This window comes from Thunnus thynnus, chromosome 6, assembly GCF_963924715.1.
Source record: "Thunnus thynnus chromosome 6, fThuThy2.1, whole genome shotgun sequence".
Classification (NCBI taxonomy): Eukaryota; Metazoa; Chordata; class Actinopteri; order Scombriformes; family Scombridae; genus Thunnus; species Thunnus thynnus.
In genome coordinates this window covers 17,960,444-18,070,644 of record NC_089522.1, presented here as the reverse complement: position 1 = coordinate 18,070,644, position 110,201 = coordinate 17,960,444, and the positions used below count along the sequence as shown (strand labels likewise).

Genomic DNA, 110,201 nt, shown 5'->3' with positions numbered 1-110,201 from the left:
GCCATTCAGTGTAACAGAACAGTGTAAGAATAACTGATCATAGCTTTACTTTCCTGACTTACTGTGAACATAAGAAGTCTGGAATAAATCAAAACTTGTAATCATCTCAAACTGGGGTTGATGGAGGAACCGTTTCACAAACAGGTCTTTGAATTTGTTGTGTGTGAGTATACTGATACTGAAACTCTCTTAAATAACGACTTATGTTGAGTCATCCTTAATCATTCCTTGATTAGAGTCCCCATGCATCACATTGTGAAACATAACTATTCTCTTTTATACTTATTATGAAAACTACCATGAAAACCTCATCAGGAAAAAATGAACATATATATGCCTGTAAAATGATAAACAAAGAGTTACTGGTTTTGCACAACAGTTGGGTTTGTGTCCAGAGGGGGTAGAGCATGTTGCGATAATGAAACAAAACAAAAGTGCAACTGCATCGAAACATCTGGATCTGGTTTGGGAGCATCAAGGGCTACTCAGTTAGTTGTCATCACCATTATTGTCATTGAGGTCATCTTACAGTGAAGGGCGTCTCTTTAAAGAGAAATCACCAAGAACAAGTACTGAAGAAACCTGCAGCTACCCAGCAATCTTAAATATGAGGAGATATGCGGCTCCCTCATATTTTCATGGGAAAGACTGTGAACTAGTGGTTAATCTAACCCAACCTTACTCAATGAGGAGACAGTCAGTAATTGTGTGATGGAAGGTTTGACTACATAAAAGGGAAATTGTGTAATTGAAAGCCTGCATTTAAACATAAGTCTATTTGTTGTGGATTACACTGTTACTACCATAAACTCTATATACAGTGAAACAATTATTCACTTCTTTTCATGTGGTCAGCATTTGGGAATAACGAATATTGTGCCATTCGTAACCTACATATCTCTCCACTAGGGGTCTCTCACTCCCCAGTAATATGACAGAACTGACAGGTACATACTGCAGCTTGTGTAATGTAGTCAGTATCTCTGGCTGGGTGATGAAACCCAATTTCAGTTGTTTTTCAAAATGAAGTTTCTGAAATCTACATAAAGTTTAGCATCTTTGCAACATGTGTATCATAATGTTTCTAGCAAACAGTTAATCCCAAAGGTACAGCGAACACGTACAGTAGACTCAAGCCTTTTATTAATTAAAGCAAAGTATGTTTTATCTGGAGTTAATAAGTGAGAGTTCAAGGTTAGTCCTTAACTGTTAATTTAATCATTTCAAGTAAATCAGTTTATAATTAATTCAGTATCGCTGGTGATGGTACAGTTTTTGAAAGCCTGATATTTTACTGGAACATTTTAAGTTTATATATATAATATACAAGAGTTTGGAAATAAATTAACTGAAAAATAGAACTTTTGACGTTGTGGATGAAATGAATCTTACAATGTAATACAAAGTAATAAATAATACTTGTAGCAAATATGACTTTTGTTTAACTTTTATTATTCAAATCTTTGTTCATATTATGGTTCCTTATTTATGTTAAAAAAAAACCCAAAAAAACAAAAAAACTTGAGTAACGCGGTCGAGTCTAACAACACCAAAAACTATGGCCACTAAAATTAGAATTAAAAGTCAAAACCTTTCTGTCACTCTGGTTTTTTTTTTTTTGTTGTTTTTTTTTAATTTTACATTCGACAAAGGTTGTATTTATTTCAGATCTGTTGTATTTAATTGCATTATTGAGATTCGTATTTTCCTGGTCACTGAGTTTTTCTCTTGCAACTGACTAAAGCAATTTGTTAAATAATGTTTTCATCATACAGTTCAGCCAAACTTTACTGTTTTCAAGATGCCTTTTGATAACATCAGCCAGTGATTTTTATTATTTTTTATTTTTGTATTTTCTCTGTGAGAAATGTTTTATTCTCTCAAGAAAAAACACACGCATTTCCCTTTTTCAGTCATAAACCAACATTTCCATCCAATGATGTTGGATGTTTGCTTTATTAAATACAGGTGCGATGGAAAAGTCAGCCAATTAATTAAGACACAGAACACGCATCAATTGCATTATCATTGTATATAGAGTATCTTGTTGTCACGTGCTTGAAGTCATCAAAATGTAATTAATTTAGTTACTTTCCTGTAATTATCAGTTTAATTAATTTCAATTTAATTTAATTCAGTTTAACAGTTATGTCTGCAATTGGCTTTTACCAGTTATTTATATTTTCTAATTGTAGTGAATTTAGGAAACAAAAGATACTCAAATTTAGGGCTTTTAAACACATTTGACTAAAAGTACAGAAGTATGAGAATAAGGGGAAGGAAAGAGTGTGTCTCTATCCATCTCACAAGAAACATCCTTCTGCTTAGACTGTATCCATGATTCCACCCGCACTGACCCACCATCTCTTCCTATAGCTCTCTGTCTTCCCCTCTTTCTCACACACAGACCCGAACCTCCACTTCTTTAATCTTTCTCCATGTGTTACCCATATCATCTCTTCTCATCCCTTCTACCCTCTCTTTCAACCCCCTCACCTTCCTCTTGGCTCCCGACAACTTCCCAGCTGGCCACTTGTGAAACATCCCAGTGGGTAAGTTCAGAAGCATGTATCCCAGGGCTTGTGGACTGCTCTGTTTGCCAGAAGGTCGTTGCAACCTGCCAGTAGTTGGGTCCAGGGAACAGCTGCATCTCCAGTGGCCAGGGCTTTGCACTACTTGGAGGGTTGGTACGACCTCTGCTACCCTCTCTGAGGGGTTCAACATGCGTCATTCAGGGAAAAGGTGGAGTATGACAGGTGAACAAAAAGGAGAAATATGCCAGATAGAATAAAAGGAGATAAGAGGGAAAATCAGAACAAAGGAAACAGTGTTTTCTAGATAGACGGGGATAAAGATGGACCGACTACAAGCAGGATCACACAGTGGAACAAAGCAAGAATGTCAATCTAACCACAAAGACTATCAACACAATTTACTGGCTGAGAGACTGACAGCATTAGCTTTTAATCTTTAATATGGAAACAATCATCTTAATAGGAATAGACAGCGAGATACTTTCAAGAAAACATATTCCCCCCACCAAAAACTCTAAACACTGAGCCTGTCTAACATTCGGCCTGTGTTTGTGTTTGTTTTTTCCTTGTGAAAGGGGCCGTCAGTTCGCCTGTAATCCCTCTATCACACATTCCCTAACACTCTCAGACACTAACACACACACATACACATACACACACACACACACACAACCTCCACGACCCTGGCCAGCCAGAGGCTAACTGGTAAACAGATCGGGCCAGACTACATGGTGTTTATCCCTCACAGTGAGAGGGACCGTCGCTCATAACGTGGTCTGTGTCTGCATGTGTGAGTGTGTTGAGCACTTAAACTGTTTCTAGTTTTACTCCCTCGAGGCTGTTTGTTGTTTATACTGAGAGACACTGACAACAGGCTCAGACTTCACTATGTAAACTCAGTGTGAAGGCAGAAGCTTAATCCTAAGTGGTTCCCACATTCAGCATTAGTAGATGAGATAAACTAGATAAACTAGAGGACCATAAAACGTCTCCACCTCAGTGTGTTCTTGTTCAAAAATGAAATGTCAGATTTGAGCCAAAGCAGCCCAAACCAAACAACAGCTTTACAGTCTTGTTTAAAACTGCGGTTATCATCTGTGGTTATCTGAATTCATCTGAGGGAAATACTGTGTTGTGAGGTGTTTGGGGCAAATGTTGTACTGTACAAATGAGCTGCCAGTCCAGAGGTGTTTGATTTATTGAGGTTTCCAGGTCAAGTGGGGATCAAGGCTGATCCTGAGGCTGATTAGAGCCACTGAAACGATAGGGTCAAGAGAGACCGATATAAGGAGGGCGGAAAGGTATCACTCTACCGCTTGTGGCGCCGACATATATGGCACATTGTGTCCATTATCCACCAGTCTATCACTGTCATATGAGTATTGCGTTTAGACCGATCAATAAAAAAAACACACAGCCCTGTAATTCAGACTGATTGCCAGCAGAGTTGCACAAGCAGTGAAATATGTCTTTTCTCTTCCATTAGCAGTGATGGAACAGAGTCTGCCAGGTGAGGGCCATTCATCTACATTATAATGTCATGATGAGATTGCCTCAACTGCAAGGGAAAGAACAGGCTCCCAGTTGAACTCCCAGGGTAACAAGACATCATAGTATTGCATCCTTATGTGTTAGATGCAGTGTTGCATGCATAAAGGCTGACACGTTACAGTCTGAGAATGTTAAGTGATTGTTGCCTATTTTCTAGGACAGAGAGGGAACCTAAATGATGTTTCAGCACTTCTCATTGCTCAGACTATGGAGCATTATGTACCACATATGATTCACCTCCTTTACGGCTTTTTTGTGTCTTTATTTTGTAGTTTTTCTTCATGTCAGACAGTGACAGCCTGTCTCCATCTTGTTAAATGGTTGATGGACTGTGAAAGGGACAATGATGGAAAAAAGTCAAAGATTTTATTGTTCTATCCCCGATAAAATCTGATATGTTGTATTTTATATTATATTAGAGTGTTGTCAATAAACTTAAAATCACCAAAGTGCACCACTTTTGTTAACTGCTGTTTTTTTTAATCACATCTGCTACTTGCAGAGTGATGCACCTCGTAATTTAGTTCATACTGTTTGTCATGTTTCTTTTCCATTCACACTTTATATATACATTATATTTTTTATAGTAAAATAGTAATAATGTAACACAGATGAACCTTTCTGTACAGTTTTTAAATTCCTTTTAATATGATTTTATCCAAATTTTATTCATTCTATTCTACATTTGTATTCATTGTCTTTTGATTCTCATAATTATGTCTGTATTTTAATTTGATTGTAATTTTAATCTTTCATCTAAAAGCACTTTGTTGTTTTTAAATGTACTGTATAAATAAATTGACTTGACATTTTCATTCATGCATTTTCATGTGTACTTTGCACCTCCCTGTATTCTGTATGTGTTTCTTTGTATGTACTGTATATGTAGTATATCTATACAATGTTCTATATATATTTGTATATTTGAGATACATGAAGTTTTATCTTATATCTTAGCTGCTTTTTTAATATGGTCATAAGAAAAAAAAAGTCAAGCCTTATTCATCGTTATTGATAGTAGTCCTATGTACATTTTGTTTTATATGTGCTCTAAATCTGCAATACATGAGCAGAATATTCACAAAACACTGTGGTGTGTGCTTGTGCCTGTGTTAAATCAAGTCAGTATCAAATTCATATCACAGTGTCTCACCTTACATTAAAAGAGAAAAGTTTAACATCTGATGCTGTGTTTGAGGCAAACAAAACAGACTCCCTTGCCTGTTGTTCTTTAGTGTGACCACATGAATTTATCAAATCTGCTCCCTCCCACAGACACATGAGCACAAAATGTGCCACTATTCTGCCATTACTGAACACATTTAAAACAAAGTATGCTAATATATCTGTGCCCACCAGCAATATGGGGGATCTGGCATTAAGTAACGGTAAATTTGTTTTATCTGGAGCATAAGCATGGTCCTCAACTCCATTATGTTGTTTCTCTGGGGGCCAGTTATGCAGTCAGACCTGCACAGCCTGAGTAGGCACCCACTGAGGGGAGGAGATGGCTATCGGGAGCCACAGGGCAGATGGGGGGACCATTTTTATCGATGCACACGCTGTAATGGGGTCTTCCTGTGAGGGGGCCTCAGGAGTTTCTTTTGACAGAGCTTTTATGTGTTCTTTTCTTGTGCTGTGTGTGTGTGTTGTGTGTATGTTTTGTGATCAGACAAAGTCACTGTGGGCCATTAGGCCTCCGCACGCATGCATACTAACACACATCTGGATATGCTTCTCCTTAACAGTCATACCTACATACAGTCTGGCGGTCCATGTGACCTTTTAATATCAACTAAGCACTTTTAGATAAAGCCAGTCAGACCTTTCATCTGGTATATATCACTAAGAGTGAGTGATATCTGCACACACTCACACACTTGCCACCTGCTGACGTCATGTCACCCTGCTTGCACGCTTGACGTCCACAATTTCCTATACATGACAAATTTATGTGCTCAGTATTTGCAGACGATTCACTGAGAATATTTAGATAGTCATCTGTTTATAGCCGATATACCGTCGGCTGTTTAACAGAGTAATCAGTAGAAACTGTATCCATCTCTGATGATGCGGCCTAGGAGTGGGCTTGATGTTAAAGTTTGGTTGACATATCCATAAAGATTTTACAGCTGTGTTTAGGAGAGACCTTGTCTGTGAGGGCTGAAGGCTTAACGTAGCCATGTATCAGCTGCTCAGAGTTAACACTGCACAGGTGGGGCACGCCCACTCGCACCTCTTCTTAAAAAGCGAGTTAACTCGTCGTGGGTTGAGACGAGAGAGTGGAAGAGGCGGCGGCGATAGGGAGAAAAGAGTGAGAGATAGGCTAAGGTGGCCAGTGAAAGGAAACAAATGTCAGGATTCAAAAATCACCTGGCCGGCTGTGATTTATACAGAAGCTAGGCTTAGGATTGGGGTCTAAGGTCTGAGGAGGGGCTCTAATTCTCTTGCTCTAATTCAGACCAGCCTCCAGTCAAAGTAACAGTTAGCAGCTTTGCGGCCTGTTAGCTGGCATGTCATGTCATGTGTGCCTGTCAGTTACACTTGGTGGTTTCATGCAGTGTTCTCAACAAGCTGTCTGTGGTGGGACAAACCGCGTCAATCAGACCATGGCCTGTTTTTGTCTTCTACCTGGAGGGTGGCGGTATGTTGCCCACTGGACGACAGCTTAAAAAGACTGCATACCAGCACTGGAATGATTTGGATATAGTCAGTACAGCCAGACCAATATACAGTATCGATAGGGAGGATACTGGCTTTTATTATATAATAGATTTTGGTTAGTCACGTTGTCCACCACAGTAGTAGTGGAGGAGAAGTTGAACAAAGAGAAAATTGAGTTTTTATGTGCACATTTTATTCATTTACACTGATTTTTTGTGAAATCCAATGCATGTATCCCAGAGCTACCCTCTTGTTTCAGAACATAATTCTGAAGGAAATCATAATTTAATCCTTCTGGAATAATCAGAATGAATATACCATTTCAGTTTCAATATATACAGAGTTGTCTGATCAGTCCTGTACCCTCGAGAGAGAGAGAGAGAGAGAGAGAGAGAGAGAGAGAGAGAGAGAGAGAGAGAGAGAGAGAGAGAGAGAGAGAGCACTATAGGGCAGTGTGAGGAGAGGGCGAAAGCAGAAAAGGGCAGCCCACCCATCAGAGTCTAACATGCGGAGGGCAGATGTACAGGCGGCCGTACAGGGCTCCTTTCAGAGTACAAAAGGTTGGTCTAAATAAGACCCAGCTGATGTTGCTGTTTTCTCCTCAGACCCAGCCCTCTTCTCTCTCTGGTCCTCCGTCTCTCACTCATCTTTGTAGGCCTCTTTTACTAAATTCTCTCGCACCGTTTGACCTTTGACTCTGTGCCCATACTTTTTCACATCTCTCCCTCCTCTTTTGTTCTGCTCTGAGTGGGTGTATGTGTGGCAGATCTCAGGGGAGCAGGTAAAGTATAAATCTATAGCAGTTCTGACATCTCACAGTCTCTGGTTCCCATTTGGTCTGATGCCCTGCAATCAGTCACTCCTCGGCTCTCCTCCTTCCTTTTCTTTCCTGTTTCATTGTTCTCGTTCTGGAGACGTTTACAGTACCTTGTGAAGTTCTTTGTGTTGAAAATGGAATTAATATCACATGCTTCACAAACTCCCGCATGCAAATCAATGATATCTACTGTAATCATCTTTCCCTTGTATTTCTTTCTGCCTTGTATGCAGCAGTGTTAAACTGACATAAAGTCTTAATGATAACATGAGCAGACTCAGTGAGTATTGTTGCTGACACAGCTCGCAGCAGCAGCAGCACCGGGGCCGCTCTGTTCTCTCATCTCCAGTCATATCAGCATGATCAGTGAAAACGTGTGTTTCCCCCTGCTAACAGTCGGCTACACATAAGCACACGTACACGCTGAGCACGTAAGAGAGCGTCTGTTTCAAATCCCACAGAGAGCAGGCTGATAAGGCATTCTGGGATTTACGAGACCTTTCATTTGTCGCTCATGATGTAAATTCTGTCACTGTCATCTTGGTTCTCTCGTGCTGCTCGACCTAACCGGATGAAGACGGAATAACTTAAAAAGGACTGGTAACTTCATAAGTTATGCTTTGAAAATTACTTATATTTTGTATGATTAACATCAAAATCAAGCACTCAAACTTTAATTCCTGTGCAGTGCACAGTGCAATATATGATAAATATATGATGAGCAGGAATTAAAGGAATTCAAAATTTAAATTTCTTGCGTTTGATGAAAAGCCAGGAGACAGTTATCTTAGCATAAATACTTGAAGTAGCCTGGCACTGTCCATTGGTATATAAATAATCTGCCTACCAGCATCTCTAAAAAGCATTTTCAGACCTGTACTGTTTCGTCCGGCTGAATCTGGTTCGTCTTCCACATTGGTACGATTTGTTTGGGCAGGTCTGAGCAGAGCAATTGTACAAAACGACCCTACTGAGTCCCTTTGAGGATGTGGTCTCGGTCCGGTCCCAAATGAACACTGGAGCAGTTTGTTTGCAGCAGGAATGTGATCCGACCCATCTACAAGTTTGAGCTAAATGGATCAGATGTGCTTTGCATACTGTCTAATGCAGATGAGCAAAATTAACAGTTGCTAGCAGCTAGCCAGAGAGTGAATTGACCTGGACTAGCGCAACAAAGAACGTTGCATTTTTGATTTTTGGCAGATAGGATTGTTTTCCTGTGTTTATGTTCTTGCTCCTGTACCACACATATCTGACTAATGAGTGGAGTGACCGTTCTCTTTTTTTATTTTTCTCTGTGTGAGAAGAAACCGAACTAAGGGCAAAACCAACTCGTCCACTGATTTGGAACAGAGCAAACAAACAATAGGTTTGAAAAAGCCCTAAAGTTCACTTTTTAAGACATTATATCTCCTTTGTTTAATTTGTATAAAAAACAGAATGTAAAGATGATGCCAAAATAGTAAATATATGCATCCCGCATAAAACTGCAACTTGTCATTTTTACACTTTGGTTTTTGTAAACAAATGAGATATAATGTGTTCATTATTAATGTAGCGGACTGCCTTTGCAAAATCTGCTTTTTCATTTGTGGCCATCAAACATTGGAATATGCTTCCAGCTGAGTTTAGAGGTGCCACTTGCCAGAGGTGCTCGCAAGTGGATTCTTTTACTGTTTCACTTTACACTTTATGCTAAGCTAAGCTAACTGTCTCCTGATTTCAGCTTCATATTCAACGTACTGATATGAGAGAGGTGTCAATCTTTTCATCCAACTCTGGAAAAGAAAGTGAATAAGAGCATTTCCCAAAATGTCAAACTTTAAACAACTACAATTCCTACACTCATTGCCGTTTTTCCAATGATTTCAATAAACATGTTTTTAGAATGAATATTAGACTAAATTCAGAATTGATATATTTTGCAGTATAACATACAGAGCATAATCACAAGGATCATACATTTCTGTAGCTGTGGTAAATGTGGGTGAAGTGTGTTGGAGAAATTTATGAATTTGTGTCAGGTGCAATAAGGGTTATGGGGCAAAGCTGGGAGGTTTGGGAAGATGGTGGGGTTATGAGAGGAGGGGGCAGGATGCTAAAGGAGTCTCAGTGAGTAAGAGTGTTCAGGGTAGGAGAATGGAGAGACAGAGGACCACCAAAGAGGACGTTGGAGTTCGATTAGAAGCACATGGCGAGACGTCCAGGCATTGAAACATTTTTTGTGTGAGGATCAGAGTTGGTTGGAGCAGTCGGACATGCATTAGGAGACTCTCAGGGGAGGGTGGGCTTCAACATCAACAAATACCCCTCGAACCGACAGTCAGGGGTGGAAAGTAACTAAGTTCAACTACTGTACTTAAGCACAACTTTGAGATACTTGTACTTTATTTGAACATTTCCATTTCATTCTACTTTATATGTAAACTCCTCAAAATTAACTCTCTAATAATGTTTACATATCAGTCACAGAGGCCATTTTTTATGGAGACTGAGTATTTGTGCTTTTGATACTTTAAATACATTTAACTAATAATGTTTGTACTTTTACTCAAGTAGGAGATTAAATGCAGGTCTTTCACACGTTATGAAGTATTTTTAGATGGTTTTATTTACTTACGTGAAGGAGCTGAGTACTTATTCCCCAACTGCCTACAGTACATTACAACAAGGCGAAAGAACCAGTCCTCAAGCTCTGATCCTCAACTGAAACCTGGCAGCGACAACCCAGGAGAGGCATCCAGGCTCTTAAAACAGTCCAGAGGCTGATCTAAGCCTCTGTGTATCTCGCTGTGTGTTAGATCTCCAGGAACCACGAGAGGGCCCGTCCATCAAAGTCAGAGATAGCAGAGTTTACTGAGACCTGACACAAGGGCAACATTTCACTCTGACAGTCCAGGACAAGTGCCAGCTTGCTGCCAAGGATATGCCAGCTTTTACTGGGCTGCTACAGCCAGCTACAACACAACTATTGTTAAAAGATGGCGTGAAGTCGGCTGTTCTTCACCGAGAAAATGTTTTCATTTTGATTCTGACAGTCTCTTACTGTTTTTTGACATCAGACTGGCAGACATAAAGGCTTATATATAGAGCTGGTAAACCTGTGTCACTATTTCACGCTGGGTAGAGTTTTAGATAGTGCCAAACACTCAAGAAAAAAAGCACATACACTATCCTGCCTGTGATGTGTACATTTCTGAGCGAGTTTTTAATCAAAGCTTTCAATCAGCATGTTAGTGTACTGGTGATATTACACCAACATTACATGCTAATATCAGTAATACAAAAGTTATTGAAGTCCTGTCCATCCCACCCAAGCTGAAATCAAGACAGCTGCTTTGTCCAGGATTGAACATGGCAGGAAATTGAAGGCCAGAGACAGATTCACAGGGCTTCAGAGTCTTTCAGACATGCCTGCTGGGCTCAGAGGAACACACAGGATGAGCTGGCTTTGACCTCAGTGACTGAAACTATGCGATAGCCTTTATCATGAATTCGCTTCTCCATTCGCTTGCCTGTGTGTTGCTTCTGAGCCTGAGTTCTAAGATGATAAACAGTTTTTCCTAATGATGTTGTTATACTCGACACACATTAATTATGCGCTGATTAAACACTGAGAGCACATGCTTCAAGTGTGTGTCAGCGATTTCACTATCACCAGCAACAACGATGATGACGATGACGACCCGATTAATGACTCACGATTTCAGCATAACACTGCACCGCCATGTGTAACAGAGTGTGCGGAGATTTGTTTGGACGTCTGGATGTAGAGGTAGTCTGGTCCTTTGCTTGTCCATGAGTGTCTGTTTACGCCACATAAACTATCTCTTACATCCTGTTGATGAACTCATCTCAGTATCCTCAATTTGTACAGTAGCATATTTTCACATTTCATTTTGTGTCACGGACTTGTGGCTTAACAGTTAAATTTGAATTGAAATATAAAAATTCTAACCACTAAATTCACACTGTATAGGTCCCCAAAATAGATTTAAAAATTGTGGTTGTTTAATAATTACAAAAATAATTATTCCTCCTAGCATTTCGTCCAGACAGAGCTATTGACACCCCCCACTCTCACTTAGACATATTAACAGACGCCCGGCAGACAGTTATCCACAGGGTTTTAAGTTTTAATATTTTGTATAGAGGCTGTATATGAGTTGTTGTTACTGTTTGTGCCAGGTATACTAGTCCCTGTCTGAGCCCCTTGATGTCTGCTGAGTTCACTAGGGTTGGTACTAGAGAGACTGGGACTGGTGGGGGTGACCACCATGCTGGAGTCCTACCTCCCAGTGTGTGTGTGTGTATGTGTGTGTGCCTGTGAATGCCTGCGACTAAACCGCATTTGATTTTTATACGCTTGTGGCTAACAGGAGCCAGATGTAGCTGCCTCCAGGGAGCTTACCATCGAAACAGCCATTTATTTCTCTTTTTCGCTCTCTTTAATGAGATGTGTGCATGCGTGCTTACGTACGTACTTCTCTGTGTGTGTATATACATTTGAGTAAAAACAGCCAATAAGCCACAACAGAATTTGCATTATTTATCTAGAACTGGTATGAGTTTGCTTGCTTGTTTAGCTGTGCCAAAGACAGGATGTGTCCTGTTCAGATGACTGAGCGTGAGAGTGAGGAGATCCATGATTTCATCACATAAAGATAAATGAGAAACAATAGATCAGGGTGTCAGAGCTCTGAGGACTCGCAGTTCTCTGGACGCTCAACCTGGCCCTGAGACAAAAAGATTCATGAAACCGAAGTGAGAGGTGAAGTAAGAGCTGAAAACACACACACACACAAAGATGAATAACATGCACTTATATGGTCCAAATCCCTCTGAAAAATAACCCTGGCATCATGATTGCAGTGCATTCATAAGTCATTCACTAGTAATTACAAACATGATATTGAAATTACAGCACCACAGTTTTCAAGTTTCTCTTCTAACACATATACATACTGTAGATGAGAACTGTAAAAGAGAGCAGGGATGATAAAAAGCAAAAGAGCAGCGATCGAGAGTGTTAATTGAAAGCGAATGTGTCTGTGCTGGCTGCTGGTCAGAGATGGGCCGTGGTCCCAGTTGGCTTCCACTTCAAAGGCCCTACCCGCCTGTCTCGAGCACACCTGCAGCCGGTTAAACCCTGCTCTCATCACTCAGGGCGTGGAGGGACCTCTCCTACAACTTGAAGCCCACACCACACAGCCTTTTGCCAAAGGGCCGTAATGGCCCGCGCTCAAGAATTCAACCTAAAACACCAGGTAGCCCATACAGCTTTCACGACAGAGCTGAACGTCAATCATACAGTGTGAGTGCTCACAGAACATCCACAGCAGGGCTCCTGCTGCTTCAACCACAAGGTCTGTGCCACCTCCATCACAGGTCACACAGGGCTCATATAACCTCCGCCATACGGTCTAGACTGAGGGTTTCATGGACCTCCAAATATATACAAATTAGTCACACAGAGAGCTATTAAAGAAGTGCTTTTGTTTTGTTCTTGTGTTCTGTTTAATTTCTAATTTGTAGAACTAAAAAGAGAAATTTCAGTCATTTTTTCTATCCAGAAATATCCAAATGTCTTAAATTGATTCAATTTTCACCTGGAAAATAAATTCAATAAATGCAATGACCAATATCAAGGGTTTTACTTTCCTCTCAATATGCAAATACATGTATTCTCACTTTCATAGTATTTTCATTTTGGCCAACTCAAAAAATAAATTGCAGGTCATTCACCATAGTTTGCATCTGACAAGCTTGTTTACTCAAGATGATAGATAGTCTAATACTTTAAACGTGCTGCAGCACAGTGCTTCTCATTGAAAACAGTTCAGTGTGGCTCACAAGGATGAGAAATGTGGTCCAATGTTGTTAAAAATATACAACATATTCATTCACACTACACTAAGAGTGTGGTCAAAGTGTTCCTGACCATATCTGAGAGTGATGTGGGTGATTAGATTCGCACTGGATGCATTTACATTTGCAATCTGTCCTGTTCTGATAACATTACCTTAGATGAATTTTAATATCACGTCTGTCATGTTTTTATTTTTCTCAGGATCTGATGGAACTTTTTCAAGGACTCAGCCTGCCTTAATGCACCATAAAAGGAGAGAAATGTGAAAGGACGGAAAGGTTTACGAGTCTAAATAAACACGAAAGAGGTTTCGAAATTAATCTGGACCACAGTTTCTTCTATGGGCTATACAGTAATCAAAGCACAAACATGCACATGCAGACAAAACCAATATCAGCTCTCAGTTACTGTGCCTGAAGCCCTCTTTGATGCTGTAGCCAACATAGCTCTTTCCCAGGATGCCTTTGTCTTTGACCCTCTGGACACAAGTCAAACAGTTTTCTCTCTGATGTGTTTGATGTACTGTTTTTTTTACAATTTGAGTGCAACAAAACAAGCTGTTAAGACAACAGTGACATAAAAACTTGCAAAATTGCAGGCAAACAGTTGCCTATTACACATTGAGCAGACAAGGAGCAACATCAACTTTCTTTTGGAGTCGTGTTTCTGGCTACCTGACGAATGTGAAATGAATATTCACTCTCGTTTTAGCTCTATTTTGGTCTCCACTAACTTCTAAGGGAAATATCTGACTGTTTATTTGCCGCTCGGTGATGCGCAGTTAGCGTACACTGAAACCAGGTTCCTGCTCTGGTTGGAAACAGGTTTATGAGAGTAGTGAGAGTGAACCAAAACAGCAAAATTGAGGAGTTCGTCACTACGATGAACTATCACACCACACATAATCATTTTATCCATTGTTAGTATAAAAACATTATATGAGAAGCTTTATATATGCACAGTGGGGTCCAAAAGTCTGAGACCACATTAAATATTTTCATGTAAACCTGGAAATAGTCAGAAAGTTTGAGGGTCCATAAACATTAAAAACACAAGTAAAGACATGTAAAATAAAGAATAAATATTAAATATTCTGTCCTATTTCTAGGTCAACAATCAAAGTTAAGCAAATTTGTGGCATTGAAACTTAACTCCTTTGAACAAAAGGTCAGATTTCCTTGAATTCTGTCACTTCCATTGAAGCATTCAGACGACACTCAGGTGGATTTTATCTACTCATCAGAGGCTTGTTCAAGTAACTCAACTTGCAGCCAGTGTTCACCTGTTATAAATATGACTGTGCCTCAAGTTTCCAGCAGATCATTGCTTACTAAGGACCATTGTGATAGTGGGAAACATGGCATCAAAACTAAATGAAAGTGTGAGAAGTCAAATTGTTATTCTAAGCAAAGAGGGGCTTTCTCAACGTCAAATCATGGCTAGACTAAAGCTTTCTAAGGGGGCAGTGCATGGAGCTCTAAAACGCTTTGCAGAAACTGGATCAGTTGTATCCAAAGCAAGATCAGGCAGACCAAAAGTGACCACACCAATAAAAAATCAATACATCAAGCTTAGTTCCCTGAGAGATAGAAAAGCAACTTCATCATAGATACAGAATTTACTAAATAAAGAAGAAAAGACTCGAATCAGCAAACGTACTGTCAAAAGAAGGCTGTCTTGTAGTGGTCTCAGAGGATGAGCAGCAGTTTCTAAACCACTTCTCAGGAGGCGAAACAAGGCCAAACGCTTGGGGTGGGCTAAGAAATACCACTTCATTTGTCAGAGACATGCTGTACACTCTGGTTTGCATCTTTGTGGGGAAGGATTTCTATTGCAGCAGGATAAAGACCCCAAACACACCTCAAAGCTTTGCAAGAACTACTTGAAGACCAAAGAAGACCAAGGAGTCCTAACTGTCATGGACTTTCCTCCACAGTCACCTGACGTCAACCTCATTGAACATTTATGGGGACACTTGAAGACTGAGAAAACCAATCATTATGTATCATCACATGAGGCTCTTTGGAACATTGTCAAATCATAACATGGGTCATCAGGTTTGCACAAACTTGTGGAGTTCATGCCAGCTCAAGTACATGCTATCGTTAAAGCAAAAGGGGGCCATATCAGATATATTATATTTGATATTCTGAAATTCATACTTCTGGGGACAAACTTCAGACTTAAGACCAGTTAATTGGGGATGGCTTGTCCAACTGGGGACAAAATCTGTGTCCCCAATTGGGAAAAAAGCTTTTTTGGGGCAGTGGTTAAGGTTAGGGTAAGTCTATGTAATGTCCCCAGAAATGACCATGGTCTGATATGTGTGTGTGTGTGTGTGTTAGGAAAAGGAAAGAGAAACATTAAAACTGTCTATTCACTATTTCAGTTTTAAATGCAACAGATTTTGACGTAATATGTTATTATGAGAATATTTTGCTGACAGACTGTAGCCACCCTGACAAAATAACTAATTTTTTCATCTGCATATGCACAATTACACATTTACGCACAAACATGATTCTCACCCCAAGTCTAATCATAAAATAAATTGTGAACCTTTTAGATCAGCTTTTTTGCACCACATGGGAGTTGCGTGTTTAAACGTCTGTCATTTTCAGGCTTCATTACAGTCCATGTTCTGGTGCAGCCTCCAATATGAAAGGCAGACGTGGCATTGAATAACTATAAAACATTACACATACATACTGTACAACACACATAGACTTTTTCAACTCCTAAAAATAAATGAAAAACACAAGCTCCCGCCTATAGAAACGTAGGTAGCTGTTCTGCCACTATGATTTCAATCTTGTTTTAGAGGTTGACTCACTCTTTATCCTGTGTAAAATTAGAAAGACAGAAAAGAAGGATTCACTGTTTTACTGTTCAATTCACTGTTCACTATGCTATCACAGCTAGCCACCATGTGACCGGCTGCCCATGACCTGCAGTGCACGTCACACAGACAGTTCCCTACTAAAACAGGAAACTACTCAGCACAAACTAAGTTCCACTCAGAGGGAGCAGGGAGACACTGTGCTGTAAAAATGACCAGCATCCATAAAGGTACATTTCAATTTGAATTATTTAAAAAAAATTAAAAAAAAAAAAAAATTAAAAAAAAAAAATCACTCTGTAAAATGTAAATGTTTTAAGTAGAAATGGAAATCAAAGCAGTGGGATTAAAAATTATCCCAATCTATCCCATCTAACATGGATGATGTATGCCTGATTATTTTTGTCTGTGTGTATTACTGTCCCAGTCTATCTATTGCCAGTGGGGCTTGCCTGTTTTTTCCTAAGAAGTGTCTGAGATGTGTTAAACGTCAAAGAGGCCATGCTGTCCCGGATATCCCTTTGATCTCATCTGTATCACCTGCTCTACAGTCATAGTCTGAGTGTATGTCTATCTACAGTATGTGTGTGCCAGTGCGCGTTCATGTGCATGAATGCTGTGAATTCGTCCAGCATGACGGCATCCCTCAATGACCCAGTAAACATTTTATTATAGAGTTATCACTATCACATCTACGGACACTTTGTGTGTTCACAGCAGCTATAAAATCTATTATTGACAGGCTATCCTGGGGATAAAGAAAGAAAGGGTCACAAGTATGCAGAGCTTAGCTCTTTAGAGGCCAACCATGATGTAACATCAGGGTACATAGTGTAGCAGTGCTTATGAATGTGTGTGTGTGTGTGTGTGTGTGTGTGTGTGTGTGTGTGTGCGCGCGCAAGCATTTTCTGCATCTGCGCAAGCACAAACTTTCTCTCAATGCCCATGTCTTTTGATGCACCTTTTGCACAGAGGCAGAGTAATAATAATAATAATAATAATAATAATAATAATAATAATAATAATAATAATAATAATAATAATCTTTACTTATAGAGAACTTTTAAAAATACACGTTACAAAGTGCTTCACAAAGGCAGCAAAAAAAAAAACAATTCAGTGTAGGAAAAAGCAAGAATAAAGAAAACATTTTTAAAAGAAATAAATGACAGTACAAAGAAAATCAGGAAAGGCTCTCCAATAAAAGTATGTTTAAAGAAAAGACTTGAAAGAGAACATTGACTCGGCCAACCTGATTTCCTCAGGCAGATCCCCGGAGCCCTGACTACAGAGCCTCGGAGTCAGAGCCTTGGGGCCCTTAGGCCCTGACCGCAAACGCTCTGTCCCCTTTAGTTTTCAGTCAGGCCTCTGGAACAGATAAAAGACCTCTGTCCAAGGATCTCAAAGTACGTACCGCCAAGTACGGTAATAAGAGGTCAGAAATATAGCAGGGAGAGAGGCCATGAAGAGCCTTAAGAGTAATCAGTAAGATCTTTAAATCTATTCTAAAACATACTGGGAGTCAGTGTAAAGAGGCTAAAACAGGCGTGATGTGGTCACGTCTCGTGGTTCTGGTTAAAACTCTGGCAGCTGAGCTCTTTACAGTCTGGAGTCGACCAATAGATTTATGGTTCAGGCAAGTAAAAAGGCTGTTGCAATAATCCAGGCATGATGAGATGAAGGCATGTGGTCCCTGTGTCTTTAAAAGTTAAAATAGACCGTATTTTTGAAATATTTCTAAGATGATAAAAACATGATTGCACAAGCTTTGTGGTGTGCTGCTCAAAACTTAAATTACCATCAAACCAGACGCCAAGATTCTTTGCAACAGGCTTGATTTGATCCAATAGGGAACCAGCAGATGGCAGACTTTCTTTTGCCATGTGCTGGGACCCAATGACAAGGGTCTCTTTTTGTTTGAGTTCAGCTGAAGAAAAATTTTTGACATCCAGTTTTTGACATCATAAAGGCAGGTGTTAAGTGTACTCAGTATGCCAGGGTCTGTGGATCTAACGGGCAGGTATATCTGCATGTCATCAGCATAACACTGAAAAGAGACACCAAGTCTACAAACAATGTGCCCATTATTCATAAGGAAAATAAAATTGGTCCCAAAACCGACCCCTGAGGCACACCATACTCAACAGAAGAAAATGAAGAGACATAGTTGTTCACAGAGACACAGAACCCCCGACAGGTAAGATGAAAACCATTTTAAAGCTGTGCCAGATATCCTCACCCAGTGCCTCTGTCTAACAGGATGCTGTGATCAATTGTGTCAAAGGCTGCACTAAGGTCCAGGAGTACAAGGACTGAGCACATGCCATCATCAGCAGCCATTAAAAGGTCATTGGTAACCTTGAGAAGAGCAGTCTCAGTGCTGTGATACTTCCAGAAACCAGAATGAAACTTTTCAAAAATGTTATTTTCCAGTGCAGAGAGATATTGCTTAGACTCTTTTTTTAATATAAAAGGTAACTTGGAAATTGGTCTATAGTTTTGAGGGAGGGATCCAGCCGAGGTGTTTTTTAACCATGAATGTGCATGAGCAGTTTTAAAATAATCAAGGACAAAACCATTAGATAAGGAACTATTAAAAACAGAAAGCAAACAGGGCCGAACAGATTCCATTACTTTTAGTAAAAACGTTGTTGATATTACATCAAGAAGGCTGGAAGACACTCTCATATATGATACTGTTTCTAAAAGTTCAGACAAAGTAATGGGATAAAACTGGTTAAAACTATCTTGTTGCGAGTGAAGGACAGAGTAAGTGGCATTGGGGGTAAGAGAGTCTTTAATTGACTCCACTTAATCATTAAAAAAGGTAAGAGCATTTAATAATCAACATCACTTTCAGCTGTGACACAAGGAGGGGCTGGATTTACCACCTGATTGACAGTCCTAAATAAAAATCTAGTTATGTTGACGGACAGAAATAAGTTTGGAAAAATAGTGTGTTCTCGCATCCTTAACCATATTGTTATAGTGTAATAATATCTTCTTCATAATATTGTAATGTACTTGGAGACCAGATTTTTTCCATCTGCGCTCTGCTTTCCTACATTCCCTTTTACAGCTGCGAATATTGTTGTTTATCCAAGGCTGCTTTCTTTCTGAGGACTTAAGAGGTGCAATAATATTTAGTGAAGACAAGCAGATTGAATTGAAACGGTCAGCCAGTTCATTGGTGTGGGAATATTCAGCCAGGTGTAGGCTTTGACAATCAAACAATGCACAGAACTTTGAGATGCTTTGCTCATTAAAGGGGACCTATTGTGCTTTTCCTTATTTTCAGTCATACATATAATGCCACAATGTTGGATGTTCACATTAAACGTGGACAAAGTGTCAAATAATGAGGTAAACATATGTAGAAGTAATCCCTGTGAGCAAAAAACATTGGCTTCAGACTGCTCTGAACACTCGGTTTCCAATGATTTTTCTGCTTTCAGCCTGAGCTGACATTGGCTCATGATGGATTTCTTTATATGGTCATCTGCTCCACTAACATTATTGCATTTTTCCATTGTTTTGAGTCAAGTCGAGCTGGCATGCTGTGAGCGTTTTTCCATTACACAGCACAGCAAAGTAAAATAAGTTGTTTACCTGTTTGAGGTGTGCTGGTCGTCTGCAGCTCTTCATCAAACATCAACATCACTGTGGCTGTTTCTGCTTGTACTATTCCTCCCTGCATTATTTCATTATTTCTCTGAGCAAATACCTCCAAATATCTCCATATGCTGTTGTTTCTACCGGTTTTTAGCACTTCTAACAAAGCTCTGCTAATGAGGAACACATTTCATTTCCTGTAAATTCTTCACAATAAAAGTCTCCCATTATTTAGTCATTTAAAAGCTTTTAATTTGAAGCAGTAAAGTAGGAAATGTTAGGTCTGCATCAGTGGTAACGGGAAGGGGGCCTTAAAGAGACAGGAGCTGAAACTGCCTGTTAGAGACAGAGGCTGAACTGAGGGGCTGCAAAAAGGCCCAGTAGAAGATAAATAAGGAGTTTTTTGAACTGTGAATCATACAAAGCTACTCTAGTGGAGTCCAAAAATAAAAAAATATAGAGCTGGAAATGAGTATAATAGGTCCCCTTTAAGGATGCGAGTGCACGAGGAGCGGAATGAGACAGTATTAAAGTGTAATCGAACCCCCAGATCTGAACCTTTGAGGCGTGGGGGAGGGGTTGAGGGGAGTGAAGGGCAGGAGAGGAGAGGGGAGTTGAGGCAAGAGGGCAGGAGTTGCTCAGGGACATATAAAAATAATAAGAGGGAGATAAACAGTGAAGCGACATTTAAACGGGCTAGAAGTCATTTCGCATTCTGTCTTGTAGCTCTTTATCTCTCCAGCTGTCTGTTCCTGTAGTTATCAGCTGGTAAAATCTTTAAAAAAAAATCAAATCGTGCTGTAACGGGAGCCATTACTGAACCTGTCTGACCGCAGCTCTGAATCTGTCCACCGTAACTGGCGTTTTAGCAGAGCAGGTTAAGTTTCGGTTGAGCTGCTCCACAGTGGACAAGTTCAGCTGACAGACAGGCCAGACAGTTTCGGTGGAGATCTGGTTACACCGCGATTTAACGTTTTAAAACAAGATTTTATCAGTTTATAACTGCAGGAACAGACAGCTGGACAGTTGAAGAGCTGCAGGGCGAGATGCGAGGAGGATTTCTGTTGCTTTTGCAGCTGCCAGAAGCGCTTCCTCCTGCGGACAGACGCAGACAGAGAGACACCCTCCAGCAGACCAGTGCCGCTGTTAGCTGCCGTTAGCCCCTGAAGTGTAAACTGTCTCTCTCGATCGGCATATATTTGAAATGGAGAGCAGGGCTGGGGGAGGTGGGCGTTTTCATTCTGCCATTTATATAAATTTCATGACGTAGAGACCTCCCAAACAGTTGACTCTACGTCGGCATTGGCCCCGCCTTTTCAGGGCTGATTTTTAACAGCAGATGACAGGTTGAGCCATTTTCAACCTATGAAATGCCGATTTTTATAAATCTGGTGTCAATGTCAATATTAACACCAGCATTGATATGTTTCATCACAGTAAAGTCATATAATATAGTTTACAGCTCAAAAAACATGTTTTAGTGTGCAGTACCTCTTTAATAACTGGAAATGCACAGTTAAAAACTATACATTTGTGATCGTAGTTGACAACAGGCCCAGACACCTTCTCTGAGAGCTAGCCAATCATTTCTGAAGCTTTTGGAGTTCCAGCACCGCTGTGTTTGTTCAAGGCAGTCCATCTCTGTCAGCAGATCTAAATTTACAGGACAATAAATTATCACAGATCTGGTGCTCTGGCTCACACTCATGCATATGCGTGCACACATACACTCACACATGGCAGCTTGTCTGTCCCTGGAGGACGGTGTATTTATAGGGTTTGTGTTGTATTCTGACCTTTTGTTAGCTTTATAGATAATGCTACTGGATTTTCAGTTGATTAATATCTAAAAGCCACACAGGCCTGGTACTTTCATCCTCACAGCTACTTAACACGCAGAAATTATGTCAGCATTAAATCCATCACCAAAAAGTCATCCTGCAGGGATTAAAATCAAATATTTATAATGGAGACTGCAATCATCTGGAAAACATGGTCATTTGTTCAAACACTTAAAACATTTGTGTTTTACCCTCACAAGCAACCTCTTGTGGCCATGCGAGTCATGACAGACGTGTCTGGGCAAGGTTATAGTGTCTCGAAACCTTGTGGAGAAGAGAACTCACACCAACAGTTGATGCTAGTATCTTTTATTAGGGTGTGCTTTGCCATAACTTGACAAAGAAGTTTTAGTTACCTAAAAATACTTGTCCTTTGAATGTTGTATTTAACATGCTTTCTCCACAAAAAAGTTGAGTATCTCATTAAAAATTCTCAAAATTAAAACTACTCCCTCATTAAAAAAATCCAATTTTTTTTTTTTACTAGATTATGATAACTTCTATCAGTAAAAAGTCCATTCTCAATGTGCACTGGAGGTTTCTACTTCACACTTATGAGTTACATATTGAACCACGACTGGCTTTCAAACTAATGGTGATGTCAAAAATCCTGCTCATTATGTGCATGTCTTAAATTCAGATTCAAGGTGAGCACATGAACACTCTTTCTCCATGTGACCACAAACAGTCACATGAATCAACAGTTTTGGAGGGCATTGACAAGCGATGTTGTCCTGCTGCTGATTGGGGCACCAGATTAGAAAATGCTCATGTGAGTTGTTTTATAAGACAGTGATGAACAACCTATTTTTCGGTTTAGCCAGGAGCATTTGTTGTTAGCATGAAATGTTGGTAAATAATGGTGGATACAGGAATACTCCCCATCTTTCCTTAAATTGCTTCAGTTCACCCACTTTTTGTCTTTGTTCCTCCCTCCACCTGTTCTTTGCTCTTATTCACTTCATGGACCTGCACTGTGTTGAGTTTGCCTCTGTGTGTCCCATCAGTTCCCTGACGACAGGCTGTCCTCCCTGCTCCAGCCTGCCAAAGGATGGGAATACACGCTGAGCTCATCCTTGGACTGCCTGACTAGTGACAACCCACAGCATGATCCCTACAAGGGACACATTACTGGACCATTAGTCCAACCCTTCCACCTGGAGTGCATGCCTCTGGTTTGCCCTTGGTTCATTCAGCCCATTCCTCTCTCTTCCTTCAACTTTCCTTTCAGAAATAATCCTGAGTGATTATAATGTATCAACACAGAAATCAATTGGATTAGTCCAAAACCCCTGCCTCTGTAAATCTCACCTTTATCCCTCCTTCACCCCAGTGCAGCATTTAAACACAGCAACTCCCGTCAGTACTTTTCCTCTGAGGAGATGGTTGCCAGATTGGACCTTGTACATCAGGGCAAACTTTTCTTCCAACTGACAAGAAGGCACTTGACTCTGTTATTGTTTATGAAGAGAAAGCTGGGGTCAAGTTCACAGGCTGGGAGAGAGAAAGAGAGAGAGAGAGAGAGAGAGAGAGTCTGTTCCAGCTCCAGCCCCGAGAGAGCAAGCATAACTCAGCCGTGTTTGTGCTTCCCTAATTCCTTTTGATTTAGCAGAAAATTGTGAGCTAAGCTGCAGCGCACAAATATTCACCAGAGCTTAGCTTTTTTGCCTAACCTCGCAGCCTCTTACAAATCTGTACCCACTCTAGTCTTTGTGTTTGTGCGTGTGCCTGTTTCTGAATATGTTTGAAAGTGTGTGTGTGTGTGTGTGTGTGTGTGTGTGTCCCATTCTGACAGCAGTTTGCCCGCCGAGCTCTAAGCAGAAATACAAATGTGTCTAAAAGGAGCTTAGCTTTAAACAGCAGCTTTGGCATAAATACTAGAAATGTTTTCTCAAGCTTTTGATGAAATAGCAGTTTGCGACAGCTATAGCTAATTCTAATAGTTTCAATTCCGACAGGAATTTCCTGATTTGTTTACTTGTTTGTTAGCATTGCTGGGTCAGCTGAATCAACTGTTAATCCAATATCACCAACACCCCTAGAGAAGTTCAAGTCTACGCTGATAAAAACTGCATATGAACAAGTCAAGCGGTGGTTTTTGAGTTTATGAAAGGTCTTGGGGTACTCTAACATTTTTTTTTAACTCTGTCAGGAGCCATTCAAGGACAAAGAGATACATCAGAGATTTGATGATGGATGACAGCTCACTGCCGACTCTGAAGACACACACAAACACATGGAAAGAAAGGTAAGGATGGTCGCTCCACGGACAATGTACAGTGTTTGTGTGTGTGCGTGTATGCATGCTGTATTCCAGCGCTGTCTCAGCACTCTCCCTCTTACACATGTGGTTCATATTTAAGCCATAGTGCTGTTCCACTGGACGATTTGGCTCTGTTCTCCCAGTCCCACATTCCCAGCTTTTTTCTCTGACTTTCACTTCTGCTGTGCTTTAGGTGGTGCGAGGCTGCAGGCATTACTTAAATAAGCAACTGTGATAATAAATTGAATTTTGTCAATTGTTTTACTTGCTTTCTTTATTTATGTGATCATTTGTCAGAGACAGCATGTGTTAGTTCATGTCAATATGATTTAAATGAGCCAAAATTACACCAAATTATAAAGAGTCCCTGGCAGGTTGACGTTACACATCAAGAACAGCATGAAACAACATCATCATACAGAGAATATTAATAATTATAATTACTAATACTTGACAGTAATATCTGTGAATACCATATCTCCTATACTATCAACTATAGCCTGTGTGTGACTACTGATATTAATGATTGTATTTAAACATATTTATGCATACAGGAAAATTGCCTGCATTAATTATAATCACTCTGTCTGTGGTTACAGATGAACTCCTCACATTAGGACCTGAACAGCATCGTCACCCCTTCACCCCAGCGCACACACACACACACACACACACACACACACACACACACACACACACACACACACACACACACACACACACAAAGACGCACCTCTATCCATCCATCCCTCTTTAATATCTCCTTCCTAGTCAAACTCTGTAACCCCTATCTGCCCAATGGGCGAGAGGAGCCCTCCCTCATGTCTCTCTCTCTCTCTCTCTCAGCTCTGACTCTGTCCAGCGCGCACTGATAAAGGAGAGGTCCGGTACGAGGATCGGATCCAGCACAGAGCCGACAGAACCGCAGCCAGACACGCATTTACCAACTTCTAGCTCCAGCTGCGATTCGGAACTTATTTCTGCCTCTGAACTGAGCAAAAACCGAGGATAAGTGTTTGGGGGAGCTGACTGGAGAGGTGAAACAGCCGACACTTGTTGCTGGTCTGGTCAGGTAAACCTCCTGTCGGCAGGCAAAAGTGCTCAGCGGAGAGTCTGGTGCGCACATGGCACCGAAAAAGCGCTCCTCACACTCCTGACAGACGCGCAACATGGAGCCACACACACTGGATAACGAGGCCTGCTGTATGTGTGCTTAACCTACTTCACATCAAATATTATCTATTAAAATTGGACATTTTCTTCTGCAATCTTAATTTTCTGGGGGGCGGGCAAAAAAAAAAAAAAAAAAATCAGAAAAGCCATGCTGGGGATTGTGAGCCTCCGGGCAGCCCGGATTCGCAGCTGTGGTTCACCGGGAGTCAGACTCTCATCCCGGTCTCCGTCATGCCAAAACCCCGGTGCCAGCTCGAGGATTTACTGTGCGTGTCTGTTGCTGCTGCTGCTCGTCACCCCTCGAGTGGACTCTTCATGGTGGTGAGTAGTGTCTGCATCCATCACACCTACAGGCCTACCTGCCTGCCAAAAAGATTTATGGGAGCTGAATTTGTGTATTTTCTTTTGGAGTAAAATGTATGTGAAGAGAGTATATTTATCAGACTATCGTTAATATTATTATTAACTAAAATCAAATTATGCGTCAAACTTTAAAAGGAAATGAAAGAAATGCCACAGGATTTGAACATCTTGAACTTCATCAAAACCTATCCCAGTTAATTAGGAACAGTGGTTTTCCAGCAGCAGACAGAAAAGGCCGTAATAAGGGTTTGTATTAGTTAATTTATTCTCGCGGACATAAAGCTCGCAGTGCTTTTCTCATCAGTGTTGCTGCACTCAGTCGCTGACAAAAAAATGAGACTTTTATTATTCTCGGGCTTATTCGTGCAGCTTTGCAGCAAATGATTTAAACGCTGCAAGTTTATTAATATGAGTTTCATAGGCTATTATTTGTCACGAGTGAGCGCACCGCCTTGTAATTTTTATGGGGTAATGACTGCAAAGAAAAACTCTAAATGTGTTTTTCTGTCATCGTTTAATTTAGGTCCAATTGACTTGCTCCTGGAAAAAAAGAGAAAAGAAACATGATGGAGCTTTAACAGTATTAAAAAAAATTCCCACTAAATTACGAGTTTGTGAATGAGACTCGAGCTTCTTTAGGATTTTTTTCCTAAAATGCATTTTCTTCGTGTCAGTTTGTTGGCCTGCCATATTCAGTAATAATAATAGAGCGATAAATGTAATTTATGTTGGCGCTGTTGGCTGAGCGCGTGTTCAGCTCAGCTGGAGCCTGCATTCAACAAAGCGAACAGTCATTAATTCACCAGGTATACCACACACACACACACACACACACACACACACACACACACACACACACACACACACACACACACACACACACGTGACTTCACTAAAATACCCCAAAACCAGCCATCTAGAGCATAGGTGAGGGGTGAAAAAATATCTCATTGCCTGCGCAATAACATACGTGAAAATGTCCATGTGTGTGAGTGTGTTTATGGGAGAAGTGTCTGTGTGTGGGCGGGTGTAGGGGTGATGGAATGCCTAATAGTTTGTGTAGATTAAAAGCAGTTATGGGGAGTAGTTGGAAGAGTGTGTGTAAAGGCTTTGGCTGGCTATTATTGGCTTTGAGGGGAATTTGGTGTAGGAGATATGGTACCTAACTGTTTATCATATTTCTGTGGGTGTAAGTGATGATATGGACAGATCTGGGACTTTAACACCCCTTGAGGGATGTTCAGGGCCATTTGAGAAATGTATTATTTAACACAAATACATAATGTTTATAATACCTACATTTGAATCTCCGATTATTCAGCAAGGTTAATAGCCTAAACAGATTAAAATGTGTTAAATATTGAATTTCATTGTGCTGTGTGTGCATGTCTGCACCAGATAATTGCAGGTTTGGCCAAGTTCCCTTTTGACTCTTTCATGCATGATGGAAAAAGCAAACTGATGTGCAATATGTTGCTAAATTTGTGCGTTCTTAGTGAATGTGTCAGGAAATCCCAAGACTTAATTAGTCTTTCTTACTGATAATGGAAGAGAAAATGATCAGGTTACTAATGTCCACATTTTTTGAGTGTTTCTTGTATGATCCAGGAAATCTTGAGAAGATATAATATAGAAGGAATTGTGGCTGTCATCAGAAACCAACAGAGGCCTTCAGTCGTCCCTCACTTGTCTTTCTCCTGTGATCCACAGTATAGTTGCAGGGCTTTACAGCATGTTGTTTTAAACCTGCGGACAATGATTTACTATCCTATAAAGTCCACAAGTCCTCTTGACTCTCAGAGAGAAAGACAGAGAAAATTAAGTGTGAATTGCTGCTCTGGCTCTTTCCTTTGATGAGCACTTTGTTCTTATTCCTCTTCTCTAATCCCACTCTGGGGAGTAGAGAGCCTCCAGTCTCCATCCTTTCGCCCGGCCTCGTAAAAAACACGACCACACAGCTACACGCTCCCTGACCTCCCCTCACTGACCCGCCAAAGTCAAGCAGCCACCGAGCTGCGAGTGGTCTCGTCCGCGCACACAGAGGCACGTCACGATAAGGTGCGCGCTGAAAAGAGTTTATCTTGGAACGGCTAAAACGCGGCATTTATCTTGATGTGATACAGTAAAAGTCTGTTTTATTAGGACAGGGATTGGAAGGAGCGTGCGGGAGAACTGTGAGTAAGATGAGAATGAGAGTGAGCGAGCAAAAAACGTCAGAGGAGTAAAGTGAGTAAATGGGGTCTTAGTTTGACAGGGTTATTAGAGGCCCCAGACTTCTTGCTCTGATTTGTGACGACATGATTTCAACTATCCCACTGGGAAACATTTAAACACACATACACACGAAGGTCCTGTGGGGAGAGGTTAAGTGCTTATTTATTTGGAGAGCAGAGTAAATGGTTTCCACTCCCCTCCTACTCGCAAACCTTAAACTGTTAAGTGTAGTGAACTCTGACTCACAGAGGACTGTTACTGAAGCTCTTCTTCACACCATTCACCACCTATAAGTGTGGGCACCTAACATATGAGGGCAACTATGCACACTACTCAATAACAATGTATAATAAATCACTGCAGTGTATTGTATTCAGATTATGCATATGAATCCGTCTTCTGTGGATTCTGTTCAAAACCGCCTAGAATTCTGCGTTTTCTTTGGATCTTCAGGTACATTGGTGCACTTGGCGCCCGTGTGATCTGTGACAACATCCCAGCCTTGGTGAACAAGCAGCGGCAGCTCTGCCAACGCCACCCAGACATCATGCAGGCCATCGGTGAGGGCACAAAGGAGTGGATCAGAGAGTGCCAGCACCAGTTCAGACACCATCGCTGGAACTGCAGCACACTTGAACGTGACCACACCGTGTTTGGACGCGTCTTGCTACGGAGTAAGTCCATGTCTGTGTCTACATGTATGTCCAATGAGTACAGATACCGAGCTTGAACCTGAGCCCCATCTGCCATTATCTCACTCCTCATCTTCACCCCTCTTCTTCACTTTAACAGCCTTCCATTCTTATCTCTCCCTTCTCCTCTCGCTCTGTCCTTTCTCCGATCTTTCCCTCTCATACTCACGTATACTGGTGCTCCATGTTTATAGTCGCTAATGGACTGTTGTAATGCCTTACGCCTCGTCAATAAACACACAGGCTTCAGGATGTGGGCTTGTCGTCATTTTGTTTTTCCAGTCCTGCCAGACCTCTCCGTTTGTAACAGATTCCTGCGTATACACACATGAACACAGGTGCACATGCATGTTAACATACATATTTCCCCCATCTTTGTAGCCAAGGAATGCATGATTCCTCCATATAAAGTTTTATGACCACAGACACAAACATTCATTAAACAACAGAGGGACAAACGCTCTCAAGATCAGATGATAATGATTGTATGAATCACCCATCAGAATTAGTATCATCTATATTGGCTAAGTGTGTTTACACATACAAGGAATTTGAGTCCGGTTTAGTGGCTCTCAGTGCACTTACACAGAATAACAACACAACAGTCTTCAGAAATATACACATCATGGATATATTGTGCAATGATACTGAAATAGCCAGCGTAGATGATTATTGTTACACTCTGAATACAGAGAATGGATGCAGTGATCCACCTGTAAGTCGCTGTTGCATGCAGTGCAACCAGGTATTCTTGAATTATCCTTACTCTTCACCTTGTTGCTTTTCAAGCAAAGCATGGTAAATGCTTCATTTAGAGCAGTTCACTGTAGCATATCTGAATACAAGTTGCACAAAATAAGGTTCTTAGCGTCTGACATCACTGACTCTCCTTGGCTCCTTGTTACTGTCCCTCTTCCAGTCATCCTATAAGCATGTGTGGGGGCCAACGATGCATGGAGAAAAAGCAGCACATATGGAGATACAGGCTGTGTGTGTGCACGCGTGATTGTGTGTGTGTGTGTGTGCATGCGTGTGTGTGTGTGGTGGAGAGGAATAAACAGTAATGTAGATGTAAATATTTAGAGAGATATTCTCACTGTCAGACAAACAGTGCAGGTCTGAATGATGACCAGCAATGCCCTCCTCTATCCTCCCACACATCAACCCCCTCAGCGCCCACTGCCCCCGTCTCCTCACCCCCCGGATGAAATGAGAAATTCCAGTGAATACAGAACAATAAGGTTGGATCACACAAACTCTTCTGGTCCAGATAGAATTGCAGAATGTCTTGTAGTCAGATACAAATGTCTACATTTCTAATCAGTATTATAGCAGAAAGCTTGGTGATTGAAGTGCTGGTAAATCTACAAAATCTGAAAACAAGATTAAAAGTCTAGCAATTCCCTAAAGGATGCAAATTTAATTACACCCCATAATATGACAGCAATGGTCAGACCAAACAACAACAACTTGCAATGTTAATGTTCTTAGAGCCTTAACAGCAGCAGGGCTAAAAATATAAAGTGTTGAGGGTGGTGCTATAGAAAAGGACGTGGAGGTCATAAAAGAGTGGTTTCTCATCTTGGGAACTGAATGTGATTAGCAAATTACACAGCAATATGCCTATCACATAATGAAATATTGTGTTTGCAGAGTTGACACTGTAGCCTGATGCTAAAGCAAAGCTTATGTAGGGTCCAAAACAGAACAAGTTCATCTTCTGAGGAGCATGAATGTGCTTAGTAAATTATATGGCAATTTTTATTTAATTTCTTCTACAAGATTGGATTTTTATTAGATTTTTACGGCACTAGAGGAAAGGTTGCACGGTCACCAGAAACATCAAGATTCACCCTCTGGGAACCATGAATGTCCACAGCAAATTTAATTTTGTTTTTGAGATAACTTGATAGTTGTTGGAGGGTCAAGGAGTGACTAAAATCATTAGAAGCAATCAATATCTTCACCAAATTTTATGGCTGATAGTTCTTTATGATAGTTCTTGCTCTGGACAGAAGTTTTTGACTGACCAACCGACCGACCAGGGCCAAATGGGCATAATGTTGGCAATGAAAATGGACAAGATACAGTTCTGCTTACTTGTACTTGAGAAGGAGCTGATTCCATAAACAGGATCTATTAAATCACTGGGGAGATTACTCTCATTCCAAGTGCAGCATTTTGTTTTTTGACTTTGACAACAGAGGCACTAAGTGAAAACCACATGTTTGTTAGATTGACTAAGTGATTTAAGATGAACAAATTCTGGCTACCATGTTGTTTTTTGGGGGATTCACTCCCACGGGTGCTGCAACTGTGACCAAACACTATATCTAATTCTCTATGTGTCTTTGGCCACACAATAGATGAGTCATATTCTAAGGAACTGAAGAGACCAGAAACGAACAGATGAGCACAGCAATGGTAGATAATGCTGTCATGACATCACCCTGGCGCTGATTAATGGGGTATCACTGTGCCTGTATTTAAACAATTTATGTGAGCAGAGGAGAGCCCCGCTGTGAGGATTATTTCCATGATAATATTTAAACAGAGCAGTCCTATACTCCACATCAGGCCTGATATGCCCCCGTCAGCTGCACCTTCATGTCCTGATGGCTCACACCCAGGCCTGGTCATGGCATTATGTGTATCTGTGTACGCATGTTAACATGAGGGCTGCAAAGCTCCAAGTCTTTAGGTTTTGGAGAACCTATTGTATTGCATGATATGAGTCACTACAAATCCGGTGTTGAGAAATAGATTTGTGTGTTATTCTAACTTCAACCTCAGTCTAACATTTCTTTCTTTTTTTTTTTGCACTTTCTCGCTATCTCTGTTTCTCAGGCAGTCGTGAAGCAGCGTTCGTCTACGCCATCTCCTCAGCAGGAGTGGTGTATGCGCTTACTCGCGCTTGCAGCCAAGGTGAGCTGAAGACATGCAACTGTGATCCGCACAAGCGTGGACGGGCCAGCGATGAGAGAGGAGAATTTGATTGGGGTGGCTGCAGTGATAATATCAACTACGGGATAAAGTTTGCCAAAGCCTTCATAGATGCCAAAGAGAAGACTGTCCGAGATGCACGGGCACTCATGAACCTACACAACAACCGCTGTGGCCGAACAGTAAGTGTGTGATTACGGTAGAATCTATTTCGTGGGTTGATTCACCCAAATTACGAAAAAAAAAATTTGCTCACTTACATCTAGTGGTATATCCAGCTATGCAGGTAGATTTGGTTTTATTTGCCAAAGTTTTTGACATACTTGCATCTGGGACGACATTTACATCTGGTATTAACAAGAAATCTGTATCTGGATATGTTATCTGGATAATGACAACTGATCATGGGCCTTTGCATTTACACCAGGTATTAAATAAGCTTTCTTGTTATTTCAATTCCACCCACATTAGGATAGGCAAATTAGGTAGGTGGAGCTGGCAGAATGACAACAATCATAGCTCATCTCAGTTCAAAGGAAGCGAGGCTGCTGTATGGATTCATGTTATTTTCCCTTTGTAGAGGAAAGAGTTGTAGATTTGTGCTCTGAATGCACTTTAAGGTTGTCACTTAAATATTTGATCTGTAATCATTTGTTCAAATTCAAAATTGTCAGTGTAAAAGTGCAAAATGCACTGTTCGCCTGTTTGCTGATTTTGTTAAACACAACTGCTTTGTAATGTTAGTTTGCTACTTAAGTGAGGCATTGGAGGCACCGCAAGAGAGCGGAACATGGTCAGACCGGTCTCTGAACTGTCAAAATTTGCTTATGTGCTGAGGCAAAAAGCAGGTGGGACTTGAAAAAAAGCGTGGGCAGAGTTGTAAGTACAAACTGCAGGAGCTAGTATGGCTAGTGGGCTAACAAGAGCATTCAACAAGCTGACTATTAAACTGGCTGGACTTTGGAGAGTTTTGCGATTTCACACGTCAGAGCTGAATCCGAATAAATTTTACGCACAGCAAATGAGGCTGGGTCAGTATGAGACCTGCACTTAGAATATCTCACCCCATTCCTTAAAGAAGAGAATAAGGAGCAAAACCTGGTGTGACTGCAGCTACAGCATATATAGGAGAGGCTACATGTGTTGCTTCACAATTAGTTTGAACTTGATATTTGAAGTGACAGTCCTATTGCATTTATACCTTGCATTAAAATATTTTTTTCCTACATAAGAGGATTTATTTACTGATATGATTTTCATATGACATTTTCAGAAGTGTAAATTGGGTCTGAGATTTGTGCCATGAACCCCAATACAGTTCAGGTAAATGGAATTTTGTTTGCAGTGCTCACAGCATTAAAAAAAAAAAAAACTACAATAAAAAATGAAAGTGTCCCCATAATTACGGGTAATCCACAGATCTCACTGTCAACATTTTTTATGGGGACAATGAACTTTGAGTGTTATTTTTCATTGGTTTGAGCACCAAAAATCCATCCACCTCAATTTTATTGGAGTAGAGGCAGAACTCTCTGGCAGAAATATGTCTAACAAAATACCACTAGGTGCAGTAAGTGAGAAACTATGTTTTCATGTAATTTGGGTAAACCAACCCTTTAAAAATCTTGCCTGCATTAGTGCTGTATTTTTAGAACACGTAAAACCCAAAAAATTTCATAATGGCTAAAACAACATACACACAATCCCGACTTCTCTCTATGTATTTAGGCAGTGAAGCGTTTCATGAAGCTGGAGTGTAAATGTCACGGTGTGAGTGGCTCATGCACACTGCGGACATGTTGGATGGCCATGTCAGACTTCAGGAAGACCGGTGACTACCTGAGGAGGAAATACAACGGGGCCATCGAGGTGACAATGAATCAGGACGGGACAGGCTTCACTGTAGCTAATAAAGCCTTCAGGAAGGCCACCAAGAACGACCTGGTCTACTTTGAGAACTCTCCGGATTATTGCCTGCAAGACAAAGCAGCAGGTAAGACAACAGAGGCAGAGAAGAAGAAGAAGGTAGATCTGACTGACAGACGCAGAGAGGCAATTTCTCATGGATGTTGATGGATTGCCCCGACTGTGTTATGTGTATGTTGTGTGTATGTTCATGCATGACTAGTATGTTTGTGTGTGTGAATGTCAGTCTGTGTGTGTGTGTGTGTGTGTGTGTGTGTGTGTAATGGTATTCAGATAACACAGAAGGCCTCCCGTGTGATGACTGAGGAAGCTAATATCCTTGTACCCCGGGGACATGGTCGTTTTGTGACCACCTGACCTCTGTCAGTCTCTGTCAACACATATACACACATATACACACCCCATGGTCAGAGGATGTGTTGATCAACCATCCTACAATGCACCTAATCGGTTATGACTGTTTCTGATTGGCTGGATGATGGATAAAATACTCAGACAAATTTCTGGGATCAACACCTCCATCGCTCAGAAACTGAATCTCTGTCCACTTCTCCCTCTTCCTTGGTCTCTTTGTCCCTTCGTCCCTTCGTCCATCCTCCCCCTCTTTCTCACCTTCCCAGTGGAATCCACAGCCTAGGGACACAAGCAGCTAATTTTAAAAAAATCACTTCTTTCTGTCTGTCACAGTCTCTCTCACTCTCTGTCTGTCTGAACTAAGCGTAGCTGGAGGGCAGAGTGGGCCTCAGAGTGTGAGAGCCTGTCTGTCTGTCACGCTCCACTGTCCATTTAACCCTCACACACACACACACACACACACACACACACACACACACACACACATACACACACACACCCGCACACACAAATAGAGCGGCTTCAAAGGGAGCAGTGGCTTGGGAAAGGCAGTGTAACTATAGGCCACTCTACCAACACCGCATAGTTGTGTGTGTGGGTCTGTTGTTCTATGGGCAGCTTGTTGTGATAGGTAGCAGTTCAAACAGGGAGCTTCTCACACCAAACACCAGCACTAATCTCTGTGGGGATGACATTCACACAAGACACAGACAATATGCCTCTGCATTAGGTAACAGCCAGACTGCTTAACACTATGATACACTCAGTACTGGTGGCTAGCATGCTACTGTAGATTAGACATCGAACCAAATAGGGTGCCAAAGTGAAAGTCAAACATCAGATTTCTATTCCAAAACTGAGAAAAACCTAATTCAAAACCACACTGACATTTGTAATAATGCAAATGAATTAAAGTTCCAGTCCTGGAACAGAAACTTGCTGAATAGTACGTCTTGCTGTTCACTCCATTTTTCTGGACAGGGATGGTAAAATTTAGAAAAACAAAACTGAGGAAAGTTGTTAAAATTTCTGTTTTTAGTTGCAATTAACACACACCATTTCCTACAAGCCCAAAGCTGCCGCAGTCTTGGTGTTGGTGTTCCCGTAAATTGGAGTAGTCAAGCCAGAAAAACCACACATCAGTCTCCAAGTTGTAATTCTGAGTCAGAGATATCTGGAATTCTGCCACCATCACACTCTACAACGAATAAAACACCAAAAGAATCAATTTGGTGATTTAAAAGGAGAAATACCCTGCTTTTTATCTGCTTTTCACTTGTGGTTCACAAACTGCACATGTAGCTCATTTAAGGTATTTTAATTGTGTAACGAAAAGTCTAGCAGTGGGGGTGACCCGCTTGGAATAATGCCTGAAAATTACAAGTTGGAATATTCATCCCATTCTGCCAACATCATGTGAATGCAGTATAAACGTTGCCAGCTTCACAGACTGAGGCCAGTCGAGTGGAGGGCTGTAAGGACGGTGTAGATATTTTGAAGACGGCAGAGATTACAGCAAAAAAGTTAACCAGATGATATAAGAAAAGAGCGTGGGTCAATATCAGGAGGGAGAAAGTTAAGATAAGGTGTAATAAGCCTACTGGACAGATTTCATAGGAGCTTTAGTTTTATGAATCTTAAAGAATAAATAGTTGTTTAACTTTGTAAAATCGTGAAGGGTTCACATTCTAATCTATGATATAAAAGTGCTATATATTTGTTAATATTAGAATGTGTAGGTAACCAAGGAACACGTCACTTTTTCAGAAAGACAAGTGAAAAAAATTCTCAATGAGAGACTGCATTGAGACTAATTAATCGACTTACCATTTCAGTTCTACGTAGGACTTTGGTTCTCTATAAAATTATCTACTGGCTGCTTTTTGTTTCGTGGAAGATTTGGCAAAGAAGTGAAACGTATGATTAATCAATAGAAACAATAGAAAGTAGCTTTAGTTTCAGTTTAACTTTTAGCCATTATAGCTAACTCTTTTCTACTCTCTGTGCAGGTTCCCTGGGCACGGCCGGGAGGGTCTGCAATAAGTCATCACGCGGCACCGACGGCTGCGAGGTCATGTGCTGCGGGCGGGGCTACGACACCACCAGAGTCACACAAATCACCAAGTGTGAGTGCAAGTTCAAATGGTGCTGCGCTGTGGAGTGTAAGGACTGCGAGGAAGCTGTGGACATACACACGTGCAAGGCCCCCAAACGAGCCGAATGGTTGGACCAGACCTGAGGACACACCCCTTCCGCCCCCTGTAATGCAACCCCACCCTTTTCCCCTTTGCAGGTCATCCTGTGGAATGTGGCATTCTGGGAAAGTTTGTCTGAAAGTGCTCTGCATCTCCGCCCTCCCCTGCCCCTGTCTCGGTTCATCATTGCATGGCTTTTCTACTTGTTTCTGTGAAAGCACTAGAATTCAGTACCCATCAATATGAATAAATACCCATTAGCCCCTGTTTGTGAGACTGAACTGCTGGGATCAGATGATGAACAGTGCAACAAGTGAAAACTCTGGGGTTTGGATGGATTGGGCTTTTATCAAAGATTCAGTCCAGATGGACTTTTTTTCTAGCGTGTGGTTCTGGGTTAAAAATGGTTTGCTGCTTTCATGATGCTTTAAAGACACATTTTCACATAAACTGAGCCTTCAAACGTATCCAGTATTATTACAACAACATCATATATTCACATAATTTTCTTTCTTTTGGGGGGGGAAATACACTTTAATCTACCAAAACGAATGCTTGGTTTGACTTTGGGAAGTAGCTTGAAAAGTGCACTTTGAGAAGTGGACATCTAAGTGTTTGGCTCTGTGTGGTCAAACAGAAGTCCAGGCAGAGGACTACCAGAGGACAGGGAGATGGACACCAGATGAATAAATGGACGGATGCATCATTGGAACTTTGAATGCAACTGTAAAAAAAAAAAAAAAAAAAGAGAGGAAAAAAAAGCTGTTTAAAGTGATTTATTTAAATTTTTAAAGTGTTGTTTCATTTCTCATCTGCGGATGAGACTGCACTACATTGACTGACACAAGGAGAGAGAAGAGCACTCCTATTATTGTGATTATACAGTGTACTCTAGTTTTCAGTGTGTAAGACAACAAACTGCCTGCCGTTGAGAAGAAGAAGAAAGAAAAAGAAGAAGAAGAAGAAGAAGAGGAAGAAGAAGAAGAAGAAAAAGAAGAAGAAGAAGAAGAAGAAGAAGAAGAAGAAGAGGGCCTGGATGGTCACGCATAACCACAACCTCAGACAAATTTCACTTCTCTGCTCTCCAGCTTGCTTGTATAACATTGTGTATATTGCCTTATGTAAACAGATGTTCATATGAAATATATGGTGCATTAGTATGACACTGGGATCTTTGTTTTTTGTTTAGACAGATACAGAAGATGAGATCAAGAAAGAGAATAGATAGTGCTGACAGAGCAGAACCAATCAGGATGATTGATCAGGCTAGTGATTAAGTCCTGTTGTATTGTTGTCATTATTTCTATCTCACACACTCACTCACTAACACACACACACACACCATCGCTGCTCCTCACCAGCATGAGTTGAGAGAGACTGGGGCAGTAATAATACAATCTATGTCAGTAACAAAGGCTGATTCTGTGTGAGTTGGGGTGGGGTGCGTTATATCAGACAAGGGGAGGGAAGTGTTTGATTAAAGGCCCAACCTCAACCCCAACCCCTGCTGGCCTCATCCCACCCCTCGCTATGTGGAATTCCAGGTGGGTCCCAGGCTAATGACTAGATGGCTGTAATTACCTGGGGCTGTTGATAGCTGGTGATTGGCCATGGTCGTGCCACAGAGGACCTAGTGTGGGCTCCTGCTGGGACCACATTTAATCAAAGGCTTCTTGGCCGGCTTATCAAAGGGAATACTTTCCAGCAATCTTCTCTGCTTCAGCCCCCTCTGCTCCCCAGCCTCTCAGGCCAGTCCAGGCTCACTTATATTAGAATTGAGAGACTCCTGATAATGTGAATTCAAAAGGATCTCGCACACAAGAGACAAAATTAAGACAGACGGTAGATGCCTTTTTGGAGAGACTAAATGATATAACATTGATTCATTGCCTCTTTATTGAGCAAACCTGTATTTCCATACAACAATAATACAATACTAATCCTGCATGTCACTATGTCCTGGTGATAAGACCATCTCTCCTTGCCCAAACCTAGGACAGGAAGCAGCCATGCTCAGGCACACGCAGGAAATGCAATGCATCTACTCTGGCGATACCTTGATGCAGGAAACAGAAACTAATTCAGATACAGCAGCTAAGAAGAAAATACAAAACTTCTCTCCTGAGTGTCCTCCTTCAGTACAAGCTCATTCCAGTGATACTGCCTCATAATCAACATTTTTAATGGACAGATGTTAGACCACTTATGATTCACCTTTCAGTCTACAAACTTAATCGGCCCCCAAAAGAGCCCTTAACATCTTAGAAGTGCTCTTTTAATAGCCACAGGAGGCCCATATCGTTAGATAAGATAAGCTTTATTGTCCCTTAGGGTAATATTATCAAGCCATTCCAGTCACTGAGACTATTCTGGTGCCAACTTCCTGTGGCACAGTCTATCTGTGTCCTGGATGCCAGGCTGAGAGCATTCCTGTTGCAGAGTATGAGAGACAAACCATTAGTCTTCCTGGCTGGCAGGCAGTGCTGTGGGCGAAGGAGAGGAGGAGGAGATATACTGACTGAGGGCACAGAAAAGGCATCAAGGCAACATGATGCCTTCAAGGGATAATTCTACATTTTTACAACTATTTTTTAATAGGTTCTGCATCAGTTCTGTTAGTTATGATAACATCGTACTTACCAAATTAATTGATGAGATTTGTGAGTGTGGTGAAATAGCCAAAAGAGGTCAGACGGGGAAGAAACACAAGCAGCCAGACAATCCTACCAGTTTTAAACAAAAAATTGTCACGCAGACTTTGTAAGCATCCATCACAGTTTACAGACAGGCTTTGCGGTTTAGCTTTGATTACCTATATTTCGGGTGTGCTTGCATTTGGCTTTACCTCCAAACAAAGTGGTTCAGACAATCTGGCTAAACTTTCAGTTTGTTTACGATCTGTCTGATCATCTTAACTGCTTGTATTAACTTCCCCGTTGTAACAATGTCGCCCCTAAATCTCAGCAATTAACTTTGTGGATACAATGTTATCATTAATAATAAAAATGACAGGGCAAAGCTACAAAATAAGACCCAAGCTGTAATAAACCAGAAGTATCCATTAATTTAACAAGTAATCTGACCGGGCTCTTTGCTCTCAAAGCAGCTGTGTGGTAAAATCACAAGTACAAGTAGTTTTAACTGGGGTCCTGCTGATTTTTAAATATTTTTTGTTTTAATGAAATGAAATGTAAAGGCCCAGGAGTATAACACCTGCCCTGAGTGTTAAACTTCTAACTGGTACACTGACACATACATTGCTGCAGTATCTTTAGACTGTTAGACAGGCAGACAGCACACATGGCCCCAATCATTTATTCACCATCATCACAGTTATTCCCAACTGTATGATCCTTATTTACACTTGGTCTATATTCTCTCTCTCTCACTCTTGACTCCCTCTGCGTCTCAGTAGTGACAGTTATGTAGATTTATCAACCTTTTGTCCAGGATGTGCAGCATGTCAGGCTGAGCTCTGGTTGCCAAATGGCAACAACCCTGAGAATAGAGGATGAACTGTACTCCAATTACACGCACACATGCAGACACACACACGTATAGTGTGAAGGTACATGGACAGGACAGGGTCCACCACCTACACTGTGGGAGCTTTAAACCACAGTTTGTGATAGAAAAAAACGAAGAGGTGTGAGAGCGCGAGAAGGAAAGACAACAAGTCAAACAGATGGATGGAGGGGAGAGAGAAATGTATAGGGTTACTTAAGACCTGGCAGGCATGTTTATCAGCAGATCTTAATCTGAGCAGAAAGAACCGCGTTCCCCACAATTCATCATCATTACCCGCCCCACCTGCCACATCGCCCTGAACGCCTCTCTCCTGCTCCCCGCCTCTGGTACAGGCTTCTGTCGGTGGGAATCTAGCCAGCGACCCCACCAACATTTCCCCAGTAACATTCACTTTGGGGTGGTCCGGGTGTCAGCCATGCGATCTGTTTCGCACACATATTCACATGTGCATACCTGCAGGCAAGGATGGGACCCCCTTACTGCCCCCTGAGCTCACCTATCACCTGTCTGGTAAAACCCTCAGTATGTTAGCGAGCCTTTCTACTCTGTCACTCACTGCTTGTGACCAGAAAGTGCATGCAAACATACAAGTGTGTGTGACGGGACGGTATGGGTTTACCCCTCAGGGCCAGTAGAACTTAGGTCATTTTTTTCCGGAGGTTGGAGAGGGAGTCTGGCGAGGTCAGGGGTCATAAAGTTTAGATGTATCAACAGAGAACCTTCAGCACTATGAACGACCACCACTGATCCGTCGCCTGTTGACACCTCCTAAACATTAACGGCTTGCTCATGTAGCTAAGCTCTTCTCTGGCTGGTCAGCGATGAGGTGAATTTATTCAGAAGAACACCTGCTCTGCTGGATTAAAACCTAGAGTATAGTTGCCTGCAGTGTCAACTCTTCCATCCATCTTTCATCCCTTTACTCTCCCTCTGAGGGGGAAGGGTGGGTGTCAGCCATTAGGTATTAGGTGGTGTAGCTTTGTTGGGAACAGGTTTGAGTTGGAGGGCTGTGGGAGCAGTAGGAGGTGCAGATTTATTAGGGAGCTCAGACTAATATTTACGCGACCTGCCAGGACCCGAGGGGTGTCGAGACCGAGAGGTAGAGAAAGTATGGGTATGAATTGCAGTATCTGCATTGAGGGAAAATAAGGGATTACGACACAAAACACTTATCTGCTGAGACCTACAGCAAAAAATGTCCGACCCCCACCACCTTCAACACCTTTCCCCCAGTCCCTTTGCTCTGTCATTTCCTATATTGCTTCACAGCAACACATTTTGATAGCCATTATAGCAGTAATGCTATGATATCGTAGCTCACTCAAAGTAACTTAAAATATTTTTCCAAAACGCAACTGGCTGGCAGATCAATTCTTTTAACTGGCAAATTTGCTGAAAAAAGAATAAAACTAGAATTTTCCAAACAATTCCACCTCACTGGCAGAGCAATATTTCAGCACTCACTCACTGTTCCATGTAAAACATTTCCGGTGCTTCTATAATTGCTCCAACTACTGACACATACAAACACATGCAGGTTGACCTCAATGAATTTTCCATGAGTAGAAAGCCTGTGTGACTTGACACAGCACCAATTTGTCACCCCTAATTTATCCGTGATATAACTCACTCAGGTTTAGTGTTGGATAGCAGAATATTCAGCAGGTTCCATTAACTGAACGCTTGAAGGTTAAAGCAATGAAGATTAAAGGAGTGTCAGTGCTGAGCCTCCGTTGGAAAGTTAGATGGTTAGCTGCAGTGAATTCTTCACCTTACAAGGTGTGGGCTGCAATGTGACGAGGTTTGTATATGCGTGTGACAGTGTGAGTGTGTTTATCTGCCTCCCTGTGTGGGAATTTACAGACACACCTCACAAGGCACAAACAACAGTGACCTGGAAAAATAGTCGAAATTCCACCAACATACCAAGGAATCTGGGGGTTTGGGCTGACAATACACACTGATACACACGCGCGCGTACACCCAACGAGAGACAGAGGTGTGGGAAACAGGAGAGATACAGGGTCAGGGTCAAATTGTGTAGGCCTCACAGACATAGATACCAGTGAGTGATACCAGCTGACACACACTGATGCTGACACTAACAGTGATACCATGGCTACCTGAGTGACATTGATAGATAGTGCTGAGCCATCCCAGCATGCACGCACAATCAAACCAAAACTCTGCTCATCTGTATGACTTTTAATCAGCATATGGTGGGCCAAAGGGATGTACTATCAGACTCATCAGATTTCTGCTTCTGGGAAACAAGAGTCTACAGCCATACTAGTGGCTCTGTGAGGCTGTACTTGAACTAAATGCTCAAATCAGCGTGCTAACATACTCACAATGATAATGCTAGCATGTTGATCGTATGTTTACTGTGTTCACAGTGTTGGTTTACTGTGTTAGCATGCAAACATTTGCTCATAAGCACTAAACAGTGCATCGGAGGCTGATGGGAATGTCATGTTTTGCAGGTATTTGGTCATAAAAGTCAGAGGATCACCAAAGTCATTAGAATACATCATCTGGGAACCATTATTGTACCAAATTTTGTGACAATCCATCAAGTAGATGTTGAGACATATCACAGCATAAATGAAAACTTTGACCTGCTAGTGCTGCTAGAGGAATAGTCAGAAGATCACCAGAGTCTTTAGAATATATCCTCTAGAAACCTTAAATATCTGTTGTAAACCTCATGGCAATCCATCTAATAGTTGTTGAGATATTTTCACTCTTTTCGCAAATGTCAACCTCACGTGTTGCGCTAGAGGAAAAGTGAGGGGTTCACCAAAGTCAATGTGTGATTCATCCTCTGGAAACCATGAACGTCTGTACCAAATTTTGTGACAATCAATCTTGCAGATGTTGAGATATATCACAACACAAGTGAAAACATTGACCTGCTAGTGGTGCAAAGTCACCATGGCAATCCATCCAATAGTTATTGAGATACTTTCACTCTTTCCACAAATGGTGAAGAAGAATAAATGTCAAGGGATCGCCAAAGTCAGTAGGATTCATCCACTGGGGACCTTGTGTGTCTGTACAAAATTTCATAGCAATCCATCAAATAGTTGTTGAGATATTTCAGACTGGAACAAATGTTAAAGGGTCTAAACATTGAACAAACAATTACATAAAGCTGGAGCCTCTTAAGTGGCAAATGGGTGAAATGTGAAAGCATCTACTGGAGTGTCTACCTGTACTCAAACATGTTCACAACTGTGTGTTTATTGTTGCTTAGAGTGGAGTAGATGTGTTTATCACATCACTGGAGGCTGTGTCCCTCTCCCAGTCGACTAGACTCTTCACATTTAAAAACACAAACCAGAAAAGATACACACAAATTTACTCGTATGATGAATCCCAAACTTACACCACACAAACAAACACTCTCCGTGAGGAATGTGGAAGACTGTTTTGTTTGTGTTTTAAAGTGCAGCTTTCTCCAATGTCAATTTCCCTGCTCATCTTCCTGGAATATTTACAGTATTCTCTTTAGCACTTATAATACACCTGAATATATTACACCATACAAAGAATTATAAACATTTTCATAGAAATCTTCATATGTGTCTGTTTCACAATCAGTCTGCTGATGCCTGCAGCCCAGTTCAGCAGTAAAAAGCCTCCACACTTCCCCTGACAAGGCTTCTTCACCTTCTACCAGCACTGAGACAGCTGATGGAGGGCAAGGACACAGTACAGTAGCCTCAGTCTCTCAGTAAACAATGGTAAACAGAGCAAGCGCACGGCATGAAATGGAAGAATACTGTGCACAAAACATTTACACAGACCTGCCACGGGAACAATATCATTTCAGTTTTACAATAAAGTGCTGGTGAAACAAAAACAACAGACGGAAACTCATCTGTCCCTCTCCTCTGTTCAGAATGACTTGTTTATGCTTCGGACTCCCACTCTCTGTAAGGAGATAATTCAATCAAGTATAATAGAGCTTTCACACAGGCTTAACCCAGCTTAAACACTGAAGCTGCGGGAACCAAATCTGGAGCCTGATCTCATATATCGAATAGAATTATTCTATATCACATCAATAGATGAGAGGGTTTTAATTTCAATAGGCAACTTCATATCAGAGAAAAACAAGTTAAAACAAACTATCTTTTTTACAATATATATATATATACATACATATATATATGAAATTCTACTTAATTCCTCTAAATTCAGTGTAACAGGTCATGAAAAAAAGGTAAAAGAATAGAACGGGCAACGCAATACTAAAAATACACTCTAATGTCCTCAAAAAAATTTAATGTAATCATATGTTACACAGTACCTCCTGTCTAGCAAAAGCTCAGGAGGGAAGGGGAAACACTAGCATCGCACTGATGTCTCAATGCCTAAAGGAATTGTGGTATTTTAATCATACCCATTGACAGCCAGATTGCGAAAAAGGCCAGGACACAACCACACCTTGTTTTTGTTTCACAGCATGCTGTGTCCATATCTTCCTCCAGTGACTAAAGCCAACTGTTGACAGTGTTTTGATCCACCTCAGACACTGCTGCTCTCGTGCAGAGACTTTGTGGGCAGGCAGCAGCACCACCTTCGTTGCACTGGGTGTACATTATAGATCACACATGGAACACAGGCACATACTGTATATATGCAGGGGAGTACACATGCATGTACACTGAGAGTGCAAACACTTATTCCCCCCATTTACATAGAGATAAATAGTGATGGTCTTACATGTTGCACCGTCCCACAAAATTCCTTGTGCAGGGAAAAGCGCATGTAGAGTTACTGACTGACAAGCTCCACTATACACACATATACAGTAAAACACTAAAACTAAAGCTTTAAATGCTGTTTAAAACATCATAAATCCCTTGATGCAAAGGCATAGAAAGATGAAGGGAAGGGTGAAAAAATGTTGAAAATCACTGCATATAAGAGACTCGGAAAAATGGTTTTCTGTAATGATAATTGTCAGAAACATGTACAAGAGTGTGTGTATTAAGTATGAGTGGGCAGCATGATTTTGCTCTCACTGGTCACAGTGCTGTAACAATGCTCACATCTCCATTATTGGCTTGGAGCTCCATCTCTATCAAGTGTTTGAACTGGGATAGTTTGGGGGAGAATAAACAACAGTCTAATGTGTTTATCAGACACTAAAGCACACACCAACAGCTGTTTACCACACAGAGAGCCAAGCCGCATACAACAACAACAGCACGAGGAACATGTAATCTGATGAAGTTACATGGTGTAAGGGATGGTGATGGTTGACGCGGGTTTGTGTCTTGGATCGGTTGGGGGGAATCTGATAATATGGCCACCATACACGTGAATATCCAGCTGCTGCAGTGTACTCTCTCACCCTATAGTTTAGCATTAGAGAGGGAAAGTTGTGCGTGCTTGAAAAAGCTCCCTATTCCTGATGAGCAAATAAATGATTCCATTTCACAAATGATTCACCACGCCTAACATGACTACATGCAGATAAACACACGCAGGAAAAGCTACAGAAACAATTAATAAGTATACATGAATATGAGTACTTCACACACAAAAACACACACGCTCACATATAATATATCATCAACAGGACCATCCACACACTGTCACAGCCTCCACCGCTACCACTGAAATTTAACTGATTGTCTGATTGTCAGATCATTTGTATTGCAAACCAGTCATAAAGTCACTTTACAAATGATAAATGTTGGTAATGTAACTCTTTCCCCTTTAAAAGGCAGTTTACTGATTGTTCTGTGAATGAATTAGTAAAACCAATATAAAGGGATTATACAGTATATTTTACATTTTACATGAGGATGAAAACAACACAAAAAATATAACTGCTAGCAACTCTGCGTGAGGTCTTTTGCCCATGGGACAAACACACAAATAGATGTTTGAAATACTGCAACTTTTTCAGTTTGTCCTCACACAGAAACAGCACAGAGAGTCACCGAATGTGGTCTGACGCAGTTTGTGTGCTGCATTGGATGGCTCTAGAATTTATTATTTAGGTTTGCACATCTTCACTGTCAACATTGTTTGTGTGCGGTGGCCAAATGCATATGTGCATCAAAATTCTCTGGAATAGATCATTAATTCTTACTTTACGTATCCTCTTCTCATCATTCTTCCGGCCTCCAGCTCATGATCAGGAGAATATTAAGACATTTCGGGAAATAAACTTATTTTCTCTCTTGCAGAGTCTTGTTGTCACCAAGGGGTTGCCAGGCAATCAGCGGATGTTATTTGACACTGTTATGTACTAGTAATGTAAAAGTGGACACTGATACAATAATCATTCATATAAAACATACAGACAGTAGTTATCCTGGAATTGTTCATATTTAGGCTGAGCAAAAAATGAGGTTGACAATTTTGGTTTTGAGTGTAAGGTCTTGTTATTGTTTTCCCTCCTAAAAACTATACTGGTTATTGTGAAAAAACATACTAAAGATCACCATCACATACATTTTATAATCCTAACTGTGTGTTTATTTCTCTCCTGAACACAAATATAGGTATGCAAGTATTTTTTTCTATTATTTCTATTTTTAAAATTGCCTGAGTTAACTCACAATCTTTCCACGTACCCCCCAGCAACTACAGAAGTACCCCCCCCCCCCCCCCAATTCAGACTATGCTGTCGATCTTAAATGTGTACATTGTGTGAAAATTGGGTGTTATAACAGCAAGAGTTCAGGAATTATGCTTCACTTCGTGGTTGTGTGTCTTTACTGTCAACTAAGAATTAGCCGCATCTTCAGCAGTGGCATCAACATTTCTGTCAACATCCTCAACATCCCCATCAACTGTCTAGTCCTCACACACAAGATCATTACCTCGAGCTTCACGCAGCACTTTGCCAACTCTAAGGAGGATGTGTGGTTGAGGGCGTCTGACTGAGTCCAGAAGACAGAGGCCTCTCTTGTGAGAAGAGGGCAGGATGAGTGTGGCGTTCAAGCCTTGTCTGGATCCAGTAGAGAGTGAGACACAAGAAGGGATGGTAGAGAGATAAGTCCACTTCAGCAAACTCAATGGGACACTTCAGCACAGGCACAGCTCTCATGCTGACCAACGTCTGCCTGCCTGTCATGAAAGAGAGAGAGAGCGATTGTAATAAATGGAACTTAGATCAGAATTCTTAGTTTGATTTCCACAAAGTCCAACTAAAACATAACTAAATTTAGTCAGTACATTCTGTCATTGTTGGTATAGCTGAAACCACACCAACAGTGATGTGGTGCATCTAGCAAGGGTAATGTCACTCAGGAGGCCAGTTCATCTTAACCAAGATTGTGTGTGTGTGTGTGTGTGTGTGTATGTATGTGCAGGTCGGGGCTGCAAGCACAGTGACAGAGACAGATTGGGTGTCTGAGAGGGACAGATAGCCTTACAGCCAACCTCCATTCACTCATTGAGTGAGATAAAGACCAACATTCACACACACACACACACACACACACACACACACACACACACACACACACACACACACACACACACACACACACACACACACACACACACACACATACTCCTCCACTGGCATCTCACCAATCGTGTTGAGAAATAACTCAACCCCTTAACATGGACAAATAGGTGTGGATAAGGCCTGCGTTAGGTCTGCAGAAAATTGCAGATTAATCACAAATTTCAAACAAACAGATTAGAAGAAGACTGTTGTGGTATTGAAATGGTCTTATAGGATTTGTCCATGTATACACTCCGCTGTGCTGTGTGAGATTCGGGAGGGTAAGCGAGTACGAGAGTCTGCGAGGGTGCCAAAACAGTGACAGGCCATTCTTCTGCAAACAGGTTTTCAACAAGCCCTTATCTCTCGTCTGCTCTCTCCTCATCTTTTCTCTTGTTTCCCTCTCTCCTCTCCTCCGCTCTCCTGGTAGAGGTGCCATCTGATTACATTTCTATCAGAAATATACTTGCAACATGCAGCCTATTGGTCAGAAAGGCAGCGTACATCATCAGAAAACTGAATACGGTTACGGTGAGCCTCTGTGGCAGAGCAGTGGTTGTGGGGGTTTGGGTGTGTGGGGGTGTGTGTGTTGGGGGGGTGGGAGGGGTGGTCCTGTGTTTCCGGGTGACCTCAATGGCCCAGGCTGCCTGTCTATTAGAGCAGGGGCTATTAGACCATCAGAAAGTGGGAGCATCCCCTCTCGCCATGGTGATAAGATCAAGGCATTCCGACGGGCCAGAGCGGTCATTACCCTGCTCTCTAGCCCATAATGTCCCTCCATTAAAACACCCTGTTGCCATGGAAAGGCAGCTGCGGCCGTTTAAGTCATTTCTTGGCCCTGCTGTCTCCCTGGGTCATTGACACACACATACACTCACACACGATGCAGCAGCGACATGTCGTTCGATAAACAGTTACACATGCATGCTGCTATCAGGGGCACCCTCACTCTCTCTCTCTCACACATACATATACAGAAACATACAGGCTCTTTCTGTGTGGATGTGATTCTGGCTCATTTAGGGTCATGGCCGCCGGGACAGCAGGACTATCACTGAGTCACCGTCGGAGCAGCAGGGCTGAGAGAGATGACAGATCTTACAGTAAGAAGAATCTGGCTGGCTGAGTCATGATTCGGTCTGACAAAATTCAGCTGCAAACACAAACACGGATAAGCAGACAGATAGGCGGCTGACAGAAACACAAACACAAACAGACACATGCACAGCACTAACATTGATCAGGATAAACAAACACCTCTGGTTGTTCTAAAGATTTTGTGTCAAACAAACCCGACCCCTTATCCTTCTAATCCTCATTTGGCCACTTACAAACTTTCTTCTGAGTCATCAGTAGACACCTCTTGCCCTCAGATATACACACACATATTAACCCCTCTAAACCCTGAAACTCACAATTACCTTAAAAAGTTACCAAACCCTCTATAGCTTGGAACTTAAGAATCCTGAAGAACTATTTTACCTTATTTAGTGTTTGATTGTTGCTCTTTTTGCATTACATTTTTTATGCACCTAATCACAAATGTACTGTACTTTGCGCAATGACTATAAATATAATAAAGAAATCTTGAAATATGAGCTAAACTTATGTAAAGTAATACTAATCACAGTAACATACTAAGAACAATCCTTCTCTTATTAGATCCCCCCTCTGTTTACTATTTGTTGTCACAACATTGAACACATCGAACCCGATTTGTTACATGAATTCTGTTTCTTCTTTCTGTCATGTCCATGATAAAGCTCTGTGCAACAAGTACATATTAGCAAATGGTGAATCTCTTTATAAAAAAGGCAAAACTTGATAAATAATAATATATCACACCACAAAAAATGCAAAGATCCCCCCCAGACATCTTCTAAGACATCTAAAAATACTCAGAATTAATTACTTGGAATTATAATTTGTGTGTGATATGTTTTCTCCCCCCATAATTCAATTAGGGCCCACTTCATCATTCATCTCCTCCTTCTTCTTCATTGAAAAATACAAAATTTACGAATATGCAAATATTGTTCATTTAAAAAATTAACTGCCGGACACAAAGATGTCTCCTACTTGATTGAAAAGTCCATTTTCAGTGAACGTGCACTCGAGGCTTCAAATGTCCACATCAAACTCATGTAAAGCCAGAATTGGCTTCCAGACGAGTCATAGATCATGCTCATACATGCATGCGTTAAACTGAGATTCAAGGTGAGAACAGAGAAACTTTCCTCCTTCAGCACATACACATGAAAACGGCCTTTTAGTGTCAAACTCTGCACGTACATCATGCTGAACGACGAAGCCCAACTTAAGTAACAATAAACAAAACATATTTTTGAGTGTAGGGGGACTTAAGTACTTACAGAAATATTAGAGTGGCACCATAAAAATTATATTATAGTCATTCTAAGGTCTCTAAGCATTGCAGACACAGTGCTTATGGGTGCTACTGTGCTCATGCTACTTTAGTCTAAAGAGACCAAATTGAATCAAATCAAATTTAATTTAGTTCATATTGCACCTCTCAGGGTTGCAAACAAAGTACCTCACCAATAAATAACAAAAGAGATACAGGCTACCAAAATGTCCAGCATGCAAAAGATTGTAGAGCAAGTTAATCAGAAATATGACTGCTGGGCAGTCAGGTCAGCAAACAGTGTCTTCTTAAACAGACTGAGAGAATATTGGTCTGTATTGACCCCTAGTGGCCAAACTGAAACATGAGCATCGAAACCTACAAGCCAGCAGTTTCTGAGTTATTAATAGTGACTCGTAGTTCTTTCTGTTTGGTGCCAACATGAGCAGAATTCAAATGAGATTTAGTCTAGTTTCACACCTTCTCTCAAGGGAGAAGAAATGTAAAAAAAAAAAAAACCCCTTCTATTCCCTCTCCTCATTTCTGTGGCACCTGCTGTGCCCAATTTCCTCTACCCACTTTGTTGGGAAAGCCAAAAAAGTGAGGAGGCCTTTATCTAAAATTACTAGCTCAAAGAAAATAGACAGATTTTATGCATTTCTTGTATGATTTAATAGAACGATTTATGCTTAGCTGACAATTTTCTTCATGGTAGCAAAAGACCTGCTGCTCAGAAAATATTATTTTCAGCAGTGGCAATGAGAGAGCAATAAATTTGACATTGATGGATCAATGATTTACTGTGCAGTAGCTTATGCTCATCACTTCACACAGTGGTGGAAGAAGTATTCAGAATGGAGTAAAAAAATACTCCATTACAAGTAAAAGTCCTGCAAAATCCTACTTAAGTAAAAGTACATAAGTTTTAGCAGCTTGATGTAGTATTGAAGTATTAAAGTAAAAGTACTAATTTCGTCCCTCTGACTGATATATTATTATATATGACGTCATTAGATTATTAAAACTGAAGCATCAGCATGTAAGCAACATGTTACTGTTGTAGCTGCTGGCGGTGGAGCTAGTTTGATATACTTCATGTACAGTTAGCTGGTTTAGTCCAGTGGTTTCCAACCTAGGGGTTGGGCAACTCCAAAGGGTCACCTGATACATCTCATGAGATGTTAATGGGAGAGGAAAGAAGAAAAAACAAAGTTCTGATACACAAATCTGTTTTCAGTTTTGGGACTTTCCCTCTAATCTTTCATTTATGGTGAAATATTGGATCATTTGAACATTTATTGAAATGAGACCATGTGAAAAGTTTTGAGGGAAAACCACTATTTGGTGGAGCTGTTGCCAACTCATAGAAATGTGACCACGACTACACACTGCTTTTTGTAAGACGTCAAAAGCCAAAAAGGTTGAAAACCACTGGTTTCATCTTTAACACTGTGTTGTATTTAAAAGCTTGTTATATTAATCATTGTGTCAAATCTTCATCTAAAAAGTAACTAAAGCTGTCAAATAAACAGAGTGGAGTAGAAAGTACAATATTTCCCTCTGAAATGTAGCAGAGTGGAAGTATAAAGTAGCATCAAATGGAAATACTCAAGTAAAGTACAAGTACCTCAAAATTGTGCTAAAGTACAGTACTTGAGTAAATGTACTTAGTTTCTTTCCACCACTTCACGTTTACTATTCTTTACATGTCTCCATGCAGACAGGTAAAGTTGTGGTTGCTAGGATACACTTAAACTGAGCATCTGTTTATCTTTAAATCAAAACTTTACTTAAATTCACTTTGTCGAGCTAGTTTCAAACAGGTTACTGTTGCCTGCTGTCCGTCTGTAAAAAGTAAGTTAGCTACTATATTTTCTAAATTGTGTACTGTTTAAGATCAATGTTACTGTTAGTTAGCAAAGTTAGCATGCTACTTATTTAACTGCAAATATTAATTAAATGCTACATTTATACTGTTGAAATGAAATCACAGGCTACACCAAGCAGGTAACTTATACTTACCAAGACACTCTGTTATCTTATGTTGTTTTTGCGCTTAAGGTGTACAGCTACATTACTTACATTAGTTTCACTCTTTGCTGCCTCATTTCTGCTTCCAGGTTCAATTGCAGCTCCATTTAAGCTAACCTAGCTGCCTGTGGTTTCTGTTGACACTCAGCAGCAGCATCGTGTGTCCAAGACTATGGCGCACGAAAAATGACATTAGCATAAATAAATAAATAAATAAATAAATAAATAAATAAATAAATAAGTGCATAAATAAATAAATGTAGAAATACATAAATAAATAAATACATGTAGAAATACAGAAATAGCCTTAATAAAAGATTATTTGTGGAAAGGTAGCAAATAAATCCAAGACATTAATTCAATTATATCCTTTTTCATTTCCAAAATGTATCTATTATTTATTTATTTATGCTTACGTCATTTTTTGTGCTCCATAAATTTCCCTCTGGGTCTTTTTTTTTCTTTCACTGCCACCTAGCGGATACATGTAGCAACAATTATCTAACTGAAATTAGGATATTCATAATATTATTAAAGATATTTTTAGCCCTATATTTATAGTTATATAACTGATATCACAATGTGCAAAAACTGCATAACTCTCCTGTCATTAGATTTTAAATTAAATTAATGTTATAAAATAAAATTAGATTAATTTAAGTACAGCTAAGGTTAATGCTTTACTTACTCAATACTATTATACTATTTATACTATAAATCATGTTATCTAACTGTCCAGGGACCAAGTGTACTGACAACAGGGTCAGATATATCTATGCTGGAGTGGATTTGCTTGTAGTACTTAATTTGTAAGCTCAGGCCATAACATTTTTGGGATTCAGGTGAGATTTAGCTTTGATGGAGGGTTGATGTCACATCAAACAAGTCTATCAAAAGCCACAGTGTTAGGAATCACATGAATGATGAGCAAATAGAACTGGGGGATTTTCCTATAATTATAGACTACAACCATTGTACTTCCACAGTACTGTAGATAATGTACTTTTACTTCAATCTCTGTCTATGGGATATGAAAAACTTTCCAGCAAATTCAGAGAGTGAAATGGAAAGACAATGGATTCATGATCCTGTCTGGTTCTTCACCAGTTCCATCAAGAGCAAATGAGCCAACACCAGAAGCAGCGGCAGCAGCTGCAGATGTTGCCTGCAGCAAAGTCTGTCCAAAATACGGAACCAGGTACATCGGGTCACCTGAATGAGCCACAAAATGCATCTGATGTTGAAGCACAGATGGCTCAGCAGGCCCGCAAAAAGATTCAAACACGTCTGAAAAAGGCTAAGTTGTTCCAGAAGTACAGGTAAGAAAGCCTTCAGTTATAACCTAAAACTCAGACAGATTAAAAGTTAGAATCACTCACATTACAAGGTACCGTATTATTCAGGTTTCATGACTTTCAAAACATTCTATGGCTTATTACACTCATTTATTATGCAGTCACACAATCTTTATTAATTTGAAGTCCTCATAGGCAGAACATCACAGATTGGTTAGAGTGAAATGTTAAACCCTGATGAAGGAAAAGTCCCATGTCCCAAAAATCACATGAAACATTTCTGTTCAAAAGATGAGTAATATGATGTAAACTTCAACCCAGTAAGCACAACAAATACAAATCAATGGTAAGTACCCTGCTCCTTTGTCCCATTTCTTCTTTATAACTTCCCCTTCTAAGTTATTATTTTTATAAAGCAAGATTAGTAATTTCCCACATGATGTAGGAAATTCTCAGTAACATCTTTATGCAGATGAACAGTATCCTGTGGAAACTGCAAGTAAGTAATTTCTCTCAGCCTTGGTTTTTATCAACTATGACTGTACTGCCAAGCCCTCAAACCTTACCAGCCAGACCAAAGTTCCTCTGCAGTGGTTAAGACTAGTGTCACAGTGTTTCCTTTCATAATGGTTGCTCTCTCAAACTTCATTGTGCATCCACTTGTCTTCATTACTTGCTGGCGTTTACACTGATTCTACCTCTGCAGCATACATTTCTTTAGCTGACTTTGGTTTAGCACCGAAGGCAGGAAGGGTAATGGCCCAACACCCTTCACTCAGTGTAATTAAATCTCTGTGACTGTGTGCAGAATTACTGTATGTGTGTGGCAGTCCACTTTATGTATGATTTAATTCAAACAAGCCTTGATGTATTCCATGTTGTCCAACAACACAGGGCTCAGCTAATCCCCAATAAATACAATGTCACCGTAACTTCAGAGCCTGCTTCAACAGAGGAAATGATCTGCCTCACTCTATATGAAAACACGGTAAGATGTGCTATCTGTACTAGCAAATCAGTATAAATTTAGTAACACCTTTATCTTAAACATGTGCATTAAGTCTGAGTAGAAGCAGATAGTTTACATTAATAAAAATTTTGTCGCTCAACATTTAGGTCTCATCAATGCAAAGACAAGAGCTTACATCAATATCCCCATTTATTGTGTGAGCTTGTATGAGATAATAATATGACATGTTTCCTGTCCAACAGATAGTTGTGCCATTGACTGTGAAGAACTCTGGTGTCAAAACTGTTTATTTGAGTTTTCGGGCTTCTGACTTCGTAAGGAACATTTTCACTGTCAGAGATTCTCATGGAAAAAGAGTCAAGACTATCAAGCGACACACTCTTAGACCAGGTATGAAGAAGACACACACAATCATAAACCACACCTGCAAGAGGGTCTGTACCGTTGTCAGTTCTTGTTGGATATCGACACCAGTGACAAATGAGCAAATTAAAGTACATGTGTTGGATGTATTTTTCTAAACATATGGTCAACACACGCATCAATGTTGGAGACGAGCATGGCATTCTGTCATGTTTACCGGAAATTGCTACAAGCTCATGTCCTTCCTTGTTGAGACAACTAAACTTTACAGTTTACAGAGAGTTAGATTAGAAGAATTATACCACTCTTAAATATGAAAAATATAAATATGCTGTATAAATTAATCTGAGCAGTTGCCAGGAAACCAGCAGAGACTTCAGGAAGTAACTGGTCTCAAACAGCATATAGTGATCTTTTGTTGCTGGTAGACAGATTTTGTAACTGTTGAACAGAGCCAAGCTAGCTGCTTCCCCTTGTTTACATTCATTATAGTAAGCCAAGCTGCATAACCGGCTGCTGGCTGTAGCTTTATAGTTAGCAGACAGATATGAGAGCAGTATTGATCTTCAAATCTAACTCTCTGCCTGGAAGTGAATAAGCATATTTACCAAAATGTTGAACTATTCCTTTTAAGAGTACAATACACACCACTTTTAATTGTTGATTCACAAGGAAAAAGAACATAAACAGCATAGGTAGTGACTGTGTACTGTTTACTTTGACTTGAGGATTTTTGTAAGACTAAAATAAAGGCTGAAGGTACATAATAAAACAATAATGTAAAAAAAGCAATAACTATTATAGAAAGAGAGACAAAAACTTTGAGCTGTAGCCATAATAGAAACAGTAGGGTTCACTGACTCGTCATAATAAAGTACTTTTTGCCATTTTGTATAATTAAAATATTTGTCATGTTCAATACATTTGAATAAAGTTGTTCATGTGTCAGGGTTAGACTCTGCACAGATACTGTTACAACACAATAGGTGGCTTTAATCCAACATGTGAGAGAGAAAATATTCTGTTATTGTGAGTTCATGTGGTGTTAAATAAATGTATTATTTTTTAATAAATGACATAAAGGCTGAGTTTTATTCCATATTAATCCATCCATATGTGCCTAATCTCTTTACCATCTCCACTCTCATGTTGTTCTTAGGAGAGACCTATAAAATCAAGGTCCACTTCCACGCTGTCCACGCAGGCTTCTATGAACAGTTGCTGGTCTTTAAGTTTGAAACGCGCAAGCAGTCGTCAGATAAATTTGAGATTATGCGCCTCTTGGAAGTCACACATCATACGTCTTCTAATAAAGAGCTCCCATCCACAGCCACAAACTCACTGTGCGAGCTGCAAACTGAGAAGTCGACGTCTACTAAAGGGTATAACAAGTTAATATCTTGTAATATTCATGTCATATCTGTTAATGTGCAGATTATGCTGTACAGCATTGCTCATGAGATAATCCAATGATCCTCTCATGGCTTTTTCAGACATACATTACCACAAAAGGCTGAATTACCGAAGGCTTAAATTACTGTATCTTTATACCTCTGATAGTCTCCATTCACATAGAGGACTCTGTCACCCATCTCAATTTAAATTCTGCAGATTGCCATATGTATCAGTCACTGGTTTTATGAGTCATCTTTTGTCTTTGTTTATCCACTCCAGTGTTGTATCGATGTGGCTGAAGTCTGTAGTGCCTTTGAACGACTATCCGATGCCCCAAAGCACAAAAGACTTGATAAAAGCAGACACGTATGTATTTTCATGTGCACACACTTTGAATGAGAATGTGAGTTTACTCTGCACCAGATTTAATTACTTATGAGTCAATCAGGTTTTGACTCGAATCAACTTTGAATCATGTCAACCAATCACGTGTCAGGACAATATATTACATACAATGGTATGTGATTGCATAATGACTCATGTTTGCAATAGTCTTACTCCACCTTATGCAAGGAGCTGTTTGCATAACATAACATTGCATAAACACTGGGAGAAAATACTGTATCTTAAGCTAAGTGGACATGCTGTCTTAACTAACATGGCACACTAATGCTGTGATTTGAAAAATACACTATCAGCTATACGCTATCAGGGCAGGAAACATGATGCCCTAATCTGATCACGAACCTGATCCACCTTTTCATGTCACTGGGATCTCTTCAGGGACCTTCAGGAGACACTTCTGAACTGGAAAAACTACTTCAGGAGATTCCACCTGCTGTTGCATCTCGAGGAGCTCCAGCTGAAGACAGAGGTTGAGAAGTACAACCAGGATGATGTGACCATGTTCAGAGACAAAAACACCAAGAATCTTCTTATTCTACGGGTGAGAGACCAAAAGACAAATGCTGTACTGTCATTGCTTTGGCTGGAACTTTCACCTCAATGACTGTATAAATTACACACAAACCTTTTGTATCATCAGATTGCAGGTGTCACTGGAAGCTCTTCATCCTTGTTGCCTGGAAACCAAGTGCTGGTGACTCCTTTAGACAAGTCAGGAGGTTTTGAAAATGCAGTTTACAAAGGCTGGATCCAACATGAGGATGCAGAGCAGGTCTACCTGCAGTTGTGCGAAAAGTAAGAACAGCCCATTGTGTGAAAACAAGGAGGGATCAAATGGGATTAAATGATGAAATTCCTACAGGAAAGAATCCCCTAAGACCCTGACACTGACCTTATTTTGTTGTTTGGTGGTATATTTGTCCATTTCAATTAAATATATGATCTATAAGCATTAAATAATTAAACAGCAAGAAATCCAACATAAAAGAGGCAGAAATACCAGTTTCTCCACAGTCAGTTGTCTGAAAATATACAATAATACTGACACTTACAGTAGACAGATGTTTTGAATGTGAGATATGGCTCTGAACTTTTATTAAATGGGAAAAAAACTTGTTTCACCACTGCACTACAAGTTTGAAGCTACTTACCTGCTACAAGTTTAAGGCTGGAATTAAATATGTTCACATTTTTCTCAGAAGTGGAAAGTGACTCCAAGAAATGTAGGAATACGCCTGATACAGTAATGATCATTTAATCTTTTCAAAGGCATTATAGGAAAGGGGGTGGAGGGGGAGTAGTAGTTTTTTTCTGATCTTGTCAATCTAGAAAGGCCTCTTGGTTTCAGTGTTATTTGAACATCACTCTTTTTTTATACAATGCTCACCCATTGTATTTGTTAAGTTATGCTGTCCTTATCACCACACATGACTAACTGAATTTGAATGCAGGTTCTTGAGGCATTTCAAGGAGGGCATGAGGTTCAAGGTGAACTTCATTGTCAACCGTCTGCCTCTGCGTATCCAGCATAGAGCAGCAGCGCTGGTGCATAGGCACAAATTGAAGGAGGTGCTGTTCCCTACTGGAAACTTTTCTTCGCACCATTCATGTGTACACAGGTCAGAATAATTCAAGGTCAAGAATCCATGTGATACAGTCGTGTGCTTTTAATCATATCTCTAATATTTGGTTCACTCTGTGCATGTCAACACTGACTCTCTCTTAAGGATGACTCAGCTCTGATGTTACTCCTCTGCACCTCTGTTTCTCTGTCAGCAGGCCGTTGGAGTCGGAGAACAACCCGGAGCAGTGCATAGCCATTCAACACATTGTAGCCGCTTCTGCAAAACCTGCCCCTTACCTGGTATTTGGTCCACCTGGCACAGGTAGCGTACATTCATGTTTGTGAATGATGTTTAATGATTTGTCTTAACATCTAGAATAATATATTTTTTACATATATTGGTCATCAGGCAAAACAGTGACTTTGGTGGAAGCCATCAAGCAGATAATGAAAACTCAGATGTCCTGCAATATCCTGGCCTGCGCTCCCTCCAACAGTGCAACTGATCACCTCTGTGAAAAGATACTGAGTGGAAATATAGGCAAGCGCAAGTTGTATCGCTTGTACGCCCTAAATTGCTCCGTGAGAAATATTCCCCAGATTATAAAGGTCTGCATACTTTTTTCATTTTTTGAGTAATTTCCCTCAAAAATAAACAAACCTAAAGAAGCAGCATTAAGACAACATGAATATATGACAAGAAGTCACATATGCCATAGTTTCTAAGACGCTTAATTTATGTAGCTCCACAAAGGCATTCAATTCTGCTGGATTGTTTAAACAATTGTTTTTACAACTGAATGAACTCTTGAATGACATCATTGCAGTTGCACATTTGTACCAGAACATATAAATGCAAATTCACCCAGCACATACCAGATTTATGAAGAATTCTACAGATTCACCTCCATTAAATATCATCTATGCTATCAAACTTAATTCTGGCAGCTGCATATTAAAGTGTGTTTATATATGTACATATGTGCTTTTTCATTTTTGTAGCATAACTGCAACCTGAACAAGAAGACAAAAACACTTATGATGCCCCCTAAAGAGGAGCTGATGAAGTATAATATCATGGTCACCACACTGCTGACTGCGGCACGGTACAGTAGTTAATGCACTATGCTATTGTGTTTGGTGGTAACACATCACAATTTAGTTTTGCCCAGTAACAAGTAGTGCGGAAGTAATTAATATTATTATTAATGACTGCATTCTCTCTCTCTCTCTCTCTCTCTCTCTCTCTCTCTCTCTCTCTCTCTCCAGGCTAGTGACAGGTGGGGTTCCTCCAGGTCATTACACTTATATCTTTGTGGATGAGGCAGGCCAGGCTGCAGAAACAGAGTGTATCATCCCGTTAGCAGGTGACAAACAAGTTCAGCTTGTTTAACATACCGTATATGATATTCTATATAAGCTTTCCCTTTTACTGTTTCTGTGTTTGCTCCAAAGGTTTAGTAAAACCAAACAAATGCCAGGTAGTGCTGGCTGGAGACCCTAAACAGTCAGGCCCCATCGTCACGTCCAAGTTGGCAGAGAAACATGGCATGGGTGAGCACTGTGGATAACTTAAAAATATACAGCTAAACACTATATGGTGTGTGAAGTTTTCAAATGATCACTAATTTGCTCTTAACTGCTGAATGCTGTTTATTATTGCTTGGACCTGTGGAAGTTTGAAGCTATTTACTCTGTGTAGATGTGTCCCTGTTGGAGCGTCTGATGGGGGACATCGACCTGTATAAGTCACATGAGACACACGGGTTCAACAGCTGTTTTGTCACAAAATTATTGAGGAACTACAGGTGTGGTAGTGGTGATGCTTTACTTTATTTCTATATTTTCCCTCAACGTTACTTTTAAACCACTTATTGATCTCCCTCCACTTGCCCAAGCTTTTTCTAAACGTGTCCCTGGTTCACATTTTTTCAGTGGTCTTCTTTTCTTCTTCACTCTGTCTCAGGTCACATCCTGCAATTCTGAAAATTCCAAATGAGCTCTTTTATAAAGGACAACTTCAGCCTTATGCTCCTAAAGAGAATTGCAGTCAATACTGCAAATGGAAACGCTTGCCCAAGAAAGTAATATAGACACACACACACACACACATACATGCAATGCTCTCCCTCTCTGTCCACCCCTAGTCTAATTTCTTTTTCTATGTCTCAGGGTTTCCCTTTGATCTTCCATGGCGTGGCAGGTACTGACGAACGTGCCGCCAACTGTCCCTCTGTTTACAACACAGCAGAGATGGAGGTATTGAAGGAATACTTAAAAGCCCTTATTGACTATCTTCACAAAAAGGGTGTCACACAAATTGGACCAGGAGAAATTGGCATCATTGCACCATACAGAAAACAAGTGAGTGTACTGTCTTACAATAATCTATGGATATGTTAATGGATCTGTTAGTCAGCCTTGCTGTCATTTCCTCCCACAGGCCAAGTGCCATACAAAAAATAATAATCTTTGCAATTATCCTTGTAGCAACGACATCTTGTTCAAATACTGAACCTTTGGTGGTACTTTCTGTGCCTACCATGGTGACCACGGGTAACGGGAAATTAGGGTTTCGATAAGGGCAATCTTGTTCACATCGTCCAATTTTTGTGTGCTAACAGGTGGAGAAAATCCAGATCGCCCTTCAGATGGACAAAGATCTCAGGAAGGAAAACTTAGAAAACATATTGGTATGTGTAGAGGAAAAATTAAAGTATCATATAATACATAACCTGTCATTTAATGTATAACCCTTGAATATACAATTATCATTTAATACATGACCTTTGAATCTAAGTATGATTTCCTGTGTTACTGGTTTGTGGAAAGCAGGACTGGCTCCCTTCTGCTGAACTTTGCTCGAACTTCTAATACTGCACATGAACTGACTTTCCCTCATACAATGCCTGACTTGTACCACTTTTACATGCAAAATGATGCAAGGTTGAAATATAGCATAGCTTGAACATTAACTGTCCCCCACACAAATTTGAGACAAAGGGTGAGCCTTCAATTGAGAAATGCCTTAATCAATCATCAATGTGTTTTTCTTGTTGAGTGTAACTATTGAGTCTTTGTTCCTATGTGTATAAAAACTCTGATGACAAGGTACTCTGGATCATTTCCTCGGCAGATGCTGACTGTCACCTTGTAGGTTTCAGTCCTTTTGCTCAAAAGATAAATAAATATACAAAAGACCAATTTCTCTTTCTTGGTCTCCTTTATTCGGTCTACTTCCACCACAGTATGGAGATACAAAGTAATTGTATGTTTGTTGTGAAACACGTGTAAGAGAGATTTTGGATTTACACTAAACAAACCTTGCATTCGTGTTTTTCATAGGTTGGTTCCGTGGAAAAGTTTCAGGGTAAAGAGTTCAACGTTATTCTGGTGTCTACAGTCCGCAGCAATCCTAAACTGACAGCGCACAAGCAGCGATTCACTCTGGGCTTTGTTAATAATGAGAAGGTATTAAACATTACACAATAACTCAAGACAAACATATATTTCTTACAGTTAAGCAGATGCATATTAATGATTTCTATTAAACTACTATGGTAGCATCAGTAGAGCACAAACTGAAATTATCTTCTCAGAGGTTCAACGTGGCAATCACCCGAGCCCGAGCTCTGCTGATTGTGGTGGGAGACCCCAGAGTCTTGAAAGCTGACCAACTTTGGAACAAGTAAGGCCACCAGTCCTAATTCAGTGTCTTCAGTGTTAACAGTCTTTCAGTGGAGAAGAATGGGTTGGACAGCCTCCTATGCTGAACTCTCTTTTTAGGTTTATCCATTACTGCGCCAAAGAAGGGGGTTACCGTGGCATTACAGTCTCTGCAGAGGAAGAGAGTCACCAAGCCTCTGGTAATAAGCACATTCATACATACACTCACACTGTACTGTATGTCTTTCCTTTGTCAGAAATTACCTTGAAGACTAACAGGTCTCTGGGTTCTTTCCTCTTCCTCCCTCGTCCTCTGAACTGCTCTCCACAGCGAAGAGTGATTCAGCAACACGGCAATCACCGTTGTAGTAACCAACATGTGGGGCACTCTCATCTTTAGTTCCGGTATTTGGCATCAAAAAGAGTAAGAATAAAAAACCAGATGAGAAACTGAACCTGAAGTGTGAGGTAACATATGTCATTTTCATTCAGGACACAGATGTAAGACAGTACTGCCTGTATTTGTATATTATGCATCCAAAATATATGTGTTCCACAATATGGTTTTTTTTGGCTTTTTTTAAATATGGATGTAGTAGCTGATGGATATTAGCTGAATAGGTTTCCCGTTAACCAGACTCTGTAAGGAAAAGCCTCATATTTAACAGACACACATTTACCATCATAGAATACAGTTGAATACAGTTTTTTTTTCAACATACTCACTCACTTGTTTTGATGGCACACCCCAAACCTGATCACAGCAGTAAGTTATGTAAAACTGGGCTATAGTTGGGCCACTCTCGGTTTTATTTTCTTTCTTTCTTTATTTTTGACCTACTGACTGTTTCTCTGAATTGCTTACCCATGAATTCAAATGAATAGTGAAAACAAAATGGCAATTCAGCCTGATTATCAAGTTTACCTAAACCAAGACAATCTCAAAGAGAACAGCATATTTCCATAATGACTATCAGTGACAGCTGCTGACCACTGAAAAGGATGTAAAAACAATGACTCACTTTATAGTCAGTGTGGTGGAACAAGCCATGAATATAGAAATATATCAAGTTTCAAGTTTCATTTTGAGTCGACATTTTACTTCCGGAGGGCTGGGTAATTTCCGCAATTGTATTTGTGGCACGACAGTAAGCAATGATCTGAAGTGTGATGATGACTCTGTAATTATGAATCTTCTGCATGATGAGAAACATAGTTACAACTCAGTTATTTAAGAATTTGCCAGTTTATGTCATTGGCCTTTTTTTACAACTTAATGTGTCTGAGACCATCTTCTGCTGCACATTCAGTCATTTAAAGGATAGGTTCACAACTTTCCATGTCTGTCTTAAAACAACAGTCAGGGGTTTCGCTGATGATGCCAGTGATGAGGTGGTAGATGGCATAAACTCCCTAAAGAGTGGGAAAGCCCAGGGGTTGGATAATTATGGCCCTGAGTTCTACAAGATCCTCTGAAAACTCCACTCACCAATATGTATTTCCACTCACTCGAAAAAAGTACACTCCCCCCATCACTATAGTCAGCACACATATCACTGATAAGGTAAGGCTCCTTATGTCTGAAGCTCCCACTGTCCAATTATCCTACCAAATGTTGATAGTCAAATTCTCTCCAAGCTTTTATCAAAGAGGTTAGAGGTGTTTTTACCTTCACTGATAAAACCAGATCAAACAGGCATTATTAAAAATACAATTTCCCAAACCAATGTGAGAAACCTACGGAAGAGGATTAGGGCCACATGTGAAAAATTTATTTGCGTTTAATGTGTTGTGAGTTCAATGTGTAAAGAATAACTAGACAGGCTGACTTTTCAGCTGCAATGACAGTCATTTTTCTATACTCATTCATCTAATGGTAATGGACATTTGTAGTCCACACAAGCTTCTCTTTTGTGAAAAATGACGATAATAGGCTTAACAATATGATATCTGCAATAAATAAGGCATCCCCTAATTTTTGCAAGAGGTGGGCCCCTATAACTATTCAAAATAGGGTTTTTTTTATGTTCATGTAAGGAATCTCACTTGTCCCAGTTAAGGCCTAACACTATGGCAGAGTATGCAGCCAAGTGATACACCACAAAAAAATCAAAATAGCATTTTTCAACAGGCAGCACTCTCAGCACCTCAAATATCCTGTCCTGCCCTGCAAAAAATCTATTGTATGGCCATGCAGTTGTAGATTGGTCTGCAGGCCCATGTTATATGATTGAGGGGCTCATTCAGACAGATCAGATGTGGATAACAACATAATGCCAAAGCATTTTTTTGTGTGTGTGTGTGTGTGTGTGTGTGTGTATGTGTTGGGGGGGTCATAACTGTACTGTATGTAGGAATGCTGTGTAATGGAAATAAACTTTGAAATAAACTTCAGAGGAATATGAGGTTTTTATTGAATTAACAAAGTGGCAAAGACCTGAGTTATTCTGCACAGAGCAACTGGAAAGTGACTGACAGTACAGTGTCATGTATACAATAGATGAGAATACATCACCTGACCATTCCCATCAGCTTTATTGGTCTTTAGTTGTTGTCACGGTGTCTCCCTGCCTTGGTATTGGCCACTATCCAAATGTGGCTGCAGCCTACATTAGCAGCCACTATTTACTTATGTTTAACAGGTTATTGATCTTTGTCCTGCTCTGAACTAACTGGGTGTTCATGACCTGGGAAGGATCAGATTATACTCTCAATATTATGTAGCAAGTGGTTACATAATATTCAATTCATACTAAGGCTACGTAAGAATTAAAAGACATGAATAAGGCAATAGAGTAGAAGAATATATATGTATTACGTTATGAATTTCCACCACAGTTGAAGTAAAAATAAAATAAAACATAAGTTCTAAAAATAAGAAAAAAAAACACACATGTTGTATATGAATGTGTCCAGGTCAACAGACAACAGAAAATGCTATTAATTTATAAGAATTACAACTTTCCTTTATGGTCTAAAAATTTTGACCTTTCATTTATTATTTAAACATAATGTTGTAGACCTTAAAATAATTTTCACAATATTGTATTTATAATTAGTCCATTATTGTCATTGTTATCACCAGTACAAAAGCGTTGCTTACTCACTATTGTGATGTTTTGCTCAGCTGCAGTTGTAACAGATTATATGCATTATACAGACAATTCGTCTTTAATTAATTTGCTGATCTAGTCACTGACTGACTCATCTAAATAAAATGTTTTTATAGCTCTCGGGTTAGGTTTCGTTTCTCCGCACTAGCTGGCTGTGTGTGTGTGTGTGTGTGTGTGTGTGTGTGTGTGTGTGTGTGTGTGTGAGAGAGAGAGAGAGAGAGAGAGAGAGAGAGAGAGAGAGAGAGAGAGAGAGATCCACCGCTCTCGTGGATTGCCCGGGAATATAAATCGAGCCGTTTCGGGGGTTTCCTCTGAAAGTAATGGAGGTTAATGTAGGAAAGACGTTATTATTTTAGGTTAAGATTAGGACATACAGGTCTCAATGTTACTTTATATACCATGAAAAAGACAGTGTCAGATAAATAGATAAATGTGAGACTTGTAACTGTTGAACATGTGCTGATAGGTTGTAGGAAGTTCAGTGTAGATAGAGAAGTAGACTGGGGGGCAGCTGGTAGATAAGGAAAACAGCTTTTTTGGCCCGTTTTGTTTGTTTTTTGTGATGTCACACTCTCAGATACAGTAAAAGGCGGCAAGCACCTTTAACGTTGGTTTATAGTCCGCCAGTAAAACAAAAGAAGAATAGGAAGAGGATTTCCTGCGAGATGATGTAGTCATGACCGCAGATACATCCAAGTGCAGCTTTAGCACGAGCTTATACACACCCCCTTAAATTCAGGCGCGAGGGGGGATGATGTGCTAGACTCTCCACAACCCGCGGGCTTCGATAAACTACACATCCTTGTCGTGTTTGAATAACGGATTTTTGACCATGGTTAAGATTAAGTTATATTTGCGCCGCTATGTTGGACGCGACTTCTTTGAGTTTTTGAAGGAAACTGATCGATTATCCATCACTGACAGAGAAGATCTCAAAGACATTTACGACAACGAGTTCAGGGCCAGGTGAGTTGATCATGTAGATGCCGACATCTGTATGTATGATAGTTTTATACATATGTCCGAAATTACATGTTTCTGTGTGTGTGTGTGTGTGTGTGTGTGTGTGTGTGTGTGTGTGTGTGTGTGTGTGTTAGGAATGAATGCACCAGAGATCCAGACTTTAGTTCAGTCCTTTATGCCCTGAGAGACAATAAGAAAGTAACAAGAAGTGGAGACAAATTTTACTTCAACTCTTCGGTAAGTGCACTTTTAAACACTACGCTGATGTCAGCTTCCTATTCTGGATTAAGGGGAAAATTTAGGGAAACATTAATAATAGGCTATTTAACGGCTGATTCTCCGTTGTGGTTTTTGTTTCTTTGTTTGTTTGTTTTTTACCACTTACACTTATGAAAAAGTCAGTCAGTCACTGTCAGATTTGTGAAATCTTTATTTGCTTATGAAAATACAAAAGAGGGTGATTTCACTGATATATCTCCATCCACATCACATTAGATCAGGTCTAGATAAAAAAAAAACACTATATTTAGACTTGTCAAATCTTAATTGACAAGTTTAAATATTATAGTGGTTTTTGATCTAGACCTGTTGGTCTGGATGGTGAAATTGCCCTTTATTCAGTTTTCACAAATAGAAAAAAGATTTCACAAATCTGAAACTGTCTCTTTGTTCATCTAGTCCAGATTTGACAAGTCTAAGTATAGTGGTTTTTGATCTAAACCTGGTCTAATGTGGTCCAGATGGAGAAATATCAGGTTAATTGCCCTTTTTTTAGTTTTCATAAGCAAAATAAAGGTTTCACAAATCTGAAAACGGGTTTAAACAGCTTTAAGGCTTTTGCTACGAAGTCTAACACTTTTTCATAAATGTAAATGGTAAAAAAAACAGAGAATCTGCCACTAAATATCATTATTGATATTCCCCTCAATTTTTCCCCTTATCCCTGAATCGAAAGTCAAAGTCAGCATTGTCTTTTACATCATATTTTGAAGTAGGTATGAAGCAGAAAAAAATTCAAAAAGGTAAAAAAACAAATTTAAAACACAACCAATCATTTACATCCACACAGACTTCAGCCAATGCGGCACATACAAATATGGGTTTGGTATATGGTCATGTGGCCAATCATTATCTCAGACTGTCAGAGAGGCAAGGGGAGTGTCCAATAAGGGACATGGATTATACCATATTTGGTTCATAAAAAGGAGAAGTGCAACTCAGGGGTGGTACTTTGTGGTAAGATGTTTAGAAGAGGCCTTAACCTCAATATGTGCCTATTTGATGTGGTATACTTAAAAAAAAAACTTTAATTAAAAAAAAACTTAATAATGTGCTATATATAGAAAGTAGGAAGAGCAACAAGGCACATCATAAAAACCACTACAAAATTAAATAAATGAGAGATATTTAAGAACCATTATGAAAAACTCATTAAAGGTAGAGTTGATATTTGAACTTGATAGATAAAATTATCAAATAGACTGAGGTTGGTTGAAGTCAAGCATTTCTTTAATTCAAAGACAAGCAACAGACACAGAGAGTATGCAGAGTCTCCGTGGAGAATTCTGAAGAAACAAATGAAGGTCACTGGTATATATTGACGGCCTTGGGAGGCCCTTTGGTTGTTTATAGATTCTTTCTAACAGACCTAGACAAAGCTTTACAGAGCTCTCCCTTCCACATGATAAACATGATGTCCATATGACTATTATATTGTTACCCTCAAGGCCCTGCCGCCAAATACATATGATCATACCTACTTATCTAATACATGGATTTATCTATCAGAACTAAACACCCAAACAAATACACCCCTCCCTTCATGCTCCTTTAGAAGCTTCGTCCTCCAAGTTCATGGACGCGCATTGCCAAGGCAACGACCAAAAGAGAAATATGGTAGAATCCAGAGCGATGCGTCAGCTGTAGAGTCACTTCCATTTACACTTTATCACAAGCGGGAAAAAAAAATTGCATCTTCTGAGCACAACAGTCCATCTACACTCTCTGCGGCCTCCCCACATCTCACTCAAACTGCCCTCACCAGGCTGACTGATAGTAGAAATTTATTGCACCAAAATAGTTTGCATGTCGGCTCCACGGGCAGAAATAGACAGTGTTTATATTTATTGATATATTGATACAATTAATAAGTTCAAAGCACATATACAGCGGGATATTTGTGTGATCTAAACAGCCGCCTGCTCAGATTACGCTTCACTAAAAAGCGTTAAAAAATTAGGGGGTCTCTCTGAGACTGTCTCAGATTCAGTGTGGATTGATACATTTAATAAAAACAGAAGCGTATCTGTTCCATGAGAAAACATTTCCTATGTGAATTAGCCACAGCCTCTCTCTCCCTCACCATTCAATGGGTGCTGGAGGCAGGAGACAGTCATGTCCTCACTCAGACAGCTGCTCCCATTACTTCCTCCTGTCCTGTGTATGAGCATGAAAACCCCCTACTGCTGATTGGCTGAAGTAATGATGTGTGGCTCGCTCCGAGCCGTTGTGTTTACATGCCCATTTACAGAGCCAGGGCTGTGTATGGACACCGAATTTTTTTTCGGCGAACACACAGAAGGGACAGCTAGTGGACCATGAGGAGATATTCGCTGGATTTGACAAAAAGCGTATTACATTAGAATCGCTGACTTTGCCTTAAATTGAGAAATCCTTCCCATCATTCATGCCCCCTGGAAATAAACTTTTGAAATATAAAATCAAAAATGCTTCTCTCTTTTTCCCTGAGAAAATTGACATTACTACCTCTTTGGCTGGACTTTATCACTTCTATGCCGATAAAAATACGTGAGATGAAACATGCTTCTCATTGAAATGTCTTGCAACAGGACTGGTTACATCATTCCTCTTGATGGAGCTCCTATGTACCGTGATACGCTCTTTAAGGGAACAGGATGTCTCACCTATAGATATCTTACCACATGGACACTGTATCATATAGATAACATTTGTTATTTTACAGGTAATAAAGTCCTTAATGTTAATGGTCTTTCCTTTGATAGGGTGATTAAAAGACTTAAGGTTTTTGGTATTTTAAGGTGAGAGTGGCAGGAGACTGTGTGCTTTCTGCCCAGAGAGGTCAAAAGAGCAGAGTGTCAGAGCAGGGCTGAGAACAAGGATGTGTTATTCTTGTGGAAACCCCACTTCAGACCATAAAATCAGGATTTAACACACTGTCTGTGAGGGGCCGTTTCTGTCTCTGTTGACTACAGCCAATGCTTGGATCTATTATCTGGTGAACGATCTCTGACCTTCTTAATGAGGGACAGCTCCACACTTTAACATGTTTAATGATCTCTGGGCTTAACAGAACTGAACGAAAGTCTTTTTTCCACATTAACTTCTTATGAAATCATCCTTATGTATATCTTTGAATATTATAATGTATGCATGTGCCACATAGCCAATGAAATGCTTTTATATATATGCATGATATGTGCAGATAGCTGATAGGACAATCATAGTAAGACCTCCCCTTTAACCTGAGTATTAAATGATGTGCATCCTTTGGGGAGAGGAGTTAGGAGACAGGTTTTGAGTTTCCAGCGGAGCTCTTTGGTGGATTTTCTGTTATTTTTGCTTGGTGTCTTTTGCACTTTGACCTTTGCTTTTGTGCTGAATAAGTTAAAGCAGATCATTTTGATCCCCTGAAAAACAGAAACTTCTCATCTTTTGAACTTCTAAACTTAACTCATTCCAGCCTTCTTCAACTACATTTCGGTAAGTTCCCTTGCATACTAACTATTCTCTAATGTGTTAATAGTGCTAATTTTCTCTCAAGAGAGGAACCAGCATTAAGAAGAGTTAGGACAGGAGCCACCGTATCGGGGTAAAGCCTAGAACGAGGGGCATATCTGCCCACAGTGCAGGGGCTCTCTGTCAGATGCTAACAGACTTCTAGGAGAAGAGACCTCTTTAAGTCTTAGTAACTCGAGCTGCACAGCAGTACTTGTGACAATTAAATCGCACCAAACCAATAGGAACGGTACTTCACTGGACTATGGCCTATGCTTCTGAGTAGCGCCCATATTGACACTTGTGTTAGATTTTGGACTCCATCAGAACCAGCTAATAGTATATTTGCAATTTATGCAGGCTCCACACTTAAAGTTGCCTTGAAGAGGTTTAGTTGTGAGCTTACTGTTTGGGACTTGCTGACATGTTCAAACAACCCTGTCCCTTAAATTTCTTCCTCTCAAAATGTTACTATGGGTAGATCTTTAAACGTTTCTTGCAAGGATGGGTTTTGAAAAATATGCCAATGTTTTAAAATTATGTCCTTGATGATCTGAGTTTTAGGGGTGAATGTAGGGCAGGAAATAAAGTGTGGCTTAGATTTGGAGGATTTTTTAGCTTGCAAATAAGCCTCTCTGCTCTTTGAATCCATGTTTTTTGCACATACAAGCCAATCTTGTTGGTAATTTCTGTCTCTAAATTTGGATAACATCTCTTCTTTACTTTTATCATACTGTTCTGGAACATCGCATGTTCTTTTCAGTCTAGTGATTTAATTTACAGGTAGACTTTTCTTAAGAGGAATGGGATGAAAGCTTTCAGCATTAGGAAGTGTATTCCGATCTGTAGGTTTGGTGTAAAGAGAGGAAGAGAGGACATCATCTTTTCTTGGTACATGTATATCATGAAAATTAATTTCTTTTGCTAGTTAGTGAATCTCAGACCTGCAAAGTTACCGTTTAGAAACAACAACAACACATCAATATTACACTTCTAAGAGATAATAAAAGGGCAAGGCCTAGACACACTGGAACATTTTCTTAACACCAGACCAGTGGGAACACCCTCTACCACTTTCCTAGTTAATTTGGCCTCCTTTGTTCTTCAGAGAAATTACTTCTTTTTTAACAACGTACCATACCTCCAGACTGCAATAGGCACTAAAATGACACCTAGTTTTGCCTTTGTCTTTTTTTTTTTGGTCACTTGGAAGAACAAATGCTGTATGAACCACAAAAAACCCTTCTTCCCTTTTTATTATCTCTTTGAAGCATTATATTGAAGAATGTTCTGTTTTTTTTTTTTTCAAGTTTTCTGACGTTGCTAAAAAATTAAGCATTTTCAAAAATTGAATGTTTTCAGTCAACAACAGCAATGTCTCATTTTGAAAGCAAAGTTTTCATCAAGCCTCACTGACTTGCAGAGTCACTGTTTTTGTAAGGAGTAGGTGGTTTCATTTTCTAACACACAAAACCTCCGCTCTGAGAAAAAACCCTTTTTAATGTCTTAAGACAAACCTAGCTGTTAAATTTACTGTATATGCATACATCAGACAGATAGATGGGTGCAGATTAGGTACCTTTAAAAACAGGTGAGGCTACCATTATGTCTACAGGACAATCAGTAACTTGATAGATGTATTTTCCATCCCAAGACAAGACTGACTTGAAGTGATCTTCTGCACAGATCACATCTCTGTATCTGGACCAGTGGGACCATCAGCCAGAGCAGAACTGTAATGGAGTGGCTATTCTCCAGCCAGAAGAAGCAGTGTCGGGGGTTCGAGCCAGGAGGGAACTGGCCAGTCAATTGATGAACAGGCTCAGGACAGACCCGTAAGAGGATCAAATTTTGAGTGTCATTTTTTGTCAGAGTGTTTGTTTTGAGTGCTGCAAGAGCAGTTTGTTCTGTTTTGTTGTTTTTTTTAACATTTTTGACAAATATGAAGTTCTGTTATTTCCTATTGCAATGCAATCCGCCCCTCAAATTTAAAAAAAAACTAATAGTTTTTCTAGGCAACTGGAATATGTTTTTACTTTATAGATAATAAGTAATGTAAAAAGTCACATTGAAAAACAAAGTTCCTCTTTGGAGCAAGGCACACAACAACAGGGTTAATTTACTCATGTGATGTGGCAAAAAGCAGACGGGACAGAGGGAAGCATTGGTAGGATTGTAAGCATAAACTGCAGAAGCATGGCTAACAGGTTAACAGCAGCAGTCCTCAATGTTGTGAATTATACAGCTTCTTTTCAAACACTTACTTCTCATTAACCTGTGTAACTGGCCTTGCATTCACTCTGTTGGCTGTATTTCTCTGCACCTATAAAACAAGAATATAATTGAAAGGATTAGACTTGAATCTGTGATTTAATGTCTGTAACACAGCACTCACAGGGATCAACTCATCTCTGACAAACGTGGTATCAGGATCACGTCTGACCATGTGTTTGAAGATGGGACACTTTACCTGCGAGTGGAAAGTGCATCTGAGGTATTGGTGTAATTTATGGACGTATTTATGGTTGTGGTACAAATGTGAAGCTCCACTGCATTGATCTGTTTTTGATTACTTTTTTAACAGTACGTGGTAAATCTGACTGTGGAAAATACAGGAAGAAAACCTGTGTATTTCACCTACTACACCCCGCTGCGCTGGCTCAGATTCTTCACTCTAAATGATGAGTGCAAGGTGACCAAGACAAACCCTCTCACTCTAAACCCAGGTGATGCAAAAATCAAATTCGGTTTTCTATTATTTGAATGCCTGATGTGATATCTTGCTCCACTGAAACATAATAATAAAGCACTATGAATATACAAAACATTGTTATGTTCTGTTCTCAGGTGATGGCTATGAAATCCAGGTTCGATTCCACTGCAGTTTGGTTGGTTTCTATCCAGCCATACTGGCCTTTGAGTTTCAACCAGACCTGCACTCCACTCCATTCCACATCGTGCGCTTTATTGAGGCTCAATGTATGACCACCACCTTTTTTTTAAGATCCCCACCACATGCTCACCACGATGGCATCAACATTTGCCTGAGGTGTATGTTGTTTTACGACACTTTTGTGGACATTGCTCCCAACAAACGTGAAACATTGGACCACAGAACCGTTGAGCAGAGAGCCTCTCACCTGTGGTATGATGCTCGTAAGTTAAGGCTCACTGCGAGCACAGCAAAGAGGGTCCCCACCAGAGGCAACCCTCAAAACTACATCAGACAGCATCTCTACCCCAGTTTCCATGGGAATGCGGCAACTCACCATGGTATAGAAAGCGAGGCATTGGCCTTTCAGTGGCTACAGAATCGCGGGTATGTTGTTACCCGCAGAGGCACAGTCGTGTGTGCAGGGGAGCCCTGGCTGTCAGCAAGCCCTGATGGAGTTTTGAACTCAGAGGAACTGCTGGAGATCAAATGTCCTTTCCTTACTGGTAATGAGTCTCTGGAGGACCTGATCAGAAGCCAGAGGTACGATGTGAAGATGGTGGAGGGGAAGTATCAGTTGCAGAAAAATGGTCAGCGGCGCTTCTACATGCAAGTGCAGCTTGGCATGTTCTGCACAGGCCTAAGGTCCTGTCAGCTGCTCATCTGGACTCCATCACAGCAAGTTTTGCTAACAGTACCATACGATAAGCAATTCTGTGCCGACACTGTAGCTAGACTTAGAATCTTTTATTTTGAGCATATGCTCCCTTATGTGTCAGATGAGTTTGAGGAAGGCAGCCTGCTGCTTTCCGCCAGATATTTGCAGCTTTGTAGAGAGTGAATATTTGTTGTCACCTACTGAACTGTCTGTTCTCTCTCAGGAGTCAACATTCACAAGAACAGGCATCTCATTTCAAAACATTTTTTTGCCCTGTTTTCCCTGCACTTGACCTTGTCATGCAGAAACTGTTGTACATGCTTTTGTCTCCTTGTGCCTTGATTATTGCAACAGCCTTTTCGCTTGTCTTAATAAAAAAACTTTGAAACGACTACAGACTGTACAGAACTCAGCTGCCAGACTTTTAACATGAATTAAGAGGCACGATGTAAGGTGACAGTTGCAGGAGCCTGTGTGTGCATTTTGCCCAGGAAAAGATGTTATTCCTGTGGAAACCCCACTTCAGACAACAGGATATTAGCATACTGTCTGTGAGGGGCTGCATCTGCCTCTGTTAATTGCAGCCAATGTATGGATCTATTGTCTAGTGACCGACCACTCTCTGACTCTCTTCTTACATAGACAGCTCCACACTATAATATATTAAGGCTCTCTGGACTAAGCAGTTAAAGGACTACTGTGAAACACCTTTTGTATGTTAATGTATTTTTCTGACACTGATAATTCATCATGGTGCTATCCTGAACCATGTTCAACCTTCATCAATGAGAGTCTCTGCTAAAGATGGGTTCAGGGCTTTCCGGGGGATAATATATGTCTGTGTCAATTAACTGAACAAGAAGGCGATTTTTGCTTTAAATATGTTGTATCATCTTCATGTGAACAGCCACTATTGTCAAGGTGGCTTTTTGATTTTTTTTTTCTCATATTAGGTCATATGCTCTTTGCGTGAACAGCCACTATTGTAAAGATGGCCTTTTAACCTTTTTCAACATTAGCTTCTTATGATATCATCCTTACATATATCTTTGAATATGAAAATGTATGCATGTGCCACATAACCAATGAAATGCTTTTAAACAATATATGCATGTGCAGATAGCTAATAGGACAATCATAGTAAGACCTCTCCTTTGTCCCGTGTATTAAAGACCTGTATCCCTTGAAAAAAAGGTGGTAGACAGGTTTTGAGTTTCCAGTGGAGCTCTTTGGTGGATTTTTTTTATATTTTTGCTTGCTGTTTTTTTGTATTTTGTACTTTGCTTTTGTACTGAATAAATCCAAGTGGATCATCTTGATCTTCTGAAAGACAGACACTTCTCATCTTTTGAATTTCTAAACTTTTCTCATCCAAGGCTTCTTCAACTACATTTCGGTAAGGCCCCTTGCATACTAACTATTCTCTAATATGTTAATAGTGCCAATTTGGATCTCAAGAGAGGACCCAGTGTTAAGAAGGGTTAGGACAGGAGCCACCGTATCAGGGTAAAGCCTAGAACAAAGGGCGTACCTGCCCACGGTACAGGGGCTCTCTGTCAGAACAGACTTCTAGGAGGAGAGACCTCCTCAACACATACTGATTTCACTGATAATAATTTACCAAGTTATTGTTATTATCAGTGATTAGAGACACTGGAAGATGGTAGTCATTCTCGCTCACCCCCAGTGCGCTACTACATTTGCGTAAATCCTTGACAAAACCTGACAACCTAGCTGAAAGGCAGGAGGTGGCGTAGCAGTCTTAATAACTTGAGCTCATGGATGTATTATAAGAGCTGGATACCAGATTAAAAATGGCGCCCATTCATTCCTATAAAAATTGGTCAGCTGGCACATACACCAAAAAAAGTTTGTGGCTTCAAGGTTTGCTTCCACATTGTGTGGCCCACCGAAAATGCACAGTAGTGTTTCCTCCACTGGCCCTGCCTGCGAGTTCCTGCTCAGCCCATAGACTTTACCTTTAACTTTACCTTTTACAGACATCTCTTTTACAACGGTGGTCTATGGAGAAAATGCTTTTTGGGCTGCAGGGGGATTTTCCACTGCAATACTGCAAGTGACCACTGGGAAAAATTGGCTGCAAGGCTGAGTAGTGGAGCCCTATCCAGCTCTTATTATACATCCATGCTCGAGCTGCATGGCTGTACTTACGAACGGTTAAATAGCACCAAACCAATAGGAACAGTACTGCACTGGATCACGGCCCCAAGCAGTGGCCAAATAGACACTTGCGTTAGATTTTGGAGTTCATCAGAACCAACCTGACGGTCACACCTGTTTTAGCCTCTTTACATTGGCTCCCTGTTTGTTTTAGGATTGATTTTAAGATCTTATTGATTACCTTTAAGGTTCTTGACCTGGCCCCAGATTATACCTTTTAATCCCTTGTGAACCTTTGTGTAGTTGGATCCTTGGGCAGAGGTCTTCTGTCTCTTCCAGATTCTAGGCTGAAAACTAAAGGGGACAGAGCCTTTGCCATCAGGGCCCTGAAACTCTGGAGCGACCTGCCTGAGGAAATAAGGCTGTCTGAGTCAGTGTCATTGTCCGTTTAAAACATACTTTTATTGGAAAGCGTTTCCTTCTTTTACTTGATTTTATTTGTTTCACTTCATGTTTATTGTTGGGGGTTTTTTTATAATGTGTTTATTTTTTATGGCTTTTAGTTTGTTTTAATCTCTCTGTTTTAAATGTGTTTTGTTTTTATTGTAAAGCACTTTGTAACTGTGTTTTTTAAAGGTGCTATATAAATATAGTTTATTATTATTATTACTATTATTGTCTCCCCCTGTACGTTTGTGTGTTCTGTCATAGGCTACTTTTGGGGACAAATTTCAGACTTAATGCCAGTTAATTGGGGACGGCTTGTCTAATTTGGGGACAAAAGGTGTGTCTCCAATTGGGAAAAAGATGATATTTCAGTCAGTGGTTAAGGTTAGGGTAAGGGTAAGTCTCCAGGATATGAATGAAAGTAATGTCCCCAAAAGTGACCTAGGACAACTAGGTGTGTGTGTGTGTGCGTGTGTGTGTGTGTGTGTGTGTGTGTGTGGTGTGTGTGTGTGTGTGTGTGTATCAGGCCCCCCTCCCTCTCTGTGTCTTGTCATATGTCAATCAATATTTGATGTTTTTTGACTGGAGTGGGAATAATTAGGGATTTTTTTTTTTTTTAGTAAATGTTAGTTGTATAATATGTTGTAAGAAGGGAAGTGTGTTTTCAGGAGTCTCCTACTGCCATTCATGTACAGATTATATTTCACTATTGAATTCTTATTATATGTAAACTATGGAACTAATTTGCAAACTTGTTGACATGACTTATCTCTCTATATAAAGCAAGGAATCTCTGTCTGTCTGTCTGTCTGTATGTATGTATGTCTGTATGTATGTATACATGTTTGTCCTTCACATATCTCGAGAACTGTTCATCAGATCTACTTCATACCTGGCAGGTGGATTGTTGCAGAATCAAGGAAGTGCAATGTCAATGTGTGAAGTTGTTTGGATGAGCATTTCTCGGGAAACATATAAAAATACCTCATTAACACCTGTGATTTGCTTCTTCTTCTGCACGTGGAGTCAACAGCAGAAACTAGGACAGCACCATCTGCCATTGCAACCCACACTGTGGTCGGAGGCGGGATTACATCCATAGTATTAATGAATTTCAGAACTGTGTACTGTGAACGAAACTTGGCATGTTCAAGACTTACTGCTGAATGTCTCAGGCACGTTCAGAAATATATACAAAAACACCTCAAACAATGTTGCTTGTGCTTCTTCTGCACGTGTATTCAACGAGCGGAAATATGGACAGCGCAGTCTGCCATTGCAACTCACTTTTTGGTCGGAGGTGGAATTACATCCGTGGTGATAAGAATTACCCAATGTAGAGTGAATTGAAAAAGTTTACAGAGTTAAGCTCTATTCCCATCCCTCACGCGCGGAAACTTCGTATGCATGTTCAAAACATAGTGCAGGATGTCTCAGACATGTTTTGAACGGGCACTACAGTTCATCTGATCAACTTCAGTTCAACTCAAAACCATAGTCTCCAAATATTCAGCGTGTGAGGCGTTTAGGGAGCAAATTCTAGATAGTCTGTAGTGTTGAGGCGTTTAGGGAACGGGTGCTGTTCTCTCTAGGTGTTGAGAAATCGGCCCGTATCGAGCAGGCACGTTTTGATTCTTCAAATCACAATAGTTTATTCCTCTAAATCACAAGGTTCATCTGCAGAGCTCACATTGTATGGGTTTGTGTAAAAAAAAAAAAAAAAAAGACAGAAAGAAAAAGAAAGAAAAACCTATTTCCAAACAGGTAATATATTAATATATTGTCACATTGTACGTTTGAAAAAAATATTTATACTATTTAGCAGAAACAGACCACAATGTATGGACAGAAGGATGGAGCGCGCTTTAACGGCAAATTTACAATAATCTCTACATCAGAAATTATATGAGCACGAAGGTTACACAGAGCTGCTCGGACAGATAAATTATTTGGTTCATATTTGCCCTCGGTTTCGCTTACTTGGCTTTCAACGCGTTAGGTTTCGTTTCTCCGGCTGGCTGTCTGTGTGTGTGTGCACTTGCTTTAATCTCCGAGAATGACCGAGCACCACAGTTTCAAGTGGTGCAGCTCCGCATTATCGGACACAGCGTGACACACCGCCCACGCGGACTGTCCCGGAATGTAAATCGAGCCGTTTGTGAGATTACCTCAGAGATACAGACGCAACAACCTGTATTGCGATGAGCGTCATAGCCATATTATCCCGGACATTGTCGAGTTTGAATAACTTTGGACGTCCGGATTTTTGATCATGGTTAATATGAAGTTATCTGTACGCTGCCAAATTGGACTCGACTTCTTTGAGTTTTTGAATGAAACTGATCGAGCTTCCATCACTAACAGAATTGGACTCAGAGACATTTACAACAACGAGTTCAGGGCCAGGTGAGCTGATCATGTAGCCTCAGACATCTGTATGTGTAACAGTTTTATAAATGTAGGCAATCCGAAATTATATATTTCTTTGCGCACGCGTGTGTTTGTGTGTTTTAGGAATGCAGGAACCAAAGATCCAAACTTTGGTTCAGTCCTTTATGCCCTAAAAGTCTCCAACAAAATAACAAGAAGAGGAGACACTATTCGCTTCACTTCTTCGGTATGTGCACTTTACATCATATTTTAGGCACATGAGCCTGTTTCAGTAGTTTCAGTAGTTGTCTTTTAAATACAAGAAAAATAAAAAACATGTAATGAAAAAAATGTTGTTATTAAGTTAGACAAATGTAAGTATTATCAATTTATTTAAAGTCACTTCTCTCTAGCAATAGCTGTTGATTAAGTGGAAATACAAACTTATGTTTTATCTGTTTATCTGTTATTTTCAGGTCTGAATTTGACACAAAATGGTTTAAGTGATTTGCTTTAATTGGCAAAAATGTTATCTATACAGTATTTCAGTAGCATCTGAGCTTGTGCTGGTGAAGTTAGTGGTGAATCAGATGAGACTTAAAACAAACAATTGCTGTAGGATGGGTGTAACCTGCATATCTGTTTATTAATAACTGTCATTGACTAATTTTATTTTAAGGTTAAAGTCTATTGCACATCTGACCACATCATAAATTGCTGATGGGTGTGGTCAGGAATCTGTTGGACTTGTGATTACATGCAAATAGAAAAACCAGACATGTTTTAAAAGACTTGAAACATATTGTTGTTTTCTCATTGAAAACAACAACAAAAAAAACAACAACTTTCAACTTTAGTGAATTAAATGCTCCACAGTTGGTTGAGAATGTTCTGCTGTTATTGTTTTTTTCAGAGATTAAATATTCTCAGTCGACAACAGCAATGTGTCATTTTGAAAGCAAAGTTTTTCATCAAGCCTCACTGACTTGCAGAGTCACTGTTTTTGTAAGGAGCGGGTGGTTTCGCTTTCTCACCCACAAAACTTCCGCTCGGAGAAAAAGCCCTTTTTATTGTCTTAAGACAAATCTAGCTGTTAAATTTACTGTATATGCATATATCAGACAGATAGATGGGTGCAGATTAGGTACCTTTAAAAACAGGTGAGGCTACCATTATATCTACAGGACATTCAGTAACTTGATAGATGTATTTTCCTTCCCAAGACAAGACTGACTTGAAGTGATCTTTTGTACAGGTCAGAGCTCTCTATCTGGACCAGTGGCACTCATCCAGGGACCCTCAGCCGCAGCGGACTCAGAATGGAGCGGCCAGTCCTGGGCCAGTACGGACTGTCCCCTCATCAGAAGAAGCAGCGACGGGGGTTCGAGCGAGGAGGAAACTGGCCAGTCTATTGATGAACAAGCTCAAGACAAACAGGTACAAGGTCGTGTTGGTAGGATTGTAAGCATGAACTGCAGCAGTCCTCAATGTTGTGAATTATACAGCTTCTTATCAAACATTTACTTTTCATTAACCTGTGTCACTGGCCTTGCATTCACTCTGCTGCTTGTATTTCTCTGCACATATAAAACAAGAATATAATTGAAAGGATTAGACTTGAATCTGTGATTTAATGACTGTAACACAGAGTATCACTACCTTTGCACTCGCAGGGCTCAGTTCATCTCTGACAAACGTGGTGTCAGCATCACATCTGACCGTCAGTTTGAGGACGGGAAACTTTGCTTGTGTGTGGAAAACACATATGAGGTATTGATGTTATTTATAGAGGTATTTATGGTTGTGGTACAAATGTGAAGCTCCACTGCATTGATCTGTTTTTGATTTTTTTTTTTATTTAACAGTACGTGGTGAATCTGACTGTGGAAAACACGGGAACAGAACCTGTGTATTTCACCTACTACACCCCACTGCACTGGCTCAAATACTTCACTCTAAACGATGAGCGCAAAGTGACCAAGACAAACCCTCTCACTCTAAACCCAGGTGATGCGAATATCAAATTAAGTTTTCTATTATTTGAATGTGAGATGTGATATTTTGCTCCACTGAGAGATAATAATGGGTACAATAAAGCTCTATGAATATACAAAACATTGTTATGTTCTGTTCTCAGGTGATGGCTATGAAATCCAGGTCCGATTCCACTGCAGTTTGGTTGGTTTCTATCCAGCCACACTGGCCTTTGAGTTTCAACCAGACCTGCACTCCACTCCATTCCACATCGTGCGCTTTATTGAGGCTCAATGTATGACCTCCTTAGGAATGGAACTGGCACCTGTAGCCCCTTACAAACCCCGCTCCCTTCCTGCCTTTATCCCTGAAACTTGTTGCACGATTGTGGACGGGCAGCCACCTGAAGGGTATCAAAGTTAACTCAATACACTGTTGAATATAAAAGGTTTGTAAAATGAATGTTGTCTCATTGTGATGCATCCAACTTTTTTCATTTTGTCTCCTCTTACCAGGCTCTCTGTGATGCACCTAAAAAATGAGGTTATGCTAAAAGCGTACAAAATACCACCATATATGAACCAGCTCATCCAGTCACTGAAGAAGTGTACTCCTTACTCTGATGGAAGGTAAATTCACTTCAGTTTTTAAGTCTTTTCCAGCTACACTGTAGGTCAGTAGTGATATATAACAGTCCAGTTTCTGTTCTACGATTCATACTGTTGTAGATATCTTGAGCTCATCAATTCAGAAACTCCAGGATGTATGGATGTTTTATTGACAAACACAAATGTGATTGACCAAGGAGATAGCAGTTACACTTCAAAGGGTTTGTGTAGACCAAGTGAAATGCTCAGCAAATCTGAAGGAAAAGAGTTGAACCACTCTCAGTTAGCAATGTTTTGTCCCTAGTCAAAACATTGCTATAAGATTGTTTACTTTAGCACTATCTGTATGGCAACAATCATAAAACCAGGTTGGCCCAACTGGGAAGAAGACAGCTGTCTGTCCTTCACTGTCTGCCTGTCTAAGGAGCATTCATAGACAGCATACATAGCACATATATGAAAATAGGAGCATTTTCATATATGAAAATAAGAGCATTTGACACACATATGAAAATTCCTTCACACATACGCTGCCGTACAATTTGTTTCCTCTCATTTTCTCTGCTTAGAATTGCCAAGTTACGATGTCCCTTGAGCTGGGAGAACTACTCAGAGAGGTTTCAGCTGCTGCTGTATCTGGAGGAGCTTCAGATGGAGGTGGACATCAGGAGATACAACATCCCCAACAATGATAAAGAACACGCCTGCATGAAGAGAAATAAGATCAACAAGAAACTTCTCATTCTGGAGGTCGCTCATTCACTCACTCACATAATCTGTCTTTGCTTCACTTTGCTTCTTGCACAATTTTAAAATGCTCCACACGTGAGGAAAGCATTGGTGATTGCTGATTTAAATCAGAGCTTTAGGTTTAATTTAAAGGGGACATACCCTGCTTTTTGTGATTTTCTGTTATTTTTCTACTGTTATGATGTTAGATATTTATGTTAAACACGGTCAAAGTTCCAAAACTTGAGGTGAACGTATGTGAAAATGCTCCCTGAAAGTCAAAAGCAAGGGCCTCAGCCTGCTCTGATCGCTCTGTTTGCAATGTTATTTCTACCTCCTCCTTGTGATGACATCAGACCACAAACAGCCACCCATTCAGCCTTTGTTGCTAAGGTTGTTGCTAAGGTTGTTTCATTGGTTGTTTGCGTTGTCCACTCCCATATTTCAGATTAGATTTCATGTACAGATGTATCTGGGAAGTTACTATTTCAAGTAAAACAACAAAAAGACATGAAATCCGACTAATACTGTTTTGTTTATGAAGCCTCTGAGGCTGCCGGAAGTCGGCCAAGGGGCAGCTTCTGGAAGCTGGCCAATCAGAAGAGAGTGGGCTCATCGGGAAGGGGGCCTTAAACGCACAATATGTAATTTCTTCTGATAGGGGTCTCTCAATCAAAACAATAACAAAAGGTTGAGTGTGATGACAGTGTGAAGTAACACAGGATAATGGGAGTTGTTGTCTTATAAATAACCAGCTTCTCCAAGTTAGGATTACTTCAGTATGCATCGTTCAGGATGTTTTTACCAGGAGCCAAATTATCTGCAGAAGTCTCCTCCTCTCCAAAACAAACAGATCCGTTGATTAAAACAGGTAAAAACATGTTAAAAATCAGTGTTTCTCTGACGCTATTCGGTAGACACAGGACATCCGGTAGGGGCTGCTAGTCGAGCTGCTGCTAACGTTTGCTCAGCTTGTTTCTCTGATAACTTAAGATCCAGACGTCCAATGACTAAAATCCGGTTAAAAGATACAGTTAAAAACCAAAAAAAAGATCTAAAAAGTTTATCATGAAAATGTGGCTTAAAACTGAATAAAAGTAAATTTATGACTTTATGAAATTTATGAAAATTGTTGGAAACATTTGGGATAATGTAAGTACACAACTCAACAAAATATATAACATAGGTCTAGTTGTTTTTAGACATTTTAATGCAGAATAGTTACATATTATAGCTTTAAAGAGACAGGAGCTAAAACAGCCTGTTTCAGACAGAGGCTGAACTGAAGGGCTGCATAAAGGGCCATTATAAGATTAATAAGAAATGTTTGAACTGTAAATCATGCAAAGATATTCCTGTAGAGACCCAGAATAAAAATATAAAACCTGGTAATGTGCATGATACGTCGTCTTTAAAGGCCATTCTGATATCCACAACTGGTTCTGTTCACCTGGTCAGTTTTAGGGAAGGTCAGACATCATTTATAAAGGCTGTCAGTGTCCATTACACATTAATATCAATAAATACACAATTGTTTAAGTTTATTACGTTACAGTACTTGTCCAACAACTGAAGTCTGATATACACTGTATTAAAATGATTTACACTGCCGGTATATTCACCTGGATTGTCACTGACATAGATCTTGTTCACCTGTCAGGTACCTGGTGTGTCTGAGAACCGTCCATCTGTGCTAAGAGGCGATCAGCTGCTTGTGTATCCCGCAGGAGAGACAGGGGTGAAGTACCGCGGCTACGTCCACAGTGTGGAGCTGGACAGTGTCAAACTGGGCTTCGGCTCAGAGTAAGATCAAGACAACAAAGTGACACTTTTTGATGACATAAATGGTCATTCTTAGTATCAGCGATTCATATCATGTTGTGTGAATTTGTTTGCAGATTGCTGGATCGCTTTGTAGATGGGATGAAGTTCAATGTTGAGTTCACTGTCAACCGCCTGACTCTGCGTGTTCAGCACAGAGCAGCAGAGCTGGCAGCTACATACAGACTCGAAGAGGTGTTGTTCCCTGCTGCACCCACATCCTCCTCTCAGCCATCTGAACTTCCCAAACTGAGGTTAGACATGCTACAACACACAATATACTGTGTATATATCTGTAATTTACTCTGACCCTCCCTCCCTCTTCATATGAATGAATAATATAAGACAGTAATTGAGCTGCACATATGATAATGCTGCACTACTGAGGCTGTAAATATGTTTCTCCGAAGATACAGGTAAATGTCTCTGTAGGTCGATGTAGAGAAGGATGTTAAGGGTAACTGCAGCTTGCAGAAGCTCGACGAGGAGCCGCAGTGCACAAATCCCAACAACACGTCATGTTGATCTGACCATGAAGCAAGCTGATTGGCTGATTGAACTTGTTGGGAGGCAAATAGAAAAGAAAAAAATATATCAACATTACTCAAAATCCCTACAAATGCAGGTGGGGGAATGAAAAAATGGTAATAGCAGAAAATACTGCAGTATTTAGTTTATGTTTGTTGTGGCAGAAAGAGGTCATTAAAAGAGGATTCAGTTGGTTGAGACACAGATGTAAGATGGGGAATCTCTTTATTCACAGTGGCCCTACTGACAACGTAGTCAGAGATATCTTCTAACGTTACAGAACATGACATGCCTTTTTACACTGAAGACAGGCTGTGTGTGTGTGTGTGTGTGTGTGTACGTGTTGGATGGATAGGTTTCATCCTGTTTACCAGACTCTTTGGCTATCCCAAATCCTAAAGAAGGGGGGAACATTTCTCAATTTCACTTATCTTGAACTTTGGCAAAATGTGAGTGGGCGTCTTTGCGCTATGTGTGTATGTGGTGTACTTCGCCCCTCTCCCAATATTCCAGATGTTTCCTGTTTGTTTGGTGGGCTGACATGTTCAGCATCGATACAGGTCATGGTGATCTGGCTCTCATTCTCCTACATCTTCAATCAAAACTTAAGGATAAAAATATTTGCATACCATAGTACCATGTTAAATATATGAGTCATGAAGGCATTTTAAAGGAGTTTCTCATAATCTCATTACAAGATGATTCTCTGTGCATATAAACATACCTGCTGCCTCAGCTCCGACATCATATCTCTGTTCCTTTATCTATAGGCTGTTTGACTATCAGCTGGAGAGAAACCCGGAGCAGTATCAAGCTGTGCAACACATTGTAGCTGGCTCATCCAAACCTGCTCCTTACCTGGTGTTTGGCCCCCCTGGCACAGGTACATCATGTACTAGCATGCTACTTTCTCTTTGTCCTCATCAGATGCACTGTTTGAGCGATTTAGGTATGACCATTTATTGTTTTAGCTGCTCAAAAAAACAGAAATGCACCCTTACTCTGATCTATTCAGGCAAAACTGTGACTCTGGTGGAGGCCATCAAGCAGATAGAGAAGACTCAGACCTCCTGCCACATCCTGGCCTGCGCTCCCTCCAACAGCGCTGCTGATCTGCTCTGCAAGAAGATTCTGGACCACGTGGACGAGCACAAAGTGTACCGCATGTACGCCAGCAGCCGGGACCCAAAATATGTCCCTGAACAATTAAAGGTCAGTGCCAGGCACTTGTGTATTCCAAGTGATTGTGATTGATTGATGTTGAGATGTGAAGCATTTCTTTTACCCACAAACTCCTTCACTATTCCTTCACATTAACTGTTACATTATCTCCTCCTAGTGGACATTACAGTGCATAGCAGCATCTGTAGATAAAACATGAATCAGGACCATTCATCTGCTTTCTTTCTGCAATATTGCTGCACTTTCTGGTGCTTTGTACTGTGTGATACTACTAAGTCTTTTTCTAGCGTCATTGAGGTTTGTGTGCACGGACATTGTGGTACTTTCACAGGCATGCTCTAACCTGGTAGGGGAGTGTTACGTTTATCCTGCCAAAGAGAAGCTGATGGAGTACAAGATCCTGGTTACAACCCTGTTAACTGCTGGAAGGTAGTGAATGACCCTCACAATGCTCACATGCATGACACCTGCACTTTCACTTGTTTCAGTATTTATATCTTGTTTATGTTCTCATCCAAAAATACTAACAGTCAATTCTTCAAATGAATTTCTGTGGGACTAAGTTTGCTGACATGTATGTTCTCTCTGATCTCTGCAGGATGGTCACAGGAAACATTCCCACAGGACATTTTACTCACGTGTTTGTGGATGAGGCAGGACACGCTGTGGAGACCGAATGTTTAGTCCCGCTGGCAGGTGAAGAACACAAACAACAATGTTTTTTCTGTAATTGTACTGAACTTGCTTTGTGTGTTGGTTGATTTTTTTCTATTTTATTTGTGCAACAAAGGGCTGCTCTGTGCAGATTCTGGTCAGGTTGTTCTAGCTGGGGACCCCAAGCAGCTCGGACCTATTCTCAGATCACCTTTTGCGCTGAAATACGGCATGGGTAGGTACAGACACACTCAATTTAACTCAACTTCGCTGTAGTTTTGATGAATGAAGATACGTAATTCTGCAATGCAGTTCGTGTTCAGACTTAATCTTAAAAACATGGCCTTGCCCCACTTGTGTTTGCAGTATATGTTGTTATTTGTGTAGTTTTTAGAGGTTAAAAAAGCTCTGCTGTCTGCAGGAGTGTCCCTCTTGGAGCGGATGATGAATGACTTCACTCTGTACCAGAAGGAAGAGGGTGTGTTCAACAACCGCTTTGTCACTAAACTGCTGCGCAACTACAGGTGTGGTAGATACGGTTATAGGTCACTCCTTAACATAAATGATGTGTTTGATTTTCCTGGAAAACATCATTTCTGTTTGTCCTCGTCAGGTCCCATCCTGCCATTCTGAAGATTCCCAACGAGCTCTTCTATGACGGAGAGCTCCAGGTCTGTGCGGATGAATTTTTACGCAACTCCTACTGCAGATGGGAATACCTCCCGAAGAAGGTAAGGATTCTTCTTTTAGCACACACATACAGTGCATTGCATGCGCAGAATCTTTTTTTTTTATTTATTTATTTTTTTTATTGGTGATATTGTTGACATAGTGGGAAGGGAAAAAAAAATCAATAAAAGACAAATCAAGCAAATAGACAAACAAACAAAAATAATGACAAACAACAGCAATGACAACATCATATTACAATGAAAAAGATAGTAAAATGTAGAAAGCAACTAAGGAATATGGGTTGATTGTGGGAAAGGGGGGGGGGTGAGTGAATGAAAGTGAGAAAAGAAGAGAGAGAGAGGAGGGGGAGAAAGAAAAAGTGAGAGCGTCAATAATTATATATTATCATTATATAATAATGATAATAATAACGATACAGCAATATAATGTAATAATGATAATAGTCTTGTTTGATAGTGTACTGTGGCGGCGGTAGCGGCAGAGGCAGCCACCATACCAGTGAAATGGGTTAAATAATTAGCTACTTATATTAATTTATATCAATTTATTTCTATTTGAGTGTATATCAATTAAATTAATTTAATATGGCTAAGGGGGGTGGAGTCAAACATGCGCAGAATCTGATCATGTAGAAATCAAAACATGAAAAGTAATTTTAAATATACCTACACCTACACCTACAAGACTTTATTACTGTATATCTGTGTTATTCAAAATATAATGAAGCCATATCAAGATTCAAACTACTACTTTTAGGCGCTGATTTGTCCTTTTTGATAAATATTAATTGAATGATTTTATCTGATGAAAAAATTACAAAATTTTAATTTACTATCTATGAAATATTGTGTTCATTGTGACTGCCACAGTCCATTTCTTTATTGAGGATGGTAAATGACAGTAGAATAGCAAGCTTATTTGTTAGATAAGTCAGTTCTGCAAAGTACATAAATAATTACATACTAACCTGCCTGTGCTTCAACAAACAACTAAAAATCTAATATTATTTAAGAAAAAGAGAAGTTCTATAACTGACTCTGTTATCTATACATGATAATCATGAAAACCTTTTCCTCTGAACCACATAACTTGATTGTTTTGTTGTTATAATAGCCACAAGTGACCCGATGTTAAAGCTCTGTGTGTCTCTAATATATAAAGTGTTCAAAATAATTTCTCTAAAGAATATATAAGAAGTCAAGAACATAAAAATACATATGAAATACATCTCACGTGTCTCTCAGGACTTCCCAGTGATTTTCCATGGGGTGACAGGCATCGATGAGCGTGAGGCCAGCAGCCCTTCATTCTTCAACAGAGCAGAGGTGGAGGTGCTGATGGATTATGTGAAGAAACTGTTGGAGACACAAGCAAAGAAGGGCCTGGCTACCATCAAGCCCCGAGACATAGGCATCATCGCCCCCTACCGGAAACAGGTCAGAATGAACCTCCATCCACAGAATACAACAATTCAGCTTCTTGAACACTTTGAAGTGGAAAAATATATTTATATCTAGATTAAAAGTTGGAGCTGTTTTTTTCTGGTGTCACATAGGTGCAGAAAATCCGTAAGGCCCTGGAAAAGGTTGGGAAAGACCTCAAATGTACGGACATGGACAAATTGAAGGTGACCAAATATTTCACACTGAAGTAATGTGAAACACACAATAGAAGATGGGTCCTAAGTGTGTATTCATGTGTTTGTCAGGTTGGTTCGGTGGAGGAGTTCCAAGGTCAGGAGAGGAGAGTGATATTGGTGTCTACAGTTCGGAGCAGCCGTGACTACTCAGAGATAGACAAACAGTTCAACCTCGGCTTTGTCAAGAATGAAAAGGTATACGTTGCAAAACATATACACTGTACATACACACAAAGTATTATTCTGACACTCTTATTTCCTTGAACAGAGGTTCAACGTGGCTGTGACTCGAGCTAAAGCTCTTCTGATTGTGGTGGGAAACCCCAGAGTGCTGAACACAGATCCTATCTGGGCCCGGTACGCACCTCATTGCTACTTCTGATTTCTGCAATCACTGCATGCATATATTAATTAGCATTTTAATATAAAGTCAATATAATGCCATAATGTATCTTTCTCTCACTCACATTTCCCCCCTTCTTGCTCATTTGCAGGTTCATCCAGTACTGTAGAGATGAGGGAGGCTACACTGGATTTGTACATGCAGAGGAAGACGAGGACGTGGTGATGAGACTTGCTGCCCTCTACATCCAGATCGAGCCTGAAGGTGACACATGCATATCTTTATTTTCACTTGTATCCCCCTCACAATGAGCTTTTTGAACAGATGTTAAAGTTTGTCCACCTTGCTTTCCTCCCTGTGACTCTTTTCTCCCCAGTGGAGACTGCCGAGAGCGTCGTCCAGCAGCACCTGGACCCCGAGTGGAGGAATGACCTGTGAGGAAAAGAAGAACTCCTGTCCTGAACACTTGAAGGAACTGATTATGCTCTACATTTGGTGTATGTCACCACTCAATACTTGAAGCAGAGGTTCATGAAACGGTTTCATTCACATTTGTACTCAAATTCTCCTAAAAGGGCTCAACGGCACCTTTCCATCTGGAACACAGCCTTTATTCAGAAAACAACAATAACCAATTACACATGAAAATATCTTGTTAATGTCAGTTTATCTTTTTAAAACTTTCCAAAAATCCATGAAGGACAGGGAGTTGATTCATGTTCAGACAGTTTGTCTTGGGCTACCTCAGCGAGCTGCACTTTTCAAACTGTTTTACTTGACACAGCTGCAAACGCTACTGTTATCCAGCTCAGATCACTCAGACATCAACCTGAACCTTCAGTTTTAATCTTATTTATATTGTTCTTTAATATGGATTTAACATCCAGTCTCAGGGTTATCTAATCGACACATTTTGAGTTGGCTCAATCTTGACTGTTCTTTTACAATTTGAATCATGTAGGTTTATGATAATGTATTGAACCAGCTACACAGCAGGGTCCATCTATGTTTAGTGTCAAATCTATTTTTAAATTGCACTTTTTAATCATATTTACCAAATTAAAAATATTTATGGTCTATATTTAAGTGTTTGGTATTTTCTGAATGAAAAATAAATTCTGTTTTGAAAACAAGAAATGGAAAAGTCTAAGATCAGTTAGTACTTGTTAGTGTTAGCCTTCAGTGGGCTCTGGGCTTTGGTTTTCTGTTAAATGGCAAAAATTCAATTTTGATTTTAATATCAAATGGAAATATATGTAATTCTTGCCTGGAAAAACACAAATGTAAGACATAGTGATATACTTTGGAAATGCCAGTAATGTTAAGTATACATGTATAAGATTTATAATAAATGAAGCATCACTTATATGGTCCTTCATCCCCCTTTGCTAATGGAAAAGTTAGATTATTATGTCAGATTATGAATTTAAATGCATCAAATGCATTTGCAAGACTTACACTATTGCAAAAACAAAAAGCTACCATGTTTTTAGGGGGAAAAAACATAGAATGTAAGCAAAACCAAACTAGTCAAGATTACTTAGTATTTCAAAAATACTTTATTACCATGTTTGTCTCATGTCTTCAACACATCCCACTCCTGTTTGTAAAGCATCATCACAATCAACATTTTCTCTTGAACGATGGTTTTTGACATTACAGACATAGAGGCACAGTCCAGGAATTAGCCGAGCCCTGTGAAGTTCTTATCTCGATAGATCTGAACGTGCTGGATAAAAGAAACATCACCACAGTTGTAGCTTATGATGGTGGTAAGATTAATGTTGGGACCATTTCATACACTTGTGTTCGGGGCTCTTTCATGACAAGACTTGTTATGGAATATGCACTGCACTTCTCTGCTTCAGCCATCATACACAAGCATACTGCCTCAACTAAGTTTACTTTATCTGCGTCAGAGGGCTGCCTGTAGGGAGATGAATTCTTTAATGATTTTGTCACTTAGTGATGAAAATGCATTTCTGGAGAAAATTACTGTGGTTTAAATCGTGACAATTTGCCACTGACGAAGTTGGCCCTCAGGCTTTCATCTAAATTCTGTTGCAATTTCTTGTTCAAATCTCCTGTGAGCGGCAGCTTTAAGCCCAAAGACAACCTCTATTTATACAGCTGGCTCCATAACACTATTTGGACCCATTTCAATGATCTTTAAGGGCTTCTTAAGAGAAAAAAAACATTCACTGGCTACGCACTCATATTCTTATTTTCCAATCAAATTCAAGGAATGTCCCTGTTGTGTCAAGTAAAGGGCTATTACACACCAATAAAGCCCCAAATTAAAATAGACAAGAGAGCTACTGATCTGGTGAGCCAAACTGAAGGGGATGGCACATTGTGTTGTCACTACCAATCAAGTTGTCAGTTGGGTATTTTATTAAAACTTTCCTACCCAGAACGGGCCTGTAATCTGTCTGAATATTAATATAGCTGTATACAGTGTGCATCCATAATGTGTTGAGCCCAGAAAACCTGCAGATTACAGTGTGCACTCATCCTCACGTCATGACTGTATACTGGATGTGAATGAACAGTACAGAATTCAGACAGGAGGCAAGACTGTTAGAGCCAGTGTGAGCGTGACTGGGAGTATTGTGTCCGTGACAATAGACCACTGTCTCCGGTGCCAGTCCAAGCTGTCGCCATGGAAGGGACAGAGCAAGGTGCAGTCCAAAACCTCTTTCCACAAATAGTCGCTGATGCTTCACTACGTGCAGGTTTCAGTGGATGAATGCGGTGTAAACATATTCTAAATTTAGTCCTTTATGTTAGAGGAGAACACTGAGGAAAACAGACCTCCTGCTGACTCAGCACTTGGTGAAATAGGACTTTCAGGGTGTAAAATTAATAGTGGTATGAAAATGGATGAAGGATTGTGGCTGAAGCTGATGTACACAAAGAAGACTGAGTAGTACATGCAGTTTCAAGACAAGCGGGGGGGGGGGGGGTTCCATACTATTAACGCAAATCTAAAACCGGCTGCAACTTGCAGCTGTGAGAGCAAGACAGACGCTTCTCTGTAAACAATCATAACACAGAGGCAGACGCGGGATATATTTGTAAAGTATATGCACATATAAATACAAACATACATTCATACATATAGAGGGAGGAAGGCTGGTGTGCCTGTGGAGGAAAACAGAACAGCAAAAAAACAGAAACAAAACCCGACAGATGTGAGTAGCAGAGGAAAGAGAGAGTTTAAAAAAAAAAAAAGGCTGATTTGTTTTGCTTTTAAACAGGTGTGTCAGTCTCGTATTCGCCTGTGGCATATCTGCATCTGTGAAGTAAGCAAAGTCCACGGAAGCCATTGATTTAAGGTTTCTCTAAGTTTGCTCTGTCTGTAGGAGGGGGCTCCTCCCTCAGGTGCTGATTGGTGGTTTGGCAAAACAAGCCCCGCCCATTCACAGTAGCTGGCAGCCACCCCTCTTCTTGCGCTTGCGGACTTGCAGCGCTGCTCTGGTGGCCATCTCAAACACCTCCCGCACACCATCCTTGGTCTTGGCGGAGCACTCCAGGTAGCCAAAGGCACTGATGCGGTTGGCCATGTCTCTGCCCTCCTCAGACTTTACTGGCTCCTGCAGGTTTCATGCACAAAGGGTTAAAATTAAGTGGTGGGTGTTCACACTGAAGAGGTAAATTGGTCAGTTTTAGGATAATTTATTGCCAGTTAACACAAATGGACACAGAAATAAACACACACACACACACCTGTTTCATCTTGGCCAGCTCCCTGCGTGTGTGTTCATCGTTCCTCAGGTCCTTCTTGTTACCCACGAGAATGATCGGGACATTGGGACAAAAGTGTTTCACTTCGGGTGTCCATTTCTCAGGAATGTTCTCTGCAAGAATAAAAAAAAAATCCAAATAAAGTCTTTTTTTAAAAACACACAGAGTCGCTGCACAGCAAGTTCCAGACTTTTTCCCTATATGGAGAGGTGGGAGACCCTCATCTTTTCCCTTGTGACTGTACAGACATAAACATTTAAAGGTCATTGACCCCTGGCTGATACATGGTCGAGTATGCTAGCCAAAATTGGCTCTGTTTTCTCTGGAGGGAGATGCCATGCTGCGATACAGTAGGAATACCATCTGTGGCACTGCCCCTGTCAACACTGGGAGAAAACAGCAACAAGACATATTTCTTTATCTGCTTGATTTAGTCATTTGGGGTCTGAGAACACTCAGATCCTCTACTGACATACACATGGGAGATGTTCTGCATGTGGTTCCAGGAAGTTCTGTCATAATCTCAAGTCCTACATGACAACTGTAGTTAGGTTTTGATCACAGTAAAAACAAATGAATTAAAGCCTAAAAAGCTCTCTCTTAAGGAAGCATTGATCGAGTATCAGAGTCAATCTACAGCAGGTGAATTTTATGACATTCTTAAGATTTATGCGTCAGTCCACTTCAAATTAATTTCAAAATGTACTTTTTTTATTGTATTTTATCTTAAACTTGCCATGCATTTACACAAATTGCTGTAGTTGGGTTACAGTCATGTCTGATGTGTGGAATTAAGTATCTGGCTTAAATTACTAAACCAGAGCAGGAAAGATAACACGCAGGTAACTAATGTGTGTTTGGGTGGCAGCAGCAGAGTTATATCAATGCAAATAATATAATCATACACATGAAGAAAAATAACTTGAATTATCATGAAGTTTTCATAAAGTGAATTGTTTCTCACATGAAGTCTGCAGACCAGCAACAAACTGAAACAAAACTAAATGGCCAAAATGGAACAGCCTCTGGATATGATAATTTTAGAGTTTACTGCACTGACAGAGCAGCCCTCCTTGTGGTGAAAACTGCCCTCCTGCATCAGTACAAAAATACATTTCTCTGCACTCAGAGGTCACTCCCTGATTTCTGACACCCCGTATAATTTCTGCAGGCGGGTTCTGCTTTTTCTTTGCATTTTATTTACACGAGCCTCGTCTAACTGCACATTTCAAATCGCTGGAAAATATTCAGTTCTGTCTAAACTGTGAAGAAACATCAACAGTTGCTTCCATTCACTGTGGAACCACTACAAAAGGTCAAAAACAAGATTTATATCAAGTCTCATGAGACTAGGATCACTGAAACACCGCTTTGTGACATCAACAATACATTTGAGTTTTGCTTCTTAATGCCAGGAAAAAATGACATCATTGGAACAAAACAACAGTGTATCTGACCTTACCTAAACTGTCTGGGCTATCTATGGAGAAGCACATGAGGATAACGTCTGTGTCAGGGTAGGAGAGCGGCCTCAGTCGGTCATAGTCTTCCTGACCTGCTGTATCCCACAGCGCTAGTTCCACCTGTGATAGAGGGGTAAAAAAAAGAGGACAACAAGTGAGTCAGTCACATTAAAATAAGACATGAGAGTCAAACATCACTTACAGCAGGAGGAGAGGGCAGAGCTGCACAGAGATGGAGAGGATAAAGGCCAAATGAACAATTCATTCCTCCATGATCAGCTTGTAAAGCATCTCCCCAGAGGTGGAGATGGCTCCCACAGGCTCTTCTTAGGCTGTTAATCACACTGTGAGCAGTCTCCGAGAGCCTGACCTGCTCTAGATAAAACAAACGCCCAACAAAAAATAATTTGCTAGAGCTCAGCTGAGCTGCAACACATGCTACAGTGCAACCCAAACACTCCATGTAGGAATGTCTTATGCACATCCACGCATACGTCACGTGGCTTTTGTTACTCTGCAAAAAGACTGTGGTCTCTTAGCTTTAGTTTATTCTCCTGCACCCTGCTAATCTAATTCTACAGTAGGCTCACCCACATTACAATTACAGCTGGCAAACTGCTGAGAATTGGTTAAAAATGGTCGTAATTGTCCCCCAGAGAGTAACAATAGTATGTTTGGCAGCTCTTTTGACTTCTGACGTCTCACTACACTCGTGTTGCCAAGAGTTGCAGGGACTTCTGACTTATAGTCTAGCACAGACGAGGCATGTTCTGTGTATATGAGGTACCACATCTGCTGTCTGAGCAACAAGCACCATGACAAACCTTGATGTCCATTCTTAAGCTGCCTGCTGCTTTTAAATACTTTTACCACTAGGTGTCTCTCAGGAGTCAGTACCATCTGTAGATTATTTTAGCATCATGCTGCCTGTATGAGCTCTTCTGTTCAGCTCTCTGCTCTTAGTTGTTGTAGCCACAGCTGGAGGGGCAATGATAAGTTGAACAGTTGTATAAATTTGTATACCACACTTGAGAATCAACATTGTATTATCCAGCCAAAACCCCAGCGGGCTGATCCCAGATTTTGCAGCGCAGGAAACAGGAACCGGAAAAAGGACATTAGTCATGATGTATGGGGGGGGGGTTGTTCCAATTCTGCACAGGAAGGTGGCACCGATCCATTTCCTGTTGTTGGCTGGAGGTCTGCTGCTTCATAACAATGAAAAAGACCTGAGGATTTGCTTACACTTACTCCCATCAGCCCTGCCTGCACGTGGTTCTTAACCACTGTGGCCAAAAGGGTCAGATTTCCCAAACTGACAAAGCAGTGTGTCACATAAACATGTCTGCTCTGAACAATGTCTCAGATTATTCAACAGAAAACGAACAGAAAGTGAAAATATAATGTACCTGTTTGCCATCAACTTCAATGTCAGCGATGTAGTTCTCAAACACAGTTGGGACGTAGACCTCTGGGAACTGGTCCTTACTGAAGACGATGAGCAGACAGGTCTTCCCACATGCACCATCCCCAACTATCACCAGTTTCTTCCTGATAGCAGCCATCTACAAACAGAACACACTTCAATTAGTTAAGTTTTGAGATCAGTAAACTGGTGAGAAGGAAGTCTTTTCAAGTGGGGGAGTGAGGTGAGAGACAGAAAACAGAAATAGTCAGAGTGAGAGCGAGGGAAAAGATCATCAAAGTCTGCTTTAGAGCCGCACCCTCTTCCCTTTCCTGGGCCGTGTCCTGTGTGTGAGGTGAAAAACAGAGTTGGGCTTGAGGGTTCAGCGACTGGTCTGGAAAAGCAGTGGGAGGGACGGGAACAGGAGGAGAGCCAGTCGTAGGAATGTTGCAGCTCCACACACAGCTGCACATGCATGGCCTCTGTAACAATCACATTAAAAACGATCCTTAATGTGCCACTTATGCATCCCTGTGGCCAGGTGATTTACAGCTCTTACTGGGTTTGGTTGACACCTCTATACTGCACACAATTCTCTCCCATTCTCTTTGCTTGTATCCCTGAAAGCAGTGTGTATGCCAGAGAAAGATACGGGCCACACACACAAACACACACGAATCAATAGCCATCTCCCACAAGCTGACAATAATGGAGAGAAGGCAGTAGGTGATGAGACAACATACTGGCTGCCTGCCAGCAGCATCAGCTTCCACAAATCTCAGACTACCTGAACCAGCACAGGCCTTTTACTCCCAAAGACCTAAACCTCTGCCATCACACACACAGCGGCCAAATCAGAGCTGATGAAGAACCGAGAAATACAGCAGAATTATTTATGAAGACACTGAGGAGTGTGACGGCAGGAAAAAGCCAAAAGTGACCAGAGAAATCAAAAAATCTGAGCACCTGAAGTGAAAAGTGATCAGCATGGACCAAAAGACCTATCAGTAATATCTCTAACAATAATTTTGTGCTCTAGGGTGGTAAACAGAACTTCACAAAGTAACGTTCAATCTCTCTCATTCACTGGCTTTTTTGTAGCTACCGCCGCGCTCTCAGCTCACTCATGCTCTCTCGCTCTTTTTTAAAATGAGTCGGGAACCCGACAGCAAAGTCTTACTTCACTTTTAACGTTGTCAAACCAACAGAAATGTCCTCCCCTCAACCTAAACTGTATACCCATGACACTGATTGGGCAAGTTGATTGGCCAGTCACTGGCCACACCCAGTCACTGGCCAATCAACTTACCCTGCATAAACTTTTCCATCGGTTATGTTGGACCCTGGCTGCACTTATTATGTGTATTAACAGCTGTTTCCTCTGAAATGGTCTGTGGGTGGTCTGAAAGGCCTTGTTGACACAAAATCTTAAAAGGAACTGAAACCAATTAAACTGGTAGAGGCAGCATAGTGGCTCCTCCACACAGAGTGACAGAAAAACACTTTCTACAGCTATGTTAAAAATTGTTTGTGTGCGTTAAAGATGTCACTATGAGGGCTGCAACTATAACAACTATTTTCAGTACTGATTAATCTGCTGCTTATTTTCTCTATTAATCAGTTGTTTGGTTTAATAGAACACCAGGAAACGCCATTTCCATTTACAATATCCTAGAACACAATGTGACGTCATATAATATTTTTCTTTTTCCAGTGCAAACTTCCGAAATATTCATATACTATAATGTAAGATCAAGAAAAGCAGCAAATTCTCACATTTGAGAAAATGGGGCCATGAAATGTAATTTGTTTTGACAGACTAATCAATTAATCATCTAATCTTTGCAGCTATAATCGCTACATGATCCTTCTATTGATTCCCTCAGCTTGTCCTGGTCTCAGTCCTTCACCTTCACTCACTGTAGCAGCAGCTTCCATTTTCACCACAAGAATAAAAAGACAATTGTTCTGTTTGCTTTTCTCTCCCACACATTAAATCAGACCAGTGTGTTGTCAGTTTGTCTCTGGAGAGAGCCACCTGTTCTCTGTGATAGCAGGCTGCTGCTACTCCATACATCATACTGTCACTGCCAGAGGGAAGACGCACACACACATACCGAACACACACACACACACACACACACACACACACACACACACACACACACACACACACACACACACACACACACACACACACACACACACACACACACACACACACACACACACACACACACACACACACACACACACACACACACATACAGAAACACACACACGTGACTGGTTGCTACAGTGCAGCCCCAGAAAGCTTCAGTAAATGGGTCTAGTCTTGCAGATCTTGTGCTGTGATAAAATAATGCAGCTTACTGACGGCGATAGCCCTCAGAGCAGGATGCCTACTGTGACTGACAGCACATGGTGCTTAGCGGGCATAATGGTTCATTCCCTTTGCATTAATGTGTGAGAACACTGTGCCAGTACAAGGACGGCACAGGGACTCCAAGGACTTCTTCCCTAAATAAGACAACTACTCACTGGATGTTTTCTGCTACCTTTAAAATATGAAAAAAGTCAATTCACTTAGACCATGATGTGTTATTCATAGTTACTGTATATGGTTTAATATTCATTCAAAATACAACTAATAATATTATCAGCATTTTAAGTGAATTTATTATGCAATATTAAAAAATCAAGCCATTGCTGTTTATACAAACTTTTCTCTTACAGTGACAATGATTTGTTTACTTCTTGACCAAAGGGGTTCCCCAAATCAATTAATTGCCATTTTAAGTCATTTTTCAAGCAAAAATGCCAAATGTTACTTAGTTTTAGCTTTCCAAATGTGAGGACTTGCTGTTTTTCTTTGTCTTAGGTGATCGGAAATGGAATATAGTTTGGGACCGTTGGTTGGACAAAACAAGACATTTGAGGATGTTGTTTTAGGCTTCGGGAAGTTGTGATGAGCATTTTTCACACACAAACGATTACATATGATTAATTATGAAAATTATCATTAGTTTGGGGCCCAAAGACAAGAAAGCAGGTTAAAAAAATGTATATATGTATATATATATGTGTGTGTGTGTGTGTGTGTGTGTGTGTGTGTGTGTGTGTGTGTTAATACATTAAATAGGAGGTGAAGAAATCAACAAACCTGAAAAGATAAAAACTTTTAGGACATTGGGTAAAGTAAAAAAGTAGGTACTGTTTCACAGTATTCAGGTTATTAAAAACATAAAAAAAGCAAAAAGCAAATCCCTCCTGTTCATTCCATCAATTAGTCAATGGCCTTGTAAGACTTTAACTACACTTAGTCACTTTTAGGTGTACGAAAAATGTGCCAGACACATCTAATAGCTGTCTCTTTAGCTGGCAGGTGTAGACCAGTGAAATGATTTGAAATAAAAGTGTTGAGGTTTCATAGCATTTATTATTGACTCATAAACTATGCTTCTGTATTCTCTTAATTCACAGTTTAACCCTTGCTGCAAGTGGCTCATCACTTTAAAAGCCTTTTAGCAAAGAACAAGAAGCTGCAGGAAGTCTTCAGTTCTAAAATTGCTGGTAGCTCAGCGTCACCCAACAGAGGATTTGTAAAATAAAGAGCTGCAGGTGTTTAATGTGCTTGTGGGATTTTTCCATGTCATTGCTGCCCTTGTCCGCCTTCCTCGCTTCCTGTAAGTGACTTCCTGTTTGGACATAAATGGTAGTGACAGAGGAGTAAATGAGCACAAATGGAAATCACCCATTTTGTCATTTTCTGTCTCCTTCCTGAAGTTTCTCAGCACAGGTCAGTTTAAATGAGCTTTATTAACACAAGGAGGGGTCCTACACAACCAGTCTATCTTGTTCTTTTTCCTGGAGACAGACAGCTGTAGGATTTCCATGTTTTCTCTAATAAGTTGCAGTTACAGTGTGTGATGATTCATGGAGGGTAGACACATGCATGATATATGAATATTATGGATATCAAGTCAATACTAGGACACTCGTCGTCCTATGCCTAAAAGCTATTAGTTATATTACAAATACTACATTAACCTCATTTAAAACTGATGAAATGCACCTAAGAATATCATCTTACAGTTAATAAAATGGGTCTTTCCCCGCAGCTAGTCATTGTTTTGCCATTTGCTTTTGTATTATGACACTACTTTGTGTTATATTCAACAATCAATTATTAAATGTGCCCTGGATTTTATCTTGCCGTAAGTAGGCCTCTGTCAACGTTGGAGGAAAAAATCATTTTAGGAGAAAAAAAGTGTTAAAAAATATATTCATAAATAATTGACATGAAGATTGCTAAAAAGTTGTAGACAGCAGGGATGTAAAGACTGTAGACCAGGGCTGTAGACCAAGCCAGTCACATGACAGTACAGCTGCATAAATCTCAGTGTTACAATGGGAAACCAAAAATGCCCTAAAGTCATATTCTGAGTAGTGAGCCACAGACATATAGTACGTGCACACACACACTGACCTCGAACAGACAGGTCGTATAACTGAGCTGGAGACTGTGTGTTCACACGTGTCTCGGGATAAATGATCCTGTCTTGCATAATGTTTGTTCCTTTGTGGCATAGCAGAGGACAAAGTTCTCAGTCCTAGCGCATGCAGCACGGACGCCAGCAGGTTGTGAGTCACCCCCGGAGTAGTAACACATTAGCCAGTCTTGTTCACGAGTGTCAGAATTGGCGGGGGGGGGGTAACAATAGCACAAAATTCCCTCAAGGCAGGAAGATAGAAACTTCTTTCTCCTGAAGTATCAACCTGCTACTAATCACACGGTTCAGCAAACTTAAGGTATTTACACTAACCCCGTGCTTAGTGACCCATTTGATTACAAGTATGTACAAACCATAAAGCTCCTATTATTGAATGTTAGGTAAGCTTGTATAAGTCCAACTCAAGCAAAAAACAACATTTCTGGGTATATCTGTGTTTTCCTGTCAGTAACAGAGCATTACTGGCCAAAATAATACAACGTCTTTAACATAAGATCTGACTCGACAGAAGGAGAACCGTATAGTTTAGGTCTAATCTAATGAAGGTAATGAAGTGGTCGAAAGGTCAAACAGGCACCAACACAGTTGCTGATCAAGATATTTTTTTTTATCATCGATCCATTAAAATAGTGGAGCAGCAGAGTCCTGAGTGGCTGATGCAAATGTGGAGCTGCTGTTTGTTTTGTATAAACAGTAGCCTCATGGTGCAAATAATATGTGCGGCAGCTATTGATGCAATTTTTAAAAGCCCTTTCCCTCCATTTCAGTAGCATTCTGCATGAGAACCACACCTTTAAATGCTGCTGACTGTTGACATCTGTATTTGAACTTCAGTATTTTGTTGATGCGTGGGAAGCTGTTCAAACTTCCTGCCATCAGACAGACACCTCTTTCTTCACTAGGGTCAGGAACCGAAAACCGGTTCTAAATCCAAGAACCAGGTTAAAAAAAAATTGGAATTTTGGTTCTGTTTATCGGTTCCTAAACGTCATAGCCCATTGTTATTGAAAACAAAGGCTACACATCTGCAAGGATGTGGCCATCTTCCAGGACTCGTCTACGTCAGCGTGCCGATTTGTTTAAATATGAGCGTGCATGGCTAACGTCACAACAGTAGTGAAAGATGAACCGCAGTAAACACTCAAAAGTGCAGCTTCACTTTATTAAAGAAAACAAGGCAAAGAGCAATGCATGTGGGAAGCTAGTTAGCTGTAAGTCAGGCTGCACATCAAATTTGACCAAACATTTAAGGCAGCACAGCGTCAATCTGAAAGAATGTTCAGTGTTTGATGTCTTGTGGTCTCTGAGCCCGAGTGTGTCATCAGCCAGCGCCTCACTATTACCTCCATACCAAGCCATGACACACAGAAAGCTCATGTGCAAGAACCATTTTAGTGTTGTGCAGGCCCACTCAGCTGTGAAACATTTAAAGCAGGCTTACTTTAGGATATGCGTTTACTGTGAAGCACAAAAATTGACATTTTGACCTGCATGTAGTTATATCCTCGTAAAACTATTCACCTGGCTTACACTTTCCCTGTAGTGAAACCTGGAGGAGGCTTTGTCTTGCTATGTAGATGCTTGTTAGCCAAATTAATTGAATAAACATCAGAGGGGACAATGAATGAGTCAAATACAGGCAGAAAATCTGCTCTGTGATGCACATAACTTCAGACTGGGGTGAGGACCTCTCAGTACAACGACCTGAAGAACATGGACTAGTGGACACTGGGGTGCCTTCAGGACAAGTCTGTACATGAGTGAGTGGGGGGAAATGGCTCTAATGTAGGTCTGCAAAAAGAAGCCAAAACTATCAGAGCATGGCGTACTTCTGTGTGGATTCAAAGTGGATTTCAGTTTCCTTGAACTTGTTCATTTAAGTCTAACATAATGAATGTGGAAAAAGTGACAGGAGCAAATTTTTCCAAGAAGCAAACTTGGCTAAAGTCACTGCCTGAAGTTACTGGATAAGGACAGGAAAAGCTAAATATAGAATTAGAAAAAGGTAAACTAAAAAGGATTTCAGCTGCTCAGCAGACTTGCATCTGACCGCAAGAGAATAAATAAGTCCTCACTGCTGACCTTTTCCTGGGAAAAAGACAAAGAACTCTACCGGAATACCCCCCCGTTATAATATAAACTAACTGCACACTTGTACTTCAAATGCGGGGGATGTAGGAACAATGGGCCTCATGCAAGAAGCACTCGAACAAACAGATTCCTTCTTAAGATGTACGTACGAGTGATTTAAAAGGATCTGTGGCATTCATCAATTTTTCTCCTACTTAGAATATTCTCTTAGGTATGAACGAAATTGACGAGTGATCCAAACCTGTTGTACCTGTCATGAACAGATCTTCTCTGCCTTTCTTCACTGGAGAGAAACTTATTTGACTTGACAATTATAATAACTAACTAATCTGCATTCATTTTGAGTTTAAATATGAAACCAAGAAGTAAAACAAACTTAATGCAAAATTTATATTCTGTTTACCATATTTTCATCATCATGGCTGCCATTTACGACAGGGTTTTTTAGATTTTTATTGACATATTTTGGCAGCAGCAACTTCTACATTTCAGTAGTTGCTCAGAAACTTCTCTCACTCTGACAGCTGACTCTGTGTCTCTCTGCAGCTCTCAGTCCAGTATCATCTTGTGTTGCAGCTGACAGCGTCACATCACCTGTAGACTATAATATTCTCCTCTGGTATCTCTCTGACTGTCACATGACCGCCTTTCTTCACGGAGAGCTTTGCTTTAGAAAGATGTTTTTTTTTTTTTTTTAGCATCTAACTTCACATCAAATCATCCCCTCTTTATTTCTGTCACAGTGCTGAACTGCTCTGATGACATGTTAGCTTGATTCTTATTTTCTAATTGTTTTAGTTCATCTGCTGTCACTCCTAAATTTGTTGTGTTTGTCTTCTGACTTCTGAAAGCAGGACATGAAGTTGCGCTGTGTTTTTACACTTTGGGAACTTTTAGTGAATGAAACCCGCCCACAAACGGAGCAGAACATGGAGCCCTACATGGTAAATTTAGCGGAGTGGATTGTCTGATCATCACATCTCACAAACACACACTTCCTCACGAACAGGTGACATTCATCAGGCTGAAACGAGCAATTTACAACAAGTTCAGGCAGTTAAGAGAGTCTGTTGAATCCGACGTAGGATTTTCTTATTTTCCTCTTATTGCTTGGTGCAAAAACAAATAAAAGAGAAAAATAAGAAAACATTTGTGCATGAAGCCCAGTAAGTCTTACTCCGAAGACGAATGTTAACTATTGAGAGTGTCTGTGGTTCAGGTATTGACACGCTGATTGGTTGAAGCGGCGACATGCATTCCACATGATGATTAATAATGGATCACTGAATGCTCACACACACACAACGCTGTCTGACTGTGTAAAAATGTGGGAGGACATAAGCTATGAGGAATGTCTCACCCACTTTCAACACCCCTCACCCTTTTCTTCTAAACACACAACATCCCTGCCCCCACCAGTGTCTCTCTCTCTCTCTCTCTCTCTCGTGGTATATATATGTTGAGGACTGAGGCTGCTCTGTTGATGCGGTATTCTGATTTCACACAAGTGTAATTCTTGCTCCCTTCCACACATCTCCTATTCAAGTGAGAAAAGTGAGTCTAAATTCAGAAATGGCATGGTTAACAGACATGAAGCAAAACTCCAGTCAGCAGTTTTAACTAATGATATTATGGGGGTGGAGCTGCATAGGGTTACATAAAGGTTGCTTTGCATCTATTTTAGCTACATCCACTGCTCTGCTGCTGCTGGTTAAAAACTGCATTTCAGCTTCAGAGTTTTGGTTTATACTGGGGGTGGAGAGGCTGTTCAAACCTTCTTACCAAAACAGATCCACACCAACACTCCTCTCCACAGATATTACACAAAATACTATAGAATAAATATTGATATTAAGATTGGAGCTGATATGATTACTCAACAATTCTGCAACAATTTTAAAGCAAAAATGCCAAAATTTCACGCATTTGAGAAACTAGAACATTTTTGCCTAAAGAATATCTAATATTTGCTAGTTTTCTTCTTTCTTCTTCTATGATATTATACTGAACATATTTGGATTTTGGTCTGTTGGGTTCTGACATTTTATAAACCAAACAATTGATTAAACAGAAAAATAAACAGCAGATTTATAAATAATGAAAATAATCCTTTATCCATTAATGGAAATAATTTAGGGTGATGAGGAGCAATTTAACTTTTGGACTGCTTAACTGAAGATTTTTGTGGAAAAAAACATTTGACAGAAATCATTAGTCCTAGCAGAGTATTTTATATGTCTTAAAATATGTCTGGAGGGGACCTTCTGAGAAAAAATGTGATGGTTCCAGCTTCTTAAATGTGACATACATTACTGTAAACAGATTCTCTTTGGGGTTTGGACTGATGATCCGACAAAACAAGACATTTGATGACATCACCTTGGACCTGTGAAATTGTGATGGACGTTTTTCACTGTTCTCTGGTGTTGATAACGTCTAGATATACATCACCTTCGATCAGACTTTTTTTCTCTCTCTCGTTACCAAATAAAAGAACCTTTGGCCTGCGGTAGGATTAGAGAAATTCTTGAGGAGCAGTTGAAGCCAAGCTCAGATTTTCAAGGTTGAAATCCAACTTTGAGACCAGAACTAGCTGCTCAGGATCCAGGCCAGGGAAGCGGCTGAAGTCGAGAGAACCTAGCTGGAGCCCAAAATAGGACAGAGCCATTGAGACTCCCCCGGCCCAATTTATCACACTGCATACAGCTTGACTCAGAGCAGAGGACGAAAGAGAGGAATATCACACAGAATTATCCCTTCATCCATCCCTGAGCCTTCGCCTGCAGTTCAAACACACAGAAAAGTCGGACAGATGGAAGGAAGGAAGGAAGGAGCTCGAGCAACAGATATGAAGAAACTTAAAGCACAGCAAAGTGTAGTAAGTATGCGTTTAATGAATGAAACATGAGTACAAAATAAATAAATGGGTCACGGGGTGGCTCGGGGAGGGAGTTGATCAGGATAATGAATGTATTTATGCTTTCACGTCTTTAGCATAGGCTGACACACACACACACCCACACTGCTCGAGCTGACTTGATTGTACCATGTTTGTTATCCTTTCTTTCTCATTATTTGCTCCTTTAGCTCCCTCTCTATTACCTACCCTCCTCCAGGCTCTTTTTCTCACTCTGTCTCCCTTCCTTCGCTCACTCCTCCTCTCTCTCTCTCTCTCTCTCTCTGTGTTGCAGTGTGATGTCACCATCAGGGAGCTAATGTTCCGTATCCTTAGGGTGCTGCATTCCTCCTTTCCGACTGACATACACAGCACAAATGAAAGCAAAACTGACACACATGTAGGCAGCCTGGATGGAGCTGCCGCCACCACCACTGCTGCTGCCTTCTCATTCGTCCACTCCATCTGTGCCTTAAAGCCATGTGAGGCGTTCAGGTGCTGCTGCTAATGTAACTCACAAGAAATGTTTAGCTTTCTAAATTGTCCTTTTAGGGACTTCCTGAAACTGCAAGCACAGAGACCCAAACAGGAAACACTCCCAGAGGATTTTATCGTCTGTATGCTGCCTGTGCGTGATACACTCTACAGCCTACACACACAATTTTCCATGTTTGTCAGTCACCGTCAGATGACTAGAAACAGTTAAAAAGGCTCAGCATTTTCTTGAGGCGGTTTGTATAAAAGAAACTGTAGTCAAATTAGTTTTCAGTATGACACTGGCCAGCTTGGAAAACACTGTTATGTGATGGAAAGTTGCCCAGACTAGTCTGACACAGAATACTGAGGAGCCTTGTGTAGGAACACCTCAGCTGATAAGCACCTATAGATTAACATTGTACAAACCAACAGCTCTACATGGAGTATGACTCTGGAGCTGGAGGGATGGAAAAACTAAGCAATCCCCGTCTGTCCATGCAGGACTTCCTAAATATTTGCTTGGGGAGGTCTGTATCGAGAACTACTATACATGTACTTCCTGCATTCGCCATCCCTAAAGCTCGGGCTGGCACGTACAACAGGCACACAATAAAACACAGTAGGTCAGTGGTAGAGAGCATGCCAAGAGGAGCAAAATGAGGCGCAACGCAGGGGTGAAATAGCCTCTGGCTAGCATGGCATAAATGGAGCTTCTCATCCATTATAGTTTTCCATGAAGGCTTTCACACTGACCCACTGAGCCATTCAGGCATCTTCTGAGATGACCTCAATACAACAAGATAAGAATGAGAGCTCACATGCAAGAGATTGGAGAATGATATCAATATGGTCAGTCTGTTGTGTTCATTTGAAATTTAGGTTGTTTGTGGTTATCTTGGGGTATCTTAAATGTTATGTTCAGGGTCCCTCCCAGGAAATTGTTTAGACGGTGAGCCATTCAGATCCTGACACATGTTGTCTTGTTGACATAACTTTAGTTTTTAGATGACAGCCTAAACAATAGTGACACTAAATATAACTGCTTTGGCTGTGTGAAATAGGACTTCTAGTCTCCCTGAAGGTTAATGCTGTATTTTATAAAACTGTTTCTAGGTTAGTGGAGCTGTTCTTTATTTCAGGTGAGGTGATCCACCTCTATTATAAAATATAAAAACGCTTGTAAACCCTGATGTCGTACTCGTCAAGGCTGCATTACAGTTATGGATCAAATTTTATCATACAGTTTATCATACAGCTGAGTGACATTGTTGGTCATTATATTAATGTTACTAAACACTTCTTTCTTTATATTTTGTTGTGCTGCAAGTAACTATGATTTTCATTATTGATTATTCAGCTGATGATTTTCTAAGTTTTACCTATAAAATGTCAAACAGTAGTGAAAAATGTTCATTTTAATTCCCCTCAGCCCAAAGTGACGTCCTCAAATGCCTTGTTTTGTCCGATCGACAGTCCAAAACCAAAAGATATTCTTGTCTACTATTGTGTATGACAAAGAAAAGCATCAAATCCTCATGTTTGACAAACTGGAACTAGAAAATATGTCGGATTTTGCTTAAAAAAACGACTACAAAGATTAGATTATCAATATAGTTGCAGATTAATTTTCTGTTGACCAAGTAATTGGTTAATTGACTAATTACTAATTATTGACCAATAAGCTTAAATACTCCTACATATTGTTCCTTTACTGACAGTGATAGTCAGTCACAAATATTTAATGTGAGTATTATTTACGACATACTTGCTCTGAAGACATTTAATTAGTCAATGTTTTGATCAGAGATATTCTACTTAATCATTTCTCTAATTAAACTTTAGCCAGTATTCCTCTGTGTGGAGGCTATTTGTTCTTTTCCGCATACTAATATACCTGCCACTTATTTGAATGTGTAACTAATATCATAAATACTACAACTTTAACAACCCTTATTCAGCCCACTTCTCAACAGTTGCCTCTGGATTACATCACTGTGTACAGTGACAAACTAAAGCACAATGTGATGACAAAAGCAACAACATCATGACTTCTGCTTTTAAATAAATGCCCCCTAGAGTGGGGATTTCCACTACATTTCCCTCCACTGCACTGGCACTGATGTGTGTGTGTGTGTGTGTGGTCTGTCATAGGCTACTTTTGGGGACAATTTCCAGACTTAGGACCAGTTAACTGGAGATAGCTTGTCCAACTGGGGACAAAAACTGTATACCCAATTGTGAAAAAACTGGTTTTTGGGTCAGTGGTTAAGGTTAGGATAAGGGTTAGGGTTAAGCAAGTAGTGGTAGTGGTTAGGGTAAGTCTGCAGGAAATGAATCTAAGTCTATGTAATGTCCCCAAAGGTCCATGATCTGATTTGTATGTGTGTGTGTACCACCGGGCACATCCCTTCTACTTCAGCCCACTTCTCACTAGTTGCCTCTGGATTACATCATGTGTACAGTGACAATCACAACCATAATATGAAGACAACAGCAACAACATCATGACTCCTTTTACATAAATGCACTCTAGATAGGAGATTTCCACTACATTTCCCTCCACTGCACTGGCACTGATTTGTGTGTATGTTTGTGTGTGTACCACTGGGTATATCACTTCCACTTCAGCCCAACTACCTGCGCAAACAGCTTGGTCAGCAGTCAGCTGTTCAAGCTACAATGACATCATACTTTCTTCTATAGTATCCACACAAACACAAACATTTCCCATGCAAGCATGCACACAAACCAGGAGGATGTAGAATAACATTTGATGCTTTCTCCTGATGTACATGTGTCTGTCTGCCCTGCTACATCCTGTGTGTGTGTGTGTGTGAGAACAGTGTAAAGGTTTAAATGGGAGTAGGCAGAGTTTTTGCAGGTTTCGCTTTGATTCACGCCAAATACCGGCAGAGCATTTTTGTTGTAGGGAACATGCCAAGACAAGGGAACAAGCAGCTGTGAGAGGGTCTGCGCTACAGTAGCCGAGCAGCACAACAAGGGTGTGGTGGCTCGGAGAAAGGAATTTCCTCGGAGGAGACAAATGTTTTTAACTATTGTTTTAAAACAGGCTATGAGGATATACTTAACCTCGATCACATACGCAAATAAAAAAGCTCGATCACTAGATAGGCTGAAAATAGTTTCGATATTTTCGCTTTCCAAGAATTCCTGTGCGGAGGAAAAAAACAAGACAGGAATCCGATAACATCAACTCCCTTTAACTGGCCAAACAGGTTTCCCCAAAGAGAAACTTTTTTACAGCAAGCAAAGATCAGCTCTGTCTTCACAGCTGAAGTCCACATACTTAACTTACGTAATAAAGTATATTATGGGTGATTCAGGGCTGGGTTTGTGAGGCAGGAATGCTGATATGATCCATATCTCCGTCAAGGAACTGACTACAGGGAACAAACAGGTGTGTCCTCAGTTTATAGTACTTTTCTTTTGCATGTCTATCAACGAAACCTCGAAACACGGCAGACAGTCCGCTTGAAAACTTCGATACAAGTAACTTAACAGGTTTCAACTCAACTCAACCCGAGCTGCTGCTGGTACGTTAGCTCACCTCGTTAACGTGTCTTTCGAGAGCGGTGGTCGTTTTAGCTAACTACTTTTCCGTGAAGCCTCAAACTCGCTTTATTAACTCAAGGAGCTATTTCCGTCGCTTTCCAAGAATTCACATAAGTGATAAAAGGATAATTTTGTTCTCTTACCTCTCCGAGAGTGTGCTTTTTAAAGACTGAGGACCTCCGTGTTTCCCTCCTGCTGTCGTCCTTTCCTTGAAGCAGCTGAAGTCAGGGCGTGCGGCCGAGAAGCAGCCAAACTGCTACTCACAAGACCCTCCCATAATGCTGCGTTCAGGGCCCCCTCGGAAACTCAATGTTGCCAACTGCCAAGTGCTGTAATAATAGAGCTGTAAACGTTACTTAAAAAATCGATTAATCTGACTACTATTGTCTCCATTAATAGATTAATCGTTTTGTCTATGAAATGTCTGGAAACAGGTCATTATAATTTTCCAGAGCCCAACATAATTTATTCATGATTATAAATCCAAAACCCAAAGATATTGAATTGACTTTATCATATGCAACAAAGAGAGGTATCAAATACTCACACGAGAAAGCCTGGACATTTTTGAATGATACATTTGAGAGATTTCATCCATTATCAAAATAATTGATTATTTATTATTATTATTTTTTATAATACAATTATTAACAATTAATCAATTACACAACTAAACGTTTAAGCTCTTGTAGTAACCATAATAAAACTAACTGATGGTTGATTGAAGAAATAACGCAGCAACATCTTTGCATCTTTGTACTGCATTGGCAATATTATGAGGAATAATGCTCATTTTATGACTCTACAAGCCATATTGAGTGTGTGTGTGTATATATATATATATATATATATATATATACACACACACACATATATGATATATATGTATATTTTACATTTTTTTAAATTACTTTGTATACTCTCTATGAGTTTTCCGAGCTGTTTCCAGAACCCAAACAACACCATCAACATTTTTTGCATTTCCTTCCAGCTGTGAGTGGCTCCAGGACGATTTTTTTGTTGTTGTTGGGTTTTTTTTTTTGTTTGTTTGTTTGTTTTACATTGTTTTCTGTTTATTTTTATTTTTGTGTACTTTAAAGAAGACGGTCACAGATATCAAAATGCATTTAACAGTGTATAAGTTACTTTGCCATCAACTATAATGTGTCTTTGGTTCCATGCACACATTTTATGTAAAACTTACAAAAAAATATAAAGACCTTTTCATAAAAATGCGTCTAGAAATAATGAAACTGCACAACCATAAGCCTACATGTTAGTCGCTAGTTGAATGAAACAGACACAAAAACTCTTTCCCATAAAAGTCGTGTGCATGAGCATTTTTTAAATCCTGGTGACGCCCTGTTTTGGACACAGGGTCAGCTGCATGCCATACTCTTGGCTCGGTTCACAGCGATCAAATCACGACCAGTAAAATTCCCGATATTACTTGAATGCATCACGGCGTCTTGCAGTTTGAGAGTTCAGCGCCTGCACGCTATTGGCTGAAAGGATTTAACCGTTATAAGGACCCCGCCCCTTTACGGTTAGAAAATAATGACATCATTTATATAAAAAGGTGGTCTGTGTTTTAAAGATCTTATAAGCAATGTGACAGTGTTCCTCAGAGTTTTATAAATGCTGACTGGAACACATATTATAATATATTTATATTAGAAATTTATATTTATATTCTATTATTATTATTATTCCTTAATTTATTTATTCCTTGTTGTGTAAGGAAATGGACTTTGACCCAAGTGTTTTTCTCCCACAGTGCAACAGGAAATCACACAACAGGGATTTAAGCTTTTTGACATGCCATTCTCTCACGAGGTCGCAAGTTCATTCACCCAAGAGTTCAGTACAGCACAAAAACACTGCAGCTCCAGGGTGAGACGAGCATTTCGTGACCTACAGTGGTCTTATTATAAACCAACAGTTGCCTATTATATGCACTCACAATCATATCAGGACACGGCTCTTATAAAGTCAAATCAGGAAGTTTTATTGTACCCAAAGAAAAACACCTAATGGCAAATTTCAAGTGAATCACTTTTGCTTCTCATGAGTAAAAAAAAAAAGGTCAAAACAAAAGCCTTGTTGTTGAGAGGTTGGAGCCGCAAGCTTTCACAACAAACTGAATGTATTTGACTTCTCTGCATCCTGGCACTTTGACAGTAATTTGGACAGTTCTCTGCAGTTTCCATGGTAATAACCACATACTGTAGTTTGAGATAAAACGGTGCACAGTGGCACCTCCCAGTCCCATAGAATACTGATGCTATTTCTGTAAGCTGCCGGGGAAGCGGGAGCTGCCGGCTGATGTGTGTTGACTGGAGAAAGATGAGTGTTTGAAGTGGAGCCAGAGTTCAGAGGGAACGTAACCCTGCATATGGATTTACAACTCTCCAATACTCTCTCTAACCCTCTATAGACAAGGTGCCTCTGCTTATTTCTGTTTATTTGAGAGACAGTCCAGTTGCATTAATTACAGAGAAATCAGTGCAGTGCTTTTAGGTAGAGTTCAACTTTAGCAAGATGTGAATTTGTGTCATGTCAACCAGTTGTAGTTCACCTTGACAGTACTGA

The 110,201-nt window shown here is 40.3% G+C and overlaps 5 protein-coding genes and 1 long non-coding RNA gene across 9 annotated transcripts; 4 read left to right on the top strand and 2 right to left on the bottom strand.

Moving 5' to 3' along the window:
- Positions 1–21,132: 21,132 nt before the first annotated feature.
- On the bottom strand, positions 21,133–51,419 carry LOC137184531 (uncharacterized). 3 transcript variants are annotated; one of them, XR_010928677.1, is made up of 5 exons: positions 51,246–51,419; positions 46,227–46,469; positions 28,602–28,746; positions 23,039–23,221; positions 21,133–22,768 (listed from the first exon to the last, which is right to left on the bottom strand). It is a non-coding gene; the product is annotated as an uncharacterized lncRNA (long non-coding RNA). The 3 variants fall into 3 exon arrangements; XR_010928676.1 differs by having other exon boundaries at positions 21,133–23,221; XR_010928675.1 differs by lacking the exons at positions 21,133–22,768; positions 23,039–23,221 and having other exon boundaries at positions 28,421–28,746.
- Positions 24,246–37,013, top strand: LOC137184530 (protein Wnt-2b-A). Its single transcript, XM_067592294.1, has 5 exons — positions 24,246–25,484; positions 28,194–28,414; positions 31,280–31,557; positions 33,104–33,368; positions 35,665–37,013. The coding sequence occupies exons 1-5, from the start codon at positions 25,312–25,314 to the stop codon at positions 35,892–35,894; spliced, it is 1,167 nt and encodes a 388-aa protein (XP_067448395.1). The 5' UTR covers positions 24,246–25,311; the 3' UTR covers positions 35,895–37,013.
- Positions 51,420–52,364: 945 nt separating the features above from the next.
- On the top strand, positions 52,365–61,367 carry LOC137184528 (putative helicase mov-10-B.1). Of its 2 annotated transcripts, none has more exons than XM_067592293.1 (21): positions 52,365–52,573; positions 53,444–53,537; positions 53,762–53,909; positions 55,042–55,264; positions 55,557–55,643; positions 56,061–56,223; positions 56,323–56,477; positions 57,134–57,301; positions 57,462–57,568; positions 57,656–57,855; positions 58,249–58,352; positions 58,516–58,613; positions 58,702–58,800; positions 58,949–59,054; positions 59,213–59,330; positions 59,419–59,610; positions 59,871–59,939; positions 60,592–60,717; positions 60,846–60,934; positions 61,033–61,112; positions 61,244–61,367. In XM_067592293.1, exons 1-21 carry the CDS (start codon positions 52,377–52,379, stop codon positions 61,279–61,281), a joined length of 2,661 nt encoding a protein of 886 aa, XP_067448394.1. In that variant the 5' UTR covers positions 52,365–52,376; the 3' UTR covers positions 61,282–61,367. The 2 variants fall into 2 exon arrangements, with proteins under 2 accessions (XP_067448394.1, XP_067448393.1); XM_067592292.1 differs by having other exon boundaries at positions 57,459–57,568.
- A 2,815-nt stretch (positions 61,368–64,182) lies between these two features.
- Positions 64,183–73,667, top strand: LOC137184527 (uncharacterized). Its single transcript, XM_067592291.1, has 6 exons — positions 64,183–64,991; positions 65,123–65,225; positions 70,431–70,579; positions 71,133–71,238; positions 71,329–71,470; positions 71,592–73,667. Exons 1-6 carry the CDS (start codon positions 64,858–64,860, stop codon positions 72,515–72,517), a joined length of 1,560 nt encoding a protein of 519 aa, XP_067448392.1. The 5' UTR covers positions 64,183–64,857; the 3' UTR covers positions 72,518–73,667.
- Positions 73,668–76,281: 2,614 nt separating this feature from the next.
- Positions 76,282–88,524, top strand: LOC137184525 (putative helicase mov-10-B.2). The gene is made up of 23 exons (XM_067592289.1): positions 76,282–77,308; positions 77,417–77,519; positions 78,528–78,709; positions 78,946–79,042; positions 79,138–79,279; positions 79,410–79,656; positions 79,762–79,875; positions 80,424–80,604; positions 82,244–82,386; positions 82,482–82,658; positions 83,703–83,815; positions 83,948–84,144; positions 84,446–84,543; positions 84,713–84,810; positions 84,905–85,003; positions 85,190–85,292; positions 85,382–85,499; positions 86,706–86,897; positions 87,017–87,088; positions 87,170–87,295; positions 87,369–87,457; positions 87,595–87,707; positions 87,820–88,524. Exons 1-23 carry the CDS (start codon positions 77,175–77,177, stop codon positions 87,879–87,881), a joined length of 3,000 nt encoding a protein of 999 aa, XP_067448390.1. The 5' UTR covers positions 76,282–77,174; the 3' UTR covers positions 87,882–88,524.
- A 455-nt stretch (positions 88,525–88,979) lies between these two features.
- LOC137184526 (rho-related GTP-binding protein RhoA-D) lies at positions 88,980–107,902 on the bottom strand. The gene is made up of 5 exons (XM_067592290.1): positions 107,753–107,902; positions 94,063–94,218; positions 92,653–92,773; positions 91,173–91,303; positions 88,980–91,039 (listed from the first exon to the last, which is right to left on the bottom strand). Exons 2-5 carry the CDS (start codon positions 94,216–94,218, stop codon positions 90,866–90,868), a joined length of 582 nt encoding a protein of 193 aa, XP_067448391.1. The 5' UTR covers positions 107,753–107,902; the 3' UTR covers positions 88,980–90,865.
- Positions 107,903–110,201: the final 2,299 nt, after the last annotated feature.

Bases quoted from the DNA above. Each gene is read 5' to 3' on its own strand.
- LOC137184530 (XM_067592294.1), top strand. From the start codon at position 25,312: ATGCTGGGGATTGTGAGCCTCCGGGCAGCCCGGATTCGCAGCTGTGGT. The intron at 25,485-28,193 runs GTGAGTAGTGTC...TTGGATCTTCAG, and splicing joins CGAGTGGACTCTTCATGGTG to GTACATTGGTGCACTTGGCG. The intron at 28,415-31,279 runs GTAAGTCCATGT...TCTGTTTCTCAG, and splicing joins TGGACGCGTCTTGCTACGGA to GCAGTCGTGAAGCAGCGTTC.
- LOC137184528 (XM_067592292.1), top strand. From the start codon at position 52,377: ATGAGCCAACACCAGAAGCAGCGGCAGCAGCTGCAGATGTTGCCTGCA. The intron at 53,538-53,761 runs GTAAGATGTGCT...CCTGTCCAACAG, and splicing joins TCACTCTATATGAAAACACG to ATAGTTGTGCCATTGACTGT. The intron at 57,856-58,248 runs GTCTGCATACTT...TCATTTTTGTAG, and splicing joins ATATTCCCCAGATTATAAAG to CATAACTGCAACCTGAACAA.
- LOC137184527 (XM_067592291.1), top strand. From the start codon at position 64,858: ATGGTTAAGATTAAGTTATATTTGCGCCGCTATGTTGGACGCGACTTC. The intron at 65,226-70,430 runs GTAAGTGCACTT...TCTTCTGCACAG, and splicing joins AATTTTACTTCAACTCTTCG to ATCACATCTCTGTATCTGGA. The intron at 71,239-71,328 runs GTATTGGTGTAA...CTTTTTTAACAG, and splicing joins GAGTGGAAAGTGCATCTGAG to TACGTGGTAAATCTGACTGT.
- LOC137184525 (XM_067592289.1), top strand. From the start codon at position 77,175: ATGGTTAATATGAAGTTATCTGTACGCTGCCAAATTGGACTCGACTTC. The intron at 78,710-78,945 runs GTACAAGGTCGT...TTGCACTCGCAG, and splicing joins AACAAGCTCAAGACAAACAG to GGCTCAGTTCATCTCTGACA. The intron at 83,816-83,947 runs GTACATCATGTA...TGATCTATTCAG, and splicing joins GTTTGGCCCCCCTGGCACAG to GCAAAACTGTGACTCTGGTG.
- LOC137184526 (XM_067592290.1), bottom strand. From the start codon at position 94,218: ATGGCTGCTATCAGGAAGAAACTGGTGATAGTTGGGGATGGTGCATGT. The intron at 92,774-94,062 runs GTACATTATATT...CCTCTATCACAG, and splicing joins TTGAAGTTGATGGCAAACAG to GTGGAACTAGCGCTGTGGGA. The intron at 91,040-91,172 runs GTGTGTGTGTGT...TGAAACCTGCAG, and splicing joins AGCTGGCCAAGATGAAACAG to GAGCCAGTAAAGTCTGAGGA.